Source organism: Abrus precatorius, unplaced genomic scaffold (genome assembly GCF_003935025.1).
Source record: "Abrus precatorius isolate BTA unplaced genomic scaffold, Abrus_2018 Scaffold10, whole genome shotgun sequence".
Classification (NCBI taxonomy): Eukaryota; Viridiplantae; Streptophyta; class Magnoliopsida; order Fabales; family Fabaceae; genus Abrus; species Abrus precatorius.
Window position 1 is genome coordinate 33,491,424 of NW_020874292.1, and position 132,341 is coordinate 33,623,764.

The window sequence follows — 132,341 nt, forward strand, 5'->3', positions numbered from 1 at the left end:
CAAAGTGCAGAAACTGAGAACACTTTCTGTAACCCTGCTATTATATTTGTTTCTTTCATTTTCAAAGGAGGTTGAGCTCTGCCTAATCCACCGACTACATTATAATAGTAAAATCTTCAATAAAATTCTTAGATTTTGTTCTAAAATCTCCTGAAATTGTGAAATATGAATTGTAAGTATGGAAGTTTTATTTTTCTTAATACATAGTTGTATCTTTTTCATATTCTTTTATCTCCTGCTTTGATTTCTTATAAGTCAGATTATGATTATCTGTTTTTAAAAAAATGGAATTTACTTTCAAACCAGTTATTTTCCCCTATCAATAGAAACACAAGAAAAAATAGTCTTCATATTATAAAATAGTTTTCAGTATGTATGGTGTTTAGAGATCCGACTAATATCCACACTGTTCTATTTTGCTAAGAAAAAAGGGATTCTGTATTAAAAAGCAAATGCTATGCACTCAATGTTTGCCTGTATAGCTAATTACTAGTTATTATAATTATATTTCAAAAGAAACGTTGGCTTTTGAGACTCCCAAGATGTCTTTTCACCAAATGCAAATGCAATGCCAATTACCCTTTTGTGCTTTTTACTATTTAAGTGTTTGTTATTTATTATAATATTAAATCATTCATAGAAAAAATAGGAAGCTATCGATTCACCACCAACCATTGACCAATCAGACACTGTTTTAGAACAAGTCAAACCTTGCTTAAAAGTCAATTACAATTAACTAGTTTTCATTATTTTCGCGCACATTAAGATTTAGGAAATTAAGCGAGAAAATGTAGAAGAAGAGGCTGCCTAAATAAATAAAATAAAAATATCTACAATTTTAAAAAATAAAACTACAAAAAGAAATCAAATACATTATAACATTTACAAATAAAACTAATTTATAATTTTATTAAATATTTATAATTTATTTTAATAAAAATTGCATATAATTTATCATAATAAATTTAAAAGTTAAATTTATTTTAAAATTTAAATTTATCCCACAATTATTCATGTCACAAAACCTTATAATTCTCTCCAGAGTTGTTTTAATGATTATTTTGAGACTGGTTATGTGCTTGTACAAGAGACAAATATGGTAGTGGTAATTGCTGATGCTTATCATGTTTGAACCCTTCTCCAATACAAAGCAGTTCTCCTTTTTAAAACTATTTTCTGTTCCTTTCTTCCTTCTGATCAGTGGAACTTCTTGTTGCCCTTCCAAGGCAAGTCTTTATTTTTTCTCTATTTTTGATGTTTGCTCAATTCTATGTTTCCTCTTCTTTAATTGGTATTCCATTTTGCCTTCTGGAAAATCTTCTGATGTATAAAAGCCTTTTGTTTTTTCTTTTCTTAACAATTGCATGAGATTCCGAAATTTTAGTTCTTTTGATAGTTATTATTATTATTATTGTTATTATTATTATTATTATTATTATTATGTCATGGTCCTACTTGGTTTGTCTTTGTATTAGAGTTTCAATGGGTTGTATTAGCTGAAATTCTTAATTGGAAGATCGTTCTGGCTAGCTTTAAATAGATGTTTTCCACCTTTGGTTTTGTTTTGGAATCCTGTTGCAGTACAAGCATGAGCAGTTTCTTAATTGAAGATGGGTAATAGTTTTGTTGATTCAAATGGTTTGAATTTTGATCTCATATTAAACCTTAAAATTTAAAGTTTGCTGCTTCTGCTGGGAGCCATGTTCAAATGTTCTAAGGTTCTTTGTAAACGTGCTGCAATCTTGAAGCATTCTGAAGGAGAAGTAGAATTTATACTAGAATTCCCCTATTATCTGAACAATTGAAAAGATGAATGTACTTGAGAAATTTGGAACTCCTTTAATGACATTTATATATATTGCCTCTTGTAACAACAATAAAAAAAAGCTATTTTCCACTAATATATTAAATATTGGGAGACTTGCTCCCACGTGGTGTTTGTGTGTTTTGAGTGGATATGCAGTCACTTGAATTCTATAAAGCAGGCATTTTGAAGATTTTTTGTGCTTCAAAAAGACTTCAAAAATAAAAACTGGCGTATCATATGTTGCAATTGATATGTTTTCTTTTCTTTTATCTGCTTCTGAAAGGAAACATGTTGGCCTCACAAATAATGATTTTATCTAAGGTGTTGTTACATTCTGTGAAACAGGGATTTTGACTGAACAGTTAAAGGGCTGAATCTGTAAACTCGCTCCACAATCATGGATAAAGGTACTAAAAGGTCAAAATTTTCTTTATAGTCTTATAATGCAACTAATTCCTCTAAATACAATTGATAGGCCTATTAGATTATAATGAGGAAACAGCTTAATGGAGCTTGGTTATCTATCTTATCTTTCCAGTATGCTGACTGTGGTGTCATGTATTGACTAATCTGGTTCACAATTGATCCTTCTCATATAAGCCAGCGTGAGATTTTATTCAAACAATATATAGGCACAGCTTGATATGCTGGAGGTATTTAAGTTTTGGAAAATATCTGGTCTAATTTCTTTGACGCCTTGTTTGGATAATTTGAGAAATTAGGTTAGGTTCTAATACTGCAGTTAGAATAAAATTGTTATTATTATCGTTGACATGTTAGAAAAAGAGTGTAAATGTTTCATGATATAACAGTTCCTTCTAGCCAACTTTTTGTCATTAATCCTTTATCTAACAAATTTGCACGGAAGGATGGTGATTCTGTCATTGAGCATAATACACATACATCAACTTATGTTAAATTAGCATGGACAAAATGGTTTTAAATTTAATGGAAAAAGCTCTGTTGCCTTTACTTGGAAGATTAATATGCTTGTTGATTTTCCCCTTTGAGAATGTAATAGCATTCACCATATGTATGTATAGGGTATCTGGAACTCAAGAAGAAACAATGCAACTAAAATACTTCCATGTTACCATGAAATGTGATTTCATTTTATTACAGATTCTGGCATCGAAGAGACTGTTGATATGAGGAATGGTGTGGAATTGGCAACATCAGTCTCTTATAAGCATCTTGACCTTCTAAAACCATTCACACGAAGTTATTCAATTTTTAGAGGTAATGACTGTTCATGAAAATGATATGTTGCTATGCTTGAAATTCAAAAATAAGAGTACGTTTGATTTTTATTTTAAAAACAGTTTTTTGTATTACATTTTATTTTTAAATACAAAAAACTGTTTTTAAAATAGAAATCAAACATGTTCTTAGTGTCCGTTTTCTAGTAATTTTACTTTGTTCCCAAATTTTCATCTATTATTTGCTTGCATGCTTATATTAAAGGGGAAAGCAAGGATTATTAAGCCTATAGCTTCAAAATTTAAGTCTTCTTCTAAACTATATATTAGTACATGTGATTGTTCAATATCCAGCAGACTTGGCAGTTATTTTCTGACTGAGTTGCTTGCTCAATTTACCTTTACAACCATTCTATCCTAAAGAACAGTTTTCATTGTATATTTTTTAAGGTAACATTCACCATTCTACATTCATTTTTCAGTGGCATTGTTTCTGCTTATTGTATTAGCTAACCAAGTCCCTTTATAATCTTACCCTATGTTCTTTGACTTGAATCCTGGGACCCGGTTTTCTTCTCACTGTTAGTTTAATGAACTTGCTCTATAATTCTATCATAACATATGCTAGAAACTTTTGACATAGCAGCTCCTTCTCCTTGAAGAACAAGATCCAATCCATGATTACATAACAAATTCATTAATGATGTCTAGGATTGACTCAATCAAAACATGTGATGACAATTTTTATAGGTCAAACAACAGATGATACAGACCATGAAAAGGGAAAGTATACCCTAATTAGGGATCCAGAGGACTTCCAAACAGGACTTTATGACAAACCCCTTCCATGTTATGGCTGCGGAATTGGGTGGTTCTCGTAAGTAATTTATCTACTCTCTTCCTTGATTTCTTCTTATTCTGTTATGATTTGTCTGTTAAATTACAGATTTCTTATTGGATTCCTATGTCCACCTTTGTGGTACTATCCAACACTTCTCTATTTTGGAAATTACTATCGGAAGGATCCTAGGGAACGGGCAGGGTTGGGAGCCTCAGCAATTGCTGTAATATTTCTCTTTCATTCATCTCTTTCTGTTTCTCCCACACACACTCTTGGTAACCTCTTATTTATTTGTCTGAAGTAAGCATGTGCGTTCATGGATGCATATGCCATCATCAATATTATGCACTATAATATGATCAAATGTCAAATTGGATTGTTTTAAGCAATCAAACATACTATTTCTAAACTTGGAACAAGCGAGTGAGGTTGGAAAAGCTATAGACCTCTTTCATTAGTCGTTGTGGATTGCACTTGTTTAGACTTATCACCCAAGTTGGTTTGTGTAGTGTAGATACGAAATATCATTATAATCCACTTTGCTTTTTCCTTTACTAAGTGCCATGGTGATCTTGTAGGCTTTAGTATGCACAGTAGCATTGCTGATCATAGGAGCTATTCTTCTGTTACGGTCCCTCTGATGCTACTTCTGCGAAGAAAATGAAAATTCAAAGATAATTTAAACGAGTACATAATAAAATATGAAGAAAAAAGAAGCTTGAAGATTGTTGGTGGAGTAAGATCGGCAAGATATCTCTAGGTTGTGCGCAACTTGAGAGAAGCATGGATAAATCTTAGCCTTATTTTGTAAATTTTTGTGTTAAGTAAACACAATAAATCTGTCAAGTAAGTTGTTTTGAGACTCACATCATCATATTATCGGTATTGTTTTGACATTGAGACTTTCATGAATTCTTGGGTTACTCATTTTTCTAAAATGTTATCTTCAATAAGAACCCGTTTATCAGTGTGACTGGAAGATACCAAAGTAATTCACTTGAATGACAACTCATATCTGATATCCCCTGTTTTCGTTATTGAATTGAAATCTTGAGTTTTTATTTTATTTTTTCCCTTCTTCAAATTTCTTTTATATTCTCTTGATTTGTGCTTCTAATATACTTCCTTCCGTTTTTTTTATAAAGAATAAAATGAAATATGTTTAATTATAAAAATATAAGATAAATTTAAGATGTATTAATTATTAAATTTTTTTATACTTTTTTTTATTATTAAATATATTTTTACTGAGTAGTGATTACATCAATTATACAATTTAATATTGTGAGATATTTAAAATAAAATTTATATTTATAAAAAATATAATTATTTTAATTATTTTTTTTAGTATTAATGTTTTAGTCTTTTGTTTTTTATAAAAATAACTGAGAGAGTGATTTTATAACTTATTATATATTTAATTTTGATGTTTAAACACAAGATTGGTAGTGGTTTTGGAAAATAGTTTGATGAAGACTTAATTATCGCGCTAGATTGGATTCTTCTAAATTTTTTCCTCAATTTTTTTTTTAATTTTTAAGTGTTTTATAACTTTTTTGGACATGAAAATCAACCACACTCTTAAAATATTGTTTATTAATAAGAATTAAGCTTTTACGATTATTTGAATTTTTGACAAACCAATCAATTTTCATCAAGTTTTCTTTTAATATGTTTTCATCAATTAAAATGGAATCTTAAGCTAATTAGGATTTGACTAACATAACATAATAGTCTTACATTGAAGTAATTAAGAACTAATATACTTTTGTCTTAAGATTTTGACTTATTTATTTTTTAATATTTTTTAAAAAAATTATTAAAATAATATTTTTAAAACAATTTACAGTCTTCTTAGCTGCACACAAGTTTTGCATCTAGCATGTAGAAAAAATAAGTTTCACCTTTAATGTAGACACAATCTTAAAACGATGACATGCAAAAATTTTAGTAAGTTTCGTTTGTAGTAGAGGTGGAACTCACTTAGATTGTACTGCCTGTCAGATTATTCAACAGTCACCTATTCTGATACGAGGTAATTTGATTTTATTTTTATTTTTAATTTATATTATGATCCATGATTAATTATAATTATTAAATAAACATAAATAAATTAATTAAATTATTATTATTATAAAAAAATAATTCAATAAGCATAAATTATTATTATTAATTTTTATGTTATATTTATTATATATGTATTTAATAAATTATAAAAACCCCATTAATTAATTAATGAATTAATATAAATTTAATAATTAATACTACTAACCTTTCTTGAAGACAAATAAATCTTTGAAGATAAAATTTGAAATTTAGTCTTTAACTTTAAAGGAAAATTAGGTTTTCATATATTAAAATTATTTATTCAATTTTTTTTCACCATTAATTTTTTTGCCATTTTATAACATATATAAAGAACTAAATTGAATTTTATTTTTAAAAATTAGAGATTAATAAAAAAAATTTGTAAAGTCAGAAACTAAAATAATTAATGTTTATAATTAGGAGAAACTAAAATAAATATTTATCCGTAGAAAAAGTAACTCTTACAAATGCTTTTGTTTAGTAGATCCCTAAAACACTCAATTTTAGGAATGGGGACTCATTTAATATACAAAAGTATATTCTATTTAGTAAGTACAATATTAAATAAAAATGGTCACTTATTTTTACTTATATATGTATTAAATATAATTATTTGCATTCAATTAGTCATATATTGCATTAAAAAAATATAGCATTCAATACTAATGTGAGCGTATATAATTAAATTAATTTTAATGTATAGTGTTTGGAATTAAATCTGTAAAAATTACTCTACTTAGTTGCTTGATATATAATATATTTTTCTAACGTCAAAATTCATTCAAATAGCAACTCTATTATAATTAATGAATAACCGATTAAATTAAATTATTCACATTAAATACAGTAACATTTTTCTTAAAGTTTACTATATTTTATATTTAAAAAATATAGAATTAGTTAAATAATATTCATGATAAAATATTATGTATTTTTTGTTTCATATTTATAAAATTCATATGAATTTGACTTTTCAAATTTACAATATATCTATAAAAAAAAATTATTCTAAACGGTAATAAATTTTTGTGTACATATAGCAGGTGTTCAATTTGTAAAAATCACTTTTGATTTTAACAATAAATATATTACAATTGATGAAAATATTATAACATTAAAATTTTGTATAATATTTGTAATTAAAGTAATCATTTATTATATTTAATAAATACAACTTTAAATACTATAATGTTATATTAACATGTTGATAATGCATTAAAATAAAGTTACATAAATCAAAGACTCGTAAATATAAGATTATATAGTCAATATTTATTTGTATCTTAAAAAATAAAGGTTAGACCTTAAAATAAAGTTGTCTGATGTCAATTAATTTTTTATCGTTAATTATAATTTATTTAAAATAAATAACTCTTCAAAAGATATTAACTTTATAAATTAACCATTATTAAATAATACCTCTTTTCTAAATTTGTTTTATGTTCTTGATTTACTTTTGATAAATAATTTATTATGCTAAATGAACATTTATACTATTATTCTTCATATGTATAATAATGTAGGTAGATCGATATTGATTGCTAATAATCAATAAGTTTGAGTGGCAGAAAAGAGCTTGATGCACTGTTCTCAGCCTATAAATTGAGGTTGTTCATTGCACTTGAAACAGCAGCAGAAAAATTGAACATTTAACCATAAAATTGAGAGAAAGGGAAAGAGTTATGGCAAAGAGTGAAATGAAGGCCATTGGAATTGTGATTATGATAATGATTACGATGGCATTCACACAAGCTGATGCAGAAGCTCCATCTTCACCACCGGGCAGCCATGGTAAAGCCGAATGTGTTGCCAAATGTGCACTAACATGCGCAACTAAACTTCGTAAGAGTTATCTAAAATGTGTTGTTTTATGTGGGGCAAAATGTCATCACATTCCCTTTGAGGTTGCCTATGATTGCATTCTTGGCAATGACTTGTCCAAGTTGATCGATGACGACATTGGTATTCAAACTTTTACTTACTTTTATTTTTCCTTAATCTTTTGTATTTGTATTTGTAATTAAGTTAATTATGCTTTTACTTACTGTTTATAATTGTCTTTATGTGTCAGATGCTCCTGGTCATGCAGCCTATGTTGTGGATTCATGCTTGCAAACATGCAAGAACAACTAATATGTTGCAAGAGTGCTCAAGGAAAATTTTGTTATGAGAAATGATATTTGTACATGGTGCTGATAAACAAATCTTGATTAATGAATAATATCTATTATTTGTTTTCTATAATTTTTGTCCAACTATTTACTGGATCTTTTTTTTTTTTTTGGCGTTCCTTTCCAAAGATAATCACCAGGAAGTTTCCATGCATGCAAATCAAACTAAGAATTAATGCTATTTTTGTTCCGCGTCTGTCCTTCTGTCACCTTCCATCACAATGGTTATTAGATTAAATTTCTTGATAATTTTGGGTTACCTTACTGAAATCAGAATGAACGAGTATTAAAAAGCATAAAATGACTATAAATGGCCAACACTCATTCATTTTCGCATGATTATATGTGCTCCGTTGAGAAGGTTGTTTTGGTTTTAATAAGTAATTGTTCATATTTGCTTCAACTAACTTGTGTAATTGGCCTAAAAGTATTTTAGAAAATATGACGATATTGATTCATGAACCTAAACCAAATAATTAATTTGAATTTTAAATTTGCTTTTAAAAAGCCTCAAGTTTTAGAGAAGTATATAAATGAATTTAATTTTAGTACAATATTACTGATAATAAGAACGATTCTTGTATTGTGGTCCCTCTGATGCTACTTCTGCAGTGAAAATGAAAATGAAAAAACAGCCGAAACATGTGCATACATATGAAGAAAAAAGAAGCTTGAAGGATATATATATATATATATGTAGGTTATACTCAAGTTGAGAGAAGGATGGATAAATCGTAGCTTTGTTTTGTAAATTTGTGTATTGAGTGTACACAAAAGAAATGTCTCAGAAAGTTGTTTATTTTTTGTGACATTGAGATTTCCATGAATAATTGGGCTATTCATTTTGCTATAATGTATTTTGTTTAAGAACACGTGTACATGTTTTCAAGTTTTCACTTGACTTTAGGAAACAAATAAATACTTTTTTTTATATATAAATTTGAATATCAAGCATTTCTTATTTTGCTTGGAGCTCCATCCCCACACCCTAAAATTTTAGGGTTTTTTTTTTTTTGCTGGAAAAAGATTTCAAGTCTTTACTACAAGGCGTTAAAATAAAATTATCTGATGAATTATATATCAATTATTTTTTATATTTTTCTATTAAAAATAACTTTTAATTCAATAGTTTAATTAGTAATGTTTAATATTAATTATGGAATTATTGAGCAGAGTAAGTCTTATAAGACTTGTTATTATATTGCATTGAATTCATACACTTTTAACATTCAATATTATTAATGAATATTACATTATCATTTAATATTTTTTTCATTAAAGTACCGATATAATAATGAGAATTTCACATACGACATGGCTATTAATAAGTTGAAAAAAGTATTTTGAATAAAAAAGTAAAAGATATATTTTATAAAATTTGTAGGATTTGATAATCTCTAAAATTTTTTAAAATATTTTATTATATTAAATCAACTAAATTAAATAGAAAATATTTTTAAAATTAAGAAATAAATTAAAAAATTCAACGTTCAAATTAAATTGAAATCTGAAATTCAGTTTAGTATTTACTTACAAAATCAATAAATGTTTGATATAAAAGAGGTCATATGATATAATCATATTTTATAAATAATTAGTGAATATTAATTTTTGAATAATAAATTTTTAAGTCGTATTCTTAAATAGAAACACTTAGGGATTAACTATTTTTTTAGTTTAATATTAATAATAATTTAAATCTTATTTGATATGACATAATATTTATTATTCACTGTTATAATTTTTAATCTTTTCTTAATCATGGAATTTCGTCCTAAGGGATGTCAAAAATCCATATTCCTTGTTCAATGGGTCATTCACTAGCATCTTAATTAAACTAAAAAGATTTAAGCTACTCTTTACTTAACGAGTGCATGATGGTTGAGATTCTTGCCAGTTACTAACACAGCTTTAAAACCTATGTTCATGATAAACTATAATCAAATTAACTAATTTCTAAAACTATGTATGAATAATGTAAAGTAGCTTTTGGAGGCTGTGTGCAATGGAAGCTAGCTGTTGGAGAGGCTTGGACTGGCAGATACATGAGGGGTCACTTTGTGGGTTCTCTGCCTTTAGGTGTAGCTAAGCTTTCCCTTCCCAACCTGTCTCCCTCTCTATCTCTTTGAAAAATTATATCTCCTCAAAAAGATAATACCCCGCCACAAGGCTTTAATTTCATTGAACCACAAAACTAATCCCAATTCCACTCCTCTTTTGTTACGTACTCAATTCATCCAAACAATGTTTGATCTATTAAAGGTCAAGTGTTGGTGTCGTTTACCGTGGTAGCATATGATTAGGCCATGGTCTTCTAGTTTATATAAAATAACCATAGGAATAGGATATATATATATATATATATATATATATATAATAGGAGTTGAGAGCCCTCTAGGACCCAACATGTAGGTAAGCCTTGTAGTTCAACTTTTTGGTTCGCAATAAAACACTTGTTGTTTGGTGTGGGGTACTATTTGTTATGAGAAATAGTATTTGTCACGCTGGATGAGGACTTTATCAAGCCACTGTAAGTTAACTTTGTATTTGTGTTTCATAATATTCTTATTCGACATTCATTAATCAATAACACAATAAAAATCTTGATTATTGTTATAATTTTTTTTATTAAAATATGTTTCCAATTGTCAAACTGAACTACAAACTTTTATCCACCTCTCGACCTTTCTCTAACTACTTTACTCTATGTTGATTAAAAAAATCTAGAGATATAAATTGTAATAAGTTGAAACGGGGATTTTATTATTATTATTATTATTATTTAGATGTATATATAATATTATTCTCTCCCATCAAGGAATGGTAGTTAAAATATCCTTTTCTCAAGAATCGTGCATTATTTTATTATTCAGTTCATATCTCTTATTCAATTATTAAGTTGCTGTATCTTTTATAAAAATCATATTTATTTTATGCATATACACATAGTATATTTGTTACAATCACTCCTCATTCAATCGGATAGGAAAAGAAAAGGTTGTTTTGGTGGCAAAGTAAATGCATCCATATGAAAATGGGGTGTTTTCTATTTGTTTAACTTTGTTTCATTGCCTTTTGCCTAGGTTAATATCACGAGTTTGAGCCAGAATGAAAAGGGTATAAAAAGTTCAAAATGTGGTAGGGGCAATAAATATGAATGAAAAACAGCTTAAAGTTTACTATTAATTTGTTTAAATCATACTTTAGATGAAAATAAAGGGAGATTAGACTTTAGAATAGAGCCTAGAACAATTCATAGAGAGAATCGATTTGTCTATGGTAGATATGGAACACTTTGAGCAACAACTAGTCAAATAGTAAAATTTTGAAAGAAAAATAGAGAGTCCCATTTGGGTTTTGGCCTTTTGACGAAGTGCGCTCCCGAAAAGCCAGGTTTAGCGGTCTCTTGTTGTAAAGGAAGTGAGTTTCAATCATTGCAGCCACGCTCCAATGATTCAACGTAAGCTAAAACAATGTAGGAGTACCAATTCATAGTACTTTGTCGTATGACACGTGACACTAACTCTCTTGTTCAAAAGAAAAAAATACACAAAAACAAATGTACACGAGAGAACAAGGACTTTGATTTGATTAGTGCGCGTTCATAGCTAGCATCTATAGATAAGAAGACACCATACTTAAGAGACAAAATAAGAGATTGTTGCAAATTAGGCTTTGTTTTTGCTTTCTTTTGTTTGTCTATAGCTTATATATTCATTCTTCCTTTCCTTCTTTCTTCTTTTTTTTAATTACGCGTAAATTTATTTGGACGATAAAGATAACGTAAATTGAAGAATAAACATAAAAATTGGGTTGAGATCAAAACAAGCGAAGGCGTTTTGTTTAAAATCTTGTATACGTAATTAATGTTGTTGATTGAATGCATTTGATATCTCCATAATCATGCCGACAAGTTGCTATGATCGAAAAGTTTGTCATAGTCCGTTTTTAAGATTAGTATATATTTGTTAACATGTTTTTTTTTATAGAATTTTAAACAATAGCTATTAGAATACATAAAAACATCTAAAAATATTTAATCATATTATATAGTAGATTATCATCTACTATTGATTTTTTTTTTTTGTCATTATCTCTAAATATTAGTTATCATATTACCTTCTTTTATTATTATTTATTTTTTAAATAGTTAGAATTTACGATTAATATAAAAAAGGGTTAAAACTCTATGTTTATTGTAATACATTACAATGTTATTTTAATGTCTCTTTCCTCTCTAAATCTCCTCTGTAACCTTTTATTCTGGTTAATTTTGCCTGATGTTTGAAGTAAGAGTTTTAGCCACAGAAAGAAAGAATAATAATAATAAATGAGACACTAGATAATATTTATATGTATTATAATAAAATGTACAAATAATATATTACAAAACTTGGAGAAATATAGATAGCAATAATGTAATAGAAGAGTCTGTTCTTCTTATTTTAAAGTAAAGCATTAATACATTCACTGCTGAGATCAATATACATCTTTTGCTTGAACCAAGTCGAAAAGAATTACCAGATAAAATTGATAAAATAGTAAACAGCAAAACAAAAAATTGAAGTATTATACCCTTGTGTCCAATATTAATTTGATATTATATCAACACAACCCAACATATTATTATCCAATTGCAGGTGCAATGCATAATTATAGCAAGCGCTTGAAAAGTTCGAGTTAGAAAGAGTAGAAAAGAAAAGAAAATAAAAGTTAACTGTAAAAGCTGGGGTCCAAGTGCCGACCACAATGGGAATCTCATTGATAATTTGCATTGATAATTTAAGATTAATATTATGATGGGGTAACATGATAATAAATTTCTAAAATTATTCTATAGCAACATTATATTCTCTTATATCTTTTCAAGAAATCCAATTTGTTAATAAACTTATATTAGCTTAATAACTACCTTTTAATTGTGATTGTATAGATATTATGGAATATCACATCACACTTCCTCATCTACTGCAGGTTGTGAAAAAAATCCATTAAACACGTACGCATTCTATATCACGACATGTAATATAGAGTGGACAATTCTCTGCATATCTTTTTACATAAAGCAATGGAAATATTATAAAAAATATAATGCAATGAAAAATGGATTGAAGAAATCTGATTGAAAAACTTAAAATATGGAGGAGGGGAAGTAACTGGTACTACAAGTATATTGGGTGTGGTATGAATAAAAGAGCATGGTACGTTGTTATAATTCCAGTAATATAGACTTAAAGGATGGCTTTATCTATATATCTATCAAATATCCCAAAAAAAGAAAGAGGACAACGAAACCATTACCCTCTGAGGGTCACCCCAACAGAGAAGAAGAAGAAGAAGAAGGGATAAAGTGATATACCAAATAACAAAGCACCAACCATGACCCACCGTCGCTCGTGGCACTCATCACCACCCTTCATCAGCCCTCCATTGCTCATCATTCTATTCCCTATCGTAATCTTAACGATCCTCTTCCTCGCCGTGCCGCCGCTTCTCTCCGCCGCCACCCGCCTCCTCCGACCAGCCTCTGTCAAAAACAGCTGGGACTCACTGAACATTCTCCTTGTCGTTTTTGCCATTCTGTGCGGCGTTTTCGCAAGACGAAACGACGACGAACCATCCCCAAACAATAATGACCACGACCACGCCGTTCCGGATCGAAACGCTGCGTTTCGCAAAGTGCCGTTGGAAGAGGGACAATGGTTCGGCTTCCCTGAGGAGAGAAAGGTGTACGATGCCCCTCCCTCCCGCTTCCAGTCACCGGCAACCGGCGTTACCCGGTTGAGAAGGAACAGCAGCTCCTACCCAGATCTGCGCCAGTGGGAAACCAGTGATGACCGTTACAAGTTCCGTTTCTATGATGACTTCGAAATCGATAAGCAGTTTCGCTCGCCGTCCAGGGACCACTTCTCCGCCGTGGAACACCGTAAACGGTGGCCGGAATCACCCCAACAACAAGTAGCAGAAGTACATGTTAAGGAAATTCCCGTGGATACATACGAAATTCGTCCTTCGCCGCCGCCGTTGAAGTCACCTACGCCACCACCTCCTCCGCCGCCGCCACCACCACTACCTCCTCCCTCGGAATCAGCTCGTCATAATTCGAGACCCACGAATCGAAAAGTTGAACGAACTCGTGAGATAACTTCCGAGCTTGATGATCGCGAGTTCTCTAGGATCCGGTCCCCGCCGCCGGCTCCTCCGACACCGCCACCGTCGGCGAAGGCACGATCAGAGCACAAACACGGGAAGAGTGAGCGTAGGAAGAGCTCCGTGAAGAGGGAGATAGCAATGGTTTGGGAGTCAGTACTCTCCAATCAGAGAAAGAAAAAGAAGAAACAGAGGACAAAAAATAATCACAATCACAATTACCATTACGATAACGTCGATGAATTAACAAATAACACGACCGTACCACCATCAACGCCGCCACCGCCACCTCCTCCGCCGCCTCCGCCGTCAGTTTTTCACAGTTTATTCAGAAAGGGACCAGGCAAGAACAAGAAAATCCATTCTGTGTCAGCGCCGCCGCCGCCGCCGCCTCCTCCACCGTCAAAGCGGAGGAGCCAGATCCCTCCTCCCCCAGAACCTCCCCGCCGACGAAACCCCGGGAGACCACCGTTGCCGAATAAAACCGTCAACTTTAACGACGAGACAATAAACGCGGGGAACCAGTCGCCTCTGATTCCCGTTCCGCCGCCGCCTCCGCCGTTTAAGATTTCGGCGATGAAGTTCGTAGTTCGCGGGGACTTCGTTAAGATTCGTAGCAACCAGAGCTCGCGATGTAACTCGCCAGAACGCGAGGACATTGATGTGTCAGAAACGACGGTCACCGACGCCGTCACTAACAGCGTTACGGAGCACAACGGCGACGTAAGTGGTTCCGTTTTCTGCCCCAGCCCCGATGTGAATGTTAAGGCTGCAACTTTCATTGCTCGGCTTAGGGGAGAGTGGAGGCTCGAAAAACTCAACTCCTTGAAGAAGAAAAGCAACGCCTCGTTGCTGTGAGAGGTTACATTACACTTTGTAAAAAAGAGTACCAAAATTTGGCTCTAATTATGGTTTTTTCAGTTCAGTTATTAGAGCCTGCTGAAGAAAAATAATGGTTTGGGTTTGCTCCGTTTTATCTTCACATACTTTGATCGATTCATGGCATTTTGTTATGGTCCTAAAGATGCATTAGAGTTTACGTATAACATATTTGTATAGGAAGATAACTGAGGCTCTGATTCTGTTTTTGTTGTCCTATTGGAGCCTCTAGTAGATTCATTGGGAGTACCAACTTTGGTTTGCCAGTTTGTATGTTTTCATAATATGCACTGAGCCTTTGTTTTCATTTTTAACCTTATTCTTTTAATCACTCTCTAATGCTCCTTTGTCTTGGGAGCAACAAGGTTGTATTTGTTGAATAGTAGTTGTGATTTTGTGCTGGATATATCTATACTAGCCAGCTCGATTCTACAAAGAAGAGTTTGTCACTTGTGTTTTGAAGAACATTTTCAATGGTGACTTTTCCTTGCGACTTACATAAAACAAAGAAAGAAAGGTTTCAATTTTCATGCACGTACTCTAGTTTTTTAGGCCTAAAGAGAACCATTGCCACTAAGAATCTTTGCTTTCCATATCTCTCGGTCAGCCAAATATGAGAGGTGTACGTGTCTAATTCATGCAAACAGAACCCAAATTTTCATTGTTCAGAAATATTTAAAAGTTCTTCCATAAAGCATCATAAATCTTTTGTTTTATGATGCTTTTTCGATGAGCGCAGCCACCAGCAGCTCAGTTTTTTTTTTTTTTAGTAGTTTTAGGTACAACCTAGCTGGTTTAAACCGAAGTGTCGCAAAAGATTTCAAAGGAATGTGAAGGTTAAGAATATATTTTTTAACAAACTTTTTGTTATTAATTAAAATTTATTAAAAATTATAAAAATATATAAAAAATTATTAAATTAAGAGTTTGAATAATTAATTTCAAAGTACAATTTACAACATAATTTTATTTTGTTAATAAATTTTAATCAATAAATAAAATTGAGTTAATAAAATATGTTAAAAGCATGTTATTAACATTTTCCAAATCAAAGAAATTTATACTTTGGATTATATATAATTTTAGTTTTTTTTAATTTTTTAGCTAAAATTTTTTATTTTAAAATAAAAACTGGTTTCTTCTTCAATTTTTTATCTAATTTTTTATATTTTTTGTACTCAATCTTTAATTATTGAATCAATTTATTTTAAAATTTTTTCACTTTAAGTTTTATCAATCAAAACTTAAAAGTTTACCCAAGTAAAGTCGTTAAGATATTTTGTATACTATATTTTTTTAATTATAATTAGAAAGTTATCTTAAAATTAAACAATTAATTTTGTCCATTTTTATTACATGAGTTATTGATATGAGAAAATTATAATTTAACTGAAAAGTAACCCTACGTATGAGTAAGTTTATCAACAGTAAAAATTAAAACGCGAGAAAAAGACAGCAACATAAGAGAAAGGAGGCTTCGTGGCAGTGTTTATTATGTCATCATAAACACTGACACAGCTGTTTTCCTCTGTTATAGTTTTGTCCACCGCTTCAAAATTTTCACCTCTCTCTCTCTCTCTGAATGCATTTACCGTCTTGTATTTTTCCATTTTTATCTTTTCACCTGAATCTTTCCATTCAATTTACATCTCAGTTGCTACATCAAATACCCAAAAAGACCTTTAATGAAATAACAAAGGAGCTTTCCTCTAAGATTATATTTTGCTTTGATTATCTTCCTAAGTATCATGTTATGGTGCTGCAGATTCTCAGTGTACACAGTTATGCAGGCTCAGTACAATGTACTGGGATGACAAAAATATGGCTCACATTTTTAGCAGCATGTTTGTATGTTTGTTTACCTGTACTCAATTAGATAAACCAATGGCTAAATATACATCTGGCGCACTTTATAATGCATGTTGAATGGTAATAGATTTTTCTAGCTTTCGGGGGAAATCAATTTGAGCTTATTCACAAACAAGCCCTTGAGCAACATTTGTACTAAATTCGCTTGTCTCTTGTAAGATTAATATTATGGTGACTAAGAGGATAATTAATTCATATCAGGAGTCGAGAACTCAACAGAACTATTGAACTTCCTATCATTTTACATCGTCATCTGTCACTGATCCTTTTGAATTTGAACAGGTTGCATCTCTGATTTCTTTTTCTCCTTGAGAATTACCTGCCTAGGCATTACATCTAACAGAAAGCTCCCCCCATTCCATACTGCTGCAGAAACCTTCAGTATTTGGAAAACTACAGACAACTCATATGACAAGAATATGGGAACAGTGAGTGCCGTGGTTGCCACAGTAAATATCCCTTGAAGAACAATGTACATTAGCAAGCGATTTTGATCCCCAAGTATGCCACTTAAGCGCCACCACATGTTGTTTGCTTTCTGTGCTTTATTGGAGAGTTCTCTATGAAACAGTCAAGTCAATAAAAATATCAAAAGATGATCTAACTTGCCACTCTAAAACAACATACCCCTCCAAAATAATGGGAATGTAGGAATACTCATTAATTACCTGTAAGAAGTCATGACTTCAGGATCTCTTAAAAGCCGTCGCCGGCGCAAGACGTTGACAATGAGGAAATACATAACCTGCCAGAGCGTGTAAGCTGCTAAGGGAACCAGAAACAGCCATGTCCAGAGAAAGGTTTTATCTTCAATACACGGCCATGCAGCTCTTCCACCCGTTCCCTCTGGTTGCATGGCTACTAAGGTTGCAGGATTCCACCATCGAATGGTAAAGAAAACCATTCCTAATAAATAAACAAATAAATATTGCATTAAAAGCTCAATAAAAACAAATAGGATGCAGCAAGAAACATTTAGTAGACATGTCTATCACAAGTTCATTCCAGTTGTAGCATCTCTCTAGTATTGTAGTGTTTATTTATGTAGAAGTTCAAGCTATTGAATCAGCAAATATTAAAATCACATATTTTCACAATATACAGGATTAACCTAAGTGATTGAATATAAGGATTTATCTGGATATTGTTACGTGAAGGCTCATAAATGGTATGATATCTAACAGGTATAAAATAATACAAGCATAGATCAAGAAATAAAGACATCTGAAAATAGGTAGGAGTATCTTCAGCAGACGATAGGAGTTGGGTGAATTACTGTTATGGTGAAGATCAATAACTAAGAAATGAAAAAGGCCCAGTGAGTAAATTAGTTGATTAAACCCAGGCCAGTGTCCAATACCACTTCAGAATCTTTAACTCTGAATAGAAAAATGATGAAGATGATAGCATTTGAACACAAAGCACATTTTAATAGAGATATTCCATCATAATTTACTATTATGCAAGCTATGCAGAACACCAACACCCAATGTAATTTTTTGGCAGATATTCCCCTGCCAATATTTGATCATAGAAAGCATAAGTCTACAACGATCATATTAGAAGCATATGGTTTTCCAAAATTATATTATCTTGCTGAAGAAAGAGAGGAATACTGAAAAATGAAGGCATAACATACCTGGTAAAAGATGGATAAGAACACTAACAATTTTGTCAACAGAACTGAAAACCAAGCTGCAGCGCCAAACAATCAAAGCCCATGCTAATGGCCCCTGCAACAGCACTTAAATAAGTCAGAAAATCTACAAATGAAACCATTCTTCTGCTAAGAAATCAAATTACCAGGGATAACATGCTTACCTCAGCAAAAGAAAAGCAAACAAGAAAAAGTTTTTCGTTCCTTGAGTAAAAAAGGAGGTCAACCAAAAAGATTGTATTGGCATAGTAGCAAAAATCCTGAAACGCATGAACGATTACTTAACTACCTTATTTTCATTAACATTTCCATAGCGGCAACAAAAAAATGTATAAAACATATTGAGACACTGCTCCAATGATTTTAATTAGCAAGGAAATTAAAAACATAGTTTAAATTCACAGAGCCCTCTTCTAATGATTTTGCAGCCCTGTGCCTCAAACACCACTCAACTTAAAAAAAAAATGTTTCTCTTTAACAGCACAATCAAGATCACCGCTTGTTTTGACAGTGACATATTATTGTTTGTAAACCCTTCTCAAAAAATGCCTAAAGAAGATACAAAAAGATTAAATGGTGCCAATCTGCCAATAAAACCCGTACTAACTAGAAACAAATATATGCTTCCAGAAGCACATAAAAGTTGAAAAATGTTCGACAGAAGTACTTAGAGCCTATGTTAAGCATCTATAATTAATAAAATTTTATTTAAAAAAATAGTATTTATTGGATTGAAAATGCAAAACTATAATAAGTTTGATTTTTTCCAACAAAAATTTACTAATTTTGCATGCTTAAAATGGGTCTTAAAAGCCGGTGTTAACAAAAGCAATATAGTTTCATAAGTAAGTGTCCAACAAACTTAAAAAACAGAATTTGGGATACACTTAAAAAACAGAATTTGAGATATCGTTTACCAGGAGATAGTAGTGCCATTTCTTGAACCTATAATATATCCATCGAAGAGGAACAAAGACGACATAGAACAAACAATATACTAATGGAACGTCTTGTGGTCCTGAAAAAATAAGATAATAAAAAATTGAAGAATAATAAAAGAGAAGCAGAAAAACCATAGCACTGTCAGAATCAACTTACTTGCCCCCAACAGAAAGCAAAACCCACCAAAGCTAAGAACCCCCAATAGATGAGTCACCTTCACAGTTACAAAGAGGAAAAAAACATCACATCAAACTCGAAACTTGTTCAAAATTAACACACCCAAGTAGTCGCACATAATGAAGAAAAAAACATATAACTAGGTGCATGTCTGATGTTTTATCATAAAAACTATAACTAGCCACATTTGGTGAATTTGAAGCAAATCCAAACACACCATAAATACACGAATCAGAAAGCAGGAAAGACCCACCTTGTTGATGAACCTTTCGTGTTCTTCAGCTTGTTTGGCTATCTTAACAGCTTGTTTGGACAATACCTCCTTCGTTTTGATCCAAAACAATAACAAACCCATATTATTATAACAATCAAAAACAGATACAGTCATGTGTGGAAATCAAACAAAAAATGGTTTGAAGGTGAAATCTTACCTTGGACCTGTCCCTGAACCTGCGCTTGGTCTTTGCAGAGGATTCGTTGTATGTATAGTCCGCATGGTTTTCGTTGTCCGACATATTAACTTGTCAACCAGTTTTCGATTCAGACAAACAACGATTGTGCTGTGCCGTTTGCACAGCCAGAATTCTGTTAATCAAGTTTCTCTGTTCGTCGTATATATAAATACACGAACGGTGATGATAAAAAGATCTATGAAATTCTTTGATGACTTCAAAAAGTAATATAATTAAAAAAAAGTTACCTCACTCGATTTATAATAATTAATATAAAAATTATATTTATGATATATTTTAGTTAATAGATTATAGAAAAATTATGTAAATAATAGGAAAAAATTATTTTTTATAAATTATAAAAATTATCGGTTTTAAATTTGAATAAAAAAATATTTAATTTTTATGTATTTTTTAATTTGATGTATAAGAATCTTCTAATTAAATGATAAAAATTTTAAAATATAATAAAAATGAGTTAATGCATTGATACTTATTAACAATTTTGTTAATTTTATTTGTTAAATTTAACTGTAAGCATTTAAAAATAAAAAATTTTAATAAAAAATAAAATATTTATTACATTAAAAATATAAAAATATATCAAATTTTGTTAATAAGATATTATATATATATATATATATATATATATATATATATAAACTTAGTATTAGGATGGAAGTAAACGAAACTGAAAAGTTAATTATAATATTTAAATATTTTTATTTATTATATTATTATATTAAATATTAAAAACTTAAAAAGTTTAGTAGAGAATAAAATTTATAATAATTTTTTAAAATTTTATATTAAAACTATATTATTAATATACTATTATATTTTTTAATAAAAAATAATTTTAAATAATAAATTAACTGTTAGATATAAATTAAATAAAAAAATAAGATATAAAAATTTTCAGTAAAAATATTATATATATAAAACGGAAAACAGGAGAGAGTAATGAGTAATCCAAGGGCAAGCGAGCAATGAGCAAAGAAAGGAAAGGGAGGGGACACACGTCAATTTGGGTTGAAAGAAAGGAACTATCAACTATTAGGAGAACAAAGAGAAAGAGTGAAGGTGGATGTCACGGAAAGGATACAACTGTCAACAAACTATTTTTGTAAGTCGGCACCTCATGACATGGAAAACTGCGTCCTCATAACATGTTACCACAATTTCTTAAGCTAAATCATTCATATATAACACTAACCATCTTCTTATATTAAAATAAATTTAAATAGTTTTATATTTATCTAAATTTTTTATTTAACTTATATTTAATAATAGCTAATAAAATAATAAATTATAATTTATCAAATATACATTAAATAAAAAAATTTAATTAAGTATAAAAAATTTTAAATTTATTAATATAAAAAAATTATACTTCTAATATAAATATTAAGTGATATATTAACTAATATATTGCTACTCATAAAATTTGTTGTAACAAAGATATAAAAAATTACGTCTAAATTCTGGTCAAAGATATTTTCTCTCTCCAAGAAAAGTTTTCTTGTTTCGAGAGAGTTTTTTCACTTTTTTCAATTAGGGTCTCTCAACCCTAAGTTCCTTTCTGTGTTTGCGCTGTTGTGCTTCTCGTGGGCTCAGCTAGCAGCCATCGCGAGATATTGATAAAAGTTTTCACTGGATCTGTGACTTGGAGGCTGAAGGAAGATAAGGAGTAGATTACAGAAGAAGAAGTGTAATCCAAAGAAGAACTGAATTTAATGATCAGAAGCAAAAAAAAAGTAAAAATAGAATATAAGAGCACCATGGACGTAGTGATCCGCTAACACAAAGGAAGGATTGTGAAAAAGGTGTTTCTAACCAGGTGCTTTCTTTTCCTAAATCTTCGTTATGCTTGTCATATAAAGAAAAAGTTTTGGTTGGTAAGGACACAAATCTAGAATTTAATGATAAAGAAATAATAAAATCGGTCTTGGAAGATTTTAAGATTCCTTTTGATTATGATAAACCTGCTATAGAGGGAAATGAGGTTCAGAAACTATGCCCTGAAATAAAAGTTCTGGTAGAGGACTATGAAGTTTGGTGTAATTCTTAGAAATACACTTTGATTGTAAAACTATTAGGCAAGAATATTAGTTTTAATTTTCTAAATCAGAAGCTGTCTAATCTATGGGGTAAAAATGGGAGCCTCAAGATCCTGGACCTCAATAATGATTTCTATTTAATAAAATTTGAAAGTTTAGAGGATTATAAGCATGCCCTCTTTAGGGGGCTCTGGCTAATTTTTTATCATTATCTTCTTGTTCAGCGTTGAAGGCCTTTATTTAGACCTCAAGACTACTGTCTTAGGAAGATTGTTGTTTAGATTAGGGTTCCTAACCTACCTCTAGAACTTTATAATGAGAAATTTCTCTGGCAGGTTGGGTCTTGCCTAAGAACTATGTTAAAAATAGATCCTCATACCTCTTTACTTGCGAGAGGAAAATTTGCTAGGATATGTGTTGAAATAGATCTTAACAGAAAGTTAGTCCCCTTCTTCAAAGCTCTAGGGCAGGAATTTAGAGTTAAGTATGAGAGTTTGCATTTGATTTGTTTTCATTGTGGAAAATATGGGCACAAGATAGATTCATGTAAAGAAAATTTTAAGCTAGTTCAAGAAAATATAGAACATGACCCTTTACTTAATAATCCTAATATAAGAAAGGAGTCTGATCCTAATGACATGGAGAGCCTCTCTTGGGATAGTATTCAAGATAGGCATGAGGATAGTAATAGTGAAGAGCTAAATAGATTTGGCCCTTGGATGCTGGCTAAAAAACCAATTAGGAAAAAGCCTGGACAATTCAAGTCCATGAGTGATTCTATTAATTCTGGGAAAGGTAAGGAATCCTTCATAGGTTCTAGGTTTGGAATTTTGGATAGTTCTCATGATTTCCAAAATCAGGAAATGGGCAATGATAATCAGAATATGGAAACCATTATTTGTGAGACTAATTCTGAAATCAAGAGTATGTTGGTTTCTAGTAAACCTAAGCATAAGAATAAGTTCCCTATAATACCAAACTCCCAACCTAGCTCTAAAAAGTTACCTAAATTAAAATTAAAAAATAGGACGGGCAATCATAGTAGTGAACCTAGTGCTGGTTTAGTGAACAAAATTCACGCTATTTCTTATACTCCTCTGGAGAAAAAGGTTAATGATAATCAAGAAGATACCTTTCAGTTAATGAGAATAATGCAGAAAGATTTAGAAAGTCAGGCCAACATGGGGAAGTCCATTCAGGACCTCTTAGGAATGAATCTTATTCAGGCTTGGAGTCCTCAGCTAGGAGAACCTCCTGATACTGTCTCTTCCATGAATAGTGTAATAAAAACCAGGCCAAAAGTGAGTTACAGTCTGACTCAGTGAAAACTATGCCTCTGGATAGCAGTCTAGTAAAGGACCAGTATCTTAAAGATGCATTCTAATTAATCCACTTTCCATATTCATGAACTGTCTTTTCTAGAACTATAGGGGCCTAACAATAAAACCTTTTCTAGGTTAGTGAATGACTTAATTAGAATTCATAATCTTGACTTGATTGCTTTATTTGACCCTAGAGTTAGTTTGGACAAAATTATTAACAACTTAAAATTAGATGGCTCAACTAAAGTAGATGCAATAGGATTTTCTAAGGGAATTTGAGTCTGCTGGAATACTAAGAAAGTTAAAGCTTCTGTGTTATTAAAAACTAAGTATGTTGTGCACCTTAAAATTAGCAATCTTGGTCAACCTGATTGGATCTTATCATCAATTTATGCTAGCCCCTAAGAAAGGACTAGAATTGATTGTTGGAATGAACTTATAGATTTTAGCAAATCTATTCAAAGCCCTCGGTGCCTTGCTGGGGATTTCAACTCAGTTCTTTATGACTGGGAAAAGAGAGGCGGTAGTTCTGTTAGTCAACAACAAAGGAAGAGTTTTGTTGATTGCTTAAATAGGTGTGACTTGTATGATTTGGGTTACAAAGGTAATCCTTTCACATGGCAAAGAAGTAACCTAAAAGAAAAGTTTGATAGGGTGGTTACAAATGATGAGTGGAGAGTCTATTTCCCTAATAGTTCAGTTACTCACATTCCAATTTTAAAATCTGATCATGTTGGACTTTGGCTCAGAATAAGAACAAATAAGCAACTTCCTACTCTTGTAAAGCCTTTCAAATTCCTATCTCCCTGGATCTCCCATCTAGATTTTCTTAACCAGGTTAAAAATTCTTGGTTTCCTTATAATTCTTGGAATGATAACATCAACAGATTCAAAGATAATATTTCTTACTGGAATAAAACTACTTTTGGTAATATTTTTTATAGAAAGAAGTGTATTTTGAGTAGAATAAATGACATCTCTTGTAAGTTAGGTTCTATGGATAACTCTTTCTTATGTAATCTCATGAAATCCCTCTGAAAAAAGTACCAACAGATTCTGGACCATAAGGAATCCTATTAGTTTTACCATTACAGATCTAAATGGCTTAGCTTAGGGGCTAGAAACACAAAATTTTTTCATAAAACTGCTATTTTTAGAAGAAATAAAAATTTAATTGAAATTTTAAAAGATGAAAATGGAAATTAGGAGTATAATTCCTCAAAACTGAAATTCATAATTCTTGACTATTTTAAAAAGTTTTATTTTGATCTCTCTCCGTATAATTCTACTCTCTCCACTACTACTTTGTTTTCCCCTCTAAGAGAGTGTGATAGGCTTAGTTTATCATCCCCAATCTCTATAAATGAGGTTAATGCCTCTCTTTTTTTCCATTGGTAACTTTAAGTCTCCTAGACTAGATGGTATCCATGCTCTATTTTATAAAAATCAGTGGAATTTCTTTGCTCCTTTCATTTTTAATTTTGTCCTGGATATATTTCAAAACCCTGCAAAAATGGCTGAAGTCAATAAAACCCACATTAGCCTCATTCCTAAGATGGATAACCCTGAATATATTAGTAACTTTAAACCTATATCCCTATGTAATGTTAGCTATAAAATTATTACTAAAATTATAGCTAATAGGTTGAGAGCCATTCTTCCCCATATTGTATCAGCAAACCAGACTAGCTTTATTCTTGGAAGGCAGGGTAGTGGCAATGCTATCATATTACAAGAAATAAATCATTCCTTCACTACCCTTAAAAATAGAAATAATTACGTGATTATTAAGCTTGACCTTGAGAAAACTTATGATAAACTGCGGTGGAATTTCATTATCCAAACTCTTCGGGAAGTTGGTCTGCCCTCTGACCTTATTAATTTGATCATTCATTGTATCTCTTCCTCTATCATTGCCATTAATTGGAATAATGACCTGACTGAGGAATTCGCTCCCTCTAGGGAAATTCGCCAAAGGAATCCTCTTTCTCCTTATATTTTTGTACTGTACATGGAAAAATTAGCCCATTTAATTAAAGATAAAGTAATTAATAATGATTGGTGTCCCTTCTCCTTTACAAACCATGGTCCTAGTGTGTCCCACCTTTTCTTTGTAGATGACATTATCCTACTATCCAAAGTTAATTATCATCAAGCGAACCTTATTAAGGAGATTTTATCTAATTTTGGTACTGCCTCTGTCCTAAGAATAAATAATGAAAAATCCTCTATTTTCTTCTTTAAAAATACTGATTCCTCAATTAGTAAAGTTGTTTCTGATTACTTAGGCATTAAGCCATGTAAACAGATAGGGACTTACCTTGGTATTCCTATTGTCTCGAATAGACCTACTAGAAACCAGTTTTCCTTCTTGATTGATAAAGTTAGGAAAAAATTATCTCTTTAGAAAATGAAGTCATTATTTATAGCGGGTAAGGTGACTCTTGCTCAATTGTGTATTATAAGCATCCTATCTTATAACATGCAAGCCCTTTGCATTCCTAGTGCTATTTGTCATGAGATTAATAGTATTTGTAAAAAATTGATTTGAGATTCCCTAAATGGTAGAAAGTGTCATCTTATAAGGTGGGAAAAGATTTGTACTCCTAAAAATGAAGGGGGTTTGGAATTTAGAGATTTGAACACTCTTAATAAAGCCTACATGATGAAACTCTATTGGAGGCTAATTAGTTCTCCTTCTGACCTTTGGGCCCAAGTGCTCACCCAAAAGTATAAATTTAAGCCTATGAGTGATTCTCATGTTAGGAATAATATCACTAGATCATCCCACCTTTGAAAGGGAATAATGGTTGTCTGGCCTCATTTCTCTAAAGGTATAGGTTAGGTTGTTAGAGATGGCATGTCAATTAAATTCTGGACAGATAATTGGGTCTCTAATTTCTGCAATCTTTCTAGATTTACAACTTCTTCCGTCTCAACTCTGGATCTGAATCTTCCAGTGACTTTCTTTATAGTTAATGGGGAATGGGACTGGTGCAAAATCTCTTCTGTGCTCCCTCACCAAATCTGCCAGTCCAGTAATTCAATTAGTCCTCCATCTAAAGATGCTGCTAGGACTGTGTATATTAGCTTTTGACCAGCAATGAGTTCTTTTCCATTAAATCTGCTTACTTATTGCTGAACCAAATCAGGCAAAATGTTAAGACTAATAATTCTTTGTTTAAATCTGTCTGAAGATGGGAGGGCCCTCCCAAAATTGCATTTTTTCTTTGAAAAACTGCTCATGAGAAATTATTAACCAATAAAGAAAGATTCAAAAGGAAAATGTCAGACTCTCCTTTATGTAGTAGGTGTGGGGTTAATCAAGAATCTGTAATTCATATTTTAAAGGATTGTTTTTATGCTAGAGATGTGTGGAGTCATTTTGTTTTTGTTGAGCATTGGATAGATTTTTTCAGTTCTGGGTTGTCTAATTGGTTTGTAAATAATCTCTCTTCTTCTAATCATAATACATTTCAAAATTGGAAGTCTATTTTTGGTATTATGATTTGGTACTTATGGAAGGATAGAAATGATTTAATTTTTAATAAAAAGTTTGTCAAACCTGATAATGTTGTTGTAAAAACCTTGTTTGATGCAGATTATTATGCTTTGTGTTGCAGGAAAAAGTATTCCTCCTATCCTAATCAGTTAAGGTATCATTGTGCTGTGAGATGGACACCTCCTCTCGCTAATAAACTAAAATTAAATATTGATAGAGCTAGTTCTAGAGTTGCGGGAATTACTGCATGTGGGGATTGATTAGGGATGCCCAGGAAAGATATATTACGGGTTTCCACAGTAAAATTGATTTTTGCTCACCCGTGGCTACTGAGCTTTGGAGTTTATTTTTTGGCATCTAACTAGTGGCTCAACTTAATCCACCCATTATTTTGATAGAATCTTATTCAAAGGCTACTATTGACCTTATTTTGAAGTTGTAGCCTGCTTTTTACTCCCTTTATCCGCTAATTTGTAGTATTAGAAATACTTTGAAAGCTATTTAGTCTATGAGGTTGTCTTATATTTGTAGAGAAGCGAATTCTTGTACTTGTTCTCTAGCCAAATTAGGTTTAGAGTTACGTTCTCCCTTTTATCATTTTTCTAATCCCTATTTCCTTTTTTTGAGTTTGAATTTTTGTGGGACTGGTTTTCCTAGAACTATAGTATAGTTTTGTGTGTATTGGGTGTGTTGCCCCCTTTTTTAGCAATATATATATATTGCTACCCATGTTTTATCAAAAATAAAATATATTTTTTAAAAAATTCTTAGTCTCTTTGAAAAAAGAAGGCAAAAGAAAAATATAATAAATTATTCAAAAGATTCTTTTAGGTTTAATTATATTTTTTTAACTTTTATAATCGTTTAATTTTAGTTTTTTAATATTTAATTGTATGATTTTTTTAATTAAACAAATTTCATACATTCGTCAAGTTATTATTTAATTTTTGACTAAAATAAAGATGATATTCTTCTTCCTTCTCTTCTCCATAGTCAGAACTATATCATTGCTAATGACATTTTTAAAGAAAATGTTACATAGATTGACATGTGAAAGTTCTTCGTCCTTTTTTTCTTCTTTTTTTCTCATTGTCCCTTGACAACAACTTCACTGTGTCTTACTACTTCAACATCATCGCAATCATTATTTTTGCGATAATAGAAAGAATCCTCTTTTTGTGTTCGATAAAGAATATCAGACCTTGTAAGGGTTTTGTCACTAACGTAGCTCCGTGGATCATGATCATTGAAGCTGGCACATTAAGTTCAGATTATTCAAAATACGATATGCTAAAAAACGAAGAAACATTTCATTTTACAACAGATGAGGCATGGAAGATGAACCAGTCACCTGTCACCATGCACCTATATTGCTATAGAAAGATGTAAATCTCAAAGAGAGAGAGAAAATGAAGGAACAAGAGCATCTCAGCTAAGAAAAAAGAGGCTACTTGTTGGTCTAAGTGACTTCTCCTGGCGAAGCTCCAATTAACTTTTAAATTAGTTTCACGATGCAGAAAAGTGATTGAATGGATAGGAATACAGATTATGTGCATAAGTAATATCAAAATCGAAATTTGAAAAATATGTAACACAACTAATAGTATTTTTTTTTTCCAAGGGTATTCCAATTAACTTATACACTCCTGGGAGGCAAAGAAATTTTTTTTTTAAAGAAAATAATAAAAACTTCACAAATATTTACACTAAAAAATTATCTATATATTAAATATAATAAAGGAGAACAATTTACGTCTAATTTTTTAAGGTATTTTTATGTTATTTATTAATTAAAATTGTATTTTCGTTTTTATAAAAATTTATGTAATATTATTTTAAATTATTGATGCAAAACTTCAATTTTAACTGATAAATATTGAAAATTTATTTTAAAAATCATACAGAATTTTGTTGTAAAATAAGTAACCTTATCCAAACAATAACTAAACTAAACTAACTCTACCTTAATATAACATAAATCAAGATAAAATTCATAGTAACATAACAATCTTAAAAAAAAATTCTAATGAACTTAAAATCATATCAGCACGAACTAGTTGTGTGTATAATAATTAATATAAAAATCATATCTAAAATATATTTTAATTAATTAACAATGCAAAAGTTTCTATACTGATAGTGGATTGACATTGAACTCCTACTAAAAATAGTTGTTAATGATATTACTTTTTCTTAAAAATAAATCACTAAAAATTTTCATAATTATTTAAAAATATTAAAATAGAATTTAAATATTTCTCAACAAGGAAGAATATAATATTATCTAAAGGTTAACTGCACAATCTACATGATAGTGGGTTGTAAAAAATCTATTTCATGAGAACATAAACTTGTGATAAAATCCAATACGATTTTGATTCTTACTACCCAACAAAATTAGTAGAAGACAGAAGAATGAATAAAAGGGAGCAACTACAAATGCATGCAAGCTTAATTGTTGTCTAATATTTACAATTTCAAATTTTGAATTAAAGATACGATTGCTTGGTCGTATATGTTTGTTCATTTTATTGGAAACAACTGTGAATGCGACTCACAAATTCACAATTATTCAACGTAGTTGGCGCCTCAATTTGAAAATTGCGGGTGGGCCATCACAGTTCCCAAACTCTTATTCTTTTAATAATAATAATAATATTATTATTATTATTATTATTATTCCAAACTCATTTTATGAAAAATATATTAAGTAAACCGCAAATTTTTATTGTATCAAATTTTACTTTATCATACAACAACGAATTCTTATTGAAATTTTTTAAAGAAAACAACACTATTAAACAGTTATAAATTAGCACTATAAATGTTATGCCATGCACAATTATAGTCACCGAATGGCAACTTCAATATAACCCGTGCATTGGTTCTCTTTGATTTCAATAAAACAGCACAATTAGTTTTACTAAAGGAACAGCCTCACGGTCATGTTATAGTATTTATGTTATTTTTTGCTGATTATAGTATAAATAGAAATATATTCATTTTTTACTGATTTTAATTATTTTCTCTGGGTAAGGTACAACCTTGACAATACATACACATATATATATATATATATACACACACACACGATATTAATGAAAGAGGAGGTTAGTTATTAATAATTAATTAATACCAAAAAATTAAAGGAAATTTCTAATTAGATTAAAAAAATTCTTAAATTCATGTCACGTGACTCTCGCCGGAGAGAAGAATATGCCAAAAGAATTTATAAGCTTACATACCAAAAACTGTATTTAAAACTTAGAATGATTGACGGACACAGCGGATAATACATAGCAAAATAATAATAATAATAATGTTATGAAAGAAAAGTGAAATTTTATTAAATTCGATGAGTGGAGAGAAGGTAAGGAAGAGAGATACATGATAATTGATACGTAGATACTGGCACATGTAGTGTAGATGCAAAGTTAAGTATATTTGCACATTGAAAATGAAGAATGAAGAAGGTGGCATAACATATGGGACAGCTAAGCCTTTAATCATATAAGACATTCCCTGCATTTTTGGAACAATGTAATTGTTACCTTTTCCTTAACTTGCTTCATGTGCCATTTACCTCTTCATCTTCTTGTTTTTCAACTTTATTGAGACATTATACAAATGTTTGCTTCTTAATTACTTGTTCTTTTTATTATTATTGTTTTATATGATGAAGATGTTTTTGGGCCAAATTATTAGCTTAATTGAGATTAAATCATTCTCTTTAAAACGTTAAAGGTACTTTTCATATCAACTTTGTACCTTGAATGAATTAGTGCAATTTAGTCTTTCTGAAATGAAATCATGAATCTGAAAAAACGTTTCAATAATTGAAAAAAGAAAGAAAAGATACTGAACTAAGTATTTGTTTTTCTTGAGTACTGGAATTAAATTTACCTCTTTTACATATTATACTCATTTAAGGATAAAAGCGTGCAAAAATAAAATTTATCAAGGGTAACAAAAGGTAAGAATAGATTGTATTAAGGTCTATCATGAATAAAATGGTGTATAGTAGTATTATACTAAAAAGTGAAATGAATTCAGATCCATTTTTTACTCAATATTGAGAAGAGTAAACCAAATACATATTTTATACCATAGAGATTCATTATTATTTGTATTGGAATTTATCATTTTTTAAAAATATTTCATTTTATTTGGACTCGAGTAGAATAAAACTATTAAAAATGCAAATTTCTCACTGTCGAATTCTAGTAGAATTATATTAAGATTTGAATTTAAAATTACTAAAGAAGATAAAACAGTCTTCCACCAGCTAATAAATTCACTCAATGATGTTCCTATTAAATTAATACATCTTTTGAATACGTGGAAGATTTTGTAAACTTTTAAGACTTAATGGATCTTTCATTAAAAAAATAAAAGAAAAGAAAAGACTTAAAGGGTTATTTAGCTGTGAATTAATACACAATTTGGGAGTATTTACAAAATTAAATTGCAGTTTGTTATTCCTAATTTGACTTGACATTACATTTTCATGAGGCTTAAAAAGTGACATTTACGTAACCATCTTATGATACATTTTATTTTAAATCTGAATCACATAATACTAAAAACAATCGTTATCGATTACTAGAAAAATAAATATCAGGTAGTATAATTGTCTTTACAGGTATGTCCTCTTTTTTCAACGACTATTATTTTATTAGTATAATTGTCGTAAACTTGCATCAACAAAATAATAGAATTATAATAAGAGTTGATGTACAAATAATATATATTATCAATAAAATTAGCATCTAATATAATATATTACACTAATTATTACTGTAAAACTTTATAATTTTTTTACGAAATAAAAATATACTATTAGATACTAGTCTAATGTCAAACCATTAAAATATGACTTTTTTTTGGCAGTGTAAGTTAAAATACAAATATTATCATCAAGCGGTGTTAGTCACTACTCACTTATATGTAAAGTGGCGAAAAATATATTCATAATTAGTGTCCGATGAATAAGATTGACTTTTATTTAGAAAATTAGAGAAAAAAAATGTAAAAAGAGTAAATTGTAATGTGCAATTTCTTTTATTGGTATTTGATACCAGCATTGCTATTTAATGAAAGTATTTGGTACCAATTTTATCAAAATTAAAAATAATCAAAAGTATGTTTGTTTTAAGTTGATGGGAAGATTGAGAAAAGTTATCAACCAATCGCATCTTACAAAATGTTAGGTACGAATTTAGTATTACTCTCAGAGTTTTTCAATTGATAATTTGATATTCTCAAAAGTAAAAAAATGAAATAAAATTATCAAATCATCTTACCTGCTGCAAACTTGTGTGAAAAATGACAATATCAAGAATTAGATGGAAAGAAAAAATCTTAAAAATTATGCATTTTTACCATTATTATTTCGAAAAGGCAAAATTAAAAGAATATGCGAACCGGTGGGTAAGGTGCAGAAATGGAAAAAATTCAAATTAGGAAAATAATAATAACTGAGATAAATACGCGCATGAAATTAAAATAAATTACGCATGTATCTACATATATATAAATTATTTATATTTGTCTGTTTTGTTCAATTCTTTTGTTTTGAAAGAGGTAGCGGCAATTCCTAGAGAGAGAGAAAGAGATTGGTGAAGAAGATAACAAGCTCTGTTCACAGAGAAACACAACTCTCTCTCTCTGTAAGTTTTCGTTTTGGCTTCTTTTATATTCTTCTTATTCTCTCTCTTAATTTCTCTCACTTTGACTTTGCTGTTAAAAATGGGTTCTTTTTGGGTTACAGAGTTTGAGTTTTGAATTTGAGAAGGGTGCAAATGAATTGGATTTGATGACCTCAACTTTGTTCAGCTTCTCCTCTTGTTTTGGTTCATTTCCAACACCACCCGGTACTCAATCTATTATCCACCCCCTTTTTATTATTTGAATTAAATTTTGCAATATAATTTTTTATTCACCTGTATTTGATTTTTTTTTTTTTTTTAAATATGGGTTGGGTTCCGTTTCATTTGAATTTATGTTAATTTACTTTTATTTTTTATTTAATTTTTTCTGGGTTAAAGATGATGTTGTCGAGAATGGAAGCTGGTAAGAAGAGTGGTGGAGGGGGTTCTGGTAGTCAGAAGAAGTTGTTAAAGGATGTTGAAACCATAAACAAAGCTTTGTTCTTGGACAGAAACTTTACAAGGAATTCAACATCTAGTTCAAATTTTCGATCTAAATCCGCTGGGAAACCCCAGTTACCTGATCCCAAATCAAGGTCTAAAGCTAGTACTAATAATAATGGTGATGATAGCTTTCAGAAGGATAAGAAATCCATATGGAATTGGAGGCCCTTAAAGGCCCTTTCTCATATCCGCAATAAGAGGTTCAATTGTAGTTTTTATCTCCAAGTCCATTTGATTGAAGGGTTGCCTTCCACTTTTGATGATGCTAGCCTTGCTGTGTTTTGGAAGAGGCGCGACGGGGTCCTTGTGACCCAACCGGCAAAGGTGACTCAATGTGTAGCTGAATTTGAAGAGAAGTTGACGTACACTTGCTCGGTCTATGGCAGTAGGAGTGGACCTCACCATTCTGCAAAGTATGAAGCAAAGCATTTTTTGCTCTATGCTTCTCTTCTCAGTGCGCCGGAACTTGATTTGGGGAAGCACCGGGTAGATCTCACAAGGTTGCTTCCTCTCACTCTAGAGGAGCTTGAGGAGGAGAAGAGCTCAGGGAAATGGACTACTAGTTTTAGATTAACAGGAATGGCCAAGGGCGCTGTGATGAATGTCAGTTTTGGGTATACGGTGGTTGGTGATAACACTAATGCTACTAGAGATAGCCATAATGCTCCTAATGTATTGACTTCAAGACAGAATAGTCTTGCTTTGACGAGGACAGAAGTTAAATCCAGACAGTTTGATGGAAGCAGCAGCATGAGACGTGTTGGAAGTTTACAAGGCTTTCCTAGTCAGTACTCATCTCAAGCTCCAGATGAGGTAAAGGATCTTCATGAGGTACTGCCATTGTCTAAGTCAGCACTCGCCAGCTCAATTGACACCTTATATAAGAAATTTGAGGAAGAAAAGACATGTAGTCTTCAACACGATGAACCAGAACTTGATGTGTTCAAAGAAAATCTTGGGCCAATCAAACAAGATGCCTATGCTTCATCTGATCTTGGAAAAGAAAAGCCCGAAGAGCATGTGATTGACGATGGAAAAACATGTTCAGTGCATGACAAACCTGAAATCAATGTATTTCAAGAAAACCTGGAGACAGGTCCACCGGATGGCTCCCCTTTACCTGATTCTGGAAAAGAGAACCCTGAACTGTGTCAAGGTAATGAATTTTTTGTTGTTGATAAGGGCATTGAACTGTCACCAAATGAACCCGTTAAACTAGAGGAATCTGACATAACTGGTCCTGAGGACGCTTCTAAAGTTGATACCACCTGTACCCTTGGTATATCAGATATACAAGTATCTTCTGATGACAGTGTTAAATGTGATTTTCTGGATGAGGCAAATGATAGTTCTACGGATCAGGCTGTGGCAGAGGAGTTTACTAGCAAAGAGGAGGGCTTTGACACTCATGAGCTGCTCCTACAAGAACTTGAATCTGCTTTAAATAGTGTCTCAAATTTGGAGAAAGTGGCACTGGAATCTCCCAAAACTACAGAAGCAAAATCTGAATATAAGATGAAAAAGTCATATAGTTTGGACGATGTTACAGAATCAGTTGCCAGTGAATTTTTAAGCATGTTAGGCATAGATCATAGTCCAATGGGCTTAAGTTCTGAAAGCGAGCCAGAGTCTCCAAGAGAGCTCCTTTTAAGACAATTTGAGAAGGAGGCTCTGGATGGGGGTTTTTCTTTGTTTGATTTTAACGCAGACTATGATAATGAAGGAGATGACGACTATGGTGCTTCTACTGCATCTGAGCAGTGGAACTTCTCTGAAGGTGTTAGGTCATCATCCTTTTTGCAAGATCTGCAGGAGGAGCATCTAGTTGAGTCTCAGGACTTGAGGAGCAAACAGAGGGCTCAGATACTAGAAGACTTGGAGACAGAAGCCTTGATGCGTGAATGGGGCTTGAACGAGGAGGCTTTTCATCATTCTCCTCCCAAAGATTGTGCTGGTTTTGGAAGTCCGATTCATATGTCACCTGAAGAGCCTCCTACATTGCCTCCTCTTGCTGAGGGATTGGGCCCTTTTCTTCAGACAAAAGATGGTGGTTTTGTACGGTCTATGAATCCCTCACTTTTCAAGAACAGTAAAAGTGGTGGGAGCTTAATCATGCAGGTATCCAACCCTGTTGTGGTACCTGCAGAAATGGGTTCTGGAATCATGGAGATTATGCAGTGTTTGGCTTCAGTGGGAATTGAAAAGCTCTCAATGCAGGCCAAGGAGTTGATGCCCCTGGAAGATATCACAGGGAAGACAATGCAACAAGTAGCATGGGAAGCTATGCCTGTCTTAGAGGGAACTGAGAGGTTAGTCTGTGCTGTTTGTATCACTGGTCTTGGAGTGAGTTCTTAGTAACCATTCCTTTACTGATTGAATTTTTCTTTGCTTTATGTAGGCAATGCCATTTGCAGCATGATTCAATGACAGGGAAAGATATTGCTTGTCTGCAAAGGGACTTGAAAGGAACACCATCTGCGACAAAGTCTGGTAAGCTTAGTTCAAGTTCGGTGGCCAACCAAACAGGCTCAGAGTTTGTCTCATTGGAAGGTCTTGCTCCATTGGCTATGGATAAAATTGAAGCACTTTCAATGGAGGGTTTGAGAATACAATCTGGGATGTCAGAAGAGGAAGCACCTTCAAACATCATTGCTCAATCCATTGGGGATATTTCAGCTCTCCAGGGCAAGGGGTTTGATGATAGTGGGACCCTTGGCCTGGATGGAGCTGCTGGTTTGCAATTGATGGACGTAAAAGACAGTGGTGATGGTGTTGATGGGATAATGAGCCTATCATTAACTCTTGATGAATGGATGAAGCTGGATTCTGGTGAGATTGATGATATAGATAATATTAGTGAGCATACGTCCAAACTTCTTGCAGCCCATCATGCTAATTCTTTTGACTTCATTCGTGGGAGTTCAAAGGGAGAGAGGAAACGGGGCAAAAGCAGAAAATGCGGTTTGCTAGGAAACAATTTCACCGTGGCATTAATGGTGCAACTCCGTGATCCTCTGAGAAATTATGAGCCGGTTGGAACTCCAATGCTTGCTCTCATACAAGTTGAGAGAGAGTTCATTCTCCCAAAGCAGAAAATTTACAGCAGTGTGTCTGAGATCAGAAACAACAACAATGAGGATGATGAGAGCGAGATAGTGGCAAAAGTGGAGATCAAGGACACCAATTTAGAGGAGAAATTTTCTGAAGAGGAAGAGAGCATTCCTCAGTTCAGAATTACTGAAGTCCATGTGGCAGGTCTGAAACCTGAGCCTCAAAAAAAGAAACTTTGGGGCAATTCAAGCCAGCAACAATCTGGTTCGCGCTGGTTGCTCGCTAATGGAATGGGAAGGAGCAATAATAAGCTTTCATTAATGAAGTCTAAGGCTTCATCGAAATCTGGTGGCCCAGTTACCACAAAGGTGCAACCTGGTGACACCTTGTGGAGCATATCATCTCGAATTTATGGCACAAGAGCAAAATGGAAGGAATTGGCAGCACTAAATCCTCATATAAGAAATCCCAATGTCATTATACCAAATGACACTATAAGGCTTAGTTGAAGTCCATTGTTCAGATTTTTATTATCTTTCGGAGTTGTTGATTTCTAAACTCATCTTCAATCAGAAATTTGTGCTGAAGGATTGTTTGGTTGTTAGAGCATCAATGAAATTGTACTGGTCCTTGAATAATTGCAATTTGGAGATACAACATGATGGATTTTGTTGTGGGCACATTTTTTCCTTATGTAAACTCGCTTGTAACTTTTGCATGCATTTATTGTATTTTTGTCATATGGAACCTGTGCTTGTACATTAACATTGGGTAAAATATATTGCAGTTCACAACCAGAAATAGGTGGAGTATTCTTGCACAATGTTAATTAATATTGCAATTGCAAATTTAAGCTGCACCCTTATGGTCTTGTCCCTGTGATTAAAATGTTTGCTGGCAATTACTTTTTGGTCTATGATTTTGAAAGAGCATTTTGCATGTGGGGTTGGTTTTGAAAACTAATCTGAAATGTTAATATTTGTTTTATCTTCTAATTTCAGCGGTACTTTTATAAGCTGTTTATAGTTCCAACAATTGAGTATTATACCATAAATTTTGTAATTTTTTAACTTTATATCAATCAAATTCCCTATTGGGTAAAACAAGTGTCTTCACTGCCACTAATATATGTTTATTACCACTCTTATAAGTGATTTTTGTGTAAAATATCATTATTTTTCTCTTATATATATTAATATATACACACAAATAAATATATGCATTTAACTATTATAATTTAACCATATAGTTATAATTCATAAATATATAAAAGCAAGCTTCTATGTCCATTTTAAAATTACATAATTAATATCCAAGTTTGATTATTATTTTGTTCACTTCAATTTTATCTCCCTCCAACAATAATATATAGTTTTTAAATATCATACATATAAATAAATATGCATATTTATTATAATATTATCATATAATCATAATTGTAAAAAATATTAAAATATTTGTTTATGATATACTACAATAAAATATTATATTAAATTAACCATAAAATAATATATATATATATATATATGATTATTCTATTATAAAATAAAAAAATAATAGTTTATATTTTTATAAAGTTATCTATAACCATTAGTTATTATTTTATTACTATATATTAGTGTGAATTTATAGTAAGAAATGCATTTACAAATTGAAGATAAAAATTTTATTTGATATGCATATATCATGTTAAGAAAAATTAACTTTATTGCTATTATTATTACTATTATTAATTTTATGAATCCGTATTACATAAAAAATATTTCTTAAAAAGGAACGGTGACAATAAAATGCTGTATGACGACGGGGTCTTCATTTTGATATAAAGTAGTTCGGAGAATTGCACGTTCTTATCCATTAACATTATTTAACAATCTTGTCCTCAGTTCCACCAATTCCAGCTACGGTTCAAATCAATCAACGCTAATTAACAATTAGTGCTGTAGGTATATGTAAGATGATAATATCCCGTAATTCCACAGATCTAATCACGTTGACGTTGACCACATCACCATGTTAAGTCAATTTCTTTATGTTAACTAAGTATGAGGGTCTGCAATTCCTACCATTTGCTACTGCTACCATTTTCTCTCCTCTAATTTGATCAATCATGGCGGAAGCACTTGTGGGTGGAGCTTTTCTCTCTGCTTTCATTAACGTTGTTTTGGAGAGGGTGTCTTCAGCTGAGTTTGTGAAGTTGATCCAAGGAAAGAAGCTTGACCAAGACTTGCTGCAAAGGTTGAATAATGCTCTCTGTGCAGCTGAAGTTCTGCTTATTGATGCTGAGCAGAAGCAAATCAATAACCCAAGTGTCAAGAACTGGCTCCATAATCTCAGGGATGCTGTCTACGTAGCTGATGACTTGTTAGATCGTGTTTTCACCCAAGCTGCAACTCAGAAGAAGGTTAGTAACTTTCTCCCTCGCTTTCTTCATTTCCAAGATAGGGAGATTGTCAATAAGATGGAAGAGGTTGTTAGAAGAATAGAAGATATTGAAAATCGCAAGTATATCCTAGATCTCAAACACATTACCAGGGAGAACTTCTCTTGGAGGACTCCCTCTACTTCTCTCGTCAAAGGGAATATATATGGCAGGGAGAATGACCAAGATGCAGTTACTCATATATTGAAAGATGATACTGATGATCAAATATCTGTGATCCCTATTGTGGGTATAGGTGGTGTTGGAAAAACCACTTTAGCCCAATGGGTGTATAATAATGAAAATTTGATGAAGGAGTTTGATTTGAAAGCATGGGTTTGTGTTTCTGAAGAATTTGATATTGTTAAGACTACAAAGACTATAATAGAGTCACTTACCTCTGGTGTTTGTAAGAAGATGGATTTAGATTTACTTCAACTTGATTTGAAGGAAAGAATAGCAGGAAAGAAATTCTTTTTTGTTCTGGATGATGTTTGGAGTGATGATTATGATGGTTGGAGTAGTTTTAAAACACCTTTTCAATATGGGATTAAGGGAAGTAAAATTCTCGTGACAACTCGTAGTGAAAAGGTTGCTGCCGTTGTCCAAACTTGCCTACCTTACCATGTAAATCATTTGTCCGATGAACAGTGTTGGTCAGTGTTTGCAGATCATGCGTGTTTTCCCAAAGCTAACGGGAATTTGATTCTAGAAAACATTGGTCGGGAGATTGTTAAGAAGTGCAAGGGATTACCTTTAGCAGCGCAAACACTTGGAGGCCTTTTGCGAGCAAAACACAATATCAAGGATTGGAATGCTATACTCACTAATGAAATGTGGGGGTTTTCTGCTAACGACAGTAAGATCATTCCAGCATTGAGAATAAGTTATTACCATCTCCCTCCACCTTTAAAACGTTGCTTTGCTTATTGTTCTCTTTATCCCAAGGATTATAAATTTGGAAAAGATGAATTAATCTTATTATGGATGGCAGAAGGTCTTTTAGAGCAACCAAAGAAAGGAAAGACTTTAGAAGAAGTAGGTGCTGAATATTTTGATGAATTAGCTTCCAGATTATTTTTCAAACAACTTGAAAATGATAATGACAATCATTTCGTGATGCATGATCTCATGCATGACCTTGCGATATCTGTTGCTGGAGACTTCTATTTTAGGTCAGAAGAACTTGGGACGGTTGACAAGATTAAGATTCATACTCGTCATCTGTCTTATGGAAGGTTGAGTCATCCAATCTCAAAAAATTTCAATGCTATTGATGAATTAAAATTTTTAAGAACTATTTTGCAAGTTGATTTCTCACGTCCTTCGTTCAGCTTTGAAAGTGCCATTTTGATCATACTATCAAAGTTTAATTACCTAAGAGTTTTGTCATTCAACAGTTGTCGGGAACTTGATATATTGCCTGATTCTATAGGTGAATTGATCCATCTACGTTATTTGGATCTCTCTCAGACAAGTATCAAAACATTGCCAGAATCATTGACCAAATTGTACCATCTACAAACACTGAAGCTGTATGAATGTTATAGTCTAACTATGTTGCCAAGTGGCATGCAAAATCTTGTGAACTTACGACATCTTGATACAAGAGAAAGTTCTTTGAAAGAGATGCCTGGGGGAATGAGCAAACTAAAACATTTGCAGTTTTTAAGGGAATTCGTCGTGGGCAAACATGAAGATAATGGCATAAAGGAATTAGGAGGCCTTTCAAATCTTCACGGATCATTGCTGATTCGTGACTTGGAAAATGTTACTGACAGTGGTGAAGCAGCAGAGGCAAGAATAATGGATAAGGCTTTCATAAAAAGGTTGTCCTTGCGGTGCTCTAGGGATAGTGATTTGAATACAACCTCATCGCATGCTGAAAGAGAAGTATATGACAAGTTACAACCTCACAATGGCCTAGAATATCTATTCATCGTGAACTACAGGGGTACGAGATTTCCAGATTGGGTAGGACATTCTTCCTACCACAGTATGACTGAAGTATGTCTCAGCTCTTGCAGGAATTGTTGTATGCTTCCTTCACTTGGACAACTATCCTCTCTCAAGTCCTTGCGGATTCATAATTTTGATGGGCTTAAGACTGTTGGTACCGAATTTTACAAGAACGATAATGGTCATTCTTCTTTAGAAAGACCCTTTTTGTCCTTGGAGTATCTGTCATTTCAAAATATGCCATGTTGGGAGGAGTGGTATTCGTTTAAAGATGAAGCTTTTCCTAAACTTAAATATCTTAGAATAGATGATTGTCCCAAATTGAGGGGACAGTTGCCTGAGCACCTTCCTGCTTTAGAAACACTACAGATTTACAGATGTGGTGATCTTGTTTCTTCTCTCCCTCGAGCTCCCACAATTCGCCATTTAACTATATCCAAAAGCATCAAAGTAAGGTTTGAAGAGTTACCAATGTCAGCGCACAATTTGTCAATTAATGGGTGCGACATGGTGGGATCCATGTTTGGGGCCTTTGCTATAACCCAACCTAACTGTCTCCGTGATTTAAGAATCTCTGATTGTTCGCTTGCAGTATCGTTTGTGGCGGATTGTTTACCAGAATGTTTGAAAAGACTGCGCATCTGGAATTGTGGAAAACTAGAATTCCCGAAGCAACAACATGAGCTGTTAGAATCGCTGGAAATCACCAACAGCTTTGATTCACTCTCATCTTTCCCATCAGAAGTGTTTCCTAATCTCAAGTATCTGACAATCTACAAATGTAAAAATCTGGAATCTCTGTCGGTGGCACAGTCACAGGTTTCTAATCTTCACAGTCTCAGCATTAGTGAGTGCCCCAATTTAGCGTGGTTCCCGACAGAAGGGTTTGCTGCACCCAACTTGACTGGATTTGGTGTCAGCAACTGCGACAAGTTGAAGTGGCTGCCTGGTCGCATGAATACTCTGCTTCCGAAGTTGAAAGATCTGTCAATAAGGGATTGCCCTGAAATCGAAGCATTTCCTGAAGGGGGTCTCCCGCCAAACCTGACAAAGCTTAATATCGATAATTGTGAGAAACTACTGAGATGTCTGTCATCAACGGGGGGGCTTCAGGGTCTCACTGATCTTAGCATTGGATGTAAGAGTGGGAAGTCATTCCCTTTGTTGCCACAGCTTCCCTCTCTTACCGCTCTGGGACTGTATGAATTTGAAAGTATGGAGACATTGGATTGCAAGGGCCTATCCCATCTCACCTCCCTTCAAGTTTTGAACATCTCAAACTGCTCCAAGCTGAAGAGTATAGTGGGAGAAAGGCTGCCTCCCTCTCTGTTAAAACTCCAAATATATGAAACCCCTTTGCTGGGAAAGCTCTGTCAAGAGAAGCACGTTGAAATTTGGCCCAAAGTTTCCCACATCCGTGGAATTGAAGTTGATCATAGATGGATTAAGTGACTTAGGGTTACCAACAGCAACAGGTATTTTGTCCATCTACACTTCCCATTTCAATCATTTTCTGCATCTTTTTCATTATCTTTAATATTTAAAGAAGAAATATCATTTTCTATACACCCAACTTATCAATCAAGTTCAAATCTTTTCTGTCCAAAAAGACTCAAGGATATTTTTCACGTCTTTTTCTCTCTACGTTGAAATTACTTCTGGAATTTGTATAATTAATTGAAACTGACAGTAACAAGCAAATTTATTTACAAACTTTTTTTCTTTTCTGCCAGTTTTATTTTTTTCTAGAAGTGCAAAAGATTTGATGCCGAACTTTGTCTGATTCCAGCGAAAACTATTGCATATCATCCTTTGACTTGCAAGAAGAAATGAACGTACAGGCATGGAGTTTACAAAGTCAAGAAATAATAAATAAATTGTGATAAAGAAAATTCGATAACAAATTAAGGAAGTTTAGTCGGCACTCAGCAGTGGTTGTTTCTTAAACCATGTTTTTCAAATTAGAAAAGGTGACTGGGTGTTCCCTTTAGTTCAATGTGCTTTACTTGATTTATTTCATCGAAATTCATATTGGAAATTGTGTTTCTAGGTATCACGGCTACCTGTTCAGATAAGTTATTTTCGTTGGAGGATATACCCCTATTGATGGAGCTGAAGAGGGCTTTTGATTTTACTGTCGTGATAGAACATCTCAATTGCTGAATATTTACTGAGGAAGCTTGGCTTTTGATAATAACGGTACAGCAGACCAACTATAAACAATAACAGTGATGGTTTGATATATTATTATCTTTCTCTGTTGATTTGGCATTTTAAGCTGTTCATTGTACTTCACACGGTTGCATGACATTTCTAATACATTTGTCTATGTATTTTTTGTACCTAGTTGATTGTGAATATCTTATTCATGGCTGTCCATTTTAGTTATGCTATTCGGATGTTACAAGCTGAGGCATCCGTTTTATTTTTTCTTTGCAGGAAATTATAATTCTTTGCCACCTGAACATTTACTTCCATGAAAGAAAAATAGTAAGCGATGATCTTGTTTATGCCTCGGCAATCATCCATAATTGACAGCTAATTCTTAGGACCTCTACCAATGTTCTATTTATTATGTGTTTACAGGACAGTGACTGAAATTTGTTTGTGTAGCATATGGGCATCCTGCTTCCATGTAGAAATACTTTATTGAACATGCTGATTTTAAACAAAATGTGTCATTGTGGTTTAATAAGCAAGACATCCATGAACTATTCCATTGGTTTTAGAAAATGATATAAAAAAGTTAAGCCATCACTTTTTTGAGTTGACACATTTAAAAATACATAGCCTCCGTCTTCATAGCATGAGCTTTGGAGCAAAATAGCATGTAAAACCAATACTAGGCAGTTATTTATGCAAAAGCAACCTTATGGAAAATAGTAAGTTTTGGTGAAACTATTTGTTTAGGTATCTTTTGATTATTTGATGCCATGATACCGTTTTGACAGTGGAACTGCATTCTGTTCAATGTCCTTGTAGTGTGTAATATTCTTGATCATCACAACAATTGCTTATACACATAAAATAAGAATAAAATATTAATCCACTAGCACAATAGAGTTATGTTGTCAAAGAACCGAATGATGTCGTGTGTTTTAAAGAACTGTTAGAAAGCTTTTATTGTACATGAAAACGTTGATTACCATAATGACATGACATTTTTTTGTTTGCTGATTTTGGAACAAGGTTTGCAATGAAAATGAATCAGGTTTTAACTTAATATTTAAAGAAGAAATATCATTTTCTGTACACCCAACTTAATCAAGTTCAAATCTTTTCTGTCCAAAAAGACTCAAGGATATTTTTCACGTCTTTTTCTCTCTACGTTGAAATTACTTCTGGAATTTTTGTAATTAATTAAAACTGAAAGTAGCAAGCAAATTTATTTACAAACATTTTTCTTTTCTGCAAGTTTTTTTTTTTTTTCCAGAAGTGCAAAATATTTTATGCCGAACTTTGTCTGATTCCAGCTAAAACTATTGCATCTCATCCTTTGACTTGCAAGAAGAAATGAACGTACAGGCATTGGGTTTACAAAGTCAAGAAATAATAAATAAATTGTGATAAAAAAAATTAGATAACAAATTAAGGAAGTTTAGTCGGCACTCAGCAGTGGTTGTTTCTTAAATCATGTTTTTCAAATTAGAAAAAGTGACTGGGTGTTCACTTTAGTTCAATGTGCTTTTACTTGATTTATTTCATTGAAATTCATATTGGAATTTGTGTTTTTAGGCATCACGGCTAGCTGTTCAGATAAATTATTTGACAGTAGAACTGCATTCTGTTCAATGTCCTTGTAGTGTGTAATATTCTTGATCATCAAAACAGTTGCTTATACAAATAAACTAAGAATAAAATATTAATCCATTAGAACAACAAAGAGTTATGTTGTCAAAGAACTGAATGATGCCATGTGTTTTAAAGAACTGTTAGAAAGCTTTTATTTTACATGAAAACGTTAATTACCATAATGACATGACATTTTTTTGTTTGCTGATTTTGGAACAAGTTTTGCAATGAAAATGAATCAGGTTTTAACTTAATGTAAAAAGTTATATATATTTGGACATTATATCTTCTGTAAACCAATTTAGCATTTAGATTCATAAAAATTGCTACGTCTTCCTATTGTGATTGTAAGAAACGTAAAATCTCAGCTCAGTAGCTGAAGATTGTGTCTTGATTATACATCTGCTATGCATGTGTTGGCTTCATTAATCAAAGGACTTCCTTATCAACTTTGATGTTACCATGGTTTAGTTAATTCTCATGTTCATTCCTATTAGTAATATTTTTTTTACAGAAATCCTTGTAAGTAACAATTAACTAATATTTACTAACCTTACTCTTTCAGGTTCTTAAAAGCGTGTCTTTACAGCAAGATTTTCACAACTTGTTTGCTGGGACCAGGTAATTTATTGTTTCTACAATAATCAGAGGCTTCATTTACATGGTTAATTATGATTGTGTATAATGCGCAAGCTGAGACATAATGAAATGGGACATTGCACCAAAGTCATTAAGAACTACTTGGCACAGTTCCAAATTCAAAATATTATATACACTCTGCTGTTAAATAATTTTTCTTTTCAGTTTATATAATTGTAATTGTTACTAAAGAGACCCACCTCTGATCAAATAACAATCCCTTGATTTTATCAGTTGGAAGTTTGGGGAGCTCTTGGTGATCAATTTCAACTTCCATGCACAATTGATGGCTCATACACCATAACAATCTCATAATGCCATTGTTGGGATTCTTGGAGACACTTAGTTTTGTAGGAAGAAAGCAATATTTCTATGACTACGAATAATGATCTTCATATTCTCCTACTATGCTTTGATGCAACCTCCCTGTATTTGTTTGCAATTGACTCCGTTTGTTTGTGCACAAAATATTTGTTATTTTTTAAACTTTATAAACATGCATAATGTTAAAATCGTGTCACAAATACGTGCTGGCTGTTCAATTCTCATTTTTTTAATGTAAGTACAAAAAATAATTGGAGTCACATGGTTTTAATAAAAAAATTATACCTACTTTTTTCTTATTTGAAAACATATTTTTCTCTCAGGAGAAATAAATGTGTTACCCTTAATTTATTTTAATATAAATATCATTCTTAACATTGGTGAATAACTGTGTACACCTATGAATGATATTTTATCTTTTTTCTTACAATGTTTAGTATCACCATAATTAATATTGAACATTTTATTATTTATTTTAATGTTTTAGAAAATAGAATGAAATTTTAAAGCACCCTTATTATTGGATTTAGAACCTAATCTATAATTTATATTTCATATTTTAAAGTCATACAAAAATAATATCAAAACCAATGGTCAACTTTCAATAATGCTGACAATCAAATCGAGAGAAAGAAAATTTCTAAAAGATTATTTACTTTAAAAATAGATTTAATGGTTATACATGTTTAATTATTCATCTCTTTTAGGGAGAAATGGTAAATGTTTTAAAACAAGAGAAGTTGAGAGTATAATTTAAAAATCTCTAAGAGGGAAACACAATTTATGCTAAAATAATAATAATAAAAAGCTACTTAAATACCATGAATATGGAAGTAGTAATAACTAGAATTTAATTTATATGAACTTAATTTAATTAAATCTAACCATATAAAGAAAAATGGGAAAGGGAACTAAGCGATTTAGATAGTTTCAATATTCACTCGTTTTGTCCCTTTATTTGATTCATTAAAATCCATTGTCATAAAATTCATTGAAATGGTTCCACATGAGTGGGATAATGACACTTCCGTCAAGCTAGTCGAATTGCTATGTTGAAAATTTGGTGTCAGCATGCAAAATCAGATGAGCAACACTACTTTTTTTTGAGGTCAATAACAAGGACACCACACTTAAGGCTGTCATAGATTTATTAAGATATCATCAAATATAATAATCCACGGACTTCAACCATTCAAACGAAGTAAGATACTATTTTACATTTAACGTGATATAACTTTGAATTTTTACTTATTTCTTTGAAGTAAAATAAAAAAATATGTTTTGTAAGTATTGTTTGAGTTGGATAACTTTCTCTTCCTTAAAATAGGACATTGTTTCTTCCTTCTAAGCCAGCAACTTCGTTGTTGAAACCAGTTCAAAGGAAAGCAACTTTAGCCTGTATAACCAATATTTTTTAGAACGTGTATAGCTAAATAATTTAGTTAAACACCAATTTAGTAAGAAATATATCAAAATAAATTGAGGAGATATTTAGAATAATTGATTTGAATTTCAAAGAGTAACGTATTATTTTTAAAATTTATTTCAATAAGCTTTTTGAAGAGACATGTCTAATTTTTTAAAACTTATTTGAATTTTCTTGTCGCAAATTTATGAATAAAATTTTATTTAATAAGAATTTTTCAAATAAATATTTGATTAGATTACTTATCTAAACACCATAAAAATCTATTTCAATAAACTTCAACATAGAACTATCGAAATAATTTTCTTAAAAAACATATAACCCCATCTAGACACCCCGATAATTATAAGGTTAAACATTTTTCTTAGTATTCTGTTTTTCAATTATATACTTATAAAATATTTAAGAATTTATTTAAAATAAATTATTTATGTACTGTCATGAATACTATCATATTACTTACAATGAATACGTATTCCCTTATCAGTATGTTATCGTGTTATTTGATATATAACATAAAATATTCAAATATAGATTTAATTATTGCTGATTTTATTAATAGACCATAAATCAATGGCTTTATTGATTATGATTATGATTATGATATATGAAGAAAATAATCATTTATTCCACGACCACGATACACTAATGAATTGGAGCCCCATAGGAGTTGCAATGATTCGTCACAGCTTAATCACCCAGCAAAGAAAATTTATTGGGTGCCCTGAATCCTACCACTGTAATAAGAAGTGAAATAAAGAAAATTAAGAGTCTCTTAACAATTATAGCAAAATGTAATCTCATCATTATCAGCACCTGCTTCCCCTCCTCCGAGGATGCTACTGCTGGCCACAGCTCGAAGCATCACACTTCTAACTATTAGCGGAGAAAATTTCTATTTGGGTTTGTAAGATAGTGTACCTTGGATTTTATTCTTGACTTTTACAAAACTTTTGCTCTAATCCTTAACAACAAAATGTTGTAAAATTTCATTTATTTTAATCTTTAAATCTAGTAACAAAAATGTAGTTAAAAGAAGGTAGTAGATAAAAAATTTATAATATTTCACAAAGTGACTAAATTAAATTTTATAAAGACAAATTAGAAGTCCACAGCGTTCACTATTCAGGTATATAATGTATTTTCCTCAGTATAATAAACTACTACTCTATAGTGCCTCATGTTACAAGATCTCAAACATTAAAACCCTAGTTATGGGACTATATCCATTAGTATCTAACATTTTTTTCCCAGTTCATCTATAATTTGGCCAATTTCTCTCTTCGTTCAGGAAATATTTGGCATGTTATATTAGCTTATCAGTGTTTCTAAATCTAGAAGCACTATAATGCTCTGAAAATCTGAGTTAAAATGTGTAACTTAAGCCAACTTGGGTCGTATTTTCAAAGCTGATGTGGATGCCATGCTGCCACGCGGATAGATCATAAATCTGATCAATCCAATGTAGCATTCTAGCAAACATGAAAGAAAATTGAGAATATATAACAAATGAAGCCTGCTGCACAAATATGTTATCAGGTGCTAAGAAAAATATATATCCCAATGCAGGGCAAAGGTTAGAGAAGTTCATACCCTGCAAACTATCAAATATTAAAACACTTTTATCCACATAAGTTAACATGACCAAACTAGTGAATACCTACGACGCACCAACATGGCACAAAACAGAATGTCTAAGCAACTAACTAGTTAGCAGTCCAGCAGATTTACAGGGGTGAGAACCAACCCACATCCCTATGATATCAAGGCCGTGCTCTCTTATTGCTGCAAGAGGGGCACTTATACTGTTTGATGTGCTCGGCTCGGGCAGGAGTGATCTTCACACACTTGCCATGAAACCATTTCTCACATATGTCACAACAAATCCAAAACTCATCAGATGCATAGTTCTCCCCACATGCGCCGCACAAGGTATCTCCATGCTCCTCCTCATCTTCTTCGTCCAATCCCTCATCCTCATCCTTTGCTTGCTTTGAGAACTTCCCAGATTCAGATGCTCGCTATTTTTATTTTGTTACAATGAGTAGACAATCATGTAAAAATGACATGTTATGAACGAAATAAATGAACAAGTAAACAGCATGGTAATAACCCTATTTAGCATTATGCTAATTACACATTTCCTACTTCTACTCAGACCAACATATGGATCTACAATAGTGACAAAGCTAGTGTATCTGCCGAACTAGAGTACGACAATGAAAATTGCAATTATGATACCAAAAAATAAATAGAAAAAAAATAATATACAAGGATGAGTAGAGGTAACAAGAAATTTTATTTTACCCCTTTTGAACTGGACTTCGATTTGTTGTCGTTGTGGTTTGAAACTGGTGATTTCTCCTTTACCTGTTTCTTTGCAGATCCAGTCACAACCTCAAATATTGTTGGCAGATCATTAATCATAGTGAACAGGCGCTTCCTGCATGAAGATTTATGCGTAATCACATATCAGGATATAAATCATTAGTATATTAGCTTTTTGAATGAACTTTTGTTTTTCCACATTTTGCCATCTTTGATATACAGCAACATGTAAGTTCTGTATTCCAACACAAACACAAAAAATTTATTGCTAACAGCTTGTTATGTAGATCCTGCACATACAGAAATTTAATTGCTAACAGTTAGTCAGGTAGACCCCTGCAACAATGCTGTGTGTCAAACCCCTGTTTTCTTATAAAGAGAGAAGATTAGAATCTCCTGATGAGTACAATGACTAACAAGTAGGCAAACATGACATTGTTAATGAAATAGTTCAATTGCAAAAACCATTTTGATCCTATAAGGGAAAGATCCAGACACAAATATTGCCTTGCCTATGCTTTTTCACTTCTGCTTTTCCTATTGCAATTGCATAAATAAAACAATGCTCTAATCTACATGAGGTAGACAGATATTGTTAATGTCATATTGACTGTTTGTGTTGACTGAAAATCTTTTCATATAAAACATTCTTATTCAGGCATTATAATTTAAGTCAAACGAATAATCAGATGTTACATACTGCACAGATACAAAAATTAAATCAAATCATTCATAAATTCAAAGTACAAAAGAATGGCTTGCATTCAAATGTTTTCATGCAATGCAGAATATAATTGCTGAAATAATTACACAGAAAATGATTGAAGAAAAAAACTATCATACCTGTCAGCTTTATCAAAACCAAATCTTGCCCCAAAGTAGAAAGCCACTGATAGTAGCCATGCATCACTGTGAACAGCAACTAAAGATAACCAGTCCTTTTCTTGCATCCCATCCCTAGCAAAATTTATGCCCAATGCAGGCTCGGGAAGTTCAGGAGGAACTTCTTCAGCAGGCAAATTAACTTCCCATTGCTCGGTGGGAAATCCATAAAGACAAAGATTCTCCTTTTCTGATGTACAACAGGTAAACAAATAATGCTTCAATAAATTTTACAAAGTAGTTTATTTCTAATAATGTTTTCTGCTTTGCTTATCATTTACAACATAATACAAGAATTTGAACATACAAAAGAGAATGAAATAAGAGAATGGACAAATTTGTTTGATAAAATACAGGATTGGTTAGGAAGATTTCTGAGCTACATGTAAAAGTAAAAAACAAAACAGCTAAATACTATAATGCAATTCAACATCTAATTTTAACTTGCAAATTACTGAGAGATAATGAAGCTGCTAAATAAAGCTAGTTTCAGCTATTAAAACCAATAATATATCATATGCTAGGGAATTAGTCTTACTCATTGAAAGCAAAATAGAAAAACACAAAGATCCAGATCTACCAATTTTTCATTTCCCCAAAGTCATAAATAGAAGTAAACCAAAAGCTTCATTCAGCAAAATTAGAAGATTAAAACCAAGAAATCAAGTAAAATAGAAAATTACAAAAATCCACTTCTAACAATTTTTCATTTCCACATAGTCAAAAATAGAAGTAAACAAAAAGCTTCATTCACCCCATATGTTTGATTCAAAGTCTGTCAAATATCTAAATTAGAAAAGTAAAACCAAGAAACCATGGGCACCTAAACCATAAAAAATAGGAAAAAAGAATATAAAGTGCGAAAAGATATTAAACAAGCTTGTCACTCAAACTCATATAACAAAATTAAAAAATAATGTATACATACAACACAAATAACAAAAAAGGCAAAATACCTTAAATATTATTACTAATAATTTAATAAATTCTTAAAATGATATAAAATAGGTGTGTCATAAGAGGTTATTTCACCCTAGGTGGATGAAGTATATAATGTTACAGATTTCAAAAGACAGAAGTAATACAAACCAAATATTGATTCATTAAAATGTTATCAAAATGGAAAGTAAAGTTTTTCAAGAAAAAATAGAAAAGTGTTATACATTATGCCTTTACCATCAATGATCTTTTAATTGCTAATGGAAGCAAAGGAGAAAAAAACAATGAAAAGGTTAATTTAACATAATTGACAACTATTTGCACCTTTAATTATCCCAAATATCACAAACTTTTAACAGTATCAAACTCATACAAAATAACAACTTAACTACACATCAGTACGACAGCACCCTGTCTATAATGAGCCAAATTCCTAATTCCACTTCCAAAAAACAATCCAGCCCTCAGCATCTATAAACAGAGAGAACTGGCTTTACACAGTAAGAGAGGTAATTGCAGTACCCAGTCCACTCAGCATCCAAGGAGCATGAAAACTTGCATACAGCACCATATCCATGTCGAACATGTATCCATGTCAGACACCTCAGATACTCCTAACCACATTTAGCAAGTTTTTTACGTTCATTTATTTATTTATTTAAATTTTTCATTTTCACACACTAATTCTCTATTTTAATAAAAAATATATGTTTTACACTAATTTTACATGTTATCCCACAGCTGCACATGTTTCATTCTATTATTTCTAATATTAGCTGCATACCCATGTCCATGGTGTAGTTATCTATGTTCTGTGTTGTAACTGTGCTTTCTTTCCTAGGCTCCAGAGCAGAGACCAGACTTTCAATAATCCAATTGCAGCTCCAAGTTCACATCAGCCAAGGCCAAAGGCTTTTCTGGGTTAATTTCAGTAGCACTCCAGAATAGATGAAGATATGATTCAGCAGGTTTTTGTTTCTGGGTTAGAGTTGGGTTGTTGCTGGATTTGGTGCACCAGCTGGGATCATTAAGATGTCAGGTTCCTACAGATTCTGCCCTAGACCAACAAGTTTTCTACTGGGATTGGGATCATTCTATGGTTCAAACACATGGAAATGAACAATTCTACATGTTAAATTGCAAATTTAACACCATTGAAATAGAATCTTAATAAAATAAGAATATTATGGCCTTCCATACTAACCATCTCAAAATATGACTTCACGGGCATACTTATCACTAGTATTGAGCCAAATTTGGATAAAAAACCATAAGCTAGTTTGCAGAGAGACCCTTCAAAGGGTTCAAGAAAAGAATGGACTTTGGCAGCTCACTAATATTTAGTTAGGGGTGTTTGGAAGAGTATTGAGCTTTTCTGGACTTATCACGTCAGATAAGCACTTAAGCTGAAAAGTGAATTTATTTTATTAAGCTTATAAAAGTGGCTTATCACCCTTCTATAAGCTCTTTCTAAGTTATTTAAATAAGCTTCACAATAAAGCATATAGTAATTAATAGCACTCAATATCAGCACTATAGCGTTGTCATGGCACAGAGCAGCCCCCTGGCACTCCCCTGAAGCCTCTAGCATTGCAGTTCAGTGTCGCGGCTGGAGCAGCAGTAATTGTGGCCAATGTCATGACCATCACGGCTGCAATTCACACAGCGGGCAAAAAGCCCTTTTGCCCTCCATTTACTACCATTTGAAGCTGTTTTAGGAGGGCTATAATGGGATCCACACCCCCCTTCCACACACACACACACACATTTCTTGTTCTGGACCTTGTGGGTTTGTTTTTGTGCACAGTGCACCCAATAGCTCTCTGCCCCCTCAACCCATGCTGTTTTACAGACAGAATTCACTTTTCCAGCCAGATTCCAGCAATTCTCATCTCTGGTTGGTCGCCCACTCTATCTCCTCCTAGGCTCACCTCTGTTTGGGTCATTTTCCAGCCTACTCAGTCATTTTCTGGTGAGACTCAATTCTGGCTTGTTAGACATGTGTTAAGTTCACACACTCTAAATTTTGATCATTAATTTAGAATGTCTTTAATTTGAGTATTATTTTATTTTTCAGGAAATGTATATGAGTAGTATAAACTATGTTAAGTGTATGTTAAAACTTCAAAATAGTGGTCATCCTGGTACCTGCTAGTCCATTATAGCATTTTTGGGGTCAACTGCTCCACATGCTATTTGGGATTGACCACCACAAAAAGTAGCAAAATAAGCTTAAATTGTGACATAATCTTTTGTTAAACAAGCACTTAGGTAAGCTATTCACACATGTGTACATCCAACATTACTATAAAAACAGTTACATCCAAGCCAGATTTATTAATAGCTAGCAATAGTGACAATATAACACAGTCTCAGCACAGAGGGACCATTGTCTGCTCCTTGAAAGCCATCATGGAGCATTTTTCATTTGCGGCTGTCACAGCTTAAATAGTGGGCAAAATTGCTGCAAATAGCATGTTAGAGCTGCACAATGCCACTGGGGATTAACAACCCTCGCCCCCCCCCCCTCCCACGTTTGCCCCTCTTCCAGTGTTATTTAGGGGGGTATTGGGGAATAAAAATGAGATTAATCCCAATTTTCAGACCTTAAGGAAAAGTTAGGGCTTTTATTATCTTCATATCCTCTGTTTCAAAACACTACCTCTCTGAACTCTGAAAAGGTTCCCATGTTGGTTTTGTTGCTGACCTTTTCTATTCATTTAGTTATTTACTTGTATTTTTGGCTTAAGACCTGTGAATTTTTACTGTTAATTATGAATATATCATGAGTTTTGAGTAGTATTTTAATTCTTAAGCATTTATATGTTTATGGTATAAATTATATAATCTATATAAAAATATTATAAAAGTGGCCATTCCACTGTGTGTTATACCGCTATAACATTTTTTGGATCAGCTGCTAGGTGCAGCTATCTGAGATTGATAACAATCGTCTAAGCTAAGCTTTTATAAGGGCTTCTTTCTACAAGTTCAAAACCTGGCAAATGAACAATAAAATCAAAAAGCTCAATACGTGGGCTTATTGCAAAGAAAAATCACAAATAAGTTCCTCCAAACAGTTTGAAAATAAAGAAGATAGCTATAGGTCAAAAGAAGAAAAACGTTTACTTCATATAGTTTGGTTTGAGGGTCTGCGAAGGTAAGAACATCATCCATAAATATCAAAGAAAGATGAAAAACAAGTTCACCACTTCACCCCCACAAAGCATCGACGCAAACCAAAATCACTAGCCACCTTCACTAATGTGAGCTCAACAAGTTCAAAATTAAAAGGGAAAAAAAACTGGAACTTACTAGGAAAGAAAAAGGCCAGTTTTCATCACTCACACACAATGCAGTAAAATTAAGTAACCATCACAGCAGAAATCAGACACAGAACTCTTTCCTCCAAAATAATAGAAAAAAAAAAAAACGAGAGTAAAGAGAGGCAAAAAAACAAAAACGAAAGGAGGCAGAAGAGAAGAAAGGGGTAAACCCTAACCAGGATCGCACTGCCGGTAAAACTCCTCAACATCTGCAAAAGGATAAAATAATAAATAAATAATAAAGGAAAAAAGAGAATTAAGAGAGAGAAAGAGAGAGACCAGTGGTGAGGGCTTTAATCATGGCGGTTCTGCGACCCTTGAAGTCTCGGAAAACCTCTTCGACGGTGCGAGGGTTGTAGTGTGCTCCACCGTCCATTACCCCTTTCAGTTTTCAAGTGTTACAAACTGCAAAGACAGATACGTAGAACAACAACTAAGAGGGAAGTGGAAAGTGAAGAGCAAATAAATAAACCATTTTTTTGCAGTTCTTCTAATAAATTTATTTTTTAATGTTCTAATAGTTTAATATACTTTTTCTGTTTATACTCTATATTATATCTAATAAATTATTATATAATTACCTAACCAGATTCATCTCTTATATTTATTTTAAATGTTTATTTATAGATAAATATTTATTGAACTTTTTAATTAGGTATTTTAATATTCATATATAATTTTAAAAAAATAAACACTATTTATAACAAGCAAAACACAAATAACGAACGGGGTGTTATAAAAACAATTTGGAAAATATAGTGTTTTCTAAATAAAATTGATATTTTTTTAAATCAAAGATAATTATGTTAACGGATAAGCGTGTACCATATGTACTTTTAAAATATTAAAAAAAATTATTTAGAAAATGTTAAAAAGAATCTTAATTTTATAATTAAATTTTACTATTGACTTTATTCATATTAAAATATAAGTTAAGTAAATGAAACGTTCATGTACCAATTTTTATATATGAATTAGAATATTATATATTATAATTCAATATTTTATAGTCTATAAAATTATGATCTATATAAAAAAAATATAGTGATATTATAAATGCACAATAGTTTACAAAATAACTATAAAATAAAATATTTTGAATGAGAAAAAAAAATATATATATATATATACTTTATTTTACTTTTTCTATATGACCATTTTTAAAAAAAATAATGGTCTTTTCTTGTAAAATATTTAATAATTTTTTCATTTGTGACAAACAGAGTTGGCAGCAGAAGCACCCAAAGTAGAATCAATGGAGTAGATATAAATAGGAAAGTTTAAGTTTAATGACATTAAATGAAAGTAAAATTTTTAAGATATAATATTTTTTAGAAATACAAAACATTTTAAAAAAAACTATTCTCGTTAATAATTAGTTCTGTGTAAAATTTAAAATTAAAATTAATTAAAAATTATGTTTTAATTACATTTTTTCTTGCTATAATAGATTTTTGTCACTCCTTTGTTAATTTTATTTTCAAATTTTAGATATCAAAATTGTTATTTTATTTAATTTTTTTATTTTGTATAAACTGTATTTTTATATTTACAAAAAAAATTCTTATTATTTTATATAAATTTTTAAATTTAAAATTTAGCAATTTTTTTATATTTAAAAACTATCAACGTTTGTCATCAAATAAATATTTTTCTTTTTACCTCCTTACAATTAACTCTCAAATAATGAAGCTCTAATAAATTTTTTGCTTCTTTTCTTAAAATTAACTCTTAAACAAAACCAAAGTTATGTTTAAATAATTATTAATAATATTATTTTATTTAAACAAATATTTATTGTATTTTATTTCTTGAATATAATAAATATTTTTAAAAAAATTAATATTTAAAATATTGAAATAGAATTTTTAAGGTTAATAACAACTAAAAAATTATTATTTATTCAGTTTATTATATACATCAGATGCAAGCAGTAAATTAATTGAAATATTAAAAAGAAGGGGTAAGCAGCATAAAAGAGAGAGAGGAAAGATGATAAAGCAAATGGACTAGTGTCCAATGTCAATACTTCCCCAACGAATGAAGACAAGAATAATAATAATTATTCTCATATTTGTTGTATGAAAGTATTCTCTTATTCAACTTTTGTACAAAAGGTAAAAATCATTTAAATATGTTTTATTTCTATATATAGTTGGAAATTGAATTAATTAATACAATTAACATTTTTAATTATTTGTCAGCTATGTTGAATTAGCTTGGTATAATTTCTCTATTTTGTATTCATTATTACAATAATATTTAGATATTTTTAGTCATTTAATTATAAGAAAAATATGTAATATTCTAAGTAACAAATTAATATTACAATTGTGAAAATTAAAAACTAATATGACAACTGTTTGACTAACGAAAGTTAATTTGAGTGACAAATAACTTAATATCGCTTAAATAAGATTTTAAGTTTAAGTATTTGTATATATAAAAAAATTTAATAATAAATTCACTTATCACATTTAGTTACACAACCTAGGTTAAATCTGAATTAGAATAGATGGAAAAAAAAAAAAATGACAATTGATTGCAATAAAACCATACAAGAGTGCTTAAATAGGAATAGTTAAACACAAGTCACCATTCTCAATATTCAAAGTGCTTAAGAAATTTGAGATAATTTTTGAAACCTTGTTTAATTGATCAACATCTTCTAATTTGTTTGAGAAATTTAAGATAATTTTTAAAATATGACATTATATATCCTTTGCAATATCTTAACGTGGGTAACTTAAAACTAATTTTGACTTGAGTCATGTAATATGGTTAGTAATTTTTATTTTTAAAAAAATCAAATTATCATGTGCAATACTTTAAGTTGAAAAAAAAATATTTGATTAAGGAAAACAAGAGTCACTAATTACTCTACAAAATTTGAAGGGTTTAAATATATTTATTATATCGTTTAATATAAATTAAACATGTGTATTTAATTATTTATGTGTTATTAGTGATATGATTTTAAAAGAGTTGTTAAAATAATTTTTTTTAATTATTATAATTGGGAAAATAATTTTGTAAGAACTAATTTTACAAGAGATGAAGATAACAAAAAAAAGTTGAATTTTATGAAAATCTTTGTTGTACGGTCAAAATAATGATAATTTGTAATTGAAAATTCTAAATAAAAATTAATTTTTTATATTAAGTTTATTTAAGTATCTAATAAAAGAAATTAGATAAAATCAATCATTTCTTTGTTGAGAAGTGTCATCATTGTAGGGTTTAAGAGAAGTAAAAAATTATATCCTATTTACGTTGATCTTTCTCTCAATATCACTCGTACATAAAAAATTTATATTTCATAGCTACATTAAATCTCATCAAAATTGATCATTGTGTTTTATGATCATATTTCTATATTTAATTATGTTAAATTATTTTACTTTATATAAAATAAAAAATAATAATCAAGAATCCTCAAAACTTGTTAATTTCATTACACAACAAGACACCATTAATTATTGTTGTTTGATTAAGCATTCAAACAAGATTACATAATATTTTCTATAAAGGACCTAAATTTTAATTTATTAATTTGATAAAATTAATATTTGAAGTTATTATATAATTTTAAATAGTTAAATACAACTTTTCAGAAACAACAAAAAAAAATGCATATCACGTAATCACATAGAATATAAAATTATATGCGTTAATTTCTTATTAGTTTATCTATTAAATGTATTTAAATTTATCAGTTTTCTTTAGACACCATAAAAATTTTCATATAAGTATTCAAGTAAATCTCGCGAGAAATCGTAGTTTAGTTTTTTAGGCAAGAAATTTATCTATTGAATAAATATTTTACTCTTGCCACCTGAAAAGAAAAAAAAAAAAAACTGAACTTTTTTTTATCAAAAATTGAGAAAAGATACTTAATTATTTTGCTAAAAACATAAAGGATCGTTTTGTTAAACCGATTTAAAGTATTAGTTTGTTTTATAGTTAAATAAAACATAGCAAAATGTTAAAAAAATTGTTTAAAATTATTTTAAAATAAATATATTTGCACTACATTTTTAACATTTATCTTTAAATTTTCAAATGAATAATAAAACATATTTACGACCCTTTCCAAATATTTAATCAAATAATTAATAATCTTGTCGATGAAAATGCTTTATATGTAATCGCATCGATATAGATTACTAATAACACAAATTATTATTTTGCAAAACTCATACCATAAGCGAAGTTTGAAATCTCTATCAAAACTTCACGTTTTAAAATATGTTAAAAGTTTTACAAACTTAAATTTAATATCAAATTATAATCAATAACATTAAAATAAACAAATTCATTACTGTTTAAACACTCACATTTAATAATATTAAAGCAAATATAAATTTATAACTAGTTAAACAAGAATGTAATTACCTAAATTTTTAGGTTACTTCACAGCTGACAAACATGGATGTACTTAAGTATATGATTCTATTTACCAATGGCAATGAATCAATAAGTAAATTTTATAAAAGAAACTATTTTAAAAATATATTAATAGAGATAAGATTTATTGACACTAAATTTACACTAAATTTTAACTATACAAATCAAATAATTTAACAATTAAAAAATTATTATTCTTTTATATTTTTTACATATTTTTTAAATAACTTTTCATATAATTAAAATTTGATGTAAATCTTTTAGACTGTCAATAAATCCTATCCGATAAAATATTTTAATAAATAACGTAAATAATTTAATATCATTTGAAGTGTTTTTAGGTTTGGTATCAACAACTTTCATTAAATGACACTTCCACAAAGTGGGAATAATTTTCGCTCATCGGCTAAAATGTTGGCTGAGGAATATCCATATTGCATATATACAAAATATAATTTGAAAACTAAATATGTTTTTAACCCTCAAAATTTTAATTTGTCTGTTTTTTTTAAAAAATTAATCATTTTTGGTCATTATTAATGACGTTTTTACAAAAAATTCACACGTCACAATCTCTTAATTAATCACATTGGGACCAAAAATACTGAATTTAAAAAGAATAAAATAAAAAAAATATAGGTACCAAAAACGTACTAAAACCTAGTTGGAAGACTTGGGGTTCCACTGGTGACAATCTGTAGACGTGTTGATCTGTCTACAAGTTGAAGCAAGCTTGATTAATCCAGTGCAGGACATAACATATTTGAAACCAAGAACATTACATAGTAAATTACACGTGGATACAACACAAACATAAAAGTTTGAAGCAGAAAATACTCTAAACCAGTACAAAATCTAGCACAAGCAAAGGCAACTTTAAAACACAAGGCAAATCCAAGGGCTCAGTGCTAATGCAGACAACAAGGACTCTCAGAAGACACATACATTTTTAACAACAACACATGAAACACAAACAAAAGCGCCTAAGCCAAGGATGATTTGCCTAAACAGTGGAAAACATTATGCTCAGTCAGTCCCATCTCTCACCGGACAATCGAAGCACGTCGCTTTCTTCCACCAAAGGCAAGTGACCCCCCGCTGCATTGTGGTGCTCCAGCCATGTTCGAAGAGTTTCCCATAAACATGAGCTCCGCCTGCCCGAAATCGACACCGTCACCAGTTAAACACGCATTATCTCCGGTCATCAACAAATGACTTTCCAACTCTGATGGATCTTCTTCCTTTTGATACATGTTGACAGGGTCAGAGGTAGAATGTGCACCAGTCACAAATTCTGCACTTGACTGTGAATGCTTTTTGGTGCTCAGAAATCGTCCCCCTGATCCCCTAACCCTATTCAATGCATGGCGGTGCCGAGACTCGTGAAGATATGGCTGCATTCACAATTAAAGGAGGAGGAAATTATATGCAAACTAACACCACTCCTTTTGGTCCAACACCTTTGTTATATGATTCAACGTTTGACATAATGGAATAGTAATTTGTTTACAAATTAATGCGACAGTTCATTCTACCGTATCACAGTTCCATGAGTTCTAAAAATAACCTTTTGATGTTCAGAGATATTACAACACTGGCTTGCAAGTGAAATAGTTTAACCTGTAATTAACATGCACTCTTTCTGTCTCTGAAAAATAGTCTCTTTAACTAATTTTATTTTTAAATAATAGTCATTTTACAATTTTAAGATAGATTTATTTATTTATTTTACCCTTAAAATAATTATCTCAAAACCCATTTTTTATTTTCTCTATCTATTCATTTATTGGATAAACAAATTTTAAAATGGGTATAAACAAAAATTTCATAATACTTTCAATAAAAATAAGATAATTAAATATATCTTTTAATTCTAGTGGCACAAAAGAAAAAGAGTGGCACAGGCCTTTCATAATTCTACCCTTGCCACAAGGGGTGGAACCACATTCACCCAGGATGGTTATACAAAATGCAAAACTACCACTCATGTTTTAGTTATAATTTTATAAAATATAATTTTAACCCTTGTAAGTTTTGGATCACTCTCCCCCCAGAAGAGAAGGGATTATACTTGGCATATTATGTAAACAGCATGAAATAATACTTTTTGACTCAAAGCATGAAAGGTCCTGAATGACAAAAGCAAACGCATCTTATGCAGCATACCTTACGACTTTTGATAAGTTTGTTCTGAGCCTCAAGCTTTGCTCGTGACTGTCTCCTTCTGAGTATACCATGGTATTGTTTCGCATTAACATAAATAGGTCCATCTTCTGCAAGATCAAGTGGTAATGGCACTCTGGCGGGTGCTAATCCTAGCATTTGGGGCATCATTTGGGGTTCATTCTAAAATATATTAAAAGACAGTGACAACATGTTAAAACATTACAATGCAAAATTCCCTTCACCGATAATAAATGCAACAAAAAATTTACATCACCAAAATCACACACCATAAAGTGCATCAATATTAAGATAATCCATAAAAAAAAGGGAAATGAACTATACATAACACTTACAAAAGCCTGTGGTCCATAAGCAAAATTTGGATCGCCATAAGGATATGCAGTATAAGCCTGAAATTGGAGGATAGATAGTTAGTCACTAAAAGTGGAAACTACAAATCCAAAAAAGCAGTTTCTCATACCATTGGGTGATTATAGCTAGCTTGTGGAACATTGAACTCGGTATCAGGATGATTGAAAAGGAGAAATGGCTTCATCTCAGCACAGTCATTAATTAAAATTTAGACATTGACCTGGGACAATGTTACATATTAGACAGCCCAAAGGTGAAATGAGGCAAGGAATATCACATACACATAAAAGAAAGTTATCTAAGGCATGATATATAAGAAAACAACACAAACGGACACGTACATATTTACACACCACAGGAACTACAACACAGCATATATTCCTAAAGAATGGAAAAATTAGCGGTACACTTCCAAAAATTTATGTTCTTACAATAGAATATCATATGGAACAGACCAAATATAGTCATCAAATTAAGGACATATTCATACCCAAATCAGTAAGTCACCAAAGGGTATAACACATGATAGTAAACTTATCATCCACCAAATTTTCATAGCTTATTAATGCCAATTAATGAAAATGCAGTCATTCAAAGAATTCATCCCCCCTGAATCTATGGACTCATAAAAATTGTACAAATTCGATACTTTTTGATACGATTTTAGAAGGGTACACGTCACTGGTAAAGAAAAAATATCAGGAGCAAAAAGAGTGGAGGATACATAACATAACGAAGAAATCAAAACAGCTTCATAATAACATGAAACTTACCAGTAACTCCTCATAATTGTGAGGGAGAAAATAAACATCATAAAAACTACACCCAAAAATATAACATTAACTAAAACAAAGTAGAGCATTCCCCCCTCCAACTATATAAGCCAAAGCGCAGTATACCCTAGGTTTTATAAGCACTCAAATGAAGTAGATAAGGCTGCATCAACATGCAACATGTTCAATGTAAAATCCAACCAGAAAACGTAAGCATAGAAGACACAAACAAGGAAATTAAAAAATCGATGACAATTACCTTAGCTGCTCTCAAATCAAAGAGGGTATTCTACTTTCTTCACCTAAAAGTTCATACAAAGCATAAGCCTAAGCCACACACATGTACAACGATACTCATGTAGAACAAAATATAAAAGCGTTAGTGATCCTACAACACTAGTTGAGGCAACCTCTTAAACTGTGGGTTCCAATTTTATATTTAGTTGTCCTAAAATCAAAACAATGTACGTACTAAAATTTGAATGATCAAAATTTACTATAAGCGGTTCTAGCCTCCTATAAAACATAATACATTATTTTGAAGAAATATAGGTCAAAAAATAAAACAGCAGTGTTCGTCTTCTTCCCATCAGAGTATTGCATATCACGACTCTATGACATAATGAAAATGTACACACACAGAGAGAGACCATTACAGAATGGATCAATCTCAGTTATTTGTTTAATTATGACCTATGAAGCACTAAATGGACACAGGTCATGATACAGCTAATTAAGGGACAATATTTTATAATGTAACCACTTGGTCTCTCTAAAAAAAATTTTAACACAAAAAGATAAAATTATATCTTTCAAAAAAGGTATAATTGCCTGTCAAACTAGTGTGTGTCTATCCATACTGAAGTGTTGACTCAAGTATCCGAATTAACTATTTTTTTCAATTGAACACCTAATAAGGGTCGCTCAACATATGTCAAACAAGTTTACAGGAGGTATTGGTGCTGAAAATGTGATTGACACTGCAACAATTCAAATTAGAAAGGTGCCGGTACTTCATAGGTTGGCATGTCTTCCATAAAATATTATTACACAGCCGGCAGTCTTCCATGTAAAAACAATATATGGTGATACATCAATACTTGGTAAGGTAATTTGGACAGAAAATCACAAGGACAAATCGGTAGTTGGTATTTTACAATGTACATTGTACTGAAAAAAATAATAATTTTAGGGCACTGGCATATTTTATACAGTGATAATAAAATATATGACTTTGAATTATAATATTCCCACAACAAATATGACTTTGCGGTGTATATCGTTTTTGCATTGTAGCCATAATTCTCAAAATCTTCAATCACGTCCTACAAAATGATCACAGAACCTGTATGTGGAGGCAAGGTCATGGAACCAGATAATTAACGAACCGGATATAAAGCCCATAAAATTCAATAAACTTAATCTCTACCAGAGATCTTGAATCCAATATTTTCTGCCAGGCTCTTGTGAAAACAATGAAGAAAAAAATAATAAATATATATATATAACCAAAAAAAAAAAAAAAGTTGGTTGACCACATCAAGCCCCTAATATAGCTCTTTTTTATTTCTCTTTCACAATTTCACTTGTTTTGATCTCATCAAAATGGTATAAATCACAAACATTGCCAACAAGATATAAATCGGAATTTTAATTAAAAAAAACCTATAATAATGCATCATTAATGCCACAACTCTCCATAAAAAATATAACCAAAAAATGTTTTGGTGCATGCTAGCATCTCATCCAAACAAGCTCAATAGCCATGTTTGGTGTCCCTAAACTCTAACATAGATGAATTATATGATCATTCATAACAATAATAAGACATACACATGCCAGACAATCAAACAAGCTAAAATCAATAATTAGATCAACTCTGAATGAATCCTTTTTAAGATAAAATAAACCAAAAAATACAAAACCTTTTATTTTCCATCCTCAACGTCCTCCTTTACTAAAAACCGAGACGGAGAGAACATGCAGAATGGAAGTGATAACAGAAGACACGACAAAAGTTTTACCCCCAAAAACCACTTTTTAAAACTTAAACAACATTAGCCGACCTCAAACTCCACATGCAAATGGAAAACAACAAATCTTAACTTCACCACTTGGATTCCACATACAATAAAATAAATCAAAATAAACAGTAAAATAAGGTACAAAAGAAAATAAATATACACCATTTCACTTTTAAAAAAATATGCGGGAAAATTTAAATAAAAGAAAAAAAAAGAGAGAGATAACAGGAAGAAATGTGGAAATGGTGAGTTCAATGAGCAAAGAGGATAAGATAAAATAACAAGAGAGTGAGAAAAAGAAAAAGGAACATGAGAAGAAGGTACTATAGAGTACCTTTGGGATCTGGTAAGGTACGAAGATGCAAGTACTTAGAAGTGTTGGGTTGAAGTTGGGCATGTCTCCTCTCTTGAAACCCCAACTCACCCGAACCACTTATATATCCACTAAGCCTCTCTAAGTATCTCACACACTCTATTTAGAATAGAGAATGCTCCTTCTCTCACTCTTTGGATACTTTGGCCTTGATGTGTGATGAAACAAACACGTCCAAAGTACCCATAAATACTCATAGTAACATCCAAGGGGGCTTAAACTAGGACCAGGTCCACCATTTTGTTCACAATGCACACCTGTTCACTCTCTCTTTACATTTGTATCGATTCTTTTATTTAACGTCCTTTTCTCGGGAGGTCATGATGTATCCGTTACACAGTTCCTCAACCCTTGGGCCTCGGGCCCTCGTTTTATCACTAACCTCCCGCCGCCCTCCTCTGTGTAACCATCCTCACGCGCTCCTTCTTCAAACCCTATCTACACTCATTCATTCTCTCATCATTTGTTTCCATCAATTTAATCTAACCTTCTTTCACTGAATTGTGTTGGTAATAGAAATTAATTATAAACAAAAATTCTTTAAAATTTAAATTATTTATAAACTTGGAATAACATCGATAACATACAATTTAAATACTTTTTTAAGTATTTTAAATGTTAATCTCTTATCAAAATTTGAAGTTTTAATTTTATGATTTTATTTTTTATTAATATACATTTTAGGTTTAATTAAAATAACAATAAAGACATATAATAATAATAATCTTCCAAAATTTTCATAAACGGAAGAAGAATTGCACGATCGGCTATGCGCGTATCGTGTGGCCTGAGCGATTCTTGGGAAAAACACAAATTAAGTCGATTGTATATTTGACCTTGACAGCAGCTTTAATTTCGAAGATGTCCCTCCACTTTTCATATTCCCTTATTGAGTGACGTTCGGCGCCGAGTTGTCATGAATAACCCAATTTACTCCTTTATTTATTAGGATTGAAATGTATTTTTCACCTAAAATTTTTACAGTGTTATTTTTATATTTTTAAATATTTACAAAAGTAATATTAATAAAAATATGCATGTATTTATTATCTTAAGATCATAAAATATATTTAATATTTTTTTATTTAGGAATTAGCAAATTTTATAAATATAAAAGTAAAAAAGACTTAAATATTTTATTTTTCATAAAAAACAATTTTTTAATAAAATTAGGCAACATATGAATATAACAACTAATTTATTATGTTTAAATTATAATTATTTATATATAAACGAAATTGTGCAGTGCATGTACATAACAATTAATTTATATATATAATTAGTACATTATAATATTAATATCGCATTAAATAAAATATTAATTACACAATAAATTGAAATATACAAGTATATATAATTATCTTTGTATTTCTAGTATGACATAATTTTATTATTATTTAATAAATAAAAATTTATGATTTTAAAAATTTATTATTTATAGGTAAAATAAAAATAAATTTATATTTAAATTCATACTTATTTATTTATATCTATATACTTTCATTATTTTAAAACAATTTATGAAAAATACATAAACGTGAATGTATAACAATTATTTTATATTAACAATTCACACTATAATATTAATATAATATCAAATAAGGTGTTGGTTGATATAAAAAAACAAGATACTGGTTACACTAAAAATTGAAATACATGAATAAAAATAGGGATGATTCAAATTATATTGATGTAATTTATACTCATTTTTATCTTATTAACAATTTAATATAAATAATAATTTTTATCGATTTCAATTGTTAAATTGTAATATATTATTTAAATTATTTGTTTCAAATTACACATAAAATTCACTTATATATAAATTAATAATCATTTATTTATCTATATATATATATATATAGTTTTAAATTGTTTAAAAATATAAATAATTACATAAACATGTAAACTAATATATATATATATATATATATATATATATTCATAATTATTTAACTATATTTATATGTTTACGAATATTTATTATTTCTAATTATTTTAAATCAAACCAGTTTGTTAAAAATTATAAATAAACTTATGCAACTTGGATGTAGAACAATTATTTTATATTAAAAATTCACACTATAATATTAATATAATAAAGTATCAGTTACACTAAAAATTGAAATACATAAATAAATATAAAGGATGATTTAAATTATATATATATATATATATATATATATAGTTAAATATTAATGTTTTATTAAAAATAAAATTAGAGTACAAAACTTTAACACATTACATCTTTAAGGGCTTGTTCTTTGTATTGACATTTAGAATTGTAATTTCAATTTCATATATATTTAGCGTATTTAAATAATTAGAATATAAAATTAAAAATTTAAGTTAAAATCAAATTTTATAGTGTCATGCAAAATTTAAATTCTTAAAAAGTAATTTATTTTTTATTCAAAATTTATTTAATAACTTTTTTAAAAATAATGTATTAATTAATAATATAAAATAATTATTAAATAAATTATTAAAAATGATAAATGATTCTTTTTCAAAAATTATTATACAATAAATTTATTTTTTATGTTTAATTTATCATTAAAATTTAATATTATGTTATGAATTAATTTTTTCATAAATTAAATGAAAGTATATAAATTCTCATGAATATAATTTAATTTTTAAAATTAAAAATATAAATTGAATATAAGTGTTTATGATAACTCACATATTGAGACATGGGTTAAAATAAGTAGAAACATTACAACTAATTATTCTACACTTACATGATAAGTAAAATGTAATTGATTATAGTAATTTTTATCATGTTTTTATTACTCTATTGCATCTAACAATAGTAATTTTTTCTTTTTTATTTCTCTTGCACTCTCAATAGTTCTTAAATTAATTTATAATATTTACTTCGACATCTAACAATTCAAGAAAAATATTAAACAAATTATTATACAATTAATATAAACAGTATAGTTTGCGACAAAGATAAAAAGTGTACAATATAGTTTACAATAAGTGCAGAATAGCAATACAACATAATATAGTAACATATATTAAACAAATGTAAAAAAAAAGACGTAAAAGAAGAATAAGAGGAAGAGAAATAGAAAAAAAAAAGTGAAAAGGAGAAAAGAATAAAAAAAAATATAAAAAGAGGAAGAAAGATGCAAAGGTAAAAGAGATAACAAATGAAGAGAGAGAAACAAAAAAGTATTTAAAGAAGAAAGTGCTTGAAGAAAAATAGCAACCACAAAGATAAACAAAAGGAGACACGATAGATGAGAATGTATTTGTGAATTATAATATTAATAATTTAAATTCATAGTGTGTAAGTTAGGAATTGAAGTGGCCAAATTAGTTGTTATAGAATTTCATGAAATTGGTCAATTGAATTATAATTCTAATTCCAAATTAACATCTAAATGTGATAATTAAAATTCTAAAACCCAATTATAATGTGCAATTTGAACAACTAATTTTATATTTAATTGTTTACATTAAATGGACACAAAAAATATTAACAATACATATTAAGAAATCGTTAATTTAATTTACATACACAATCGAGCTTCTCAAAAGTTATAACGTGAGCCACCTTAAAGAATGATACTTAATAGAATCAATTATTTTATTAATATTTAACACACACTATTGTTAAAAAAGAATATTATTTTAATGAAATTAAATTATTTATACTACCACAAAACACACAATTATAACTTTTTTTCATTTCTTTTTGCATAGTCTTAGACTAATAAGAAGAATAATATGTATGTAATTTAAAATTTTTTTTACACATCTAAACATGAATGGTCAGAATTACATTATCCTGATCCACTAATAAATTTTTAGTCTGCCCTCCTATTTTTTCAACTCCATATTCTCCATTATTATATCTGAATAATAGTTAGCTTTAGGCACATTAGAATTACCCCGAATGAATATTAACATACAAATTGGATTACTTTCTTGTAAAGTCGCATAATTTTAAAGTTACGTGATATTTTAAAATCGTCAATAATTATACTATAAGGATTTACTCTTTGTTTGTATACAAAATAAAATATGTAGTATATTCCAAGCTTCCGTTTATCTTTTTCAATTTTTTGAGTGCCATAAATATAATTTTCAAAGTATATTAATTACTTCCAAAGATTTAATAGGAAAGATAATTTTGAGAGTTAAGTTTTCAAAAGAATGACGTAAAATGTAACACTCATTTTAATTTTTGTTCTTGCACGATACACTATTTGAATTAACCATGGGCCGATCCAAATCCAAACAAAAAACAAAAGGTTTCCAATGCTCTATGGACCAGAAAAAAAAAATCCATTGCTTTTAACATGTAAGAAGCAACCTTAACACAAGAGAAAGCAAATTCCAAAGCATTAGCCACGTAAACGTAAACCAAACCAACCAAAAAAGTAAAAGAGAAAAACACACCCATTAACTCCTTTTTCTTCTTTTCTTTCGCAGAGAATCTCTGGTTTTGTAATTGAACTCAACTATTTACTTGCGCATGCCATCTTCCACTTCTAACCCAATCAACCAAAAATGCTTACATGCATAGCACGTCCCAAGACCCAGTCCGAAGCCAAAGGGCAAGGCGTGAAGTCCCTCACCGGCCAGATAAAAGACATGGCGTTGAAGGCGTCAGGGGCCTACAAGCACTGTGCTCCGTGCGCCACGCAGAGTCAACTCAAGAGTGACGCGGCCGAGTCCGACTCGGACTCGGAGCGGTGGCGACGGAGGTGGGGGAAGCAAATGGAGGCCAGGCTCAAGGGGATATCCAGTGGGGAGGGCACGCCGAGTTCAAGCGGAAGGAGGCTTGTTGTGGTGTTGGAAGAGGAGGAGCAGCCCAAGGAGTGGGTGGCGCAGGTCGAACCTGGCGTTTTGATCACCTTCGTGTCGCTTCCGCGTGGCGGTAACCATCTCAAGCGGATACGATTCAGGTATGCATCTCTCTCTCTCTCTCTCTCTCTCTCTCTCTCTCTGTCGTATTGTTGCTTTTGGTGCCGTTTACAATGTACTCAACAGTGTTGGTCAATGCTGAACCGAGCTCCTTTGATTCTGGTTAGTGTCGTGGCCGCTTTCTACTCATAATCACAATCGGACCCTATCTTTTCCATTTCTGTTACTGTTGCTCATCGCTATCTATCTCTCTTTTTATTTTCTTATTACTTTTTTTTTTAATTTATACAGTTGTTATACCATAGGTTGTATTTATTCTATACAGCTTCTTCATCTTAGCCTATGTTTTGACTGGAATTTTTTAATTATTATTTTAAAAAAACTATCTTGAAAATTATAGAAGGAATTATTTCCTTAAATTAAGATTTGGAGTTAATGCCGTGAGTTTTTGTTTGGTTTTATAGCATCGATGAAAAGTAGTAGGAGTTGGTAATTTGTTTCCATGGATGATGATTGATTTTTTATTATATGTTTTCTTCTCCATGCTTTTGAATAATCTGTTTACTGGAATTGAAAAACTGAGTCTTAACTTCAATGGTCGGTTAAGTCCAGTAACATAAGACTTGAAGAGTTGTAAGTTTGAGCCTTTATTTGTCTCTGACAAAGTAAATTTAAGAGTTCAAGGACTATTTTTCTTATAGTACTATAAACATGTCATTCTCAATTTATTTTTTCTTTTAAATATATACTTTTAAGATTATATATATATATATATATACTTTTAAAACTATTTTTTTCTCTTACTGTATTATTTAAATTTTACCTGAATTTAAAATTATTTGTGTAACGAATGGAATATTTTTTAATAGTTAAAATTTATGCTACAGAATAGTGTCATCTGGTTGTGATTCATTGGTGTAAAAGTTAAAACTGAGATTAAATATCTTTAGTTATGATAATGAATTGTTAATATAATAAACATCTAAAAATGGGGTTTTAGGACACTATGGTATATGAAACATATATAAGTCGTGTGATGGATGATGTTGAATGAGGTGAGTGATGATTCTTCAACGTTATAGAATATTTGTTTCTGGAAACAATCCAAATTTAGAACTTGAGGCTAACAAATAGCCTTGTCTTATTTTGTTTTGGTTATAATGGAAGTTGGATTAGAAAAGAGGTAATAGGTTTGACCCTTGCCTTCAAATCAATATTGCTATCAATTATGGTGATTCATCTCCGCCATGAATGATTAGTGTGAAGCATCGAAATTCCAATTCCTGAATGCCTTAAGTGATGAGTATGAATGCTCCTCTGGGTATACAAAAGGGTTTGGGTTGGGGTCCACATTCCCCTGTAATTTCACGCCCTTGGGAAAAGCAATCCAAAAAGTGGGTCCAAAATTAGAACTTATTGTGACTTGAAAATGGCTGTGGGTCAGTTTTAATTGTATTGGGAACCTTTAAATCTGGGTCCGGTCGTTTGGTCGGAGGAAGCTCTTCTGCTTTCTTTTTGAATATCTTGATGCCTGATTTTTGGTGACTTTTTCTTTTCTTCCACCTATTAACAGTTTTTTGTCTTTTAATATGCAATTTGCTGGAGAATGCTCCCATCATCTTCCACTCCATTACTATATACAAGACAAAATGTGAACCTCTCTACTAGGTACTAGGTGGGGACCTAGCAAAGTTGTGGATAGGTAATAATATAGCTCACAGTCGTGTCCTTTTTTTTTCTTAGCTAAATTTCTTATTTTTGTCTTTCTTTTATCTAGGGAGATAAAAGTATCTATGGTATTAGTGTATTTGGTCCTACTTGGTGACCTGTGGTGTAATCTCAACCAGAACTAGTGGATCTAATGCATAAATGATTTTTTTTTTCTCTTTATCCCCCACGAATTTTTTAGCTCAGAAATTTAAGGCATAGGTCTTAAGCTAATACCAAAACCTAGTGAAATGTTAAAATCATTTCATTGTTTGGTGCGATTAGTGATTTAGTTGACACGAAAGTTTGGACCCACCTGCTTTCTATTGCTTAGACAGCTCCACTGTGAGGTCAATGTTAGCCTTAGCACAACTTTATTTCCGCACAGAATGGCCGGGTTTGCTTTTAATTATTCATATGAGAATTCTTTGTCAAAAAGCATCTACTCGGGGGTGACCCAGCATAATTGAGAACAGTGTCATACACCACTTAAAATTAAAAATTCATCTAATAATAATCTGGTTAACGAAATGACCTAATCATAATAACAATTTGGAATTAGTTGCATGTTTCAAGCATAGAGTCTCGCTGATCACTCCATAAATATATTTAATATAGAAAAAGCTGGATTGTATTAGTCAAGATTGAAGAAAGGAAAAAAGAAAATAATGACAATACTCTAGAGGTGGCAAAGACTGTCATTTTTTCACTACTTTTAAGAGTTGTTAGGGAAAAGGGGGTTGAGAGAAAAAAAATTTTAAACAAATATATTTTAGTTTAATAGTTTTTAAATAAAATGATAAATTAAAATTAGCATAATCCATTAATTGTTATTTATTATCATAAATAATTTATAATTTTACATTAATCTAAAACTAAAAAATTATCTTCCTTTCCCCTGTCTTTCAAAACTTCCTTAGCAAACAACTTCTTAGATTATGATTGCGTTGCTAGATCTTTTCCAAAATTCTGATGTTATTTTCCATAATGTTCCATTCTTATTTGTTGTTTATATGATGACTTCATGACTGAGTGGTAAATTGAATTATGATTTATTTTTAAATTTATAGTCGTGATATATTTAACAAGTGGCAAGCTCAAAGATGGTGGGCAGAGAATTATGACAAGGTCATGGAACTTTACAACGTTCAAAGGCTTAACCGCCAAGCTTTCCCTCTTCCAACTCCACCAAGGTCTGAAGACGAGGTAACTTCTGAATTTAGGTAGCTCCTAGACATGCGTGCAAGCTATTATTACACACTTAATTTATAACTTGTACTGTTGTTGTATTTGCATTTTTACTCACTTCAATCACTTGGGTTAAAACTCAGAATCATCGCTGATCATAACTAGACTGTAGGTATTTTTTCAGTTCATGCTGTGAACTATTGGTAATTTGGTAATGCAGATGGTGGCATGTTGCTAATACCAATGCTTACTCTGGCCAAGGCCTTGCCTATTAATAGTTTTTCATTGCTAAAAGATTATATTTAACGATGAAAATATACATTTTATTCAAAATTGTTTTAATTTATAAAATTAAGTATATTCATTATATTAAATAGTAGTTATTTTGTAATATATAAGTCAGTTTAAATAAACTTTTTAGTCCATACTTATATCAGAAGCAAACAAAAACAAAGAAGTAAAACAAATTAAATTTTTTTATAAATTAAAGTTAACCTATGCAAAAATGGAGGTTCATGAAATAATTTGACGTTATAAAAGAAATTTAATTCTTCTTTTTTTACTCTGATAAGTATTTGTGGTCTATGACATATTGTGCCTTTGTTACAAATAGTTATAGTTTTGTTATTCCTGTCGTCATTTTTTGGTAGTTTACTGAGGTGGAAGTTCTGAGCTCTGATCATATTTTTACTGTTTTTGATGAATGCATGTTGTGAAAGCAGAGTTCAAAGCGTGAATCAATAGAAGAAATCCCTTTGACACCTCCAATGACAAGGGAAAGGCCACCTTGTAATTTATACCGTCCAACAGGGATGGGAATGGGGTACTCATCCTCAGATTCCCTTGATCATCAATCAATGCATTCCAAGCATTACTATGATCCCAATGGTGTGAACTCAACCCCAAAGGTATCCACCATTAGTGCTGCCAAGACAGAAATATCTTCAATGGATGCTTCTATAAGGAGTAGCTCATCTAGAGAAGCTGATCACTCTGAGGATCTATCGGTCAGCAATGCCAGTGACTTGGACACTGAATGGGTTGAACAGGATGAACCTGGGGTTTATATTACCATCAGAGCTCTGCCAGGTGGCAAGAAAGAGCTCAGAAGAGTCAGGTTCAGGTATGTTTACCACCAATTTTGTGTGTTTCGTTCAGCAACTTTATTTTAGATTATCTTAATTTTGCACAAATAAGCACACTTTTGAGAAGTTGAGAGACTGCCACAAACATGCAATTTATACCTAGATAATATTAAGATTGGTTCCTGTCATGTTTAAATTTCATGATCAGATGATGTGCAAGTTTTATGTTTCTTTTTTTTATGATAGACCTTATATAAGTGTAGCCCTACAAAAATCTTAAAAAGATAAACACAAATTTGTACATGAAGAGTTGTGTCACGCGAGATGATCCTCTTCTAGACAATTTACTTGGGTAATTCCTCTTGTATGTCAAGAAAATGACAATTTAACTCCTCACTACAGGTAGTGTGGCTTAAACTATTAAACATCACTCCTTGGATTTCAGGAGTTGCTTAGTAGTTCACCAAGCTACTAATAGATAGCCACCATGTTGAAGATATAAGATCGTCATTTCTGAGTTTCTACCAAGCCAATAGTTTTTAGTATAATTAATATTTGACATAAAGCTTGATGACCATTTGGAATTTGACACACCTTTCTGAACCAATGCTCCCTCATTTTTCATAATGAAATTAAAGTTGGAAGTACAAGTTAAAGTAGCATGGTTCATGCTTCAGCTAAGTGTTATGGAATTATGGCCTTTGACATTGATTGTTCATGGTAGTTCATGGATCATTAAGTCTAGGCTACGATTGTTTGACTAGGTAAAAAATTTGAAATGAAAATCACATTATGCTTGTTGCTACAGCAAAAAATGTAAACTGTTAAAAGGTGGAGTACGATTAATTGACATACTATCCTTCAAATTTTGGTTTATCCTCCTACTACATTGAACCGACCATGTCATAAAGGCCAGATAAACTATCTGCATCTTCAAATGGGTTGGAATGCAATCCTTCACTGCCGCTTAATATCGATAAGCAATATCATGTCAATAGAACACAGGATTATGAAATTATGGATACCTTTGTCTAAAGCCTGTGGCTCAGTGCCTAGGCCAGACTCAATTTTAACACAAAAGTGACTTCAAATTACTATTCTGATCTTTCTATATTGTATTCTGATTGATCTATTACTCTTAGTCATTCTGCTCCTACGTATGCCCATATATCTGAGTTAATTTTTGTGGTTTGTATTCTGATATAGAACTAACTGTACGAAAATTTATTTCTTGGTGTTTGTTCATTTGTGCTGTAGTCGAGAAATGTTTGGAGAGATGCATGCTAGACTGTGGTGGGAAGAGAACCGCGCTAGAATACATGAACAATACTTGTGAAATTTTTCAAAAGGGTGCTCAAAAAAATGTGAAGGTGGTGTTTCTTATTAATTTCCACAATATGTTTTTTAGCTACATAAAGTCCCGTTATAGGTGATCGGATATATGAGGGGTGCTACTTGCACCTCTACCTTTTTGGGCTATATACATTCCTAGACCATAGCATGGTCGCTTCTCATCTTCAGCGATCGATTCTAGTTATTCTCTTGAATCTTAGCTTCTGTTAGTTAGGGTAGCAATATTTTCTCGAAGCTTATAGTAATGGGTGTAAATTATATAGCTGTTGATATTGGATATGAAGAATGAATCTGTTCACTGTTTTTTGTTTCTTAAGCATACAACTTGCAACTGCGGCATTCAGATCAGATATCTGATATAATAAATGAACTTAACAGTCTCAATAATTGGAGGAATCTAAAGGATGTTGGTTTAGGATCAAAAGTGATTTTCTTAAATCAATAGATGTATCTGCTCAGCTCATTTTGTAGGAAATTTAAATTAATTTATTATTTTTTAATCAATATCTTTGATAAACCGGTTAATATGATCCATGTTATAATAATTGTCATCTTAACTTGTCTCATTCATAAACTGGTTAATAGGACACACAATTGTCGAGTTAGCTATAAGATGCCTTGAAAATATTTCCATCTAAAAGTGATTAATTTGCTTATTGAATTGAAATTTCTGCACTAAAAAATTTCAATCATCAGTCTTAGACATTATCTCTTGCACCTTAACTACTAATGAGGTAGATTTTGCAGCATTTTATCTTTATTTAGACGATAATAACCTAATTTTTGTTATGGCCTAAACAACTTGCTACTTTAAACAGATTTTGATCAAATTACCACCAATTACATCTAAATGGTTTCACACATATTTTAACAAATAAGCTTAAGTCAAACAAAATTTTGAATAGAACATGATAGTTTAGTGTTATAAAATATAACATAAATAAATATAATTAAATGTTAACTTTAGTGTTAAAAGCTGAGTTTAAATAACTAACGATAGTAAAAAAAAAGTGAAAATAGTTACTATTTTCACATTTTTTTAAAACTTTCATTTAATAAATTTACCTTTTTAAATAAAAATGTAATATTTTTAAATGCTTAAATTCAGTTTTAAGGAGACAAAACTTATAAGTGTATCAAGCCTCACTAGTTACTAATGTTTAGGAAAGTTAAATTTAATAACTGCAACTGAACTTTTTGTCCTTTTATTGTAAAAATAGTTACACTTTTTTTATAAAATAGTTTCTGAAAACACATTATTAAATATGTTTAGATTATTTACTATTAATGAAAATAATATTATTAACCATGGGATGAATGAAAATAAGAAACATCAAATTAAATTTTAAAAGAAATGTTGAAAGTTTTTTAAAATTCACATCAATTAGACTGGCCTCATGCATGCTTAAGCTTCTCAACTTACCCACAAGCTTAATTGAAATGAATTAATAATATTTTATGAAAAATTATATTAAAAAATTATTCTAATAATTTATTTTAATATTAAAATAAACTAAAAAGTAACTTATTTTAATAAACTAAATTAAAAATTTATTAAAATAAGTTACAAAAATTTCATAAAATCTTTTTCAAACAAATCTTTAATACAATTATGTAATCAAAACTCAAATGTAAAATCGTTAATTAAATCAAAACAATTCTCTCTTAGTTAATTTATGTACTTGTTAATTTATTAATATTGTCCATAAAATAGTATTTAAGTTAATATTAAGAGTAGCAAAATGGGTTAGCTTGTTTTGTTGAAAGTTTATCTAAAAATGGACTAATTTGAGCCACTCCATTTAAAAAATGAGTCATATTTTTTAGTCTGACTTATTTAAGAGTGAATTGTCAATTTAATGAGTCAACTTGTCATAAACTAAAAAATAAATAAAATTAATGTAACGTTGAATCAATGGACTAGTCCACAAAAAATTAACTAAAAAACAAAAAAAGTTACATTAAATAATAAAAAATATTTAAAAATTATTTTTGAAACAAGGCGAATTAGGTTGATGGATCCATAGCATTTAACCTGGCAGGTCAATTTTGGTGGGTTAGATGGCCACCCTATTTTAACAGCTGACTAGTATTATATAATGATATGCAATCATAAATTTCAGGTAGCTTTTGCTGTGTAATGACAATTTAATTTATTTATTTTATCAAATATTCATTATTTAGTTTATGTATATAACTTGGAGCAAACACGAATTTCTTAATTAACCTAAAAAATAACCAAAATAGAATGGAAATAATTGGAGGAATGAATGATCAACAATAACAAAGAAACTTTTCCCATTAAGACTCGTTTATTTTCTTTACATTGTTATTGAACATCGAGTCTCGCATAATATAAACATTAGTTATTCTTTCTTGTTGCACGCCTGGAAACAGGAATCGATCATTGCATCCACTCCACGAGCATCTACGAAGAAGAAAAAACGTAGAAAAGAAAATCAAGATCAAACAAAACAATCTAAGAATTAAAAAAAAAAAAAAAGATACCAGTGTTGGTGTTGGTAGGCTTGTTCATGACACAACTACTAATGCAGTTTTGGGTATCTTGGCATTTTGCCTGACAAGTTCTTACGCACTGTATATAATCAAAGAATGAAGCAGATTGACATTGTGTGTAACACCTGGCACGACAAATATATCCCTCAAATCCATCACTTGTCTCAACTTTTGTAGATGAATTAATCTCATCAGCTTGAGCTATGACAAATATAATCATTAACATTATCATAACTCCTTTTTTCACTCCACTCACCATTGCCATAGCTATCTGTGATAACCTTTTTCTCTTTCCTATTGCTATATATTTCTATTGAATTTTATATCATTATTTATGTTCTACATATGACTATTTATAGCCAAAGAACAATGCATGAGGATAGCTTTTGTTCGCAGTCAACTTTATGAATTAATCTATTTCCAATTTTATGGTCCCATACCAAAGTATGAAAATAAGTAAAATAATAAAAAAACTAAATAAGGAAAGCAATAAAAATGTAAAAGTATCCAAGACAATATATAAAAAGACAATGAATCACATCCCTTTAGTTTATGATTGAATAACATTAGAAAAAATGCATGAAATTAATTTGTGATTAAATTTATTAGAAAAGATTGATAATAATGAATGCAATATTCAAAATAAAAAGTGTAATTAATATTTTTAAATCGGACCGATCATTGATAAAAGCACCATTTTACAATTTATTAATTTAATTGTGGTTGAATTGAAATTAGACTAGACTGGTAATATATACGCAGTATACATATTACTTATTACCCTTCGTACGAGTGTTATATATTTTTTATAATTAATATTGTATGTAATTTTTTTATTCTTTTATACAAATATTCTAACAATATGTTATAAAATGAAAGAAAAAAATTATTTGTTTTCTAAAATTAATTTTGGTATATTTCTGGATCCATATATTAATAGAGTACTGTGAATTATATTTGAATGAACTCATATAATTTAGCAAAGTGAACTTAACTCGAATACGTCCTTGGATATAACAAGACGACTCAAATGAAAAATATTAATAGTGTACATGTTCTTAAAATAAACTACTTGTGAGACACTCATAATTACGTTTCAAAAAATTGCAATGAAAAATATAAGAAAAATGAAAGTGAAAAATTAACGTTGACCATCCCGAATTGGGTTTATATGGACCTAGTTTTTCATATCATTTATCAACAAAACTAGAAAGAAAAGCATCAAAGTAAAAGCCTAACCTAGTACAAATCCTAATTGCTTCTTTTTAATTAGTTCTAAGAACATTAATTGAGCTTTAAATGGAGTATAGAATATGCATAGAAGAAGGGAGAATGGAAGATAAATAATAGGATTCAAAAGGCCTTAACTATAGAATGATTTAATTATTCAGTTTATACTATGATTTTCATAAATAATTAAGATGCTTGCTATGGTGTTTAGTATATTGAATACTATTTATAAATTATATTAAAATATTAAATGATATTTATGTCTTTTTTAAATATATCACTAGCTCTATTATTAAAATTAATAATTATAATTATTTCACATATACAACAATATAGAATATCTCTATATTTTAGAGCAACATAAAATTTATCGATAACTATAACTTCTTTCAGAGTTCCTAAGCTATCATTTGCTGATCTACTAGCCCACCAAATGAGCTTTCAAGGAGCACTCAGATGCCTTAATTGGGCTTGCATTGACTAATATACCCAAACCAAAATACTAAAGGTATGTCAGCATGAACACTTCTGGTCCAATTTTAAGGCTAAAGTTGACCAATGAAATGCGAGAACGAACCCATTTTGGACTTGACAAAAAATTTAAATGTCTCTCTTATATTTCGTAAAATATAATAAACATCAAAATAAAAATTTATAACTGAAATTGTGGTTAAAATAAGAATAAAATCCCAAAACATGTTACATGGTGTCAAAATACTTTAAATTGTAATAGAGTCTAATAATTAAAAGTATTACTAAAATAAAAAATTCCAAAACTTAATTAACACGATAATTATAGAAAAAAAGTTATTATGGTAAAACAGTAACTATGAGTGGGCATGGCTTGAAAAAGATGAGCCACCCACACGCATGGAAGTCACTTTCAACTTTTTAAGCGCACACAATTCCATCGTGTCTGCGGCAGTGCGCCTTTTTCGTAGCTCTTGTTCTTCAAAACTCATACTCATCCATTCATATATCATATTCGTCAAATACTTCTCTTTTTTATTTAAATCATTAAAGTTTATTTATAAATAATTATTTTAGACTATTATTTAATGCAATCTAAATCTATAAAGATCTTAAAAATCATATTTGTCTTGTTAAATCAGAATTCCTAAATAGTTTTTTTTATTAATCATCTAATCTTTATCGTCCGAGTTATTAGGTTTCGCACTTTTCTTATTTATTTTATATAAAATTTTCTTTATTTAAGTTTTATGACGTTTTTTAAACGTTTAGAAAAAACAAAGAAAGAGAAAAAATAGAAAGAAAGGATTAAAAAAAACACCTTTTAATTTTAAAATATAAATTCATATAAAAATTAAGATATATAATTTTTTTATATTTAAAAACTTTCACATAATAACTTTGATCGAATAATTCTTCTCCTTTACTTTCTTCTCTCTTAAATTCAAAATTGAAAATATAAATTTGTACAAAATTCATGTAACATGTTTAACAATTTTTATTACAACTAATTTTAGTTTTAAACACAGTAAAAATTATATTTTGTGTTGAGTTTTATCATAAGCTTACTTTTAAGAAAAAAAAAGTTTTTAATACACTATTTTAAACCACTTTTTATACACGACTAATTTTACAAAATCAGATTCATTTAAACGAAAATTTATTAATACCCTTCCAAACACACATCATGTTATCATCAATTTCAAAAGGATGATAATAAAGTATAAGTGTATTTAAGATATTGTAACTTTTTTTAATACGTTAATAAATTTGTTTGATAAAAAAAATAAAAGAAAACTATAATTGTTAAAAGTGAACTAATAAAAAAATATTCTAAGTAATATCTAATTTATCAAAAGTTAATGTTTAATATTTTTATTCTTACCTGTTAAATAAAATTCATACTCACACAAAGTGATATTTTTTTAATCAGTCAATATATTTTGAATTAATTTTAACTTTTAACTATAAATGTTATTTATTTTGTAATATTTTGATGAATTATAAAATACAAGTTACAAGGTTTGTGGTAATTTAATGAAAAGGGGTGGCAATAAGAGTGTGATTGATGAAAGTCATATTTCCCATTAACGTTGATGCTCACATAAAGCTGTACACTCCCCTGCCGCTACAAACACTTAAAAATGCTCGCTACAGACACACAAAAACACGATCCCAACCCACGTTGTCACTTGTCACCAAAATTCCCCATTCTCCACCCTCTGCCTCTCTCTCTCTCTCTCTCTCTCTCTCTTAAAAACCTCATATCACACGCAATCTTTCTCTGTTTCTCACATGATCTAGTTTCCCCTCTATTAAATTTCTGTCGCAGCTTTTGACATTCTCTGCCCCAACATCACAGCTCTTCTCCACCCTTAAACTAAACCTCACTCTCACTCTTCTCTCTCCTCTCATCACCACACGCACGCACACACACCCTTTCCCTTCCCTCCCAACATCTTCTATGCTTCCACTTTCCCTATAAATCCACGTGATAGCAGAAACTGTAGTGTGCACAAACCCCACATAGCATGCACAACATGGAGAGAAAAATTACGAGAGATGAATCATACCCTCAAAGAAAAAGAACCCCCTCTTTCTCCTCATCCCTCTTAGACGCCATTTACCGTTCAATCGACGAATCAAAATCCAACCTTGACGAGGATCAACAACTGGGTCACTTCAAAGACACAACCACCTACACCCCAAAACAGAGCAAATTTACCCACAACAACTACCACAGAGACAGAAGTCAAAACAAAGAGAAGACTAATCTTCACCGAACCGTTATGGTAGAAGATTGGATCGAGAAACAAAGCTCACACTCCCACAGCTCTAACTTCTTGAATTCAACTTCAACCTCTTCAGAGTCATTGTTCTCATCCTCAGAAACAGAAACAATTCACAAATCAAAACCCAAGTCAGAGAAGAAGCAACATCAGCAAAAGCCAAAGAGAGAGGGTCAAGGTGGTTTTGCGAGGACAAAGTTAAGGGCTTTGAAGATCTACGGCGAGTTGAATCAGAAAGTGAAGCAACCCATTTCACCGGGAAGTCGCATAGCTAGTTTCCTTAGCTCAATCTTCAACTCTGGGAACGTGAAAAAGGCCAAAATGTGCTACGTTGGTGCTGTTGAGGATGTTACTTTTGAACACACAACTAAGTCACCGTGTTTCTCTTCTTCAGCGTCTTCGTTTTCGAGAAGGTCTTGCATGAGCAAAACAAAACCCACCAACGGAACCAAAAGAACCGTGAGGTTTTACCCAGTTAGTGTTATCCTTGGAGAGGATTCTCAACCATGTAGCCACAGGTACACTTATGAGAACGATCCAAGTTTGTTGCCGTTACCAAGTGTTCGAACAATAACTTCCATGACAAAGGAGGTGAAGAATTGTGTTGTGGCCAAAGATAATGGTTTTGTGAAGGGTTACCAAAATTCTGGTAAGGGTAATAATAATAATAAGTTCGGTTTTAGAGGTTTTTATGATGATGGTGATGGTGATGAAGACGATGACGATGATGCTTTGAGTTATTCAAGTTCGGACCTGTTTGAATTGGATCATCTTATTGGAGCTGCAAGGTACCAAGAAGAGCTTCCCGTTTATGAAACTACAAATTTAGAAACGAATAAGGCCATCGCTAATGGTCTTCGTTTGTAGATTTGTATCCTCTTCATGAGAAAAAAAAAAGGGGGATGTAATTAATTCCATGATTTCTGGAGCTCAATTGAAAATAATTCATTATTCTTTCTTCAAGGAGATTTACGTGTGCTACGTTTTATTTCAATTTTTTTAATGACATAGTTGGGGTGCCTTATAGGCTTCAATCATGCGTGCTAGGAATATAGTATCATGGATAAAACTTAAGTGTACTTTCTAAAGCGTTTTCGATGTTATTTTTTAATTTAAACTAAACTTTAATACTGCAGCTTAAATTTTGTTCATATATTATATATTGGACAAATTTTGGGACAAATTGGATATCGAGGGTCTGAGAGAGCGTAATAGCTGAAAGCATTCTCACGTTCACTTGAACAATTTTGTCAAAGCATACTACGACAAACTGAAAAGAGATAAAAAGCAAAAGAAAGAGAATGATCGAGATTTTTTTTTCTTCTTAAACTATGTACCAAAATTGTTACAAATGCATAGTATCTTATCATAGCTGGAGAGATAAAAAGCAAGGATAAAAATTGTCGTTTAAGAGATTTTTTTCTTTTCCTCACTGATGAGAAAAGAAGAGTAGAAAAAGGAGCTTTTCCACTGGTTTAGCACATGGCCTTTGGTGAAACACAGTAAAAATCTCCCTCACTTTAACGTGATAGGAGATTTCAATAAATGATTACTACTCACCACATTTTGCTCATTTGAAAGTCGCAATTAGAGTGTGAATTTGAACTGATATTGCAGGTTGTAAAGCCAAAATTGAAGGCTAGCTAATTGACAAATGATAACCAAACATATAAAATGGAGAAAGTGAAATATTAGATGCAAAGCAGACAATGTAGGGCCTCCGATATGAATTGGAGAAGTCAACATGTGGTAGGATCAGGCATGATGGCTCATTCAAACTAAATAACTTTTTACACCAAACGAGAAAAACAACACACCAAAGGTTAAAAATAAAGGAAAATGTTGCTTGCTCCATTGGTAATAGATATTAAAGATGTTCTCTTTCATATTGGAATGTATGTTTGAGATACTTACAGATACAAAGGAAAATAAATAAATAAAACAAATAGTATATAATATCATACATATTTTCAATTTTTAATAGTTTAAATAGCGAAATTAAAAACTAAAAGGCATTCATGAAAGTTATTTTCTACGAACTGGTAATATGCTATGAGACACCAGTGGCCACCTTGGTTGACATTTAACAGCATATATCTCTTAATTAATGATCCTTCCTAAAGTAAAAGATTAAAATGAAGAAATGAAAAGTTAACAAAGAAAGCAAATGATTTACTTACTGCCAACAATGAGATTAGTGATGACATAGGAAGGCTTTAATAATATAAGTTAAAGCGATTAGCGGGTGACATTTGATTTGAGTCTTTATATGTGCTATCATTGCCAAATTCCTTATCAATCCTACATTATGAAAACTTCATTAAGGAAGTTTAGTTAGCTGTAAATTCAATTTCCACCTGGATAAGAAAGGGATCCATATTATTACTAAATTATGTGATACTACCTATTCAAAAAGCAAGTTTTGGGAAAATTTTATGAGAAAAAAATACTAATGATTCCAATGATATAATTTTTTTTATTGATTTTATTAATTTCAAATTTTAGAAATGAGTTTAAGCATCTAAATTTTTATTTTCTTAAAAAAATATTTATTACATTAAAGATATGAAAGTATAATAATTACTCTCTTTTCTAATATCATCTTAAGTTATTTAAATTCAATATTAAGGACTAAGGTTAATAAATGTTTTTATTTACCACTAACTAAACTTAAACCATATCCAGAATTGCATGCAAAATGTGCTTTATTCATAATATATTACAGTTTTTATTACATGATTCATGTGTGTTTGTTGGTTTAAATGGAAATTATGATACATTGATGCTTTCTCAAGTATACATTTGTTTAGAGACACAAAAAATGACAAAAATAATGCTTTAGTTAATCATAAACAACATTACTCGACAAAATACAAAATTCGTTTGAATGTGATTCTCTGTTATAAACTTGTTTAGTCTATGTTAACAAGAGACAGAAAATGAGAAAGAGAAAGTTTGAGGAGGCAGAAAAGCATAAGTTGAAGTCATAGTTAATGTGTGTTTGATTTAGTATTTTAAAGAAATAATTATTTATTTCTATTAGTTTTCAAAAGAATTTATAAAAGATAATATTGTTTTTAAATTTAAGTGTTTCTAAAATATGCACTTAAGTGTGATCAAGTTAAAATTAAAAAAAAAAAAATACTGCAATTAATTACCATTGCATGTATAATACATAATGGCAGTGTGCAGTAGTGGGGATGTTTCTTAACAACCAAGCACAAGCAGTGGCAAGTACTATACGAAGATTTAAATGTGCAGCAAGCTCATGTGGAAGCACCATCACATTATCACAGTAGGTTGAAAGTTAAGGACCACACAAAGCAGCCATATATACCTACTATATCCAAACCTACAATCCCTTTGGCTTCTTGTTGCCATGGAAGGGTGCATACCTTAGCAACTAGCCTCTCCAAATTCTGCTATAGTCCTTTTCATTCTTTTCTAAAACTATTATTAGAAAAGCCTAGTTTATGCATTTAAGACACGGGTGGCTAATGCAGGCCACAAAGCATGTTGGTGTTTGATTTTGCTAAGAGAAATACTAACAATATGTTATGCATTCCTAGTACATTTTTTTCAATTACATTCTTTATTATTAACTGAAATTTATTTAAAATGATAAAATTATATAAATTTTACTTATAATTCAATGAGTCATACTCGTGATTTTATATTTTTAATAAATTTTAATTGATAATAAAAAATATGTTAAGAAAAGTGTGTAATGTATTTTTAATTATTAGCTTAAATTTTATTAAAAATAAAAAAATATGAATAAAAATTCATTAAATTAAAAGTGATACTCCTATAATTTTTATAATTTTAATTAGCATTCAGAGAAACATAGATATAAGTAAGGATAAAATTTATATCTTCTTTAAGTTATCAATTAAAATTAAAATTTTATTTTAATAAAATATAGGTATTAATTTAATGCTATTACAATTTTTTTAAAATACTGAAATTATTGGAATTTGCATTTTGGAATTATGTAGAACAACTAAGAAACGGATTTAATAATAAAAAACAAAGTTAGTTGGTATAAGTTACTTTGGCTACGCCACAGCCTTCTTAGTTCATATAAGGCTGTCCGACAATAATTCATTTTGTTGTGGACGTTATGTTCACACCATTTTTAATTATATTTTATTTTAATACTTTAAATATAAACTTATCAAGAAAAAAATAAAATAAAAATAATACTAAACATAATAAATGGTACGATAAAAAGAAAAATAAAGAAACATGTAAGAAGAATGATTTTATGAACAAATGTTTTAAAGATGGTAATAAAAAATAAATAAATTTACAATTTTATATTAAAATATACGGGAAATTAATAATTTATTAATATTATAAAAAGTAAATGTGAAAAAACGATGTTTTAGAAATAATAATGTAAAGCAAAAGCCACACGTGGCTAAGTGGGGCTCACATCACCATTGCAGACGCATGACAGCTTTTGTATAGAAAAGTGATGAGTCACGTGCGCACGTGTGGTGAGTACGGTGCTTTTTCTATCCCCTATAAATAATTATACTCAGAAAAGTAAAAACTATGCAAATCTCAGCATTTAATTTAATTCTCCCAATCACACTTTCTTTTTCCTAAGTAAATTCCCAATGCTTTTAAACACTATATGTAGCTCTACACTTGATCCAAACACCGTTAAAACACTACAATCGTTACCATTTTTAAAGATATTAAATATAATATAAGATTATGATAAAATCCTAATTTATCATTTATTTATATATTTTATAGATATAATAGATAATATTTTATTGAGCATACAATATATTTAAATTAATTTTTTATTACGTGCAACACACAAGTTTTATAACCAGTTACAAATTATAATTACACCATAATGAAAACATATTTTTTATTGACGATTAAGAGAATAATTGTAATTATATAGTAGCTCCACATGCTCCTTGTTCCCCAGCAACGCTCATTCGTACATACCAAAGCATGGATAAAAAAGACATGGTCAAAACATATTCTTATTCTCATCTATAAAATATTAGTTAAATATGTGTTATTTAAGTAGCTTCATAATAAAAAAAAATAAACACATGCTATATTCAAAATATTAAATATAATATAAAATTATGATATAATTTAATTTAATTTTTATTGTTAAGCATCAATTTTATTTTAAAATGATTTTAAAATTTTAATAAAGTTATACTTTTTTAATTATTGAATGAAAATTATTATTTATTTGTATATCTTATTTTTAGATGTATAATAATTTTATTTAACATATTTTATATGTTAAAATCAAATTTTAATAAATTTAGAACCAAAAAAAATGAAGCAAACAAGTATTATAACTATTCATAATTAGAATTGTACAACAATTAAGAACATATATTTTATTAATAATTTAGAAAACAATTGTAATTATATAGCAGTTCCACATAATCTTATTTTAGCAACTTTTTGCTTGTGTACATTCATCCATACATGTCAAAGCATGCATAAAAGACATGGTTAAAGTTTATTCTCATTTTATTCTATCTTGATAGGAGGGGATCTAAGAGGAGGATTTGCAAAAGAGCCTTCAAGAATTCCTTTTGCAATTTGCTTATATGCTGCTTCAGTAAAGTGAACTCCATCCCAATTTATATGTTTTGAAGGATCTGAACAAGTTATTGAAGCAGGACTTCCACAAAATATATTTATATCAACATTGTAAGGTTCACCTTTTCCGCAACATGCTTTAAAAGTTTCTTTTCTTTCTGAAGGAAAGCCTACATTACATAAATCAATGCACATTATTGAAATAAGTTTTAGTAAAATTAGTGATCACATGTAACTATAACTCATTAAATACAGAAACAATAGAAAACATAACTTACCATATTCTTGTGGAGCTTGAAATAAACGTTTAGCAGCACCATAATAGTCAAAATATATTATCTTAACTTGTGAATTCTTCTGTCTTAATATATCTATGGCCTTTTTTATTTGCTCATTATAATTTTCAATGAAATCATTGTAAGAAGTTAAGCATCCAAATTGGTCATAGTCATCGTTCTTATCGCTATTCACTATTGTCAAAACACCAGAATTGCATCCAATTGGAAAGTTTCCTGGCACCGCTAGCTCTACTGCTCCTTCTTCTATTAATTTCTAATAAATAAGAAAACAAAAGTTAAATTCAATTTCAAATTAATTATATTTCAAATCAAGTCTAACTAAAGTATTGAAATTTAACTAAACATTCAATTACTCATATTTGATAAAACGTACAGTTGTGATGTTGGTAATTTCTTCAACAATTGGTGGAACCAACTCTTGAAGTGCAGTAATATTTTTATATGGTATAAGCGCATTAATATCATTTCCTCCAATCTCTCCAACTATAAATAGTGATTTTTTAAATAAATTATCACACTCTGTCATAAAAAAAGAATAAAAATTGTTAGTAATATTAAAATATTTTAAAATATTTAACATAAACATTATTAAATAAACTTTAATAAAACCTTCTTTATTTTGACAAAGGGAAGACTTAAGCTTCTTAAACCAATCAAGTTGAACATTCAATGAATAAGCAGCTGCCACTGGTATATTAACTTGCTTTTGTAAGAAAAAATTCTCAGAGAGGGCAGTTGCACCAGCATATGCAAAGTTTACTCCTTTTCGAATGTCTTGTTCTTTGGTAAGATTCAAATAGGCAGGCAACATTGGCAATCCATATGCTTCGGCTATAATAAAAATGACCATAAATTGATTATTTATTCAATAAAAAGTATGATTGTAGGGATACATTAACTTATATTCCTTTCCATGTAAAGAAATTTTATTTAAGCTATTAAAAAAGAAGAAGATCAAAATACCTATAAAATCGATTATTAATCGTCCATCCGACATACGCCCAGAGGGATGTTTAAAATATGTTGAGCCATAAGGACTATTGCTAGGCATAGCCGGATTATAAGTAGCAGCATTTCCAGTATCACTTATAGAATCACCAAAGTTAAAAATAGCTTCATATGAAACAGGATTAGCATTTGAAACAACAATTTTCATAAAACTACATGCAAAAGCAAAGCTAAAAAGAATGAAGATCTTCATGATGTTGCTGAAAACCAGGAAAGATCAATGTTTGTGTGATATTGAGTTTCTAAGGAAAATGAAATTGAGCTTTATATATCCTCAAACTAACTACCATTTTTTGTGGTACAACTTTCATTCTATTTTTTACAAGTTTTAGTTATTTTTGTTCTTAAAAAAGTAAGTCACAAGTTTTAATTTAACACAAACACCTCGTTAAATTTAGATTTGTTAAGTTTCAACATTATTTTGCGCTATTGTTTTGGCTCTTTCTATGATTGTGTTTCCTTGTAGTTTCAATAACAAGATGTATAAATACTAAAAAAAGTTGTAATAATTTCTATAAATACACGGCTACAAGTTGTATCTTCGTATAATAAATTATTTGTTACTTTTTAACACAAACCCCTCACTGAATATGAATTTATTACTTTTCAATGTTATTTTGCGATGTCGTTTTGGCTATTCTAAGATTGTGTTTCCTCATTGTTTTCAATAACAAGGTTTATAAACAATAAATGGAGGTTGTAATAATTAATATAAATAAATACATAGATAAAAGATATCCAATCCTTCAATAAACTATATGTAGTTACTTTTCAATAAGCACACCCATTCAACATAGTATACTTGTTAGTTCTGTTTAAATTGCAAGCCTATGCAAACAATAGGAAATTTATTTATTTCACGTATTCTACGTAAAACTAGTTAAACAAATTTATTTTGGTCAACATTTTTTTTTTGGTGGCAAAGGAAATAAGCGGCCTTGGCCAAACAAAGGCCACACGAGTCCAACTGATGGCCCAAATAAATACAATGCCTTAGGCAGTACTGGCCCAAAGGCTCCAAAAATCTAAGTACCCAAAAAATTGGACACCTTCAAAAATATGACCTAAGCAGTACCTGTGTGCTGTGGCTAAGTTAAAATTGATTATTTAATATATTGGGTTGGATACCTTTTTCTGTTCGAAACTTCTATTTTTTTGTCGATTGTTTGAAACTTATAGTATGCTAATACAACTAGAATTTTGGGGAAACCAAAAAGTTAGATCCATTTACTACAAAAGAGGAAGGCCCATAGTATAGATAGGCAGACTTATCTCAAGAGTTCGAAATGTAAATATCTCTCAACCCCCAAAAAAATATTACAATTGAACGTTTATATTATTTAATAACTTTTTGTAAAATAAAATATTAATTAATTTAATTATTGAATTATTTTATATTTTTTTATAACTATGTATAAATGTGTGTATTATTTAGTAAAATGATACATGTGATAACTTTTTTTTTTTTTATCAAAATAAGTTTTATCATGATTATAATATTATCATAAAGTTCATGTATATAATATTACTAATTTAATAATACATTGATATGCAACTCAATTTTATCCTGTTACTCATACTTTAAATAATATATTATTTGTTAAAATATAACAGAGCAATGAAGTAATCAATTAGTATTTAAATTTAGTAAAATTTTGTATACAACTATTTTATAAAAAATTTAAATTAATTAGTTAAATTGTTAAAAGTATTTTTTAAAATATTGATACTTTGGTCGCCTTCATTTTTACAAAAATTCATCTCAAATTGAGTAACATGTTATTTTAGTAACCAACTTAAAATTTATCCGTCATTTTAGTATTTAATATTACTTATGTGTTAATTATCTAAACATAAATATTGATTTAATAGATTAAATTTCAATTAGACATGGTAAGTGAAATATTTACTAAGTGATGTAATGGTATGATGTGATTAAAATTTAAAAATTGGTTAATTTAATATTTAAAAATAATAATTTTGTAGTATTTTGTAAATTAAAAAGATATTTTGTCCTCTCAAATTTATGTGTAATTTGACAAATACTTTAAAAAAAATAAATTAAATTTTTTAAAAGAATTCTTAATTAATTAATATACTGGCCAAAAGTTCTTAATTAGTTAATTTAGTTCCTATACACCTAAATCAACTTCTTTCACATCCTTGTCTTCTTTGATTGAAAATCGCATTTGAAAACCATTTATCTCGCAGAACATCCTCTTAATCAAAATTTAATCCTTATAATGGAATCGTCACATTCCATTATTGTTGACACCACTGACCCCACCCAAGCACTATGCTTTGGCTTCCATTTATTGCAATGTCACCATAAACTCACAAGTCATTGTAGGTTAAATATCGTAGAACCATCACACGATCACCTCTCAATCACAACTACTATCGTATTGGAACTTGCAACCCAAATACACAACTACCAAGTTAAACTTACCACTTTACTAGTAATTTGTATTAAGGATGTTTTAGAGATCAATTGAATGATTAAAGTGTTTCGGAGACCAAAATTGATGTTTATGAGAAAAATTTTAGACTTTGAACCCCGTCACTGTGTCACATCGTTAATAAATAAATCACTAAGTTACAACATAATGACCAACACTTGTATATGTCAAAAGATGGAAAGTTCTATATGGTAAGTTCAAGGAAACTACTCCGCACGTGTAGCAAAAGATGGAAACAATGGTTCATTGATGATTCCTCTGTTTCAACGCTTACCGCGTAAGCAAGCTGCACGATCAAAAGCATTGCCACCAAATCCCAAACGCTGAACACGTATCTCACACCTTGTTTTCTTATCTTCTAGATTTTCTCTTCGATCTCTGCTAAGGTTGTTCGTTTCAGCGCCATGAGTTTCATCTTTGGAAAGAGAAAAACACCCGCAGGTTTGTTCATCATCACGTCCCGGATGAAACTCAGAAGAAATTTTTTTAAAAAAATCTTTGAATTTTCAAAATGGGGTTGCTCAATTTTGATCAAAGGGTTATCAACCGTCATCAATTTTTTTTGCATTGTCTAAACCTGTTCGATCATTTCTAAAAATGTTAAATTTTTTTTATAATTATATTTTCCCTCTGCTTTTATTTATCTTCTGTCTTTTGTGGTTGCCGTATTAGATATTTACCTTAAGATTTCTGGTATTTTATATTTTTTTATAAGCTTTTCTATCTTTGTTCTGGTAATATACAGAAATTAGAACAATTATACCCGTTTTCTTTTCAATTTCAAACATGCTTTTTGCAACTGTGAGAATCGAAATTTTAAGAAACTAGTAACTTGCCAATTTACTTGTCTAATTGATTCAAATGAGAGTGTATATCAGTAAGGATTATTGCTAACACATCGTTTTGCGAGATGAAACACTCCATATTGATTTCGCGGTACATGACTCTAATGTTGTGGTTTTCAGAGCTTCTGCGGGAAAATAAGAGGATGTTGGACAAATCAATAAGAGAAATCGAGCGCGAGAGGCAAGGTTTACAAGCACAAGAGAAGAAATTGATTTTGGAGATAAAGAAAAGTGCCAAACAAGGCCAGATGGTATGGTTTGTGATTGTGCCTTGATTACATCATTTGCCTCTTTTACCTAGTTTTTGGTTGTGGCATAGCTTGTTGAATTATGGCTGATGATTCATTTCGTTTTACTTTTTTTATTCTTACTATTTTCAGCTTCTTTGCTCTGGTGAAATTGTTGTACTTAATTTTATCATATGATGCCTGTTTTCCTTATGGATCTGCTAACTACTGCTGTAGAACTAATGAGATTCTTAAGTCTCCTATCTCCTTAGAGAGAAATATACTAGAATTACTTCTAGTGAAATGGATCACATTTTTTTTTTTTAACCTTATGAAGCTTTTTAATCCTTCTTTCATTGAATTCAGGGTGTCTAGAATGTATTTGACACTTCAATTCCATTGTCATTTCTGATATTTTTTGTCTAGTCGTTTGCAACATTGCATGCTGAAGGGAAAATGAGATTTATGGTGTTGTATACAATATATTGGTGAATATAGTTTAAGTTCCTCTCAATCTCTGCAAAATCACACAAAATTGTATTGTTTAGTTTTCAATTATTTTAACAGCCCGTAAGTTAAATGAATATGACTATCATTTTCTTAAATTTGAACTCTTTCACATCCGATTTGGGTGTTCTGAAAAATAGCATGAGATTAAATGTAAAATGTTAACTAGTGTGCTTCTTGCAAGATAGTGGAAATGGCTTGCTAATGATTTTCAATTTCTTTTACCAGTGAGTTCAAATTGTTAACTCAAATATAATTTTGTCTATATGTGTTTCTCTGTTGTTTACGGTACATGTTTCACCAATGCCATTTTTGTATTTCATGTAACGTTGTCCAGGGAGCTGTTAGAGTTATGGCAAAAGATCTTGTTAGAACAAGACATCAGATTGAAAAATTTTATAAGCTAAAATCACAGCTCCAAGGTGTATCACTCAGAATTCAGGTATGTTGTTGAGGCTTTTTGTAATTTGTTCTATTGATATTGTTAAATATAGGATAATAGTTTTGTCTAAGGCTTGTGGAATTCGTGTTTCATGGTTTGTGATTAACTGGCTAACACCTGCATAATTTTGATAAAAAATCATTGTCCTTATGTTAACCAAGTACTAAAAGCTGTTCTTTTGTTCTACAATTGTTCAGACTTTGAAATCAACTCAAGCAATGGGTGAGGCTATGAAAGGCGTGACAAAGGCCATGGGACAAATGAATAGGCAAATGAACTTGCCATCTCTGCAGAAAATTATGCAAGAATTTGAGAGACAGAATGAGAAGATGGAATTGACGACTGAGATGATGGGAGATGCAATAGACGATGCGATGGAAGGAGACGAAGAAGAAGAAGAAACAGAAGACCTAGTGAATCAGGTTCTTGATGAGATTGGAATTGACATAAACCAAGAGGTATGTTTATTGTTTCCCACTCAACATCTCTTTTCACTTAAAACTAAATGACTTTGTCACTATAACAAAGCATAACAAGTTTTTGTTTGTTGCACAGCTTGTGAATGCACCATCTTCAGCTGTTGCTGCCCCAGCTGCAAAGAGTAAGGTACCTCAAGTTGAAACTACAGGGAATGATGAGAATGGGTTAGATAGTGATTTACAGTCAAGGTTAGATAATTTGAGAAAAATGTAGTCTATCCTCTATGATATAGGGAGAGTGATGCTCATATGTACCATATAGATTGATAAGTGGTGCCACGATGTGATGAACTCATAATTATAAAATGATGGTTTTTTTAAATAAATAAAATTCCTTTATCAGTTTTTATATGTTAAATAGTGCAACCTTTGAATTATTTAGTTTGTAGCAGTAGTATATTTCCCTTCTCACCCAAAAATATGTTATGTGTAAGTACATACAAACTGATGTACATGGAAGGCTGATTCTCTCTGTGCATCAAATACATTTTCGCCTGTCAAAAATGGGTTTAAAATGAATGCAGGGATATAATAAAATTGGAGAAATGTTTTTGTGAATCTGATCATATCTTCAAATGACAATATCCGGCAACGTGGGATTTCTAGTAATGTTACTGAAGTAGTATTGAATCAAAGCGATGACAGGACTGTGGAAAGTGTACAATAACACCATCAAATTCAATAATAATAAATAAAAAAAACTATTTTTTTATGTATTATTTATCATTAAATATTTTTTAAGGATGGTGAAAAGTGTAACATAATAAAATCAAACTTTTTAGATTAGATACATAAATTACACAATACTATTGTACTCAATTATAGATCAAATTTTTTTATGTCTAAGGTTTTCTTAAGTCGTCTTCTACTTTATTTATTAAGTTAAAAGTTATATCATTCCACTCTTTTTATTTGTACCTACGATAACTTTCTTTGTATGTGAACTATCTTGAGTAGTTTTCTATTATCTTTTGACTGTAAGTATTACTTTAACATTTTTGCATATATACTTTTTTTTTCAACTTTTTCTTTTTTGCCAATCTGAGAGTAAGCAATGCCTAAAATATTTCTCAATGTTATTAAATCTTAAATTTAATTTTAAAAAATATGTAACATATTCGTGTTGATCAATCAGCTAGGTTATTTTGAGATTCTTTCCCAATTTGATGTACACTTTCGTGATATATATATATATATAAGAAATATTTTTATTCATTTTCAAAATTAATTGTATTGTGTTTGTAACAGTATTTTAACATGCTTTAAAATTACATTAATACACAAACTATAATTAATAAATTTGAGTAAACATAAACATAAATTTGAAACCGATTAAATATGAATTTAAATACGCATTTCTTATAAAATAGGAAATCACATCAATATTTACACAAAATAATCATGCATATAACAAAATTTATTCAAACTATGAATTGTGTCCCCCAAAATGCTCATTTAACATTATGAACTGATGTTCTAAAGTCGAAGGAGTGAAAGAGGAGGAAACGCTACTAAAAAAAATGAGGAACAATGCTTTATTTTTATTTTTAAAACCTAGACTTACTTGGTTGTGCAAAGATTGTGTTAGCTATACAATTAAGATAGCGACTTATTAGGATAACATCGTTGGGTACATGATTTTAAAATCCTCCCTTGAATCTTAAAACACAACAAATCTGAGCATTTAATTAGCAAAAACCTCTCAGTTGTAACACCTAAATTAATTGTTTAAATGAACATTTACACTCTACTAGAATAATGTTAATGTCACGAGTTTAACATTTCAAACCTCATGAAAGCTTAAAATTATTGGAAGTAATTTGTTAAATGCCTCATTTCAAGCATCTATGACTCTTTGCAGCTACTAAGCTTTAAAAATTGATTATGGTGGCTTTTACCTAGATCCAATGTTTGAAATATAAAAGCCCAACAAATGTTGAACTATTACAACTTATTCTAGGTCTCATGGCTTCAAGCACAGGTACCTTATAAGTAATGAGTCTTTAACTCTAAAATCACATGGTCAGTCATATATTCCTTCAATGTTATTTCTGCATATAGCTTGTAAGACTATTTCTTTGGAAGAGCATTGTGCCTTTGGAGTCAATAATGCAAGACTCTTGCACAATTGATGAAGAAGGTGAAATGCAAACTACACTTTAAGAATGTTGCCTTAACTTTTGTAGAGCGTCCTCAATGTGGTGTCAAAATTGTCACTTAGTAAACATGTTGAAATCTAAACACCTTTTATCACAATAAGCACATAATGATGGCATTATCAATGTTGAAAAAGCAAGAATAAAATTTCTTTTTAGATTTTTGTGAACCCAACACTAGTTTTAGCACCATCAATGCCTAAAGAGCAGAATACACCACATCAGCATCCTTCTTTTAGAAATTTTACACTAAAAATCTTGTTTGAACATCGTAAAGCTAGATCAATAAGTAAATTGCAGCAGAGAACTTTTTTTGTTGAAATATCTAAATGTGTTATGTCAATAGGATTGTTATCATTGTATTGGACGAAATTTGTTTCTAAACTCTTTTTTTGATTCCTTAGTGGATATTTGATAGAGATCCTTATTACTAAGGATTTAGGTGTCACCAGAGTAGTGACATTGGATGATATTGAGCTAGATACTACCCACCTAAATCCTTGTAGCTACCATCTCCAATTCAAATCAATCTAAACCAAATAATGCACACCTTTTATGTTTTGATATTCAATTAAACACCATAATGTGTTTTCAACTTAATGAATGTATATACTTAAGAATCAATTCATCTATACTTAGAATTTTGAACGTTCCCAAAATTATATATAATAAAATTGTATGGTTATTATACACATCATTCTAAAAATATAATTTTATTAATTTACAAAAATATTTATCCTCGCGAGTGAAGAGGCTAAACATTTGAGACCTTTCGCGTGTATACTTTTCACCACATCTTCAATTTGACCCTTTCCTTTGACATACTGTTTAATGCAATTCAACGGCTACACGCTAGAATTGGAATAAACTTTGAATTGAACTTGATTTTAAGACTAGAAAAAAATCATTTAATTATATATATATATATATATATATTTATATTTATTGTATAAACTACATGTGTCTTCTGTTGAAAGTAATTATGTTTAAAATAGGTAGGATAGTACTGAGTATATATTAATTTTAATTATTAAAATTTAATAATAATTGTATTCATATTTTTAAAAATATAGTTTTACTTTATTAATGCCTCAATCGGTGAGTAGATTCATGAATTAGATTACATCGATTTTTAGAGAAAAAATTATTTTGCAAAATTAAATTTAATATTCATTCTAATTCAATAAAAAATTCATATTCACAAGTTTTGACATTTTCAATTTTTAATTAATTCGATTAGGAATTATTAACGGCGCCTTTTTTACACACATTAGGAAAAATAAAACAATTTTTGAAAAGCATAGTATTTAATATTATTTATTTATTAAATTTGTAAATGATAGCATTAAAAGTGAATAATAATTAAAAAAAGGAGAAATAGAAATGATGCAGACAGAAATGGACCACAGCGAATAGCCTAAGCTGAATCAATAAAGTGCTGAAAGCCGCCCCCACCCACCTTAAATAGAAAAGGCAGTTGCATCATCCAATTTATAAACTCTGTAATTTTAAATTTTTAAGTATGTATAATTTTATTTTATTTTTTGTATTTTATTTAGCTACATTCTGTATACTGTACATATCTTTTAATTTAAATAAAAATATTAAATTATGCTTTTAGTATCATTTTTATTTAATATGTTAGTTTATATATATATATATATATGTATATATATATTTTATGTAATTTGGTCATTCAAACCTAAGGATATAAAATATAGATAAAAAATATAATAAAATAAAATTAAAATAGTCTCTTCTCTTATTTTACATTTAATATATGTATAAAAAATAATAAACATATAGATAATATAATACAGACTTTTTATATTCTATTATTTTAAAAAATTATAAAAACATGATGATAAAATAAAAATTATCATTTTTTATTTTATTCAATAAATAAATTCATTTTCGTTTTATCTTATTGTCGATTCAGATTAGATTATTTTTTGTGATAAAATAAAAAGCTTAAGAAATACTTATTTTTATTTGATAAATTTTAGAAATTACCTTGTAGTTTTTTACTGTTTTAAAAAATGATTTTATTTAAGATAATTTTTTTTTAAATTTATGACTAAAAGTTATCAACTTATTTTTCAGTTACTTTCTATTTTTAATAAATGATTGTTTCAAATATAAAATTAATTTTTACACGTAACTTTTTACTTTTTATAACTTTACTTTGAAAAGAAAAGAGTGATCCAATCAAAATTAATTTATTTAAAAATCATTTTTATCTAAGCATATTTAAATATAAAAATTATTTTATATAATCAATTTTCATAATAATTAATTGCAAATATTGTTAACTATTACAATACAATTTTTTAATGTCTTTAATAACACACAATAAATTTATGTATAATAAATTTTTACTAAAAATTATAAGATATTACATAATTCACTGTGTTGATAATATTATTATTTATTAATTTTTATTATATATTTATAGTAATTTTGAACTTGTAAAACATTACATATAATAAAAAAATTATATACAATTATTTTATTAAATATTATCACTTAATAGTACTAATGTATTAAGGTATATTAAATCCATATTTTTAAGAAAAAATCAGTATACATATTTTTTTATTCTGTATAATGTTTAACAAATTATATTTTTTACTATTAGACACATTTAAAAAAATATTAAAATAATAATAATCGAAACACATGCCCATTCCCATTATAAATTTTAATTAGTACGCAGGGAATCGTCTTAATGGCCCTAATACATTCACATAGTAACCTTCCAATTTCATCTCATTCCTTCTTTTGCTTCGCGCCACTCCCTTTGCCATTTTACCTCCTCCACCATCACAATCATTTCTAGGAGTCTCCCAACACCAACCATTAGACATGGAGCACTTTGTTCACATGACTTGATTTCACCAACACCTTTAGCAACTCTTTAGTCAGCTACTTTTGGAAGAAGGGGACCTTGTTGAACAAATTAAGCAAATACCCTACTATTTGGACATTTTTTAATTAAGCATTAGCAGAGAAGAGAAGTTGATATGGATGTGGAAGGGATATTGGGGTGGTTAGATTTTTTGTAAGTGTAAAGCATGGGAAGCTTGGTTTAGGAATTGGGGCGCTAAGTAGCAAGGAAAATGTTGTGGTAGGGTGGTTCTTTAACTTTTTGTTGTGTGGTAATTGACAAAGTTTAAAGCTTTGGGAATGGAGGCTAATTAGTATTTAGTGATTTGCAAAAGGTGAAGAGATGAGAAGTGTGAGGGTTGATGAAAATGGTGATATTGCTTATGACTTCAAATAGTTGGAAGCCATTGCTACATGGGGTTGATTCCAATGGGGCTGCCACTTAATTAGTGGTGGGGGGGAATGGTTGGTGTTGTGGCACTTGCTAGTGAAGGTAGTGGCAACGGTGGAAGGAGTTTCATGAGGTTAAAAAAAAAAAGAGTTGGGGGTAGATTTAGAAGAGCAAAATGGGAATAGGTTAGCACTGTTAAAATGCTTCTCTTAGATGTGTTGTTATTGTAGAGAGGATTAACTAAAATGAAAATTAAGATGAATGTTTAAATTGAATAAAAAATAAAACCAAAATTTTAATAAATATAAAATGTTATCTAAAAATTAAAAATCAAAAATCAAAAGAAACGATTTTTTTTTACTGAATAAAAACACATATATTATTAATTTAAATACATAAATAATCATTTTAAATTAGGGATGAAAAAAATTAAAACGTTAATTTGAAAATACAAATTTTCACATTAAAATTTTTTTAATACAAACTTTTAAAAATAAAAGATGATTAGATAGTTTAAAAAGCATGAAAATAAGCATTAAATAATAATAAAGACATATCACAATAAGAAACAAAAGAGATATCCTCTCGTTTAAAAATAAAAAACTGAGATTATATAAATTATATAAAAAATATATATTAAAAAAATGATTTACATATATTTAATATTAAATAAAGTGCTTGTGAATAATAAGCAAAATGGGTAAAAATTTGCCCCTTGGTTCTTAACCCTAAATTGTTCTGAAGTACTAAGAACCTAAAGTGGTGGTGTTGAAGTTGTCGCTCAGTGAACGTCCCATCGGCAAAGGACAAAGGCCCCACACATTATTTCTGAGCTCAATTAACAGTGTTGATGATGCCACCGGATTCCATCAACACATCACGAGAATTCTCTGCCGGAAAAGGGTGGCAAAAAGGCCCAACGGGTGTTCTACAAATTGGGCAATCAAAGTGAGAGTAAAGCCACATGTCTATGCACACAACATGGAAACAGTGGTTGCACCGTGGTAGCTTCCTCACTTCTTCCCCTTCTTCATAAACTGATAAACAAACTGAACATTCGTAATCATCATTTTCTTCTTCTCCTTCTTCTTTTGCTACCACTTCTTTTTTGTACTTGAAGCTTGAAAGCAAGTTCCTTTGTGGGGTGTCAAAGCTTCTTGTGTTTTCACTCACTCCTTGATCAATTACCAACCCATTTGGCCCTGATGCTTGTGATTGATTGTGGCGCCTGTTGCAACGTTTTATGATGATGAGGTTGTATATGGCTAGCACTATGGCTGCAGTTCCCACCACAACAAGACCATAGTACAACATGGGCATGTTGTTCTTGCTTGACGAGGAAGAGGGTGGAGGAGGGGTTGAGACTGTGAAGGGGCTTAGAACATCCCCCATTTTTCTTTGAAGGGTGAAATTGGGAGAGGGAATGTTAGAGAACAAGTTGAAGAATGTTTTGTAGGCAACCAGACATTAGACCAAAAAAATCCTATCCAATGGGTTAGAGATAGAATTATTATTAGATGTTTTAGTTTTTTTATTAAAATTAAATTAATGTTAAGTGGTTAATCTAAAAGCCGTGGTGGTTATGTTATCATTGAATGAGAGAAGATAATATTATTTTGTTCAGGTGGGATAAAATGTGTCATGGAATATTTACTATTTTAGAGAAGACTAAGAGGAGCAGACAAAGAAATGTACTATAAGGGGGGCAGTGAACAAAGATGGGTGAGAGTGACCAGATATATAGATAAGTCTCATGTCTCTCTTGCACGTTCTATTTCTTTGCTTGTAATACTCTCAGTTAAAATTAAGCCATTTTTGTATCTATCGAGAAATCAGAATTGCTTCTATTCACAGGTAAACTGAGCTATGATTTTACTAAGATTTCATCCTCATAATGTCTCTTTCCAACAGAGCCGTACTGCGATAGTGCTATAAGATATAAATCATTTTTATTATTTGTTTGAAATTAAGGAAGAGTTAGCAATAGCAAGCAGTGCAATTTGATTTGTTAAAGCGTTTTGCTAATCCGGGTAATGATTAAAAAATAGTTTTTAAATTTATATTTATATTAAAATACATTAAAAATATAAAATAAATATACTTTATGTTTTTAATAAAAAAATTACTAGTATCCACACACTTGTCAGCATTCTTCTTCCATAAGAGGACACTTCCCTCGCAAAATTGGAATCATCATTGGCCAGACGGAGCGGCACTGCAAATTTTGAAAATAGTAAAGAAAACACTAAGTTTATTTTCTTTTCATCCATAATTGAGATAAAGGACAAAATATATTTCTATTTTCTGCATGTTGAATGGTATTAAAATTAGTGTATCTATAATTTTTTTATTAGAATAAAACTTGAACAAATATTTGGGTCACTAGTCCTTATTTTTATAAAAATAGAATTGTTCTTTTAAAAGATAGTAGAATTCTATTGGACCAGTTACATATGCATGCTTCTTGTTTTCACCGCCATTTATTGAAAATTTTATATACAAAATCCTTACAGCGAACGTAAAGCAACTGAGACATTAGGAATTAAGTCTAAGAATAAAGGAGTCATAAGAAAAAGTTAAAAGTCTTAAATATTCATTTGTAATTATGATTTAGGTTAACTTTTCTTTACTCCGTTCACACATTGATGACCTTTAGGCCAAGACTATAGCAAAGCTTGTGAAAATACCTATAGTCGTTGGTCTTAAACTCTCTGCTAACAACAACATCAATGTTGATAGTCCTAACTTGTATAAAATTATTGTAAGTAGCTTTTAGTATGTTACCATTACTAGGACAAAACTCTTTTTTTTATAATCAATAATGTGTGTTAATTAATTAATAAATGCATGCTCCTGAAGAATCTCATTGGCAAACAACCAAATAAATTTTCAAATACTTGAAGGGTACTTCCTTCCATGATCTCTAATTAATTTTTATAATATTTTTGTAGTGTTGATTAAAATATTTACGCTGAAGATTGAAAATCTATCTCAAGATATTATATCTTTTTAGATGGTAACCTTATTTATCTCGTTCTATTCTTTGACTAAATCTACTAGTTGCTAATTTATTCTTTATTTTTTAATCAAATATTTTATAAGATTTAATGAAGAAACTTCAGTAGCATTACGTTCCTTCCTCTAAGCAAACGTAAACAAATAGCTTCCTCACCAAACCTTTGGTTTTTTTAATATTTAGTTATATTTAAAAGTTTTTAAATAAGAAGAGGAGAGTTTATAAACTTTCTAAAATTTTCATAGTCCAATGTTTTTAAATTTTTCGGACTTTAGAGGTTTTGTATTAACCCGTTCCTTTCCTTATCTTAATTTTTTTTTTTACTTTCTCTAACTTTTTAAATAAAATCTAAGTCTCGAAATAACGATAAAAGTTGAGAGTTATTTAATTTCATTAATTTACTTTGCTATGCATAATTACACATTATTAATGTTTGTAATTTGATTATGTTATTGTTCTTATGTGTATGTAGAACTTATCATAATGTATTCAATTATTTGATCAACATATAATTAAAACTCATTCTCAATTCACTCACACAATTATCCTCTAATTTTTTTTTCTCTTCGTCATGCTTTTCAGATACTTTTAGAATTCTTTGAATCAACATAGTCATATATGCATATAGATAGATTAAATTAATGAATATATATATATAATTATTAAAAAGTAATATTGTTTAAGAATTAATTGAAATATTCATTTAATATATTATTATTATTATAAGCGACACATAATTAATGTTTTCAGTGACTTACAGCGGTGAACCCTTTACCCTGTGCAAAGTTGAATTATTTGCAGCCTCTTTTTTTTTTTTAAGTAATTTTAAAAGTGAATAAAAAGTGATTTTTTTATAAATCTTATAAAAAATAAAATTTTGTTTTATAATAATTATAAAAAGTATTTTGTTTAGAAATTTTATTGTAATTGTAATTTTAAAAACTATTTAAATGATCAGAAATTTATTTTTTGTTTTGATCTTTAAAATTTAAATAAATATATTAACACAGAATCAAGAAAAATGAATGTTTGTATTCTCAGCTTTGTACATTACTTAACATCTAATTCTCTTTCTTTTTTCATAAAAAAGGGGATGTGAAGGTAGTTTTCTTCAATTATATATTTCATATTTCTTTTTAGTTGAGCCATTTCATAGAGCTTTGCCTTATATCCACTAGCCATTGTCATCCAATAAACACAGAAAGGGACCTTGCCTCATATTATTGAACAGCTTGGCAATTTTTTTTAGTGGTTTCAAGATTTCGTTTTTGATGCAGATGGACCCTTGATTTTGAAAGCACCAGAAACATTAAAACAACTACACTCGTTCATAGGATTTTAAAAATTTTCTCTTCTATGATCGTCACTAGTACTTGACTTTCACTGTTATACAAACATTGTTTTAAAGCACGGAGTTAAATCAGTAAGGTAGTTATTTTATATATAAAAAAATATAATAACTCAAAAATATAAGTAATTCTTTAAAATTACACCTTATTTCATATATAAGAAATTCTTAATCCTTTTCGTTATTTCTTATTAAATAAATTTATTTCAAATTTTTTATTATTTTTATGATTTTTCCTACTACTTTTTCAAAAAAATAAAATAATATTTGATTTTAGAACTATATATTCAATTTATATTTTTTAATAGTGTATATGCATATAATATTAATTCTTTTTAGTCTCAACAAAAGATTTAAATTATAACTATATATTATCTAGATAAATATCTTGTAAATAGAAATAATTAATAATAAAAATCAGTACTTTGATTCTCTAATTTTATTTTGTACGTTTTGATGTTATTTTTATTTTATTTCAATTTAGTTTTTAAATTTTTTCTTTCATTTTGGTCTTCTCAATAATAATTTTTTTCCTTCTAAAGTGACCTACTTTAATGGTGGAGTAAAAGGACGTCCGAGGTTTGGTAATTCCTTAATGGATAACAATTGAATCTTATTGCTTTAATGACAAAGATAATGATGATTTTGAGAGTGGGTTGTTTGATTTAAAGCAAGTGCATATTCATAATAGTTGAAGTGTGTGATAAAACCTTTTTTAATACTATATGATAAAACTTTTAATATAATAGTTAATTTGTATAACTTTTAAAAACTAATCTTCATATGTGTGCGTGTTTTAAATGAGTTATTTATCAATAAGTAATTTAAAATTTAAGCTTAGCTATTATTTTTTTTATTCTCTAATCTGAGATATGAATGATTTTGTTCATGGACAGTTGTTGTTGGCTCAATTCAAGTCCTCCCAAGCAATGAAGAGCAATGAGAAAATTGTTAAAGCAACCTTTTTGTGTGCATGTTTTGTTTCCCATCCACCTTTTTTTTAATATCTATACAAATAAATGGTTTCTCTTGATCTGAGGGGAATCAAGTACAGATAAATGACCTCTTTTATGGGCTTGTTTGGTTTCCCATCCACTTTTTTCATATCTGTACAACAAATAAATGACTATTTTGTATCTTAGTGGAATCAAGTACTTTCTGGTCAATTATTCTGGATTATATAGTGGACCAAAGTGTCTATTCAATCTTCGTAGAAAAACTTAAAAATTATCAACACACCTATTATGTTTAATTTTATTTGCAATTTATTAGTATATTTTGACAACTTCCTTTAAAATGATAAAAAAAAAAGTGTAATAACAAAGTTTTATACCACCTTTGAGTACAATTGCAACTTTTTTGCATTTTTTAGTTGTTTGGAAAAGCTTTTGGGTTAACTTGTCTGATTCAAAAGTTTATTTGATCAGATTAAAAATATTCAACAAAGGAGTTTATTTTCATAAGTTATAGCATTTTAGTAGTTTTTTTTTAAATACTACGTCATGCATGTAATGTTTAACTTTATAATAAGCTTTTCTTTTTTTTTTTCATTTTGATCATCACTGCCTTATCACAAATTTTTAAATACTTATATGTTACTTTAACACAACTAATTTTAGTAGGTATTTTTAATGCAATCAATTAATAAAGTGTTGGTAACTAATTATTTTAGTTCTTTTATTTAAATATAATTGTTTTATCAAATAAACTTCTTAATTAGCAAAATAAATTTATAATCAGTTGAAAAACTTTTTCAAACACACTCCAAATGTTATTTTGTTCATATCATGTGTAATTCTTTTATGTTTTATATCTATTTTCTTTTATTTTTCATCCTTTATTTTCTATTTTTTTGTTATTATATTATCGATAACTTTATTTTTATTTTTTTCTTCCTAACTTTCTCTTTCTCCACATTATGGTGGACATCCTAAATAAAGTCTGAACAAGAATTAAAAATAAGATGATTTTTTTATTTATGCATCTTATAAAATAAAAATATGTTACAATTGGCTGTACTTTAAGAATTCATTGCAAAGAGGTAAAGGAAAAGGAGATGTGTTTTGTTCTCAACATGATAGAGTTGTGAAATAGATAACATGAAAAAAAGTACATAATGAATGACACTTAAGCTTAATATGAACAGTTAAATTCATTATCTAAATTAGTCCCTAGATATGAAATGTTGTTATAATATGTTTTCAATTAAGTGGCATTAAAGAAACGGTATATTACATAGACTGCTTTAAATGATACAATTCATTTTGGTCTTTCAGTTGTGTGATATATATTCATCTTGTCATGACAACTAAGTGACTAAAAGACAGGGATGTGTAAGGTGCATGTTGCTATATTAAAAGGTAAGAATAGTGTTGTCTTGCTGAAAAGAATAACGTGGTTTTAATATTTGGAAAAACCCATGGTAGAGTTTGTGTTTTAGTAATTATTTTATATACAGCTTTATCGGAAATGTTTACATCTGGGTACTTTAGTTACGGAAATGTTCATGCTGAGGAAAGGGATCTTTTCCTTATTCGTGGGAGAAGAAGGTAAGAATCATAAATATAAGTTTTTGTTTTCTTAAAATGTTAACTTTTAAGGACCGAATTAGTAACTAATAATAATCAAATTTTATTAAAAAAATAAATATTTACTACATTTTATAACTTTAATGCAATAAATATGCATTTTTATAAAAAAATTTCTACTCAAACTCAGCCTTAACATTAATAAACTTATTATAACTCTCTTGCCATGAGAATAAAAATAATGAGAATGAGTTCTGACGATAATGTCTCAAGCCACCGTACGTGCTGTTGTCACCGACTTGCCGACAAACTGTGTTTTCTTCATTGAAATTTGATTCAAGGGTTTACCAGAAAAGAGGTTTGTAGTAAGGATTTGGATGAGAGATAAAAGGAAAACTAAAATATGAAGGATTATGATTCATGTGAGCTCTTTTTTAGCTTATTTATTTATTTATTTTTGTATATTTGAATTTCAGTGTTGCAGAAGAGCTCAACATCGTTAATGATCAATATGCTCTTTAGAATTGGTTAACATTGATAATTAATATAAGTTTGCAATTGAAAAAGATTTTGAGACATGGTTGGATGATTCGAGATACACATCGAGTATAGGGATAATTTATGAAAATAATTTAATACTTTTATAATTTTTAAAAATTTTATTTTAATAATTTTTTGACTTATTTTTAATCTATTTTATTATTAAATTAATATAATAAGTTATCATTTTAAAAATAATTTACACCACAAAAAAATTACTTATTAATAAATAAAAATGTCAAGTGTTAGGATAATCTTTGTTGGTGTAGTCTTTGTCTACTAAAAAATAAATTGTTAGTATAAGCTTTAATGATTTATACTAATAATATGATTTATTATACCAATAAATTATTTTGTTAGCAAAAATATTAATATATACTATTAATATAAAACATAATTTGTTAGTATAATTTTTCAAAAACTATATAGACAATTTATGTTTTTTTAGACAAAGGCTATCCTATCAAAAACTATTCTAACACTTGATAATTTTGTGTTAATAAATAAATTTTTTTGTAGTGTTACAAAATAAATATTTAAATAATTTATGCATTTAAACACATCCTTAATTTATAATATAAAAGTATCTTAAAGGACTGTACGTATACGGTGGCTGAGGTTTGTGGAGACAATGCTTAAGGCCATATACATCAAGTGCCTCATGCATCCTCGTACTATATTGCAATTTCATTTTAGTATTAACTAATTAACAAAATAAAATAATTTAAACTTAGACCAAACATAAACTTCAACTATTAGAGTATTAAGATTAAAATTTATCATAAAAAAATTATTAATTAAAATTTTATCTAATTTCTAAAATATTTTAATTCATTATTAAAATTCATTCTTTCTTAATTCCTATTTTAATATTTTTAATTCAAATATTTTTCAATTTCTTAATTTTAATATAATTCTTTAAAGTTACATTTACATAAACTAAAAATAAAAGTTATTTTTAACAATTGTTTATTGAGTTTTATGTTCTAGTCTCACCTTTTATTTATTTTTTTCGTAATAAGCATCTTAATTGTTAATTTGGAATTTGAGATTATATAATATAGACATGTTATCTTTTGAATTATTTAAGATATAAAATTGTGTGGAGTTATTAAATATGATTATGTTGAAATAAGATATCTTTGAAGCGATTCAGTTTGTTAGTCCATTGGTTATTAACTTATTGACATATTGGTCCTTTAAATTTAATTTTTTAGTATTATATTTGAAAGTCTTAACAATAAATAGATTACTAAATAAGATATTAAACTAAGTCAAACTTTTAAAAAAGTCAGTCTAAACCTAAAAATTTGACCTATATCAGGTCATAAATTTAGATTCAAACTCTAATTTTGTATAATAGGTCAGACTCATTTAACATACTCATTTAACATTTGGCCTAACTCATTCTCATCTCTACTCATGTATTCTCATATCTACACTATATTATAATTTCACTTTAGTATTAACTAATTAGAAAAATAAAATAATTTAAACTTGGACTAAACAAAAGCTTTAACCTTTAAATACAATAAAAAATCACTTGGTGAAATAAATATAGTTCAAAGTTTTGCCCGATGATACTTGAGAATTTTAAAACATAAAATAAAAAGCTAATTATATATCCTCTCTCTTTGATATACTTTGCCCTCACTTATCTAATTCAATTTACAAGTTCAGTATAAAATGATGATGATGCAAGGATAAAACACCTATCATCATCCTATATTCAATGCAAAATGTCGATTATTTGTTTGGTCACCAGAATTTTAATGTGGCAACCTATTTGCAGCGATGTTTGTCCACCAAAAACAAAAATTGCAGTAATGCTTTGCTACTACTGCCATTGGTGAATACAAGTTCAACGTAAAATTTTCACACCACTTATAAGTTATTTTATTTTAGTGTTTGAGAAGTGTGATAACTAGCTCTATAACTTCGAGGGCAATATTAATAATTTATTATAGTTACATATTTTTTTTTATAAAAATCATAAAGCAGTTAAAGGTTTCTTTGGTATTGTTATTATACATTTCATTTAAAAATTAATAATATAATTATGAAAGAAACAAATTTTAACATAATTATATAGGAATGTTAATATTTATTTAATAATTTTCTGTATTTTTCTCTTTCCGTCATGTGATGTCATCTATTTTTTTTCCTCGTTCTTCTATTTTTTATATTTATATCTGGTAAGCGTAGAAAACTTTTGCTTTTAAGTTTTAACAGTTCAAAATAAAGAGTCGATCTAACTCTGTTATCAATCGCACTCAGCTACAATTGTCTTCAACCATGCACAATCAGAACCACGTTTCACCACGTAAAGCGTCGTTATCTAGTTGCTCCTCTGTTTACGTTTTCCAACGATTCCTTGTGTTCCTTCTTTTGACCAACTCAAAAAAAAAAAAAAAAAAAAGAATAAAAGACTAACCATTTCAGATTCAGATAAATGATAGTTACCGGGTTGGATAACGCAACAACAGATTTTACTCTCGTTGTTTTGGCAGCGAAGTTAGCATTTCTATTTCTGTAGGCGGGATTCTCAGAAAGTTCCAAACTTTCTGGGAAATTTTCAATCTTCACTGACCCCCAGTTGAACCTAGTGCTACTTTCAGCTACGTTGTAGCTGAAATCGATGCTTCACTGTTTGAAACCCAACAATTGCTTTTGGAGAAGCTAGAAAGTTCTCACCTTGACATGGAAGAAGAAAAAACACTCGTGGCAGACAAGAAAGTGACAAAGAACGAGGTTGTTCTAAGAATTTCAGACACAGAAGAGGCTTTGTACATAACGAAGGATAGCACATATTGTAGAAGTTCCCCAGTAGCTGAAAACACTTCCCATTCTCCTCAGCACAATACCCAGATGGGTAAAGGGTTCAGAGATTCACATGGTGAAGTCACTGAACTTGAGAGTCTCAGAAACAAGGGTGAAGCTTCCACGGAGTTGGTGACAACAACACGTGGGTTGTTGGGTCGGTCGGAATTTTCGAAGCCAAAGTCCAGAATGGTGGAACATCCATGTCCAAAAGGTGCAAAAGTTGTTGAAGGAAAAGCTCAAATGACAAGTTCCAATTCATCTTCAAGGAATTCTCCTAACAAGAATGTTACAGTTAATGCTCCAAGGGATGCTATTGATGCAACCCTTGTTACCCCACGAACCCCTTTGATTGGAACACAAGGGGAAGAGGAAGATGATGTAGAAGAAGAAGTGTACAAGACTGCAAATATTGAAGTGAGCAAGAGGTTTGGTAAGAAGTGGAGAGTGATGGGTTTGTTTGAGTGGTTTTCTTTTGTTTGTATTGTGGGGATTTTGATTGCAAGCTTGAGTGTGTATAAGTTGCAACATGTGGAAATATGGGGCTTGGAAGTGTGGAAGTGGTGTGTATTGGCATTGGTTATTCTATGTGGTAGATTGGTCACTGAGTGGTTTATCAATGTTCTGGTTTTCTTGATTGAAAGGAATTTCTTGTTTAAAAGGAAGGTTTTGTATTTTGTTTATGGTGTTAAGAAGAGTGTTCAGGCTTTCATATGGCTGAGTTTGGTACTTTTGGCATGGGGTTTGCTTTTCAACCATGGAGTTAAGAGAACAAGGAAAGTTACTAGGATTCTTAGTTATATTACTAGGGCTCTTGCGTCTTGTCTTATTGGAGCAGCTATATGGTTACTAAAGACACTGTTGATAAAGCTGTTAGCTTCATATTTCCAATCTACTAGATTTTTTGATAGGGTTCAAGAATCAATCTTTCATCAATACATTCTGAGGGCTCTTTCTGGCCCTCCCTTGATAGAGATGGCTGAAACAGTAGGCAAGACTTCAAATAGTGGCCGACTCAGTTTCAAGACCATGATTAGAGACAATAAGAATGAAGGGAAGAAAGAACAAGTCATTGATGTGGACAAGCTCAAGAAAATGAACCAAGAGAAAGTTTCTGCTTGGACCATGAAAGGATTGGTTAATGTGATAAGGAGTTCTGGGTTATCTACCATCTCCTATACTCCTGACGGTGTCGATGAAGACGAGAGTGACCAGAAGGATAATGAAATTACTAGTGAGTGGGAAGCAAAGGCAGCTGCTTATCGAATTTTTAGGAATGTAGCAAAGCCAGGAAGCAAGTAACATTGTTACCCTCTGAAAACTCACTGATATTTTTTTTTATTCATTTTCTCTGGAACTGTCTCGTGTTGTCATTTGACCCTTGAATTTATTAGGTACATTGAGAAGGAAGACCTCTTGCGATTCATGAAAAATGAAGAAGTGGAAAATGTGTTTCCACTATTTGAAGGTGCAGTTGAGACTGGAAAAATTAAGAGGAAGTCTCTGAAGAACTGGCTGGTAAAGTCTCTTGATATGGTCTATGATATATTGCACTTTATTTTATCAGAAGCGCTATAATTTGTTTATTGAACGTTTACATAGTTTTAATTTTCAAAATGTTTACTTTTGTCAGAAAAAAAAAAAAAAAAAAAACTCCTTTACCATTGTTTTATCCTAAGAATTGGTTGACAAATATTTCAGGATCCAGTTTATTTTTAATTTTGCTGCACTGAGACTTCTGTAGCCTATAGATAACTATAATGCCCATAGGATAGTTTGATCAAGCCATAGAAACTGTGTTGGATTTGTTAAATTCACAATCCACTGCGAATCATATAAATTTGTCCTTCACAGAATGCTTTTGTTTTCCTTCCAGCTATCATGTTATTACTCATTTCAATGCCACAAGCATGATGCTCACATATAATTCTTGTTTGCAGGTCAAAGTCTACCTTGAACGCCGATCACTTGTGCATTCACTGAATGATACCAAAACAGCCGTTGATGAGTTGAATAAGCTTGCTTCTGTAATTGTCCTTCTGGTGATCGTCATTGTGTGGCTACTTATAATGGGTTTCTTAACCACTCAAGTTCTTGTCTTTATTTCATCTCAGCTTTTACTTGTGGTATTTATATTTGGAAACACAGCTAAGACTGTATTTGAAGCTATTATATTTGTTTTTGTGATGCACCCATACGACGTTGGTGATCGTTGTGTGATTGATGGTGTTCAGGTAGTTTTCAACTCTAACAGCTCTGTTAACATTCTTATGACAAAAAGGTACTTGGCTGACATATCGTTATACTTCACAGATGATTGTAGAAGAGATGAACATACTTTCTACAGTCTTTTTGAGATATGACAATGAAAAGATATTCTATCCAAATTCTGTTCTTGCAACCAAGCCAATCAGTAACTTCTACAGGAGTCCAGAAATGAGTGATTTGGTTGAATTTGCAGTTGATGTTTCTACTTCTATTGAGAGTATTGGAGCTTTAAAGGCGAGGTTAAAAACGTAAGTTTTCACTATGCTCCAGCTCTAAAATTTATTAGAAGATTTCAGTTCAATATACTATGTCTCTGCTTTGGAAGGTAATTTTGTCCCAGAAAATTACCCATAGTGTTAGATTAGATTACAATGCTTATGAATATAACTAGTCTGAATTCATTTTTTTTCCCCTTTCCATTGGTGTGGAGAAGAGGATTGAACTTCCTCTTTTTCGTTAGTGCTTGTTTAACAGGCAAAGGTATGTGACCTTTTGTACTGTAACCCTTGACTCCTCAAAAATTTCTGAAGAGGGAAAATGTTTTTGTTTTGCAATTGTTAATACAAAAGTGATTTTGCTAGGTACTAGAGATGACTGATTTCTTTTGTGCATTGTCTCCACTTTGTTGTGTATTTCAAGTTACTTAATATTTTGATATTTTTGGATAAAATTTCCAGATACTTGGAGAGTAGGCCACAACACTGGCATCCCAGTCACAGTGTATTGGTGAAGGATATTGAGAATGTAAACAAGATGAAAATGGGTTTGTCTGTTACTCACACCATAAATTTTCAAAATTATGGGGACAGAAATAGCCGAAGATCTGAATTAGTCCTGGAGTTGAAGAAAATTCTTGAAGATCTTGATATTAAATATCATTTGCTGCCACAAGAAGTTCATCTTAGTTATGAAAGGTCAGAAGACTCAACGGCGCGAACATTTTGAAGTTGCCTTTCATGATTTGGTATCTCATTTCACATGGTGCAGCAAGTGTGGCACAAATTTTCAGTGCTATTCTCTTAGTTTGTGGCTAATGGTTTCCCGCGTAGTCTTTCCATTTTGAGACCAAAAGATGGTGTGATAAAGTGAGGATTTCCGTTGCTAGGAAAAAAGTGAAATTGGTTTAGTGGCATTGTTCTGGGAAGGAGTAACAGATCACACCAAGAGTTCCCTTTGGGTAGTTGCTTGAAAGAACAGAAGTTGTGTCATGGTTTTTGTACTCTTGTTGAGGTCACAACTTGCAAATTGCACGACGAATGCCAAGTTGCAAAATATTAAAGAGAAGGGACTGGGTGCGGGCATAGCCATATGAGGCAGAATTGGAAAAGTTCAAATCACGTTTTGCATAAGATATATGATTTACACGTATGATCCACGTAATACAATTTTGTTGGATTTGGATAAGTCTATGATAAGTGACGAAAAGCTTCCGTTAAGTTAATCCATACCCTCAATTGTTATTGTTTTATTGTTAATTTGGTGAATGTTGCCTCTACATGTAAACTTGACTCTACGTAAAGGATTTTTGAAACTTTTATGTGTATGAATTGATGCCGCTGACCCAACTAGTTGCACTAGCACGGTGCTAGGCTGAAAGTTGATAATATCAGAAGAAAAACAATTTGCACGTAAAATAAGAAGGGATAAAACTAGGTTCCATAGTTTGTCTACAGGCTAGATTTGGTTTACATCAGAATTAGGTCTGATTTAGCTTATTAAATAAATAAATTATGTTAAAGTTAAAGAATTAAAAGAAAAAAACAAAACTGAAAAAGTGAATGTGTTAGCTCTTGCATCAAGTCATTGTGAGAGAGGACGTCTTAATTTATATAACGCCATGATGACATGTGGCACTATGCCATTGGATTTCGACACGTGGGATGCATGAATCGCGACATCAGCGGCACACCCATAACCTCTGACAAGACAAGTTGCAAGCACTGGATTCCAATAGCTCCTTTTCATGACACAGGCAAATGATTCCATCATTAATTAATAGATAAAATCAATCTATAGATGGCTGGGTACGGTGGGTTGTTCCATTAAAAGTTTGCTTGTGAAATTAAAGGCGATGGCTCATAAAAGAAGAAGCAAAAACATAATGGGATTGAATTGTGCATAAATTGCTGTTCTTATGTTGTCATTGTTAATAACATGTTGGTTATGATGGGGATTCTTGAGAATATAACATGTTCGGATAATTAAGATTAGTCATTAGTTAGGACGAGATCGAATTCGCTCAAATAGAAATGTTTAATAAATAAGATAATGATATAAGTGTATAATATTATGATTTTATTATATACTTTTTATGCATAAAGGGTATTCCCCAACCATCTTAAACTGATTTATTTTAAAAGATAGAATCATCAAAGTGAATCTTGTCTCGCTGAGTAAAGCAGTTTTTATATACACAATCAAGAAACAAATCTTGATCAACATGCTTAAACTTTCAACTAATTACTGTATTGCACTTCGTTGATATTACTTTTTTATGTTTTATTTATTTTATTATAAACTAAGGTGGTTACATCATTATGTTTATTTTTTAGAATTTTGGAAATCTTTCCAAAGAAAGACACTAACCCAATCTTTCCTACTTTATTTCAAGTTGTGCTGATTTGGTTCAAACTGCCTATACCACACAGCAGGAATATCAAAGATACTGCTAAACAACAAATAGCCACTCGAGCCTGTATGTCCGGTGAAAAATGGAATGTGCGGAAACATAAGATCCAATTCAAGACCCGAGAGTAAATTAAAACACAGTGAGGGATGATTGGACCAATAAGATAACCTTATCCATCAATTTCCAATAAGGAAGCTGCCACATCAGATACAAGCAAATATGCCGAAGATTTCCACCTCTCATTCCATTCCTGCCCCCTCCACCGTTTCTCTCAAAACTCGTTAACATACATACCCAACCCATTTCCTCAGTTTTCAAAGAAGGTTCAAGCGAGCAAACAAGTAGCAAGAGAAGAAGAAAGAAACCATAGAAAACATATGGCTTCCACTTCTGCAGTTTCAATGGCTATGCCACTAACTTATGCCAGCCAGAAGAGGATGGTGCCTAGCTCTGATGCATTCTTGAAGCCACAGCCTCTACGGTCTTCAAAGGCAGTGACAGTTTCAAAACCCAGTGAAAGGTTTCAAGTCAGGGCCTCCATGAAGGAGAAAGTTGTGACAGGGCTCACAGCAGCTGCATTGACAGCATCACTGATGGTTCCTGATGTGGCTGAAGCTGCTGTTACGCCTTCTCTCAAGAACTTCTTGCTCAGCATCGTGGCTGGTGGAGTTGTGCTTGCTGTCATAGTCGGTGCCGTGATCGGTGTTTCCAATTTCGATCCCGTCAAGCGAAGCTAGTGAAATTCTGAGGCGCTGCTTATTTTTACTTTTACCTTTTCCCCCTCCTATCATGATATGTATCTGTAATGCTATTCAGTAATGAACTGAACCCTCTGTTTTGTGTACTAATATTTGACTCTTGTGCTTCACTTAAGCAGAAGCTTTTCAATTCTTAAAGTGTAATTTCTTTTTGGCATATTATAGAAACAGATTAATTACATGTTTCTGATGCATAAGAACGAAATTAACTAGCAGACCAATGGTAGATTAACATTTTGAAATAATACAACTCTAAAAGAACTTTCTGGAATATGAAACTGACAGACAATTAGGATGGATCAAAGAGTAAGAAGAACAATAGTTGATGAATCGACAATAGTTTGATCATAGAGATGTGAGCTAACACTGGGAGCAATGAAATGTCCCAATATATAGATGTTCCTATGTGAAAATGATAAGAAGACATATCCCCCAAAAAAGGAAACAGAAAATTAAGAAATTTGAACTAATGGTATCTAAAGGTATGTTTTACAATGGGCATACAAATCATTAAGCAACTCAATCACTAATGACCCGATTCTAAGTAAAGCTTGTACATTAATACTAACCGGTATGGCTCATCGCATAAAAAGATGCTGATACCAAGCTACAATTCAATTACTGCCTACAAAATTTGGAAATCAAATCAATCATGTATCTACTCTCTGAAGAATAATTCACCTTATCTGCCTTGACTACAGTAATCTTCACCTTTTGTTCATCGCCATATAATTCCTCTTTGATTTTCAGCTTAAATACAAACTGGTTGAAAAGTCTACTCTTGAAAATTTCTCCAAACCTCTCATCATCATCCTGTTCATACTTCAACAAGTACAGGTCCTTCGCTGAGTACCCCATAATCTCTTCCCCTGCTTCCTGGAAAGCAGTTACCCAAGTTAATCCCGTGCAATCCAAAATTTGAGCTTGGAGAAGGTATCGGTAATCACACTCCTCAAACTCTTGATTGCATCTATCACATTGCCATCTTGTGTTTCCTGACCTAGTTACTTTCTTATTGCACTGTCGATCCCCAATCATCAGAGGGCAAGCTGTGTAGCAAAATGAATCGGTCTTGATAAATGATATGGTTGCCCTCACTGTTATCCAGTCTGGCTTGTCTGACCGCCCCAGACCTTCATCCTTGATTTGATACACAGTTTTGCGTATCTCATTCTTTGGCCCTCCAGGAATAATATCCTTAGAAATTGATACGGATGCAGAATCTTTACCCACATGATTGAACCAGTCTCTTAAGTGATGAGCCTCAGGGAAATCAGGATTTATGAAAAGCTGTGTGGTAGATATCGAGCCTATAGACTTTCCACTAAACTCATTAACCTTCCCAGCTTTGACTGCCAAAATTGGGAAAAGCCCACTATCCACCATCTCTAGCAGTTTTTGTCCTTCCCTGTTGCAGAATTCACCCCACAGTGTAAGTTCAACACTCCTGCCAGAACTGTCTTTTAGACTCAAAATTCTTCTCTGGGTTTCCATTCCATTTTTCCTCAAGATGGGAACTGAAGGATTCACAGAAGTCACTACCCCAATAACATCAAGGATGGCATTATTGTCAACATTTTCAATGTCACTTATAGGCCTGAAGGAGAACTGCTGTGTAGGTATAGAACCATCCTCATCTGGGCAAAGCTCAACCGTTGAAGTTGAATCCAAAATAATCTCCCATTCATTTTTCAAATGGTTGAAATTCTTCTGTGCAGGTTTCAAGCTACCTTTGGATATCAAGTAAACTTTACCAACCTCAATTGTATCATAGAAGCGATCCACAACAGCATTAAAGCAGGTTACTCGAATTTCACCTCCATCAGAATCAAGGAGATCAAATGAGAAGACTTTCCCATCACCACGGGCGTTATTATAGCGGCGCAGATCCCCTTTAGCAGTTACCCTTGCCTTGATGGCCCACCGACCTTGATAAGGATTTAAAGCAGCTATAGGAATGATGCGTGCTGGTGCCTCATTTTTCACAATTGCACCGCGGCCTTTGTAAACTGGACGCGGCTGATATGGAGGTTGAACCGTTGGCCTGAAATCCTGCCCATTATTATGACTTGCATTTTGAGCAGCAGAATTATTATTATTATTATTAACCCTGGGCAAATTCTCCACAGTGTTACTGTTATCAGCCAAGGCTCTCGGAGTTGGTAAATCAGAATCCATAAATGGCTTAGGATTCCCAATGATCTCACAATCGAGTATTATAGTTTCCATGTTGAGAACCATAATAATCCTGAACAAGGAAAAACAAACACAGAATTAATAAATTAATTTTACAAACCTAAAGTTCAGATGCAACATTCCAACTAAATTCAAGCATTTAAAATATTTTTTACTCTTTAGTCTCCATTCATATGCCAGCATTTTCAACAACTAAATGCTAGGGTTTTGCAGATTTTCAAAAGAGGTTACAGTTATAAATCTTACACATAAAGGGACACAACATGCTAATAATTCCGCACAAAAATTGAACCATTATTTTCCGAACTATCATGGATTACAAATGCATATTCTCAAAGGTTTAATATTTAGATTCCAGTAGTGAAATTCCAACCAAATGAAAACTCGAATAACATAAAAAAGTGAAATTTCCATGAAAATCACAATTAATCAAAATTAAATTGAGTATAATTAAAGAAATTACTTCAATTGAAAATTAGATTTTGCAGAAGAGAGAGAGAGAGAGAGACTTGCGGTTCTTGAGATGAGAGCATATATAGTCGAGAAGCTGAACAACGGAACCCTTCTTCACTCGGTTGGTTCGGACTCGGTCGTTAAGCTGAATGGCGATCATCGCGTGGTGACACGAAACGGCGTCGGAAAGCAGAAGACGGTATCGCTGTTGCTGGGAGTTATTGCGGTTGGAGACTAACGTAATCTCCATAACCTGAACCAGCGGTTTCGCGTTCACGTCGCCGCCAACGATAGCAGGAATCGCGTTTGCCGTCAGATTCACCGACATACTCACTCCTTTCCCTCCGATTCTCGATTCTCTCCCAAACAAACCCTCCACCCAAATGCAACGAACGAAGCATTATCATTTCCGAGGGAATGAACCGGAGGGATAAAACCTGACACTGTTGGGTTGATAACCTTAGTTACGATTTTGCCCCTATCTTTTCTCTCTCTCTCTCTGTTTTTTTTCTTTTTCTTTTTTTGCATAGTAAGGGTTTTTTTTCATTTAAATAATTTTATATAATTAGTCTAAAAATTTCTCTCCTTTCTAAATTCTTGATTTTGCAAGAGAGATGAAATTGAATGAAGAAACATTTTAGCCCTCTCTCATTCCTTTTTCTTTAAAAGTTTGAATCAAACATGAAAAATTAATAATTCTTTCCCACTTTTTTTTCTTTCAACGAAACGTTATATGAAAAATAAAACAAATCATTGAAGCCTCACAAAAGAATTTGAAAGCTAATAAACACCTTCAAAATAAAATGACTATTATATTTTTCAATAATAAAATATTTTTTATGCCAATTTTGTAGTTGTTGAACAAATCCTAGGTTAAAATATATCATAACACATATTATCATTTTATTTATTACTTAGAAAATGAATGAATTGTCAAATATTAACTGTGGCATAAATGGATAGCTCAACATTATAAATAGTTAACAATGATGAGCATAAAAATAACTAATCTTTAAAAGTTTTAAAATTTTCACATTGAACAATTAAAATAATATATGTTATTCGTTTAGAAACAACTACAAAACTACTAAGTTGCTTAACCATGTAACCAACTAGCGCACACTCTAACTTGAATGAAATGGGTAAATATCATTTGTATATTAATAAATCACATTAAATTAATGAGCATTCAAAATACAAACAACGAAAAATGTTCAATCATGAATTAATATATGTTTACTGTAGCTTCCTATATTCTTCACATTCAACCAATTTTAGAAGCCACAATCAAACATTAAACTCACAAAACTGTTATGTCGTATTAAGAACTTTAACACTTGAATTAATAGTCAATGCTTTTACAAAATACAAGTAAACTATATTATCAGTGTCTCACATAACATTAACAATGCTAATGGTGAATTCATAGAGAGTTCTTCACCTATATATAAAAGAGTTGAAGAGAGGACGTATGTGTTCTTCACCCCAGGCTATATAGTAAGAACAGAAAAAATGGTTTGAAATTAAAAAATACATACATGAAGAGGACGTAGTTCAAGAAACTCCTATGTTCACATGGAATGTTATGCTTGAAAGGACTCTAAACTAAATGAATCACCCCAAAAGAGGTGCATGTTTTATCAACAAACAATAGCCTTTCTTGTGTCTTCTGCAATTTGGAAGAGGAATATGTTCAACGTCTACTCTCTTTTTTTTCTGTGCTATGTCCGAAGAAATTTGGCAAATTAATGTGTTACAATTGGCTTGGTTATGAAGCTATTCTAGCCATGGACAAAAACTACGCAGGTTGATGCATTTCGTTTTAGTTAAGAAGAATAAAAAAAAGGAAAGTTTGGAATTCAATTTAGATTTTTGCAGTATAGATTCTGTGGTTATCTAGAAACAAAATTCATTTCAATGGTTCAACAATTAATGTAGAGTCCTGCAAAAAATTAATGTTGAGAATATCTTTAAATTCATTTAAGTGAAGACATGATTATGGATCAATGAAATATGCGGCATTAAGTTTCTGTATACTTTAATGAATGGGTTAAGGATCCTGTTTTAAGTTTTGAATCCATAACTTAATTATCATCCATTTACTACTACTAATAATTTTAGCCACATTCCAAGTAATTGTGTGAATATAGTACATAAAGATATATTACAATAGTGATAATACATTGCAAGAAATAAAAACACAATAATGGTATACTTTTAGTTACCAAGTACAAAATCAACCAATAATATTTCTAAATAAAATATTAAACAATTTGATCAATAGATAAAGACTCAACAATTAGTTCTATAGATATTATATATAAGGTCTAATAACATAAAATCAAATCTTATAAAACAGATGGTGAATTGATTAAATACATATTGAATCAATGAAAATAACTTCTATTGAAAATTTATTATTATTATTATTATTATTATTATATATTTGATCTAATATTAAAAGACAAGTGAACTTTATTAAAAATATAATTAATTAATAACTCTTAACTGAAGAAATTAAACACAAAATAAATAGCGATAACTAATAAAGAGTATTGTTTTAATATTTATTTACCTTTATAACAACAAGATATAAAAATTATCAATTGCTAATAAGAAAAGAGAAAAAATCATCATACTTATACTTAAAATTAAAAGTTGTAAGTTTTTTAAAATATAGTTCTTTTTAAGATCAAAGATCGTAAAATTCTTCAATTAAAATTTGATAAAAATATCATAACTTACTATTTTTATAATTAATTTAGCAATTGTTATATATATATATATATAAAAACTTAAATAAATGACAAACTTTATATCAAAATAAAGAGATATAAAACAAAATATTAATTTTTTATTATAACTGTAAAAAAAATATTTCCACAGGTTTAATATGCACACCGCTACTTAATCTACTTAAAATGTGTATAAGGTGAAGCAGGTAAAACAAGTTGATGAGTTTGAATTCTCCAGTTGACATCTGCCAAAATTAGTAAGTCAGACGAGTGAATTTAATATATTTAATAACTCATATTGTTATTTATAATAAAATATATATTATTTTATTACTGTTTTAAAACGTAAAAAATAAAAACTCACTTCAAAGTTTTTCAGCGAGACAAATTTTACACACGTTCCTATATAAACATTGAATTATTAAACTTTCAAATTAAACAAAAAATTTTGAGATTAAATGAATTATAAAAAAGAAAAAATAAACACCACTAGCCTTAATTTATATTATGCGCATGTTAACTCCAAAGTTGATTGATAAAGTTTGGAGAGGGAAAAGTAAGGAAGGGAAGAAGTAATCTGAACAATTTCTAGAAATTAAAATATACATTTGCAATTAATATTTTAAATAAAAAATGGTGAGAATTAAAACCTTTCATTTTTGTCAAGATAGTTATAACATATCTTTTGTCCTAATATAATGAATAGAATTTAGTTATCAATTAAATATCATTAAAAATATATGTTATTATAAAAACAATTATATTTTAGACAGCAAAATTGTCTTTTGAGGACATTTGGGGATTCTTTTAAATTTTATTGTTAAATTTTAATGTTTTTTAATAATTTAAAAATATTTGCAGAAAATGAATTTTTTTAAAATAAAATTTTTAATTATATTTTATAAGAAAACATTCTTAAAAAATTTAAAGGCTTGTTTGTTTTTATTTTGGTTTTAAATTTATAAAAAATACATTTTAAACAAATTTAAAATTATTTTTTTGATAAAAAATAAAAATAAAACTTGTTTGTTAGTTTAACTTTCAAAACTATTTTCAAGATGAGAAAGTAAAATAAAAAATAAAAACACCTTAAAAATATTCTTATTTTTTAGTTTTAAAAAAATTAATTTTAAAAACTCATCATATAAAAAATATTATTTTTTTAACTTTTAAAAAAGAAAATTATTTTTTAAAAACAAGAATTATAATTACAGTTATACCCTTCAATGTTTTCTACCTAAACTCAGCTTATATTCTCTTTTCATTTTTTTCATCATATATTAAAAAAATTTATTAAAAAGTTATTATTATACTTACAAATTATATAAATTTATTGTGATTAAAATTTTATAAATTTCATTAATCATATTAATTAATTTAGGTGTCAGTGTCATGTAATACTTTTATACAAGTTGTTGATTATTTTACATTATTTTATTTTATTTACATTATCATGTTATAATCATTTGATATTATTTTAAAAAAACTTTTAAAAGAATAAATTTAATTAATAGTTGATATTTTTATTGGTCTAAGGTAATTGCTTAATGTATAAAGATCATTTGCACAAAAATTTGTAGGAATGATACATGATGTTATATTGTTATATTGCTATCCACCTCCCATGTATCCCAAGTTATGTATTGTATTACTAACACTGATGCCATTTTCATTTCATATGATTAAGCGATGTTAGCATTGTTCTTATGATTAAGTGAACCTAATCGTATTTTTATTTTTTTTCTTGTTCATGAAACTATCTTTTGTCTAATTTAATATATATTGTCATTTTTGTTTTGGAAGATTACAATCAATGGTAGAGAACTTCAAAATATATTTATTATTTAAGAAATGAAGTTTAACATTATTTATTAATTGAATCCTTTAATCATGTTAAACTTCATATTTTAGATACTAAGCCTCGCTGCGAACTCCACGTTGACGCATAAATCCCACATTCTCATTTTCTTCAGTTAAGATCCGAGTCTCTTCCTTAAGTCTGCAATGAATTGAAGAACACATTCAGAACTAATGAATTAAAATTAATGAAATGCTTAAATTCATGTAATATATTTATTAGTATATATCACTTACGAATTTTTCAAGGTCTTGTTTAGGACTGTCTGTGCAACAATGAGAGGGCCATCGAGATAGCTTAACTCCCCCCTTATTCTTTCACCAATCCTATTGTTGAGTTGCTCGGCGTCAAGATTCATTGGTTCATCTGAAGCCTGATAAGTTTAATGCTTGATCAAATATTATCCGTTACTGAAAATGAAATTAATCTCGTAATGCACTTAATTTGTAAGTACTGTAACATTATGTTCATTTATAGCTACGCAAAAAATATAGGAAAGTCATTATTTTACGCCGTGTAGAAGGCGGAAAAAAAGAAAAGAAAAACGACAGATAATGTGATATAAAAGATTAGATAAAAATAAAAATGAGGTGCAAGAAAAATAAAGATGTTGGGCAAATATAGGAATATCACTGAAAAAATGATAGGAAGCACTTGAAGGAGCATATGTTGTATCCAAAATGTTTTCTTTTTTTGTCAATTATTTGCTTTTCATTCTCACCATGATCCATCCATACGAATCTCCATAGGATGGCACCAAAGCTGTGTATGCAATCACATCTACATAAGAGTCAAGATATATGTTTATTAATTAGTCAACAATTATAATAATAGTAAAAGCAATACTATGCATCTCTAATGGCTAAAGGGAATTGTCACTTACAAGAGAAAACTTGCTTTATGGTGTTGTATATTGGAGAGAATACAGCCTTGTGTGTAAGAATCCCCGCAGGACCAGCCTGTGTATACATGAATGTTGGGTTTAATAGTTTTAATTGTGTGACCTAAGTGATTTCTCGCAATCTGGCTAGGAACTGATTCTTTCATGTTCATTCATTTGGAAACAAAAAAGCAAAAAAGAAAAGAAAATGAACAATCAAATATGGCTTACTTGAGTGACAAAGATACCATTCTCCTTGAGCTTTGGTTTGACAACATTCCCATAAAAGGATTTTGTGTAGAGGCTATTGCAAGGCTTTGATTCATTTGGGTCAGGAAGATCTCCAACTATCACATCAAACCTCTCTTCAGACTTCTCCAGTTCATCCCTGTATGTAATAAATAAACACGTACCTTAATTTTTTAAGAGTAAATCATACTAAAATCTTTTAATCTAGTCATAATCAAATACCTCTACGTTATTTTAATTCATGCATAAATGAAAAGATAGAAAGAGGAAATGTAATTAATATAACACCTACACAGATAACAATGAAAGATCTCATGAATTGTCACCAAATTCAACTGGTAATTTTCTCGTCTACAAATGAACTTGAGTGCAATTGAACTGTGTAACCCAACTAATTGAAAACTAAAAAAAGAAAAAGAAAAGAACGAAATTACTCACTTTGCATCATTGTAAACAGTTCGAAGCCTCTCGTCATTCAATGCCTCATGGTTTGACGTCATATACCGGCGGCTCCAATTGGCAATTTCCTGTGGATAACATTTAATTGGGGTCAACAAGTAATTAGTATAAAAGAACTTTCAATTAAAATCTGTATGACCAATTAACAATGAATGTGACGCAATCTCTATATGAAGAACTTACACTATCGATATCACATATTATCACTTTCTTAATGTCGTTGTGCTTGAGTACCTCTCTAGCTGCAGATCCTCCACCTCCCCCCATGATAAATACAGTTTTGGGTCTATTATTAGTAAGTCATTACTTGGTTAGAATATAATATATATATATATATATAATCATATATGGGATAAAAACCATTTATAGATATATAGTTAGAAGTATATCCATACTCATTATGCATTAACAAAGCAGGATGGACCAAGCTTTCATGGTAAATATATTCGTCCATTTCTGTGTTTTGCAAATGCCCATCAATCACGAGAGCCTGCACATAATAGACAATAAATTAAACAATTAATTTATCTGTTTACAATATAGGTAGTGATTCATTTAATTAATTTATCTATGTTTGGACTTTGGAGGAAAAAAAACGCATTTGAATTGTTACAGCAACTTGAACATACCGAGCTTGTCTACGAGAGCAACACACTAACAAAAAAACAAATTGGATGTGTACGCGTCAAGAGGTAAAGTGCATGAAGATTAGAAATGTGTGTGGTGGTGGAGCTTGATGAAAACATAGGCTACGTTTGTCTCATGAAAATTTTCTAAAGAAAGTATATATGATAATGAAACCGTTGGTTGGAAAATAAAGATAAAGGTGTAATTTTATCACAAAATTATGTGTCACAAAAACCGACAGCAAGAAAACATACCTGTCCGAAACGCTTTGTAGCAAGAACAATTAGATTTTGGAACTCACTTGCCCCTTGAAACACCACTCTAAGAGAACATGCAAAATTCATCGTTATGAGATCAACCAAAATCTACACATAAAAGGGGTAGCTTGTACATAAGAGAAAATCAATATCATACATACCTGTTTAAAGCCAAGCACCACTTAACATTCGAATCAATTTCTTGCTCAAACCATTTATGGACATTGTCCTTCGTTGTATTTTGGCCAGCCGGTTCATCTTCATGAGGTTCATTTTGCTCCCTTTGTTCTTGAATCTCCATTTCCATATAATTTTCTAACAGTTCAAGCTCAAAATAATGTTCATTTCTGGTTAGAAACATAGGGAAAAGGAGAACCGTGAGTGCTCTTAAGAGTGAGGACATAATGCTTGAAGAATCCATGTTCTCTATGCCAACAACTACCAAGGCTTCTTCTAGCAAGTGTGAGTCCTCACTCCTGTGTCTTCATTTATACACAAATTGGTCAAGACTGGTCAGATTAGAATAATTTGTCATAGGCCTATGTGGGGTATGAAATTGAAATACTCTTAGTAGAATGAAAAAACATAAACTTTCAAAGAAAAAAATATTTTTTTTATGAGATGGTTACGTTACAAAGAAAAAAAAATATTTTTTATGAAGTAAAAGTTTATCATGTACCGTATAATGTAATAAAAAAATCATAGAGAGGTGTAAAAACTAGTTTGTGAAAAAAAAATCAAATTAAAGTTAATATCTCTCACCAGAATTTATTCCTTAAAGAAACTTTCCAAGGTGAAGTGTGAGATCAAGTCAAAATTTTCACCACAAACATATGTAGATTGAACATATTGAAAGAGTTTCTTCACATTAAAACATTCAAACTGAAACGTATCCAAGAGTTAAAGCAGTACTAATGGCAACTGGGTGTCAATGGTCAAACAACCCACTTTTTATTTTTTTAAGTGTTTTCGATCCTAATTTGACTGTAAACCTTCAAACTAAAATAATATTTTACAGAAAACAAATAAATGTGTACGTTTAATTAACAGTGAATTTAATGATATACATTTTTTTTTATTTTTCTATATTGATTATAGATTCTTAAAGTCAACAGATCTTTGAATTGCCAAATAATTTCATTTAATGCTCTAAAAAAATTAATTTATCTCATTAAATTATTCTCAAAATCAATAAATTAATTATTATTTTATATGTTTTTATATATTTTTTTATTAAAATATATGTCACCTAAACTCTTTAAATGCGGACAAAATTTGATTTAATTATTGACAAATGTTGACTAGTGTTTCGCCGGTTAAAAGAACACAAATTAAAAAAATTATTTAAAAAATTATAATTTAACATTTATATTTATAATTAACTACTACTAAACATGTGAATCAATTAATAGGGAGTTGTTCCAGCTTACGTGGTCTCAAGTTTGAATTCCTTTTAACTTAGGTTATATTTAAAATAATTTTTGAAAAGAGATTATGAAATTATCCTTTTAACTTTTATAATTTTTAAAAAAAAATTATTTCAATAACTTCTTTTATATATCTTGTCAAAATAAATATTTTTTTCTCGTGTTAATAAGTTTCATACTCATATTTATAATACAAACCCTTCACGGTCATATTTATAATATAAACCTTTAATACAATAAAATTTTATTGAATAAATGTTTAATTAAATTATTATTTAAATGCATCTCATAAATATTTAATAAAATTAGTTGTATAACCAGTTAAAATATATTAGACCTGTATTTGATAAAACTAGTTGAAAGCTTATAATGTATAACGTAATAAGTCAAAGAGAGGCTTATAACTTATATCTAAAACCTTTATATTTTATAAGTAATTGATTGAATTAGATTTATTTGATAAAATTATCTAAAATATATTAAATAAATAAAATAAATATATAATATAATATTAGAATTAAATGAAGAGAGAGAAATTTAAGATTTGTAATTTATTTAAAAAATAAGAATAAATATAAGATAAAATTATTATTAGTTATAAGTTTAATGTTACTTCAACAAGCTGTTTAAAATTAGTTTTTATAAGTTATAAACTCTTCCTATTTTGTTATTATCAAATAGTTTTACTAATTTATTTTTAAAAACTATAAATTTCTAAACAAACTATACTAAACATAACTTTAATAAATAAAAATAAAAATATTAGGATGATTTTTATTTGAATATAGATTATTTTTAAAAGTTAAGAGTAAAAATAGAAAAACATATTAATAGGTAATTTTCAATAAGCTAACGTTACTTCATAATTTAGCTTTCAAAAATTAAAATTTCTTTGATTATTTATTTTTTCACCAAAAAAACTTTACTAGTTATTGAAAAAAAAATACTATAAGTCCCTAAAAAGCTATAAGCTTGCTACCAAACACACTCACAAGATTGCTACTAATTCACCTTTTCCTATGATTTTCAATGCATCTCAATATGATTTTAATTAAAAAAAAAATATCACTTTTTAGTTCTTAACCATTGACTTTAAGGTACTTAGTTAGCAAGAACCTTAGTTATATTTTAAACTTTGTATCAAATGATGAAACATGATTTTATGAAAGAGTGGTTATTTTAAGTGGAACATATTTAAAATTTCTTCGTTAAGATATTGGTTTTTGAATATTGTGTACCAAATAAAACTCGTAAAAGTGTTACTATGATTATGTTATGAATATCTCAATTTAAACTCAATTATTCTATGATTATGTTACCTTCTAATCTTATTAATTAATTACAATAAGATCACTACTGACAATTGAAAATTAAATAAAATAGCTCATGACATAAGATCCATCGTAACCTTTTACTATCACCACGAAGTGTCACAAACTCCAGAGTCTTCAGGGAGTTCCCTAGTAGTAGTTTGTGTTTATTAAAAGCTCAAAAAAAAATTTACACATAATAAAATTGAAAACACAATACATTCTATTAAATTTTAAAATTGTTTTGGGACTTTGAGGATTTTCAAAATATAATTTTATTTTTTTTTGTCAACAGTTAATTGTTTTGGTAATGAAATCGATTTCTTCACTTGAGCAAACCCAATATTTGTCTTAGCCTAAAGTGAACTTCAAAAGTAAACCTTTTCAAACTAACTTAATTTAAAAAAAAAATTATTCAAATTACTTTGATTGTTTTAACTTATCTTTCAAACTTTTGAGATATAAAATTATTTATAAATAGATTCTAATAAAATTTATTTAATGTATTTTAATCAATTTATTCTTTCTTGGGATATTGTTAATCTTAGGTAAGTTTCATTAATTTGATTTTAAAAAATGCATATCAATATTTTATGGTGAAGACAAATTTGATCTATGCAATCTACTTCTTTTTTTAATTCTAATGAAAATTTTTTATTAAATAAAATAAAAGAAAAAAATAATGTTAATCAAAATAGTATGGTTACTCAATTACATTACTTTATCTTAATTTATAAAATTCTTTTAAAATATAAATAAATATTAATTTTTAATAGTATATTTACAGATCATCAAATTTTATAAAATTTAATATACATGATAATGAAAATAATATAAGATAATTCAACAATTTTATTAATTAACCTTGTATTCTATAAAAAAATTATTAAATAGTATAAGTTTTCGAATTTACCATTTAATATAAACTATAAACTATTTATAAACAGTGAATTTCATAAATTTATTTATCTTAAATTAAAGAGCTATTATTAGTTTTTTAATAAGAAATTTATGTATTTTTTATAACATATCAATCTTTTATATTTTTAAAATTAGAATTTAGGAATATTTATATAAGTTATCAACTTTATAACGCAAATTGAACCAATGCATTCTTTATCCAGTGAATTTTGTAAATTTTTTATTCAACACTAAGCCAAATCAAAGTAATTAGTTTAAATGATTCTAAACTATTTTTTCTTCTAAAATCATATACATTCGCAATATTAATTCGTAATGACTGCGACCATAACAATAATTCAGAACTTAGGTTATTACGCTTCATTTTCTTCTTAGTGATTTTTCTTTTTTTTTTTCCTTTTTTGGTAAAACTCATCAACCAAAAGTAAACTAAACATCCCTTAAGTTGCTATCCGTGGTAAGCATTCCCCTTATCCGTGATTTTTCAATAATAATAATAATAATATTATTATTTCAATGATTGCTTTTATTTTTATAAATATTTTATAACTGATTTTAAAATTAAAAACTAATTTGTCCTTCTATTTTCTCCGGTCCTCCACCCACGCATGTCCTAATGTCCTAAGGTGTTTTACACAGAAACAGACTCTAAATATCTACGTGGCACTTGGAAGGAATCACAAAGAAAAATAAATAGTCTTGGACCCAAAAAAAAAAAAAAGAGAGAGATAAAAGTGGAACTATAAACATAGCAGAAACTTAGTAAGGTGTTACTATGAACAACATTGAGGTATGGTTGCTACTAGCATTGGCAATAAGCATTTATTCTCACATTCTTTTAGGAATCAAAAAGAGAAAGGAGTACAAAGGAGCAAGAATGAATACCAAATCTTTTAGGACCTCTCTTACTTTTTAAACCCAATGTTACTAAATGTCTCTTTGACCAAATCATTGCGAGCCATTCTTCGGGCTTCCTGTGGGGGAATGTAACCATACTTCCTTTTCAACGTCTCCAAGACCAAATCCTTGCGAGCTTTGATTCGAGCTTGTTGTGGTGCAGCATTGAGGTAAGAAAGGTGGCCCCCAACAGTAAAAATGGCAGCACCAGAGAGAAAGCATGCGATGGTCATGGCCAATTTCTTAGGTGTTGAAGGAAAACACAGCACCATTTGCTTAACTACCTGTCACATATCTCATTAATCAACTATCTCGAAAACTTAAGTAAACACAAATAATTGTCATTACATCAAGAGTTCTTTGAACCTAAAGTGTAGATGATACAATCTAAGGATCAAACTCTAATCCTCTTAATATTATCCATTAACTATTCCAAAACTTTATAGTATGTGAACACATAATTTTACGTTATCACATCTCTAACAACATAAAGGCACCACTCATTAGTGCATAACAGTTCCACAAAGAATTAGATTCTAACTGGCACTGTGTGAGCTGATTTGATTCAGTGCCCATAAACTCGATGCATGCTAGACTTGTAGTCAAATTCCCTACTTTTGGGGAATTGGTTTTAATTAATAACTAAAATTCATTTATTTTAAAAATAACAAGAAGAAAACATAATGACAGTTTTGTAGTTATAAATAAAAATTTCAAAATGAAAATAGAAACAAATAAGAATACACATTATGTACTAATAGATGTCCCAAGACAAAGGGATATGAATCTAACGAGCCACCACTGAAGGAACAGTACAAATCCAAAGAGAGGCTTTTCCACAAACACAGGTCAGAACCAAATCAATTTCTCAATCCCAATAGCAATAAAATTTCTATTTTTAAATATTTTCATTATTGAGGCATTATCACAAACACCTTATAAGCGAACCTATTAACACGAGTCCAATCAAACCAACCTTTTAATTCCACATTTCAATCTCCCCCCGCCCATGAATTATCCAAATTTTTGGTGGCACAAGTAACAGAGTATGCAAGCAATAGCTACTAGTAGGAAGCACGAAACGGATTTGAGAGAGAGCGAAAAAACAGAACAGAAGGAAAACGAAAAGCCTCAACCTAATATCAGCGACTATGGTATTGATTGAATTGCTTTCTTTGTTAAGAGCACACAAATCTCGTTCCGCTTCCCTCTTCGCCGCTTCCGTTAGTTTGGTAACAAGTCGAGGAAGAATTTGGATACTTCCATATATATATATATAGTATTATGAATTATTTCTAATATGTGTCTAAAATTACTCAATAAAAAATTGAATAATTTAATAAATAATATTTAATAATACCAATATATTAAATTTTGTTGTATTTTATAATTTTTATTAAAAATTATTATACATAAAATTTTATTATAATTTTTTGGAGACATATAAAAAATTATTAATAGAGCTTTGCTAAATCTGTTTTCACATTTAAAAAATAAATTATATTTTTTTATAAATTAAAAATAATTTATATTATTAGGCAAAGCATCTATGGATTAAATAAGAAAATCCAATTTACGATTTCAGGATTTAATTAAGCTTCGAATACAATTTTGCACTCAAAAAAGGATGATGAACTTTTCTGAAGACTTGTGTTGCCTATATTGACAGGTGAAACATCACTTATAAACATCATCCATCATCCAAATATAAATAAATCACTGAAACCCAATTAAGGAACATTTGTTTGTTTGACGTCACCATTCGCCAATCAGAAGCTGAGGTCAACTTCATAAAGTTTATTAATATTCTTAAATATATAACTTAACAGGGTCTTGCTAATTATTTTTAAGTACTAGTTAAGCAATTAATAAACTAAACAAACTACGTTTCACTGCATTAGAAATTATTGAAAAATACATTCATGAATGATATTTTAGTATAAATCTTTCACTTAAAGACTATGGTTAGGAAGTGTGTTACAAATGTTTTTTTAAAATCAAATTACTAAATTGCATCCAAAAGATATAGATATCAATAAGTTGCATGAAAGTGAATATTAAGGAGTGTTTATTACTAAATTTAAAAGTATGTGAGTAAACATTTTTTAATAAAAGAAACATTTATCAATTTCTTAACAAGAATCTTAAACATTGATTAGCAACAGGCTGTTATCAAAAAGGTTTGAAAGAGCTAACTAGAGATGGCCTCCTTTCCGACCTATTTGCTGGAAATGCAAGGAACAGAGCCTAAAGTAGATTCCCACAGCACATGTTATGTACTAGACAATGTTTAATTTGTCTTGGCTTGGGTAGGGACCAAACCTATTTTTATATTTCATTTTTAGACCATTATTATTACCTCAAGCATTGCATGCATATGCATTTTTTAGACCCTTTCTTCCACTCCTTTTTCTCCTTCTAGTGTTTATAAAAATTTAATTATTAATATATTTTAGTCTTAATTATAAGAAGCATTTGTTAATTTTTAGATTTAGAATTGAGTTTAAAGATATAAAAATAACAAGTTCTTACTTAAAAAACATATATTTATTATATAAGTATAATAAATGTTTTTAATAAATTATTATTATTATTATTATTATTATTATTAATTAGTTAAATTTAAATTTAAAGATTAAAAATAACAGTTTTTATAAGAAATAAAAATTAATTTTTATATGTAGTATTTATATATTGTAAGATTTATTTAACTAAATATTTATTTGTAATTTATATCAAAAGATACATTTAGTCATTTGATAATAATTTTTAAAGGAATAATTTATAGTGTTATTATTACCGCATTTAATTTTACAAGACTGAATCATTCTCCTTGGATGGTTCATGAAAGGAGTAATTTAGTGTTATTATCACCTTATCATCTTTTGTGCACAGGTGCATGAATATGATAGCATACAAAGTCATTAGTTCATGAATAATGAATCAATATGTTGATAAGGTTAACATATTTATTTTCATAATATTTTGCAGTCATAATATTTATTTTCATTTTAGAGAAAAGGACTTTTGTTTATGTTAACTATTAAGTTTTAAAACACATTATATTTTGCACTCTCTTCGAAGTACACGCAACATCTTGTGTACGAAATCTTTATAATTATATTTTATTATTTGTATGAATGATGAAATATGACAAGTGATACTCAATAGAAAAATGGTTTTTGAGTACCTTAAATGGGATATCTTTCAACAAAAGAATGTTTATAAAAAAAAATATACATACAATAATACATATATTAATTTTAAGAATTCAAATAACGAAATTATATTTAATATTGGATATCTGAGTGTAAGACCAATGGAGAAATGATGGCCTCACAATTATAGTTTGTTCTGAATGAATCGATTTTGAATATAGAGTATGGACTGATGTATCAATTTTGTAGATGAGAAAAAGGTACTCTGCTTGAATGTGCAAAATCTAAACCAGAAAGAGGCCATTTTTAGCAATCACTCGTGTGGGTCTCTCTCCTAAGATTAGGAAACTAGCCTGCCACTCACTGGGTCCACCAACAGCATCAAAGACTTCTCCTCAATCTCACACACACACACACACACACACACACAGAGAGAGAGAGAGAGAGAGAAATCCAAACTAGAGAATTATTATCAACTATTGTCTACAAGGTTTGTCACTGAGGACATTTATTGCATAAAGA

At 30.1% G+C, this 132,341-nt stretch overlaps 16 protein-coding genes across 26 annotated transcripts; 9 read left to right on the plus strand and 7 right to left on the minus strand.

Moving 5' to 3' along the window:
- Positions 1-1,146: 1,146 nt before the first annotated feature.
- Positions 1,147-4,802, plus strand: LOC113874221. 3 transcript variants are annotated; one of them, XM_027512459.1, is made up of 6 exons: positions 1,147-1,226; positions 2,153-2,214; positions 2,930-3,046; positions 3,757-3,883; positions 3,953-4,070; positions 4,426-4,798. In XM_027512459.1, exons 2-6 carry the CDS (start codon positions 2,205-2,207, stop codon positions 4,486-4,488), a joined length of 435 nt encoding a protein of 144 aa, XP_027368260.1. In that variant the 5' UTR covers positions 1,147-1,226; positions 2,153-2,204; the 3' UTR covers positions 4,489-4,798. The 3 variants fall into 3 exon arrangements, with proteins under 3 accessions (XP_027368260.1, XP_027368254.1, XP_027368264.1); XM_027512453.1 differs by having other exon boundaries at positions 1,169-1,226; positions 2,129-2,214; XM_027512463.1 differs by having other exon boundaries at positions 1,203-1,226; positions 2,153-2,224; positions 4,426-4,802.
- An 8,683-nt stretch (positions 4,803-13,485) lies between these two features.
- Positions 13,486-15,114, plus strand: LOC113852324 (formin-like protein 20). The gene has a single exon (XM_027482556.1). The coding sequence runs from the start codon at positions 13,486-13,488 to the stop codon at positions 15,112-15,114; it is 1,629 nt and encodes a 542-aa protein (XP_027338357.1).
- A 1,940-nt stretch (positions 15,115-17,054) lies between these two features.
- On the minus strand, positions 17,055-20,385 carry LOC113852743 (uncharacterized membrane protein C776.05-like). 3 transcript variants are annotated; one of them, XM_027483103.1, is made up of 8 exons: positions 20,212-20,385; positions 20,034-20,102; positions 19,760-19,817; positions 19,579-19,679; positions 18,826-18,921; positions 18,644-18,737; positions 17,673-17,910; positions 17,142-17,564 (listed from the first exon to the last, which is right to left on the minus strand). In XM_027483103.1, the coding sequence occupies exons 1-8, from the start codon at positions 20,293-20,295 to the stop codon at positions 17,261-17,263; spliced, it is 1,044 nt and encodes a 347-aa protein (XP_027338904.1). In that variant the 5' UTR covers positions 20,296-20,385; the 3' UTR covers positions 17,142-17,260. The 3 variants fall into 3 exon arrangements, with proteins under 3 accessions (XP_027338905.1, XP_027338904.1, XP_027338903.1); XM_027483102.1 differs by having other exon boundaries at positions 20,034-20,163; positions 20,207-20,385; XM_027483104.1 differs by lacking the exon at positions 18,826-18,921 and having other exon boundaries at positions 17,055-17,564.
- Positions 20,386-32,674: 12,289 nt separating this feature from the next.
- LOC113867168 (protein PLASTID MOVEMENT IMPAIRED 1-RELATED 1-like) lies at positions 32,675-37,217 on the plus strand. Of its 3 annotated transcripts, none has more exons than XM_027502278.1 (4): positions 32,675-32,785; positions 32,887-32,989; positions 33,164-35,577; positions 35,667-37,120. In XM_027502278.1, exons 3-4 carry the CDS (start codon positions 33,164-33,166, stop codon positions 36,826-36,828), a joined length of 3,576 nt encoding a protein of 1,191 aa, XP_027358079.1. In that variant the 5' UTR covers positions 32,675-32,785; positions 32,887-32,989; the 3' UTR covers positions 36,829-37,120. The 3 variants fall into 3 exon arrangements, with proteins under 3 accessions (XP_027358079.1, XP_027358070.1, XP_027358086.1); XM_027502269.1 differs by having other exon boundaries at positions 32,693-32,785; positions 32,887-32,968; positions 35,667-37,217; XM_027502285.1 differs by having other exon boundaries at positions 32,693-32,785; positions 32,887-32,968; positions 33,164-35,581; positions 35,683-36,995.
- A 1,191-nt stretch (positions 37,218-38,408) lies between these two features.
- Positions 38,409-45,650, plus strand: LOC113852653 (putative disease resistance protein At3g14460). Its single transcript, XM_027482983.1, has 6 exons — positions 38,409-42,175; positions 42,490-42,670; positions 42,751-42,899; positions 43,140-43,190; positions 45,058-45,113; positions 45,366-45,650. The coding sequence occupies exon 1, from the start codon at positions 38,430-38,432 to the stop codon at positions 42,150-42,152; it is 3,723 nt and encodes a 1,240-aa protein (XP_027338784.1). The 5' UTR covers positions 38,409-38,429; the 3' UTR covers positions 42,153-42,175; positions 42,490-42,670; positions 42,751-42,899; positions 43,140-43,190; positions 45,058-45,113; positions 45,366-45,650.
- Positions 45,651-48,386: 2,736 nt separating this feature from the next.
- On the minus strand, positions 48,387-54,804 carry LOC113867230 (PHD finger protein ALFIN-LIKE 4-like). Of its 3 annotated transcripts, none has more exons than XM_027502397.1 (5): positions 54,636-54,804; positions 54,533-54,565; positions 50,053-50,281; positions 49,189-49,324; positions 48,387-48,902 (listed from the first exon to the last, which is right to left on the minus strand). In XM_027502397.1, exons 1-5 carry the CDS (start codon positions 54,730-54,732, stop codon positions 48,645-48,647), a joined length of 753 nt encoding a protein of 250 aa, XP_027358198.1. In that variant the 5' UTR covers positions 54,733-54,804; the 3' UTR covers positions 48,387-48,644. The 3 variants fall into 3 exon arrangements, with proteins under 3 accessions (XP_027358198.1, XP_027358206.1, XP_027358216.1); XM_027502405.1 differs by having other exon boundaries at positions 48,480-48,872; XM_027502415.1 differs by lacking the exon at positions 54,533-54,565 and having other exon boundaries at positions 48,480-48,902.
- Positions 54,805-59,806: 5,002 nt separating this feature from the next.
- LOC113853004 (nuclear transcription factor Y subunit A-3-like) lies at positions 59,807-61,485 on the minus strand. The gene is made up of 4 exons (XM_027483433.1): positions 61,411-61,485; positions 61,283-61,339; positions 60,930-61,109; positions 59,807-60,157 (listed from the first exon to the last, which is right to left on the minus strand). The coding sequence occupies exons 1-4, from the start codon at positions 61,483-61,485 to the stop codon at positions 59,807-59,809; spliced, it is 663 nt and encodes a 220-aa protein (XP_027339234.1).
- Positions 61,486-68,920: 7,435 nt separating this feature from the next.
- Positions 68,921-74,996, plus strand: LOC113852782 (protein Brevis radix-like 4). 2 transcript variants are annotated; one of them, XM_027483152.1, is made up of 5 exons: positions 68,984-69,396; positions 72,133-72,268; positions 72,973-73,068; positions 73,147-73,373; positions 74,593-74,805. In XM_027483152.1, exons 1-5 carry the CDS (start codon positions 68,999-69,001, stop codon positions 74,669-74,671), a joined length of 936 nt encoding a protein of 311 aa, XP_027338953.1. In that variant the 5' UTR covers positions 68,984-68,998; the 3' UTR covers positions 74,672-74,805. The 2 variants fall into 2 exon arrangements, with proteins under 2 accessions (XP_027338952.1, XP_027338953.1); XM_027483151.1 differs by having other exon boundaries at positions 68,921-69,396; positions 72,973-73,373; positions 74,593-74,996.
- A 5,589-nt stretch (positions 74,997-80,585) lies between these two features.
- LOC113853204 (protein BIG GRAIN 1-like A) lies at positions 80,586-83,102 on the plus strand. The gene has a single exon (XM_027483703.1). The coding sequence runs from the start codon at positions 80,937-80,939 to the stop codon at positions 82,059-82,061; it is 1,125 nt and encodes a 374-aa protein (XP_027339504.1). The 5' UTR covers positions 80,586-80,936; the 3' UTR covers positions 82,062-83,102.
- Positions 83,103-86,714: 3,612 nt separating this feature from the next.
- LOC113852326 (GDSL esterase/lipase At5g45910-like) lies at positions 86,715-88,286 on the minus strand. The gene is made up of 5 exons (XM_027482557.1): positions 88,049-88,286; positions 87,695-87,916; positions 87,459-87,604; positions 87,065-87,338; positions 86,715-86,956 (listed from the first exon to the last, which is right to left on the minus strand). The coding sequence occupies exons 1-5, from the start codon at positions 88,284-88,286 to the stop codon at positions 86,715-86,717; spliced, it is 1,122 nt and encodes a 373-aa protein (XP_027338358.1).
- Positions 88,287-90,759: 2,473 nt separating this feature from the next.
- Positions 90,760-93,400, plus strand: LOC113852651 (vacuolar protein sorting-associated protein 2 homolog 1). The gene is made up of 5 exons (XM_027482981.1): positions 90,760-90,993; positions 91,518-91,648; positions 92,469-92,573; positions 92,771-93,031; positions 93,129-93,400. The coding sequence occupies exons 1-5, from the start codon at positions 90,957-90,959 to the stop codon at positions 93,264-93,266; spliced, it is 672 nt and encodes a 223-aa protein (XP_027338782.1). The 5' UTR covers positions 90,760-90,956; the 3' UTR covers positions 93,267-93,400.
- A 5,919-nt stretch (positions 93,401-99,319) lies between these two features.
- Positions 99,320-99,877, minus strand: LOC113852327 (RING-H2 finger protein ATL52-like). Its single transcript, XM_027482558.1, has one exon. The coding sequence runs from the start codon at positions 99,875-99,877 to the stop codon at positions 99,320-99,322; it is 558 nt and encodes a 185-aa protein (XP_027338359.1).
- A 5,441-nt stretch (positions 99,878-105,318) lies between these two features.
- On the plus strand, positions 105,319-111,950 carry LOC113852328 (mechanosensitive ion channel protein 10-like). The gene is made up of 6 exons (XM_027482559.1): positions 105,319-105,398; positions 108,536-110,035; positions 110,132-110,255; positions 110,678-110,971; positions 111,051-111,253; positions 111,683-111,950. Exons 1-6 carry the CDS (start codon positions 105,319-105,321, stop codon positions 111,948-111,950), a joined length of 2,469 nt encoding a protein of 822 aa, XP_027338360.1.
- A 1,926-nt stretch (positions 111,951-113,876) lies between these two features.
- On the plus strand, positions 113,877-114,571 carry LOC113849810. Its single transcript, XM_027479995.1, has one exon. The coding sequence runs from the start codon at positions 114,012-114,014 to the stop codon at positions 114,369-114,371; it is 360 nt and encodes a 119-aa protein (XP_027335796.1). The 5' UTR covers positions 113,877-114,011; the 3' UTR covers positions 114,372-114,571.
- LOC113849796 (replication protein A 70 kDa DNA-binding subunit A) lies at positions 114,282-117,449 on the minus strand. Of its 2 annotated transcripts, XM_027479983.1 has the most exons (3): positions 117,098-117,437; positions 115,414-116,640; positions 114,693-115,362 (listed from the first exon to the last, which is right to left on the minus strand). In XM_027479983.1, exons 1-3 carry the CDS (start codon positions 117,367-117,369, stop codon positions 115,011-115,013), a joined length of 1,851 nt encoding a protein of 616 aa, XP_027335784.1. In that variant the 5' UTR covers positions 117,370-117,437; the 3' UTR covers positions 114,693-115,010. The 2 variants fall into 2 exon arrangements, with proteins under 2 accessions (XP_027335776.1, XP_027335784.1); XM_027479975.1 differs by having other exon boundaries at positions 114,282-116,640; positions 117,098-117,449.
- A 4,241-nt stretch (positions 117,450-121,690) lies between these two features.
- LOC113852329 (thermospermine synthase ACAULIS5-like) lies at positions 121,691-128,894 on the minus strand. Its single transcript, XM_027482560.1, has 11 exons — positions 128,674-128,894; positions 124,268-124,588; positions 124,104-124,170; positions 123,618-123,712; positions 123,406-123,508; positions 123,202-123,290; positions 122,746-122,902; positions 122,518-122,593; positions 122,356-122,414; positions 121,871-122,007; positions 121,691-121,775 (listed from the first exon to the last, which is right to left on the minus strand). The coding sequence occupies exons 1-11, from the start codon at positions 128,892-128,894 to the stop codon at positions 121,691-121,693; spliced, it is 1,410 nt and encodes a 469-aa protein (XP_027338361.1).
- Between the last annotated feature and the right edge of the window lie 3,447 nt (positions 128,895-132,341).

Excerpts from the sequence above, each read along its gene's own strand:
- LOC113852324 (XM_027482556.1), top strand. The coding sequence starts at position 13,486 with ATGACCCACCGTCGCTCGTGGCACTCATCACCACCCTTCATCAGCCCT.
- LOC113852326 (XM_027482557.1), bottom strand. The coding sequence starts at position 88,286 with ATGAAGATCTTCATTCTTTTTAGCTTTGCTTTTGCATGTAGTTTTATG. Across the intron at positions 87,605-87,694 it reads CCTTTGTCAAAATAAAGAAG|AGTGTGATAATTTATTTAAA; the intron begins GTTTTATTAAAG and ends TTTTTATGACAG. Across the intron at positions 87,339-87,458 it reads AAATTACCAACATCACAACT|AAATTAATAGAAGAAGGAGC; the intron begins GTACGTTTTATC and ends CTTATTTATTAG.
- LOC113853004 (XM_027483433.1), bottom strand. The coding sequence starts at position 61,485 with ATGAAGCCATTTCTCCTTTTCAATCATCCTGATACCGAGTTCAATGTT. Across the intron at positions 61,340-61,410 it reads CTAGCTATAATCACCCAATG|GCTTATACTGCATATCCTTA; the intron begins GTATGAGAAACT and ends CTCCAATTTCAG. Across the intron at positions 60,158-60,929 it reads AACTTATCAAAAGTCGTAAG|CCATATCTTCACGAGTCTCG; the intron begins GTATGCTGCATA and ends TTGTGAATGCAG.
- LOC113852743 (XM_027483102.1), bottom strand. The coding sequence starts at position 20,295 with ATGTCGGACAACGAAAACCATGCGGACTATACATACAACGAATCCTCT. Across the intron at positions 17,911-18,643 it reads TCTTATCCATCTTTTACCAG|GAATGGTTTTCTTTACCATT; the intron begins GTATGTTATGCC and ends TTTATTTATTAG. Across the intron at positions 17,565-17,672 it reads GAAGTCATGACTTCTTACAG|AGAACTCTCCAATAAAGCAC; the intron begins GTAATTAATGAG and ends ACTGTTTCATAG.
- LOC113852782 (XM_027483151.1), top strand. The coding sequence starts at position 68,999 with ATGCTTACATGCATAGCACGTCCCAAGACCCAGTCCGAAGCCAAAGGG. Across the intron at positions 69,397-72,132 it reads CTCAAGCGGATACGATTCAG|TCGTGATATATTTAACAAGT; the intron begins GTATGCATCTCT and ends TTAAATTTATAG. Across the intron at positions 73,374-74,592 it reads CTCAGAAGAGTCAGGTTCAG|TCGAGAAATGTTTGGAGAGA; the intron begins GTATGTTTACCA and ends TTTGTGCTGTAG.
- LOC113849796 (XM_027479975.1), bottom strand. The coding sequence starts at position 117,369 with ATGTCGGTGAATCTGACGGCAAACGCGATTCCTGCTATCGTTGGCGGC. Across the intron at positions 116,641-117,097 it reads TCTCATCTCAAGAACCGCAA|GATTATTATGGTTCTCAACA; the intron begins GTCTCTCTCTCT and ends TTCCTTGTTCAG.
- LOC113867168 (XM_027502278.1), top strand. The coding sequence starts at position 33,164 with ATGATGTTGTCGAGAATGGAAGCTGGTAAGAAGAGTGGTGGAGGGGGT. Across the intron at positions 35,578-35,666 it reads GTCTTAGAGGGAACTGAGAG|GCAATGCCATTTGCAGCATG; the intron begins GTTAGTCTGTGC and ends TGCTTTATGTAG.
- LOC113867230 (XM_027502397.1), bottom strand. The coding sequence starts at position 54,732 with ATGGACGGTGGAGCACACTACAACCCTCGCACCGTCGAAGAGGTTTTC. Across the intron at positions 54,566-54,635 it reads GATTAAAGCCCTCACCACTG|ATGTTGAGGAGTTTTACCGG; the intron begins GTCTCTCTCTTT and ends ATCCTTTTGCAG. Across the intron at positions 50,282-54,532 it reads TTACCGGCAGTGCGATCCTG|AAAAGGAGAATCTTTGTCTT; the intron begins GTTAGGGTTTAC and ends GTTGTACATCAG.
- LOC113853204 (XM_027483703.1), top strand. The coding sequence starts at position 80,937 with ATGCACAACATGGAGAGAAAAATTACGAGAGATGAATCATACCCTCAA.
- LOC113852329 (XM_027482560.1), bottom strand. The coding sequence starts at position 128,894 with ATGACCATCGCATGCTTTCTCTCTGGTGCTGCCATTTTTACTGTTGGG. Across the intron at positions 123,713-124,103 it reads CTACAAAGCGTTTCGGACAG|GCTCTCGTGATTGATGGGCA; the intron begins GTATGTTTTCTT and ends TATTATGTGCAG. Across the intron at positions 121,776-121,870 it reads AACAAGACCTTGAAAAATTC|ACTTAAGGAAGAGACTCGGA; the intron begins GTAAGTGATATA and ends AATTCATTGCAG.
- LOC113852651 (XM_027482981.1), top strand. The coding sequence starts at position 90,957 with ATGAGTTTCATCTTTGGAAAGAGAAAAACACCCGCAG. Across the intron at positions 92,574-92,770 it reads GTGTATCACTCAGAATTCAG|ACTTTGAAATCAACTCAAGC; the intron begins GTATGTTGTTGA and ends ACAATTGTTCAG. Across the intron at positions 93,032-93,128 it reads GAATTGACATAAACCAAGAG|CTTGTGAATGCACCATCTTC; the intron begins GTATGTTTATTG and ends TTTGTTGCACAG.
- LOC113852653 (XM_027482983.1), top strand. The coding sequence starts at position 38,430 with ATGGCGGAAGCACTTGTGGGTGGAGCTTTTCTCTCTGCTTTCATTAAC.
- LOC113874221 (XM_027512459.1), top strand. Across the intron at positions 3,047-3,756 it reads AAGTTATTCAATTTTTAGAG|GTCAAACAACAGATGATACA; the intron begins GTAATGACTGTT and ends CAATTTTTATAG. Across the intron at positions 4,071-4,425 it reads TGGGAGCCTCAGCAATTGCT|GCTTTAGTATGCACAGTAGC; the intron begins GTAATATTTCTC and ends GTGATCTTGTAG.
- LOC113852328 (XM_027482559.1), top strand. The coding sequence starts at position 105,319 with ATGTTTACATCTGGGTACTTTAGTTACGGAAATGTTCATGCTGAGGAA. Across the intron at positions 110,256-110,677 it reads AGTCTCTGAAGAACTGGCTG|GTCAAAGTCTACCTTGAACG; the intron begins GTAAAGTCTCTT and ends TCTTGTTTGCAG. Across the intron at positions 110,972-111,050 it reads GTGTGATTGATGGTGTTCAG|ATGATTGTAGAAGAGATGAA; the intron begins GTAGTTTTCAAC and ends TATACTTCACAG.
- LOC113852327 (XM_027482558.1), bottom strand. The coding sequence starts at position 99,877 with ATGGGGGATGTTCTAAGCCCCTTCACAGTCTCAACCCCTCCTCCACCC.
- LOC113849810 (XM_027479995.1), top strand. The coding sequence starts at position 114,012 with ATGGCTTCCACTTCTGCAGTTTCAATGGCTATGCCACTAACTTATGCC.